Source organism: Pongo pygmaeus, chromosome 1 (assembly GCF_028885625.2).
Source record: "Pongo pygmaeus isolate AG05252 chromosome 1, NHGRI_mPonPyg2-v2.0_pri, whole genome shotgun sequence".
Classification (NCBI taxonomy): domain Eukaryota; kingdom Metazoa; phylum Chordata; class Mammalia; order Primates; family Hominidae; genus Pongo; species Pongo pygmaeus.
The window spans coordinates 145532702-145676880 of NC_072373.2; the positions used below are offsets into that span (position 1 = coordinate 145532702).

Genomic DNA, 144179 nt, shown 5'->3' on the forward strand with positions numbered 1-144179 from the left:
TTTTACACTTCAGTCAATTCCGTGCAATCCAAGTGTTTATTTTACCAGTTTAGTTGCTCTCTCAAATGCAAAATACTTTGGAAGTCATTTAAAAACTGCCAGAATAGTTCTTCCTGCACACTTGTTTCTGCCAACTCAATTTGAAATTGGCTCTCTCAGTTCTCTTTTTCTCATATGCAAGCAACTAGCCAGATCTCTACCTGCAGATGATAAAATGCTACCCCATGCTACTCCAGATTTGCTTCTAAACCAGGTCGGGAGGCTGAGATCAAAACAATGAGGACCACTGGAGCCCCTGAGGAGTCTCCAAAAAAAGGGTAATTAGGCTTCTGCCCAGGTCTGGTGGATTTCCCAAAGGCTTGTATTTTTTCAGAAATGGAGTGGAGGGGAATTGAGGAGAAATTACAGTAAGTGAAGGCCTTAAATGGCCTGGAAAATCTTCAGGGTGGTATGACATCATGGAAACCTCATCCAGCTCTTTGAAAGTGATCCCAAGGTTTAGCACATTACAGGACTTAACACAAGGCAGATACTTGCTATGTATTTATAGGATGAAAGAATAAACAGACTGCTAAAGTAAACTAAAAAAACAATTCTTAAACACTAAGGATGTTTTCTCATATTTTCTTTCAAACGCTTTTGTTTGAAAGATGTTAGCATTTCCCATAATCTTGCTTCTAGATTTGATCTCCTCAAATTAATGAATATAAATGTTTCTGGCCCCCAAACTGCTCTGATGGCAGCTCACCTCTCTGATCCTATGAAATTTAAACATACCACGGAAGGTTGGAAATTTTATGCTTCTGAAAAGATGTTGAAAACCATCATCAACATATTCTGTAGTATCCTCCACATGCTGCATGTGACCATCAAGAAAACATGACTAGTCTGTGAACTGCAGGAGGTGCTCCAGGTTTGCTGACATTCCCCTCAGCTGTGGGGTACGATGGCCAGATGACAGAGGGATTGTTCTCTCTCCTTGTTTGCAGTTGGCAATTTTGGAGTTTGCCCACCAGATATACCATCCAAGAAGACCAAAAGTACAGCAGGATGATTGTGAATAAGACCAGGGACCTCAGCCCCTGCAAAAAAATGTTGAAGACTATGTACATGAACGACATTCTAGGCTATCCTCAGGTGGGTTCCAAGACTAGGGCTCCCAGCTTCTTCCCTGGATCAACACCCAATGGGCATGGCACTCAGTGCCTACTCTTTAATCAGTGCTGTACTGATTTGATCAGTAGTTTTCAAATTATGTCCTACGTTGTCTGTGATGTTCTACTCAGGAGCCCTGGTGAGGGATGATGTGTGAGAAAAAGTCAAGTATCTCCTCTTCTAAATAGAGAACTACTAGTCTTTGTCTTAAAATTGATTTTGTGTGTTAGGATTTCACTTTTGTATTAGATGGTAAATGCTCCATTCTTCAAACAACAATGATAGCTCGGGAGGCCAAGAATATGTGTTCTGATTTGTTCCTGAATGTCACTGCGTCTAACATGAGAGTCTGCTTCCACAGGCACTTAACACATACTTATGAGACTGCTTTCTCTCAACTTCATTTCCACATGGAAACATTTGGAACCGAGTTTCCATTCCTGTGACTTTCATTGTGGGAAAACAGAAGAGAACCCAGCCCAGATTTTTCTTTTTTTTTTTTTTTTTAATTTTTTTTTATAATTTATGAAGTATTTATTGATCATTCTTGGGTGTTTCTCGGAGAGGGGGATATGGCAGGGTCATAGGATAATAGTGGAGAGAAGGTCAGTAGATAAACACATGAACAAAGGTCTCTGGTTTTCCTAGGCAGAGGACCCTGCGGCCTTCTGCAGTGTTTGTGTCCCTGGGTACTTGAGATTAGGGAGTGGTGATGACTCTTAAAGAGCATGCTGCCTTCAAGCATCTGTTTAACAAAGCACATCTTGCACCGCCCTTAATCCATTTAACCCTGAGTTGACACAGTACATGTTTCAGAGAGCACGGGGCTGGGGGCGAGGCCATAGATCAACAGCATCCCAAGGCAGAAGAATTTCTCCTCCCAGACGGGGCGGCCGGGCAGGGGCGCTCCTCACTTCCCAGACGGGGCGGCCGGGCAGAGGCGCTCCTCACTTCCCAGACGGGGCGGCCGGGCAGAGGCGCTCCTCACTTCCCAGACGGGGCGGCCGGGCAGAGGCGCTCCTCACTTCCCAGATGGGGCGGCGGGGCAGAGGCGCTCCTCACTTCCTCCCAGACGGGGTGGCGGCCAGGCAGAGGCGCTCCTCACCTCCCAGACGGGGCGGCCGGGCAGAGGCGCTCCTCATCTCCCAGACGGGGCAGCCGGGCAGAGGTGCTCCTCACTTCCTCCCAGACGGGGTGGCAGCCGGGCAGAGACACTCCTCCCCTCCCAGACGGGGCGGCTGGGCAGAGGCGCTCCTCACTTCCTCCCAGATGGGGCGGCCAGGCAGAGGCGCCCCTCACCTCCCAGACGGGGCGGCCGGGCAGAGGCGCTCCTCATTTCCCAGACGTTAGGCGACTGGGCAGAGGCGCTCCTCACTTCCCAGACGGGGCAGCTGGGCAGAGGCGCTCCTCACATCCCAGACGATGGGCGGCCGGGCAGAGGCGCTCCTTACTTCCCAGATGGGGCGGCCGGGAAGAGGGGCTCCTCACATCCCAGACGATGGGCGGCCAGGCAGAGACGCTCCTCACTTCCTAGACGGGGTGGCGGCGGGGCAGAGGCTGTAATCTTAGCACTTTAAGAGGCCAAGGCAGGAGGCTGGTAGGTGGAGGTTATAGCGAGCCGAGATCACGCCACTGCACTCCAGCCTGAGCAACATTGAGCGTTGAGTGAGCGAGACTCCGTCTGCAATCCCAGCACCTCGGGAGGCCGAGGCAGGCAGATCACTCGAGGCCGGGTGCTAGAGACCAGCCCGGTCAACACGGCGAAACCCCGTCTCCACCAAAAACACAAAAACCATTCAGGCGTGGCAGCGCGTGCCTGCAATCCCAGGCACTCGGCAGGCCGAGGCAGGAGAGTCACAGGAGCCCGAGGCAGGAGAGTCGCAGGAGAGTCACAGGAGCCCGAGGCAGGGAGGTTGCAGCGAGCCGAGATCACGGCAGCACAGTCCAGCTTCGGCAACAGAGGGAGACCGAAGAAAGGGGACAGGGAGGGGGAGGGGGAGGGGGAGAGGGCAAATAAAAATCCAGATTTTTCATTAAGCATGTTTAACACAATAATAGTGAGATGAAACTGAGGGTGAGAGGTTTTAAACCTGTGATTTTGAGCTCTTTTATGTAGGAGAAACAAAGTTCTGTTTTGCCTGGCATCATGGGAGAACTGTGATTGCCTGTTTGATATTGTGTAGATAAGCTAAGCTTGCATAAACTATTGAGATGATTGCCTGGCATGGGACATAAAGGAGTCATTAATTTCATTCCTAAGTGACAGGAAAGCAATAACCATGCCTCTGATTGGTTTGTACTTAGAGAGAAGTCTACAAAAGGGAGAGCTTCACTTATATACAAATGAACTCTGAAGAGCCACTGAAGTGCCCTGATCACTGAAGTTGTAACCTAGCAGGTGACCCAGCATTCATTGAGCTGAATGAGGTTGCCATTTCCCAATTAAAGTAGGACCCAGGATGGTAGAACATCAAGGATCAGGAGATTTTCAGTTTCAGCTCTACCACTATTAGCTGTATGACTATGAAAAAGTCATTTTGCCTCTTTAGGCCTCAGTTGTATCGTTTGTAAAATGGGAGTCATAATAACTCCATCAAAAGGTTATTGCAAGAAATAAATATCCCAAAATGTCTACCTGACATCACAAATGATCAATTTAAGGTTGTCATTTCATTGGAAAAACGTGGTCAAATCGGTTGATTTGTGTCTGTGGCCCAAAGAAATTGTTACTAAAGTATTCATTGTTCCTCATTATTATGATTGGAAAGTGTCCTCTCCAAGATTCATGTTGAAACTTAATCTCCAATGCAATCCTATTAAGAGGTGGGGCTTTTAGGAGGTGATCCGGTCATGAGGACTCCTCCCTCATGGATGGGACTAAAGCCCTTAAAGAAGAGCCTTCACACATGGTTTGAACCCTCTTTGCCCTTCAGCCTTCTGCCATGTGAGAATGTGGCACAAAGGTGCCATTTGGGAGCAGAAACTGGACCCTCACCAGACACCAGACCTGCCAGAGTTCAAGAGCATTAGAGGCTACGGTAAGGACTCTGTATTTATTTTGGAATGTGATGGAAAGTGGTAAGATTTTTTTTCATTTTTTGTTTCTGTTTTTGTTATTTGTTTCAATTTTTTGAGATGAGGTCTCTCTATGTTGCCCAGGCTGGACTAGAACTCCAAGGTTCAAATGAGTCTCCTGCCTCAGGCTCCTCAGTAGCTGAGACTACAGGGGTGCACAACCACACCCACCTGGAAAGTAGTAAGATTTGATTTATGATTTTGAAAGATACTTCTGGCTGCTTTAAGGGAAAAAGAGGTTCAAATAGGAGACTATTACAGCCAGCCCAAAGAGAGGTGATGGTTATTTGGACTAAAGTCGTACAGGAAGGAGGACCTTGCATGGTTTTTCATCATAAATTTCAATGCTGTAATCAGGGGCTGTTAATATGAAACCATTTTTCTCACGCTCAACCAGAACATGGGGTTCTATAATGAAAAAGAAAAATTCAAGTAGAAAAATTGGATTCTAATATTCCCTATCATGGCTCTATTATTTTTAAATATTAAATATAATTTTATATGGAAAATTATATTTCACATAACACAAGTTCGTGGCCATGGAGGCTGCTGTTGAGGTGGCAGCTGCTGCTGCTGTGTCAGAGCTCGAGGTGTCACTGACCTGCTGCTGCTTTTGCTACTGTCTTTGCTTTTGAAACCTTTCATTTTTTGAATCCTAAAAAACCAAAATAATTTTCAAGAATATAATAGGACACAAAATCTTTTCACAGAATTTACAGAAGTGCCACTAACAGTCTGGAAATGTTTCTCTGACACAGTTTGTGTGTACGAGTGTGGGTGTTTTATTTTTAAAGCTTTAAGAGTATAATCTCTTATTTTGAAGGAAGACACACTCCTCAGAAATAATTGGGGTTTACTTGATATAAGATCAAATCTTTGGAAAAGGTTTTTTGTTGTTGTTGTTTTTAATTTTAAGTTCAGGGGTACATGTGCGGGATGTGCAAGTTTATTACATAGGTAAACATGTGCCATGGTGGCTTGCTGCACAGATCATCCCATCACCTAGGTATCAAGCCGAGCATTCATTAACTATTCTTTCTGATATTCTCCCTTTTATCTTCTTCACCCTCCGACAGGCCCCAGTGTGTGTTGTTTCCCACAATGTGTCCATGTGTTCTCATCATTCAGCTCTTACTTATAAGTGAGAACATGTGGTATTTGGCTTTCTGTCCCTGCATTAGTTTGCTGAGGATAATGGCTTCCAGCTCTATCCATGTCCCTGCAAAGGACATAATCTTGTTTTTTATGGCTGCATAGTATTCCATTGTGTATATGTACCATATTTTCTTTATCTAGTCAATCATTGATGGGCATTTAGGTTGATTCCATTTCTTTGCTGTTGTGAATAGTGCTGCAATGAACATATGCATGCATGTGTCTTTATAATAGAAGGATTTATATTCCTTTGGGTATATACCCAGTAATGGGATTGCTGGGTCAAATGGTATTTCTGCCTCTAGGTCTTTGAGGAATTGCCACACCGTCTTCCACAATGGTTGAACTAATTTACACTCCCACCAACAGTGTAAAAGCGTTCCTTTTTTTCCACAACCTTGTCAGCATCTGTTGTTTTTTGACTTTTTAATAATAGCCATTCTGACTGGTATGAGATGGTATCTCATTGTGGTTTGGATTTGCATTTCTCCAATGATCAGTGATGTTGAGCTTCTTTTCATATGTTTGTTGGGCACATGTATGTCTTCTTTTGAGAAGCATCTGTTCATGTCCTTTGCCCACTTTTTAATGTTTTTTTTTTTTTTGTTGTTGTTGTTAATTTATTTAAGTTCCTTGTATACCTTTGTCAGATGGATAAATTGAAAAAATTTTCTCCCATTCTGTAGGTTGTCTGTTCACTCTGATGATAGTTTCTTTTGCTGTGCAGAAGCTCTTTAGTTTAATTGGATCCTGTTTGTCGATTTTTGCTTTTGTTGCAAAAGTCTTCATGATGAAATCTTTGCCCATGCCTATGTCCTGAATGGTATTGCCTAGATTTTGTTTTAGGGTTGTTCTGAGGTTTTTATAGTGTGGAGTTTTACATTTAAGTCTTTAATCCATCTTGAGTTGATTTTTGTGTATGGTGTAAAGAAGAGGTCCAGTTTCAATTTTCTGCATATGGCTACCCAGTTCTGACAGCACCATTTATTAAATAGGGAATCCTTTCCCCATTGCTTGTTTTTGTCAAGTTTGTTGAAAATTAGATGGTTATAGGTGTGTGACCTTATTTCTGGATTATTTATTCTGTTCCACTGGTCTATATGTCTGTTCTTGTACAAATGCCATGCTGTTTTGGCTACTGTAGCCTTTGTAGTATAGTTTGAAGTTGGGTACTATGATGCCTCCAGCTTTGTTATTTTTGCTTAGGATTGTCTTGGCTATTCAGGCTCTTTTTTGGTTCCATATACATTTTTAAATAGTTGTTTCTAATTCTGTGAAGAATGTCAATGGTAGTTTTATTAAAGCATTGAATATATAAATTGCTTTGGGCAGTATATGGGCATTTTCACAATATTGATTTTTCCTATCCATGAGCATGAAATGTTTTTCCATTTGTTTGTATCATCTCTGATTTCTTTAAGCAGTGGTTTGTAGTTCTCCTTGAAGGGGTCCTTTACTTCCCTTGTTAGCTGTATTCCTAGGTATTTTATTCTGTTTGTGGAAATTGTGAATGGGAGTTCATTCATGATTTGGTTCTCCACTTGCCTGTTGTTTGCATATCGGAATGATAGCAATTTTTGCACACTGATTTTGCATCCTGAGACTTTGCTGAAGTTGCTTATCAGCTTAAGAAGTTTTGGGGCTGAGAAAATGGGGATTTCTAGATATAGGATCATGTCATTTGTCAACAAAGATAGTTTGGCTTCCTCTCTCCTTATTTGAATAGCCTTTCTTTCTTTCTTTCTTTCTCTTGCCTGATTGCCCTGGCCAGAACTTCCAATACTATGTTGAATAAGAGTGGTGAGAGCGGTCATCCTTGTCTTGTGTCAGTTTTCAAGGAGAATACTTCTAGCTTTTGCCCATTCAGTATGATATTGGCTGTGGGTTTCTCATATATAGCTCTTATTATTTTGACGTATGTTTTTTCAATACTGAGTTTATTGAGAGTTGTTAACATGAAGGTATGTTGAATTTTATCAAAGTCCTTTTCTGCATCTATTGAGATAATCATGTGGGTTTTGTCTTTAGGTCTATTCATGTGATAAATCACATTTATTGATTTGCATATGTTGAACCAACCTTGCATCCTGAGGATGAAAGCTCCTTGATTATGGTGGATAAGCTTGTTTTTTTAAAGACAGGGTCTCACTCTATCACCCAGGCTGGAGTGCAGTGGCGCAATCTTGGCTCACTGTAACCTCTGCCTCCTGGGTTCAAATGATTATCCTGTCTCAGCCTCTTGAGTAGCTGGGATTACAGGAGTGTGCCACCACCGAGGCAGTGTCTCACTCTGTCCCCCAGGCTGGAGTGCAGTGGTACAATCTAGGCTCACTGCTACCTCTGCCTTCCAGGAGCAAGTGATTCTCATGCCTCACCTGATTAGCTGGGACTACAGGCACATGCTACCACACCCAGTAATTTTTTTTTTTTTTTTTTTTTTGTATTTTTAGTAGAGACAGGGTTTTGCTGTGTTGGCCAGACTGGTCTTGAACTCCTGGCCTCAAATGATCCACCCAATTTGGCTTCCCAAAATGCTAGGATTACAGGTATGAGCCACCACACCCGGCCTGCTTAAGCTTTTTGATGTGCTGCTGGATTTGATTTGTCAGTATTTTGTTGAAGACTATTGCATTGATGTTCATCAAGATTATTGGCCTGAAGTTTTCTTTTTTGTTGTATCTCTGCCAGGTTTTGGTATCAGGATGGTGCTGGCCTCATAGAATGAGTTAGGGAGGAGTCCCTTGTTTTCTATTTTTTTGGAATAGTTTCAGTAGAAATGGCACCAGCTCTTCTTTGTACCTCTGGTAGAATTCAGGTATAAATCCATCTGGTCCTGGGCTTTTTTGGGGGCTGATAGGCTGTTTATTACTGCCTCAATTTCAGAACTCATTATTGGTCTATCCGGGGATTTGATTTCTTCATGATTCAGTCTTGGGAGGGTGTATGTCTCCAGCAATTTATTCATTTCTTCTAGATTTTCTAGTTTATGTGCATAGAAGTGTTTATAAAAACAACTCTGATGGCTGTATTTTTGTAGGATCAGTGGTGATATCTCCTTTATCATTTCTGATTGTGTTGATTTGAATCTCCTGTCCTTTCTTATTTACTAGTCTAGCTAGTGTTCTATGTATTTCATTAATTTTTTTTCAAAAATTAATGGATTCATGTATTTTTTTGAAGGTTTTTCATGTCTCTATCTCCGTCAGTTCACCTCTAATCTTTGTTATTTCTTGTCTTCTGCTAGCTTTGGGGTTTGTTTGCTCTTGGTTCTCTTGTTCTTTTAGTTGTGATGTTAGGTTGTTAACTTAAAATCTGTCTAGCATTTTTTTGAGACAGTCTTGCTCTGTCACTCAGGCTGGAGTGCAGTGGCACAATCTCAGCTCACTGCAACCTCTGCCTCCTGGGTTCAAGCTTTTCTCCTGCCTCAGCCTCCCTAGTAGCTGGGACTACAGGCGCCTGCCACCACGCCTGGCTAATTTTTGTATTTTTAGTAGAGACAGGGTTTCACCATAATGGCCAGGTTGGTCTCGAACTCCTGACCTTGTGATCTGCCCGCCTCGGCCTCCCAAAGTGCTGGGATTACAGGCGTGAGCCACCAAGCCCGGCCAAAATCTGTCTAGCTTTTTGATATGGGCATTTAGTGCAATAAATTTCCCTCTTTACCCTGCTTTAGCTGCATCCCATAGATTCTGCTATGTTGTATCTTTGTTCTCATTAGTTTCAAAGAATGTCTTGATTTCTGCCTTAATTTCATTATTTACCCAAGAGTCATTCAGAAGCAGGTTGTTCAGTTTCCATGAGTTCTCATTTGATTGTGAGAACTCAGTCTCTCAGACCAGAGAGACTGTTATGATTTCAGTTGTTTTGCATTTGCTGAGGAGTGTTTTACTTCTGATTATGTGATCAATTTTAGAGTAAGTGCTGTGTGGTAATGAGAAGAATGTATATTCTGTTGTTTCTGGGTGGACAGTGCTATAGATATATACCAGGTCCACTTGATCCAGAGCTGGGTTCAAGTCCTGAATGTCTTTGTTAATTTTCTGTCTCAATGGTCTGTCTAATATTGTCAGTAGGGTGTTAAAGTTTCCCACTATTATTGTGTGGGAATCCAAGTCTCTTTGAAGGTCTCTAAGAACCTGCTTTATGAATCTGGGTGCTCCTGTATTGGGTGCATATATATTTAGGATAATTAGCTCTTCTTGTTACATTGAACTCTTTGCCATTACGTGATGCTCTTCTTTGTCTTTTTTGATCTTTGTTGCTTTAAAATCTCTTTGTCAGAAACTAGGATTGCAACCCCTGCTTCTTCTTTTTTCCATTTGTGTGGTAAATTTTCCCCCAACTCTTTATTTTGAGCCCATATGTGTCTTTGCATGTGAGATAGGTCTCTTGAGGGTAGCATACCAATGGGTCTTGGTTCTTTATCCAACTTGCCACTCTCTTTTAATTGGGGCATTTAGCCCATTTACAATTAACATTAGTATTGCTATGTGTGGATTTGATTCTATCATCATGATGCTAGCTATTCGGCAGACTTGTTTATGTGGTTGCTTCATAGTGTCACTGGTCTGTGTACTTCAATGTGTTTTTGTAGTGGCTGTAATAGTTTTTCCTTTCCATATTTACTGCTTTCTTCAGGAGCTCTTGCAAGGCAGGCCTGGTGGTAACAAATACCCTCAGTTCTCCTTTGCTTATGAAGCTTAGTTTGGCCAGATATGAAATTCTGGGTTGGAAATTCTTTTCTTTAAAAATGTTGAATATTCTCTCCCTACCTCTTCTGGGTTGTAGAGTTTCTGCTGAGAGGTCCACTGTTAGTCTGATGGGGTTCCCTTTGTAGGTGACCTGGTCTTTCTCTCTGGCTACCCTTAAACATTTTTTTCTTTCATTTTGACCTTGGAGAATCCAGTAATTATGTGTGTTGGGGATGATCTTCTTGTGGAATATCTTACTGGGGTTCTCTGAATTTCCTGAATTTGAATGTTGGCCTGTCTTGGTAGGTTGAGAAAGTTCTCCTGGATAATATCCTTAAGTATTCCAACTTGGTTATTCTCCCCATGTCTTTCAGGTACTCCAATCAATAATAGATTCAGTCTCTTTACATAATATCATATTTCTTAAAGGTTTTGTTCATTCCTTTTCATTCTTTTTTTGCTATTATTGTCTGCCTGTCTTATTTCAGAAAGATAGGCTTCAAGTTCTGAGATTCTTTCACCTGCTTAGTCTGTTCTGCTATGAATACATTAGATTACATTGTGAAGTTAGTGTCTTTTTCAGCTCTAACAGTTCAGTTATATTCTGCTCTAAACTGGCTATTTTGGCTCTCAGCTCATGTATTATCATGATTCTTACCTCCTTTGCATTGGGTTACAACATGCCTCTTTAGCTCAGTGAAGTTTGTTGTTACCCAGCTTCTGAAGCTTACTTCTGTCATTTCGTTCATCTCAGCCTCAGCCTAGTTCTGAGCTCTTGCTGGAGAGGTGTTGTGGTCATTTGGAGGAAAAGGGGCAGTCTGGCTTTTTGAGTTTTTAGTATTTTTGCATCGATTCTTTCTCAACTTTGTGGGCTTATTTACCTTCAGTCTTTGAGATTGATGACCTTTGGATGAGGTTTTTGTGGGCTTTTGTTGTTGTTGTTTTCTGTTTGTTTATCTTTTAACAGTCTGGCCACTTCTGTAGGGCTGCTGTGGTTTGCCGAGGGTCCACTCCAGACCCTAGCTGCCTGGGTTTTTCCAGTATAATGATCACATGAAGGACTCTGAAGGCAGGTAGACTCCTTTTGGAAAGCAGAGGAACTGAGCAAAACCCAGTATTGGAACCATATACAGCATGATTTGCATCATTTGGCCCAGGTTTATTTGATAAAGTCCAGTTGTTCATCCTTGCAAGGTAAGTACCTTACCATATGGCGGTTATTCACAGATTTAAGAGGATGGGAAATAGGGCCCATTTAAATTATATATCTAATTAATGAGAACCAAGTAACAAAAAATCTCTTTGGTATGGATGAAAAAAGTGACATTTTTAATTATTAATAATATTGTTTGTGATCATTATTATATCATTAATAGCAACAGATATGAAGGGAAATGTCACTCTTGTTCTTTGAGTTGCCAGTATCTCAAATGCCTACTTTTATGCTAAGACAGCAAGTTAACTTTCCTGAGCAACATTCTTTTGGTGAATATAGCAGGGTCCTTCACCAGTTTATCACTGAATTTATACAACACATTTCATGCGCCGACAAGATTTCTCCTGAATAGTTCAGGGAAGAATGTGTGCCACTAGTTTACAGGAAACAGATACATCTGTGGACTCCCTGTAGTGAAATGGGTGTATAAGTTGTCTTAGATTTTGCAATCTATAAAAATCCCACTTGAGACTTAGGTGCAATGTCAGGTAGGGGCACAGTGGGCAAGATAGCAATGACTACTGCCCTGGACCTGACCTTGCTTTACCTTGACTTCCTCAGTTACCCCAAATTGTGAGCCTCGGAAGGACTGACTTATGCAAACTGAATCCAGAAATGAATGCATAATCTAGAACACCAATTTCTTTCTATCTTTCCTCTTTTCAATAACCAGTGAGGTAAGGTAATTTTCCTCGGGCCATATAGCTGTTAAAGACTTGACCTGGAGTATAATTCAAGTATTTTGATTCTGTCCAAAATTAAAGATACTGAAAGTTCAGTACCAATACCGATGGAATTGTAGGATGATAAAGATCAATACACTAAGAACCAGAAATGTTATTTGCAGACATGTTAGCTCTCTGTAAAATTAAGTCTGACTAATTGACCTAACCCCTGCCTTATAGGGATATATGTTTCTGGCTGTGGAAACATGTGGAGCACATTGAAGCCTGGCAGTTCTTTTATTGTGCACAGTACTGAAATGCAGTTCTTAATCGCTACTACCATGACTGTCCTCACCACAGTTAGCATCGCCATCAACTTCACTATCATCATAGTCTATATGGCAATTAAAGCAAAATTCTAGTATTTTAAAATCAACCAGAATACAGAACAGTCCTGTTCCTGACTCCCCAGAGTCTTGAGCCCTGTGGAATAAACTGACATTCCAAGGTGGCTGGTGCATGGATACTCTTATGGGTTGAATTGTGTGTCCCCCGTCCCCCTCCAAATTCATATCTTGAAGTCCTAACCCCTAGTACCTGAGAATGTCACCTTATTTGGAGATATGGTATTTTTTTTTTTCTTTGAGACAGAGTCTTGCTCTTGTTGCCCAGGCTGGAGTGCAATGGCGCAATCTTGGCTCACTGCAACCTCCACCTCTCAGGTTCAAGCAGTTCTCCTGACTCAGCCTCCTGAGTAGCTGGGATTACAGACACGTGCCACCATGCCCAGCTAATTTTTGTATTTTTAGTAGAGACAGGATTTCACCATGTTGGCCAGGCTGGTCTTGAACTCCTGAACTCATGATCTGCCTGCCTTGGCCTCCCAAAGTGCTGGGATTACAGGTGTGAGCCACTGCGCCCAGCTGGAGATATGCTGTTTATAAAATTAAAATGAAGTCATTAGGGTGGGCTCTATTCCAATGTGACTGGTATCCTTATAGAAGGAAAATTTGGAGACAGACACATATACAGGGAAGATACCAACTGAACATGAAGATGATCGCCTACAAGCCAAAGAGAAGAGGCATGGAATGGATCCTTCTCTCATAGCCCTCAGAAGGAACCAACTCTGCCAACACCTTGATTTTGGATTTCTGGCCTCCAAAACTGTGAGACAATACATTTCTGTTTTATAAGACACCCAGTTTGTAGTACTTTGTTGTGGCAGTCCTAGTAAACTAATATAGACACCAAATAAAATATTGTGACTGTCCTCCCAGTGTGTGACCTGTGGCAAAAAGTCATAAAGATGAGCTACATATAGCCTGTCAAGAGGATTCCAGTGGCTTCTCACTTCAGCCAATCCTAGCATATCAACAAGAAGGCCTGGCTGCCAGGGCAGTCTCAGTCTGTGTTAGTTTCCATTATTTGGCAGCTGCTAAGTGGACACATTTTCAGTGGTCATCCATACCAACAAAAGCCATTTCGAAGTGTTATGTTTACAGGTTGTCAGCTTGCTTTCTAAACTTCTCTAATTGGAGTACACAAAGACACATCGTCTCTGAGTCTTTGCATTCAGGATGGACTGGTTCAAATAAGACATAATTTCAAGGGATGAATATACAGTCATTTCTTAAACAAGTTTGCTGTATGGGTAAAAGGTAAATTGAAAGAGATCTGGTTGAACAATACTTCTTGTCAACTAGACATAGCAAGGGGCTTCACTGATTATGAATTTATAATGAGCCAACAGGAGTATGGCTGCCCAGAAAGCTAAGAAATCATTAATGCCCAGAAAGCATTAAAGCATGTCAGCTAATATGAGGCAGCAATTCCGCTGTATGCTGCATGGACCAGATCATGCCTGACCTGCACTGTACAGATTATCTTTGCACCGGATCCTTTGAGCTCATCTAAAAGGGATGTGGGTGGGATGGTTGAGGATGGGATGGTGAAAAGGAAATTATGTTATGTCAGGGACAACAGATGGAAATTGATTTATGTAGCCTAGGAAAGGAAAGATTTGGGAAGCAAAGGAGGAGGCAACATTGGCTGTTTATCATCAAATACAGAAAGAGTACTCTGTGGAAAGAGGATCATAGTTGTTCTCAGGGTCCCCAAGAGGTTGAGTCAAGACCAATTCGAGTTACTGTAGACAATTTCCAGCTCAAGGTAAAAAAGCTATTGTGTAATTATTAGTTCCCTTAAAATAGGCTTGACTGCTTAGTGGCATGGTGAACTTATACTGGAAGACCCAAGCAAAGGTTGAAAAGCACTTTTTATAGGGAGGGAAAGATGGATGTAAGGTGAGACTTTGAGAGCTGCTATTCAAAGGTGTGGTGAGGACAGCCCATGGAGATACTGGAAGCCATCCTGGCTTATGCTGCTGACAGAGTGTTAGGCTGTGTCAGAGTGGTGACATTAATGCACAGAAAGCATTAAGGCATGTTAGCTCAGGAGAAGCAGTAATTACCAGAGTCACCCTAATGGTAACTGTTTTCTCCATCTTAGTAAAACAGACTGTAGGCATAAGCATGTTATCTAACATAAATTACCACTGATAGACGCAGGAGGTAGCTAAGGAAGGGTACCTGGAGAATCTCCAACCCACCTCACAAGTGTTTATGTCAGATGCTTTTGTGCAGAGGAGGGAATCTGCCCAGGGCCTTGTCTGGGCATGCCCACAATGGACTGGGGGCCCACCTGTGCACTGGGAGAGTGGGGTGGAGCTCTCAGGAATGTGTGCCTTGTGCAGTGGAGAGGAGCTTGGACTCTTCAGCTCATGTGTGGTGGTCTGGTATTCAATCTGTGAGGTGGAAGCCTGTTTGCAGGATGCCCTCTTTTTTGTTCAGAGCTTTCTTTCCTTTTTTTTTTTTTTTTTTTTTGAGATGGAGTCTCACTCTGTCGCTCAGGCTGGAGTGCAGTGGCGCAGTCTTGGCTCACTGCAACCTCTGCCTCCTGGGTTCAAGTGATTCTCCTGCCTCAGCCTCCTGAGTAGCTGGGATTACAGGTGTGTGCCACCATGCCTGACTAATTTTTGTATTTTTAGTAGAGATGGGTTTTCAACATGTTGGTCAGGCTAGTTTCGAACTCCTGACCTCAAGTGATCCAGCCACCTCAGCTTTCCAAAGTACTGGGATTATAGGCGTGAGCCAATGCACCCGTCGCTGACAGCTTTCTTTTAATAAATTTCGCTCTCTCACCTTTTAACGTGTCCACTACCTAATTTTTCCTGGTCATGGGACAAGAACCCGTGTTTTAGCTAAGCTAAGGAGCACAGATCTTCCATCACCATCTACCAAAAGAGAGCTACTGTGGTTACTGAAAATGGCCCTGGGATGCTGTGCACCTCCATCTAAGCTGACAAGTTACTTGCTCAAAGGCAGGGAGGATTGGGGCTCCCAGGCACCTCAGCAGCTTAAACCTTGCTCTTGTAGCTAGCAAACTGAGACTGCATGGCACAGCTGTTAAGATCATGGACTTTGGCTGGGTACGATGGCTCACACCTGTAATCTCAGCACTGTGGGAGGCCAAGGTGGGCGGATCACTCGAGGTCAGGAATTCGAGACCAGCCTGGCCAACATAGTGAAACCCCATCTCTACGAAAAATACAAAAATTAGCCAGGTGTGGTGGAGGGTGCCTGTAATCCCAGCTACTCGGGAGGCTGAGGCAGGAGAATGACTTGAACTGGGGAGGTGGAGGTTGCAGTGAGCCGAGATTGCACCACTGCACTCCAGCCTAGGTGACAAGAGTGAAACTCCATCTCAAAAAAACAAAAAACTAAAAAAAACCCCCAAAAACAAAAAACAAATTCATGGACTTTGGAGCTACATTGCCGCAGTTTAAATCCTAGCTCTAACCTTACTACCCATATGAAATCTTCTTTTATTTAAGCTCTGGTGCCTGTTGGTTTGTAAACTAGAAATGGTAATATGGAAACTGCCTCGTGGGTTGTATTGAGAATGAAATCAGTAAAAGGATGTTACATACTTGGAACAGAGTCCACTGCTCCACATTTTACATTGTACTTTTAATCTGTCTGCCCCCAGCTGACACCTGCATTAGAATACTTACACCACCCAGCCTCTAAAAACATTTCAATATGTGGGAATTCCACCTAGATTCAAACCTGAGGTATCATCCCAGCAGTCTATAATCAATCTTTGAAACAGAAATGAGATTTTGGATGGAAAACCACTGAAATATTCTGTTCTAATTAAACTGAGGCAAGCTTCATGCTAAGTTCTATAGCAGGGGTTCTCAAAGTGTGGTCCCTAGATTAGCTGCATCAGCATTGTCTGGAAACCTTTTAGAAATGCAGATTTTTCTGGCCTCACTCTGGTCCTACTATATCAGAGACTGTAAGGGTGGGTCCAGTCATCTGGGTTTGGCAAGCCCTTCAGGAAATTCTAATGCATGCTCAGGTTTGACAGTATTCTTCATTCAGAACATCTGGGGTGAAGACCAAGATGTGCATCTAACTGGCACCTAGGTGACAGTGATGTTTCAGGTCAGGGACTACATTTTAAGAACGACTGCTGTATAGGCTCTGAGCCTCTTTTGGGGGAGCTAAGACTGACACATATGAAAGAATTAGAGATCAGTTAAGTCTCTGAAGTTGTAGGGAGGCGCCTGAGTGCAGCATGAGAAATGATAAAGCACAGAAGACTGAAACTAGAGTGAAGCCAAGAGGCTGAAGGGGGAGGGAGCCTCGCAGCTTGAGACACAAAGGAGGCCAAGTGCCGACCACCCCGCTGCAGAGAAAGGCTCACAGGGAGGAAATACAGACTTGTCCAGATTAGGCCAGATCACAGAGAAATAGTAAAGTCCGGCAGGGGAATTCAGACTTGATTCAGGAGTTTCTGCTGGTTCTGAAGCAGGAAAATGACAAGTGGCCTCAGGGAATTAGAAAGGTCAGTCTGGGTAAATTTAAGAAGAAAGTGAAGCGGCTACGTTGTGTCAGGTGAATACCCGTGGTTCATTGTCTTGCACCAAGAAAATTTAGGATAGGGACACACATGAGGAGTTTAGGAGTGGAAGTTTAATACGCAAAAGAAAAAGAAAGGAGAAAGGAAAATAGCTCTCTGTAGTGAGAGAGAGGGTACTTCCCAGAGGAAAGACTGGCTGGCAGTGGACTCGCAGGATTTTATAGTCAGGCTTGAGAAGGCATTGTCTGATTTACACAGGGCTCACAGATTGGTTCAGTCAGGCGTGATATTTACATAGTGCACGGGAAGGCTGGTGGGCCCCACCCTAATCTTATTATGCAAATCAACTTTCCCCTTGGCCCGCGCCGTCTTGTCTGCTCCTTACTGTACATATGGCTGGCAGAGAAGGGAGAAGGGAGCCACCATTCTGAACATGATTGGCACAACTGCCGGCATCTAAGTCTGCAGCTTCATTTTACAGGCTGCTCTTTGTTAGAAAGGAAAATGATTTGGGGCTGCTTTTCATTAAAAGGAAAACCTTACCGAGGACTTCAATACCCTCACTATCTGCCTAAGTAATTTCTTCTTAACTCCTCTATCAAAAGCGACTGGAGAAAAGGCTGCAGTCAGAAAAGCTTGGAGGCAGCAAGCAGGATGAGGCTATAAGAGCCTGTGCAGGCCTTGAAACCAGTCAGACGGCAGGGTGGAGGCCCAGCTTCACCACTGTGGTCACTTGCTTCTTGGGCAGTCATGCTATGTGCTTAGCTTGATTATCTGTAAAATAGGGTTGAGAATCATCCCTGCCTTACATGGCCATTACTACCAACTAAGAAGGATTTGAATTAGCATCATAGCAGGTAATGGAGAGGAAAAAGTTAAACAAAACAAAACAAAAGCCAAAATCCTCTCTAGGCACTGAGGTTAAGAATATGAAAGAACGGTGATACCAAGAACCACAAAGACTTCAGGATGAGGAAAATAAATCTGGTTTTCTCTCAGAAACTCTATTTCAAACTACACTTCAAATCTACCAAAAGTAGAAATATATTAATTCATTCTTGTTTCTAGTTAGCTTAAGTATTATCTTCTCCTAAGAGAGCTAAAGTGAAATCTTTGTTCTGATAATTGGTTCTGGGAAGAGAATTTATATCTTTTAAATTTTTATTGGTGTTTAGGGGGGGTTAAAATAAATGTAAACTCATGTTGTAATTAGTATTTTAATTGTTATTATTTTATGGGGTCTGTGGTGTTTAATTTCCTTTATAGCCATGAAGAGAATGTTTATTCCTACTGATGTTTAAAGAAGAGCATCCCCAAAGACACAAAGTCACTTTCAAAATGTTCTTTTCTTCTAGGATCTACTGGTGTTGATGAATGGAGTAATCCACAAGCCAGAGGATCTGGTGGAAACATCGGTGCTCACACATCACTTTCCGGTAGGAAAACGCAGTGCTCCATGTGAATTTGTAATCCATGAGTTTGGACCTCTGAGCTAACTTTATTTAAATTTATTTTGTCTTTAAATTTATTTTGTTTTTTACTGGGAAATCACAAAACATATTTAACTGGATATTTGGTAATGTGAAAATAATGTCATCCCATCAATTTTATGGTTTTCTAACATCCCATTTTGAGATTTGGAAAAGAATGACCTTAAATGTGCCAAACCCAATGAATTTTGAATTTCAGAAATCTTTAAATTTTACAAAAAGTAAAAACTTATTAAGCACTTATTGTGTGCCAAGCACTGTGTTGAGTCTGGGGGATACTAAGCAAGTGGTTATAAATCACCATCCGGGTTCTTGCAGGCTCCTGGGATGAGGAGACAGCTGATAGGTGAAAAGGCCACCTGGCTTTCCTCACTCCCTGAGCCTCTACCCCAGCAGCTGGGCTTCCTTAACTCTCACGCGTTATGCTCAGTTCTGTCCTAGGCAGTGGAACAAATCCTTCCTAGGCAAAGTGCATAAGAAGGTCTTGATGTCATGAACACTTAGGCATAGGATTCTGCCAGTGTTGCTCCTCCATTATCAGGTCAGCATTGCCACTTTTTTCACTCTGACCTGCTTTGTTAGCATTCCTGATACTATTTTCCATTCCTTAAGCCATTATTTCTGAAATTACTTTTCTGAATTGTTCCTCAGGAGTTGGGCTTCCTGACCCCTGTAACCCACTGTCCCAGGGGACTGAATCTCTCACAGCTCCTGTCTGAGGTCCCAGTGCTTTTCATCCTCAAACTTTTCCTTGGTCAAATGCCACTAATTAGCCAGCTGTAGTGGCTCACATCTAGTGCTTTGGGAGGATGAGGATGGAGGATTGCTTGAAGCCAGGAGGAATTTGAGACCAGCCTGGGAAACATAGTGAGACCTCCATCTCTACAAAACAAAATAAAAATTCCACTAACTTTCTACCCCACTCCTACTGGGATGGTCATCTGAGATCTTGGTCCTATTTAGACTATATATAAAGGGCTTGATTCTTGCTTGTTTTTTCTTATCTTATAGAGCTCAGTCTTAGACCACACTGACACCTCTACACTCTGCACTCATGTCCCCATGTAGCAATTTCATTCAGCAGGAATGTTTTTGCCCTCTTAGTGGCAGGTAGAGGGATAGGTGCTGGGGATAAAACTGCACCGGGATCATCTCTGCTCTCAAGCAGTGCACAGGCTAGTGGAGAAGACAGACAACATCATTGTTGTCTTTGATTATTCTTTCCTCCAACCCCCACATCTACCACATCAGTGAGGCTTCCCACCTGTTCCCACAGAAGATATCCTTTATCAGCCAACATATCCAGATGACAACTGCAGCCAGCCTGGTTTGAGGCACCTTGAAATCTCATGGGAACACTGAGAAATAATCAAAATATTTAACAACTGCTAATGGCACAGCATGGTGCCAACCAACTGCATCCAGTCAGCAAATGTTGGCCATAAAGAATCCAGACAACAGTACCAGTATTTGCCAGCTAAATATTAGCCCTGCACCTGCACTCCAACAGCTTATCTGGTCTCTTCCACAAGCCTCTCTGTAATCATCTTTCATACACCAGTCAGAATGATCTTTTAAAAATGTAAATCAGACTAAGCTACTTCCCTGCTTAAAAGCTTCCAAAGGTTTTCTTCCCATTTCTCTCAGAAAAGAAAAATATTAAAAAAATTAAATAAATGTTTAAAAATGTACTTAGGTCTTCTTTAATGTCTTTCAGTAAGTTTTAGGATTTTCTCCATAAACATTTGCACAGATAGACATGTCATATTTGTCCCTAAATTCCACATATATTTAGCTATTATAAATAGTATCTTTTTAATATTAATTTTATTTCTGTAGTGCAATTGATTTAGGTTGACTTAATACACGGCCACCTTGCTAAACTCTTACATCTAGTAATTTATTAAGGATTCTTTTATCTTTTAGGTTTTCCATGTAGTTATTTTTATCTTTGGTGAATAATGACTGTTTCTTTTCAATGTTTATGCCTTTTCTTTCTTTCACTTGTGTTCACTGGTAAGTACAATAGTGATTAGAAGTGGTGATAATGAGCACCTTTACTTGTTCTTGATTTTAAGGGGAATGCTATTATGATATCCCCATTGAGTATGATGTTTACAAAATGATTTGAGTTCTTTTTCTATTGTTCCTTCTATTCTCAATTTACTAAGAATTTTTTTGGCGAACCAATACCGAATTTTATCTAATGCCTTTTCTGCATTTAAGGGATACCATGTTTCTATGTGGAGCACATACATTCATTCATTTCCATGAAGCAGAGCTGCTGGTTCGTAGAGGATGTGTATCTTAAAGTTCAGTAAATAATGCCAAACTATTTTTCAAAATGATTATTTTATACTCTACCATCAGCCATGTATAAAGTTTCTGTTGTTTCACGTCCTTGTCAATAGCTGGTATTACCAGTCTTTTTAATTTTAGCCATTCCAATGACTATGTAGTGGTATCTAATTGTGGTTTTAGTTCACATTTCCCTGGTTACCAAGATTAAGCATCTTTTCATATGTTTACTGAATATACAGATATCCTCTTTTGTAAAGTGTTCTGATTTCCTAGCCATTTTCCTCTAGATTGTTTACCTTTTTCTTTGAATTTATATGTGTTCTTTATATATTCTTCACACCAGTCCATTGTTGGTTATATATTTTACAAAGAATACCTTGTTCCATACTGTGGTTTTTTACTCTCTTGAGTTTTTTGATAAACAGTTCTTAAATATTTATAGCCAAATGTGTTGATTTTTTCCCTTTGTAGTTAATAGTTTTCGGGCTTCATTTAAGGGTTTATTCTCTAGAGATCATGAAATATTCTCTATATTATTTTATAATAACTTTGTTGTTTTGCCTTTTACATTTAAGTCTAGAAATCACCTAGAGTTGTTTGTATATGGTGTGAGGTAGAGGTCAAGTTTCAGGTTTTTTCCATATTAATATCCAGTTGTCACAACATTATCTTTTTTCTGCTGCTCTGCAGTGATTCCTTTGTCATTAATCAAGTGTATACACACGGATCTGTTGTGAGTTCTCTACTCTGTGCCATTGGTTCATTTGTTTATCCTTGCACCAATAGTGAGTGGAATTTATTACTTAATCTTTTTAAGTCTTGAGAACATGTAGAAAACTTCCCACCTTGTTCTTGAGCAATGTCACAACTATTTTTATATTTTCTTATACATTTTAGAATCAGCTTGTCAAATTCCACCAAAACTAAACAGAAAAAAGAAAAATGAAACAAAACAACAATCCTCCTCCCCCAACAAATATTTCATGTTTTATTTGCTTACATCTTCTAACATTTCAATAATGTTTTATACTTTATTAAATATATACTTTTCTATGTAGAGGTCTTGCATTCTTGCACATTAGATTTATTCCTAAATTTTTTATATTTTATGTAGCTATTGTAAATTTGTTATTTGCTCTATGGTGAATCAGTGGATCAACTAGATGGACATACAGTGTTAGAAGTGTGAATTTTTTTTTTTTTTTTTGACAGAGTCTTGCTTTGTCACCCAGGCTGGAATGCAGTGGCGCGATCTCGGCTCACAGCAACCTCTGCCTGCCGGGTTCAAGCAATTCTCCTGCATCAGCCTCCCAAGCAGCTGGGATTACAGGCATGCACCACCATACCCAGCTAATTTTTGTATTTTTAATAGAGATGGGGTTTCCCCATATTGACCAGGCTGGTCACGAACTCCTGACCTTGTGATCCATCCACCTCTGCCTCCCAAAGTGCTGAGATTACAGGCGTGAGCCACCACCCCTGGCCCACATGAATGGTTTTAATAAAACATTTAATTAGATATGGTTAAGTTGTCAAAAACAAACATTTCTGCTTTGCTTAAAAATGTTATAACACACAGGGTTGGGCACAGTGGCTCATGCCTGTAATCCAGCACATTGGAAGGCCAAGACAGAAGGACTTCTTGAGCACAGGAGTTCCAGACCAGCCTGAGCAACATAACAAAACCTCACCTCTACTAAAATAAATAAATAAATAAATACATAAAAGCCAGGCATGGTGGCATGTGCCTGTAGTCCTAGCTACTCAGGAGGCTGAGGTGCGAGGATTGCTGGACCCCAGGAGATGGAGGCTGCTGTGAGCTTGATCAAGTCACTGCACTCTAGCCTGGGTGACAGAGACCCTGTCTGGGAAAAAAAGTGATAACACAAAACTTGCACATGAATGTTTATAGCAGCTTTATTCATAATTTCCAAAACATGAAAGCAACCAAGATGTCCCTCAGTAGGTGAATGGATATTGACATCAGGGGTTTTTCTGGACAAATCATACACCCAGATCACCCTACAGTGAAATTCAAAAAAGTGATAACACAAAATCCATTCAGTAGGTGAATAGATACATCAGGGGTTTTCTGGACAAATCATACACCCAGATCACCCTACAGTGAAATTCAAAGTTAAAAGCACCAGCTATCTACTTGGAGCTTCCTCTCTTTGTACTTTTTAATTTTTACTTTTAATCATGGACAGCAACCAAGAAAATCCAATAATGTAGAAGGAAGGGACCCAAACAACAGACAAAGGAATATGGAGGAAGCAGATGCTGCAGGATTGGATTAACTGTAGTACGTCCAGACAATGAAGTATTATTCAATGCTAAAAAGAAATGAGCAATCAAGCCATGAAGGGACATGGAGGAACCATAAATGCATATTACTAAGTGAAGGAAGCCAATCTGAAAAGCTATATACTGTAAGATTCCAACTATGTGACATTCTGGAAAAGGCAAAACTATGGAGACAGTGTAAAAATCTGTGGATGCCAGTGGTTAGCAAGGAGAGAGGAATGAATAGGTAGCACACAGATAATTTTGAGGGCAGTGAAACTATTCTGTATGATACTATAATGCTGGATACACATCATTATATATTTGTCAAAACCCATAGAATGTACAGCACCAATATAGAATTCAATACAAATATGTAGCAATTCCTCATTTGGTTAGTATGCAGAAAAGAGTTACCGTAACAGGCCTAAGACTGCTATCTTTAGAAAGGCCTGCTTCCTAAAGGTTGGCCTGTAGGTGGATTTGGGAGTGTTCCTGCTGTTCCCTGAGTCTCTAATGAGCTTTCATGGCAGACAGCCCTTCACACATGTTGTTACAACGTGATGCTTGTGCTTGGCTTCCTCCTGTCTTTTTCCTGTGCACTTTTTCCCTTTGCTGCTTTTGCTCATACTCTTCTGCTGTAATAAATCTTAACTGTGAGTACAATTGAGTCCTATGAGTTCTTTTAGTGCATCACTGAACCTGGAGGTGATCTTAGGGATCCCTAACACAGGTAGATATGTGTTTTCTTCTGCGTCACAGAATACGGTCTGATTCTATGAGTCAGAAGGCTCTTTTCCTTGAAAACTCGATCCAGTGCAACCACTCATGTTAAAAACATACAGTTATATTTCCGTATCATGAGGGATTGGTTCCAGGACTCCCAGATACCAAAATCCATGGATGCTTAAGTCCCTTATATAAAATGGCATAATCTACGCACATCCTCCTGTACTTTAAATAATCTCTAGATTAATTATAATGATACGATGTAATGCTATGTTGACAGTGCTCTTGCCGTATTTTTATTTGCATTTTTAAATTGCTGTATTATTTGTTATTTTTAAATACTGTTATCTGACATTGGTTAAAACCATGGATGTGGAACCTCTGGTTATGGAGGTTCAATTGTACTTTTTTTTTTTTGAGACAGGATCTTGTTTTGTCACCCAGGCTGGAGTGCAGTGGCATGATCATAGTTCACTTCAGCCTCAACCTCCTGGCTTCAAGCAACCCTCTCATCTCAGCCTCCTGAGCAGCTGGGACTACAAGCTTTTACCACCACACTGGCACACAGGGCTAATTTTTTGCTTTTTATTTTTTGTAGAGACAGGGTCTATGTTCCCCAGGCTGGTCTCAAACTCCTGCCCTCAAGTAATCCTCCTGCCTTGGCCTGCCAAAGTTATGCGATTGCAGGTGTGAGCCACAGTGCCTGGCCCAGCTTTTCATTCTGAAAACGTGTATTCTTCAGTCCTGGAGCCTTGATAATTACTTATTTCTTTTCTTTTTTTGAGACAGAGGCTCACTTTGTTGCTGAGGCTGGAGTACAGTGGTGTGATCTCTGCAACCTCCACCTCCCAGGTTCAAGCGATTCTCCTGCCTCAGCCTTCTGAGTAGCTGGGATTACAGGTGTCTGCCACCATGCCCATATAATTTTTGTATTTTTAACAGAGATGGGATTTCACAATGTTGGCCAGGCTGGTCTCGAACTCCTGACCTCAAGTGATCTGCCCACCTCGGCCTCCAAAGTGCTGGGATTATAGGCATGAACCACTGTGCCCAGCCCAAATTACTTATTTCTTCTTATTTGTACTATGCTGCTTCTCAAGCACCCTTAAGAATTATTTATTTCATCCCCTCTGTACCGCGTTTTCCAATTTTCTTATCTTTCAGAGTTTTTGCTCTACATTCCTCAATGTTATCTTCTACTAATAGTTCTTTCACTTTATTCCAATAACTTTTAAAAATCCCCTACCCCTTTTATTGCACCCTGTTGTGGCTTCATCTTCTCTTATTTTTCTGGGACTATTATGAGAATTTTTAAAAGTGTTCTCCCTGCAGCATCTGCTTCCTCCATATTCCTTTGTTGTTTGGGTCCCTTCCTTCTACATTATTGGATTTTTTTTGGTTGCTGTCCATGATTAAAAGTAAAAATTAAAAAGTACAAAGAGAGGAAGCTCCAAGTAGATAGCTGGTGCTTTTAACTTTGAATTTCACTGTAGGGTGATCTGGGTGTATGATTTGTCCAGAAAACCCGATGTCAGTATCTTTGCTCAGCCTCTTAGGTTAATCAGATAGCGAGAGGTTTCAGTTTTCAGTAGGCATAAAGCCACTTATTATCCGTTTTAGGTGGAGTACCCACTCAGCAGAGAATTTATCCCCTCCAGGGAATTCAGCCGGGGTGGGAGCCCGTGGGTGGGAAAGAGGGGCAGCTGCCCAGAGACATGAAGCCGGAAAAAGGATCTAGCGATCAGAGTCCTTGAGCAGCCTTCGACTAATCTCCCCCTTTTCCGATTTACCTCTCTTACTCATACTTGTGCTCTCCAGCTTCCAATATTTTGTTGCGGTTGTCTCTTTGTCCTTGTGTTTAAGTTGTTAAACTTGATTTTTAACAGGAGAGTAGGCAAAATTAGATGCCTGAATTCAAACCACGATCTTAACTAAGATCTGAAATCCATAAGTAAAAATTTTTGGTATTCCAGCTTTCTTTTGAGTAGCAAAAGAAAAACTAAAAACTAAAAGTCTTTTGGCCATGTTACTCAGTAGGCCCTTCCAAAGACACCCACTGCTCCATTTTGGGAATCCCCTTGTACCTTCAGACTCCACAAGGAGTACCCGACCAGCCACGACAAAACGAGATGCAGACTTGGGAGGACTATAAACGGTAGGGGTGATACCCATTTGAGTCCACGAACGGCCCTCTCGGCGCCGCAGACACTGGCTGTCCCCCGAGACGCTCCAGCAGCCACTTAACTTCACCCACCCGCAGCGCCCGGAGACGCTCGAAGCCCGACCTCCCACGCCCGCCCCGGAGCCCCGCCCCTCCCGACCCCTCCCCGCCCCTCCCGACCCCTCCCCGCCCCTCCCGACCCCTCCCCGCCCCTCCCGACCCCTCCCCGCCCCTCCCGACCCCTCCCCGCCCCTCCCGACCCCTCCCCGCCCCTCCCGACCCCTCCCCGCCCCTCCCGACCCCTCCCCGCCCCTCCCGACCCCTCCCCGCCCCTTCCTGCCCTGACGCGCAGCAGGCCCCGCCCACCCAGGCGGTAGGAACCCATTCCGGCCCCCTCGACCTGCTGCCATGTCCCGGCCGCAGCTTCGACGCTGGCGCCTCCTCTCTAGCCCGCCGCGCGGCGTCCCAGGTCTAGCGCTGCTGGCGCTGCTGGCGCTGCTGGCGCTGCGGCTCGCGGCCGGGACCGACTGCCCATGCCCGGAGCCTGAGCTCTGCCGCCCGATTCGCCACCATCGAGATTTCGAGGTCAGCGCCTTCCTCTGCTCCTCTAGGTCTGGGCCTCAGGGCACGAAGAGAAGTTAGAGTAGAACGGAGCCCTAAGGAGAGGTGCCGTGGGCGCCGAAACCAGCTTTGACCACTCGATGAGGGCCTTCCTGTTTACGGATCCTTCAATTTATAGATGAGGAAGCTCGGGTTCAGAGAAGTTGAGTAAATTCCTCAGGCCTCACAGCCTGTAAGTGCCTGCGTAGGCGCAGGTGAGTGTTCAAACCAGATCTGCCTCCTAAGGCAAGCTCCTTTCATTCCCCTGCTGTGCCTCTGCGGGAGCACTCTGGGTGTAAAAAAGCAAACAAGGTAGGATAATCCATTTCTCAGTTTCCAAGAGAACGAGGATTTCGTTTGAAAGAATCTCAGCACTCCTACAGTACATTAGAATGCAGAGTATTTTGCTTACCTTTAGTTTTCTATACCTGCTAGCCCTTTCCTTTAAAGTACCTCAAAACCACCCATGAAGAGTGGTAAAAAAAATAGCTTTCAGTACATTTTCCTTCTATCTACATAACAATTTGTAAGGCTTCTGGCAACTTTAATCAAACACCTTCTGGAGCAATATTAAAACCACCTGACTGCCCACTTCGATGACTGAAAGCAGGAATTGGATGACATCAGGAAGGTCCAAAGGCTTTATCCAAAGAACGATTCTTTTGTAGAAATAGGCATGATTCCTAGTTCTTAATCTAATACATTAATCTGAGGCAGAACACTTAGATGCCAGTAAAAAAGTATATATACATGACTTAGGAAAAGAAAGAAAAATGGTGAAAGCGTTTATGGAGAACCTGCCTAGTGTGGAAACCTAACATCTTATTAAAAGAAAGATTTCAGACAAAGTAGGATAACCTTTTTTATTTGAGCAAAGAACAACTTATGAATCGGCAGTACTTAAACCAGAAGGGGTTCAGAGAGGTCTGCTTTAGTAGCATGGGCTTTTATAGGCTGAACAGGGAAGCAAAGGAAAATAATTACTTGGTTGGCTATGACTGTTTGCCTTATTTAGCTATGACTTGGTGGAAAATTCCTAGTTAGAGGTTAGTTGGCAGTTTCTGATAGGTTAAGCTTAAGTTTCCTTTCACTGTTGACCTTGGGCTCGAGTTTGCTTAAGCAGGAAATCCAAGGCAGTTGGAGCTGTTTCAGCATAATGGCCTCCGAATTAAAATGTTTTATACAATATGAGGCCCAGCGCGGTGGTAGAGGCAGTGGGGACAGTAGCTGTAAAAGTTAAACCAGACATTTCTTAATTTTCTCAATCTCTTTTTGAGATTGAGAAGCACTTTGTGAGGCCAAGGTGGGTGGATCACTTGATGTCAGGAATTCGAGAACAGCCTGGCCAACATGGTGAAACCCCGTCTCTACTAAAAATACAAAAATTAGCTGGGCGTGGTGGCGGGCACATGTAATCCGAGCTACTTGGGAGGCTGAGGCAGGAGAATCGCTTGAACCTGGGAGGCAGAGCGGGAGGCAGAAGGTTGCAGTTAGCCAAGATCACGCCACTGCCCTCCAGCCTGGGCGACAGAGCAAGACTGTGTCTCAAAAAAGAAAAAAAAAATCTGAAAGATTTATTGTAGTACCCAATACTTAGTGGGTTAGGCAATATCTGTGGGCACTTTGAAAACCAACTATTCAAAGAAGCAAAATTATGCTTATTTGTATCTTCATGGTAAATGGTCTTTTTCTCTACTGGCATTTTCTATGTTTTTCAAACACAAAAACTAGACTACATGGCATTTTCCCCTTATATTTTCAATTAGTTCACCCAGCTTTTCTTTTTTTAAGGATATCTGTTATATCACAGGCTCTTAGTATTTTTTAAACAAATAGAATCTTAATTATCAGAACTAAAATAGAAGTTTTGATAGAAATATGAGTCTGAAAACAATGGGCCACTTAATTTCACATTATGAATTTTTATTATTTCAGTGGGCAATTGCTTAGCAGAAAAAATGAGTTATGCATAATTAATTCTGAAAAGTTAAAAAAAAAGATTAAAAAAATTAAGAAATGCCTGGTTTAACTTTTACAGCTACTGTCCCCACTGCCTCTCCCTCATTCATTCCCCTCACAAGGACCCAGTGATCTCTTTTGTAATGCATATCCCCTGAATTAAAACTCTAATTGGTTCCCACTGATCCCAAGATAAAATACAACATCTTCAGTGGTCTTGGAAGTCCTACTTAATCTTTCCACTACCGACCTTAAGGGTTTTATCCAGTTCCACATACTTGCAGGATTTCTGTGCTCTACCTACATTGACCTTTTTCAGTTCCAGAATCTCAGAATTCTCCTGAGGTGTAGCGACCTTTGGGCTTTACCTTCCCTCAGTTGAGAATGCAATCTTTTGTCCATAGGTACATCTCTTCCATCATTCTGCTGATTTCAGCCCTCTCCGAAAGTGTGTAGTCCTCAGAAAAGTTTTCCTGCTCCATCTGGCTAGCAGGTCCGGACCCTTTATATGCTGGCGTGGCCCCCTGTAACACCTACAGTCCTTAATACCATTGTAATTAAGTAATTAACTCCTTACTGGACCTGGTCTCTCTTATTAATCTTTATCTCCTTAGAGCCTAGCAAAATACTCTCCTTGTACCTTATTGGAAATTCAATAAATATTTGCCAAATCAATGAATTAATACCTTGGAATAAAATAAAAATAATCAGTGAGGCTTCTGTGCTTCTTGAATTAACTGTGGGAAGAAAATATCAGAGAAACACAACATCAGGTTCCTTAGAATTTGACCTAGGTACTATTCTAAGAAGCTAGCTTCACCAAACAAACAAAAAACAGTAAATGTAGTATTTATGGCTCCATCCGCAGTAGCCAGAAACTTGAGTATTATCAAACTTCTCTCCTTTGATTACTCATTCGATTAGTCACAAAGTCCTGTCAATTTTGCCTCCTTAGGATCTTCCAGATCTGTTCACTTAACTCCACTGCTCCACAATTTTAGTTGAGGTCACCATCATCTCTTACTTGGATTCCACCAACAGTTTCTGTATTCTGCCTCCACTTTTGGTCTCTCTTTAATCCTTTTCCCACTGCAGCTGAAAATATTTTTCTAAAATGCATACCTTCACCTTTTAAAAATGCTTTTATTCTCTCCCTTTACCTCAGGATAAACAAGGTAGTACTAACTTCTCAACAGAGCTTATGAGGCCTTTCATGATTTAATCCAGGCCTACCACTCTCTGGTCCTTCACTAATGCTCTCTCCCCAAATTCTAGACATCAGCCATACTAAATATTTAGTTACGCAACCACCATGTTGTCTCTGCCTCCAGGCCTTGGCACTTGCCACTGTTCCTTCCTGGCCCATCCTTCCCCTCTTTCCCAGCCTGGCTAATTACCCCTGCCACCAATTATATTGGGACCCCTATGTCTTATTCACTTGTACTCTCACTGCCACCATAGTGTTTGGTGTATGGTGATGTTTGATGAATGGTATTTTAGACGGTCAGCATAATATTCTTGGTTTAAATGATGGTGCTTATCCTTGTTCTGGCAGGTCTTTGTGTTTGATGTTGGACAGAAAACTTGGAAATCTTATGATTGGTCACAGATTACAACTGTGGCAACATTTGGAAAATATGACTCAGAACTGATGTGCTACGCTCATTCAAAAGGAGCCAGAGTAGTACTTAAAGGTATGTTGTTTCCAGATCTATGTGTCCAGCAATTGGGAAATTTATCTGTATCACTTGCTATAGTCTAGACTTTCCAAAAAATTCCTTTTATGTTTATCTGTTTTTGTTAGGATCCTATAATTAATCTTAGATACTGTGTAATTCATTTCACAAACACAGATCTTTTTAAAAGAATTAAACCACTGTATGGTTTTGAGCAAAATGTTAACTGCCAAATTAGCCTGATGACCTTTACTTAATCATAGTCCACAATTTCTTCTTCTAACTTCAGAACAATTTTGCTAATGATTTATAATGGTTATTTTGGAGATTCATGAGTAATGGCTTTCTGTTACTTTGGTATATTCTTTCTCCATTTGGAAAACTTCAGTTAAGGGCTTAGTCTTCCAAAATAATGAAATGTTTTTGCATACATGTTCAAAAGATATATACTTCTTCCACAGGAGATGTATCCTTAAAGGATATCATTGATCCTGCTTTCAGAGCATCCTGGATAGCTCAAAAACTTAATTTGGCCAAAACACAATATATGGATGGAATTAATATAGATATAGAGCAAGAAGTTAATTGTTTATCACCTGAATATGATGCATTAACTGCTTTAGTCAAAGAAACTACAGACTCTTTCCATCGTGAAATTGAGGGATCACAGGTAAAAACTCATTTATTTTTTGGAAACCTTATATTTTCCATATCAGAATATACTCATGAGGGTATAACTAATATAATCTTAGTTTTATAGTAATGCAATGGGAAAGAGTTTCAGCACTTATTTCCTAAAAAATTTTTCTGGAGCCTTTGGTGTTCTTATTTAAGGAATTTTAAAGCACTAAATCTATTCTCTATTCACATCAAAATACAACACTGGGATTACCCCACTACAAGGCACAAGTGTTAGGCAATGGGAGAACAAAAATCAAGGGGGGCCTAACCAGCTTTTACCAATGCAGGACAGAAACAACCCAGGTGTAGAGGTAGTTCTGGGGAAGTGTATCACTTGCTCCACAGTCTCTGAATTACTTGCACCCAAGGCCCAGTAAAGCTTAAAGGACTAACTACACAGAACTGTGACAGCTATGACAATAGGCAGTGTGCTTCCCCACTGCCATAATGAACATGATTAGAGCAGAAGGTAACAACACAAGCTATCTTGCCAGACAACAGATGGGTAACAGAGGATAATGTGAACTCAGATCAGTGATCCTCAAACTTGGCCACATATCAAGATAACCCATAGGTCTTAAGAAAAAGTAAATGTGTTTACTTTTACACACACATGCACACTGTGAACTCACTCCCAGAAATGATTTTTCAAAAGGTTTTGGGTAATCCCAGAGCCCACAATTTTAAAAAAGTTTCATTGGTGATTATAGTTAAGAAGTAATAGGCTAGACAATGAGTTTTTTTGAAGACAGGGTGCAGCTCCTTGATATCTAACAGAATGCTTAAAAATGTATTCCAGTATAGAGCATTATGAGTATTATGAACTAGTGATTCCTAAACCTGTCTCAGAATTACCTGAGAGTGCTTGTTTAAAATATCCTGAGTGTTATTAGTTTGTTCTCTTATTTCTATAAAGAAATACCTGAGACTGGGTAATTTATAAAGACAATAGGTTTAATTGGCTCACGGTTCTGCAGGCTATACAGGAAGCGTAATGCTGACATCTGCTTGGCTTTTGGGAGGCCTCAGGAAAACTTACAGTCATGGTGGAAGGCAAAGCGGGATCAGCACTTCAAACAGCCAGAGAAGGAGAAAGAGAGTGGGGAGGTGCCACACACTTTTAAACAATCAGATCTCGTGAGAACTCTGTCACGAGAACAGCATTGGAGGGGGAAATCTGCCCCTGTAATCCAGTTACCTCCTACCAGGCCCTACCTCCAACATTGGGGATTACGATTCAACATGAAATTTGGGCGGGGACACAGATCCAAACCATCTCACTGAGATTGACTCAGTAGGTCTGGGGGATAGAGCTTAGAGAACTGTATTTTTGCCAAGTGTTCTAGGTGATTCTGGTAGAGTTGTTCATCATGAATTTGAAAATTACAGGTAAAATAATTTGAGAATTACTGGTAAAATAATAAGCAATATGAGGACTGACATTTCTGTGGTTTTATGCAAATAGGGAAGATCTGTCAGTATGGAATTCAACTTGTCAGGAGAGTACAATGTAGATTAAGAATAGCAAATACCTGGCATACAGGCTACAATACCCCTTCTCTTTCTCACACATTTTGGCCTCAGAAACTTTTCCTTCATTCTCTAGATAGTCATTACTAATAGGTTAGAATTGATGTGTGGAATATATGGGAAACAACCTATTTGACAATCCTGATTAAGCTGTAGTGAAAGAGCAGAGAGGAAGAGATTGAGCAAAATCCTTGCAGTAGGAATATCTCTATCTCTTGAGAGGTGAGGAGAACAATTTGGGCTACATGTCAAGTTCATGTTAGGTGAATTAGTGGGAGGGACAGTTGCAAAGGTAGGCCAGATTGTGGAAGATCCAGAATGTCAGGCTGAGGACTGTGCATTTTATTCTGTGTGTAATGGGTTATGTGTGTAAAACAGTGTTTGGGAAAACTATTCTGTAGGAGTATGTAAAACTAGAAGAGAAAGGAAGATCAGTAAGGACTACTAACTGAACAATACAGTATCAAGGGATTTAGTTTGGATTTGGATGATGACATAATCCTAAATCAGCAGGTGTACAATAAATACATAGGAAGGGGCAGAACAACTGTGAGATGCCACCCAAAGGGAGACGTGAGGTTAGATTTTGGAAGTAAGGGAAGAAAGAATCAGAAAATGGCCCCAAAGTTTTTAAACTGGTAACCAACAAAAAATGACTAGATAATCTAGAGAGGGGAATGAGTTTTGGAGATCAGATAATAACTTTAGTTTACAGAAGTGTGGTCACAGAATTAAAGAGCTACAAATAAATGCCTTGAAGAGTTCTTTCTACACCCTCATTTTTATAGGTGGGAAAAATTCAGATGCTTTAATTGACTTAGCAGTGATACAGACCTAATTATAAGACAGCTGACACTAGCACCCAAGTCTTTTGCTTTCTTGTCTAATATAATAATAGTACCATCTCAAAAATATGAGATTAACTGTGAGAGAAAATCCTGGTGAAAACACTCTTACAAAATGGATTTGAAATTTACTTGCTTAGATGTAGTCATTTATTTTTCTCTATTACTATAATATACCTCTCATTTTGTAATAGGAGGCAGTGATAAAATAGGAACAAATATGTAATAATTTTATTTCATAACTTATTTTGTAGGAAAACTACTGAGCAAAGCTTATAATTGTAAAGTGCTAATATTCAGGGAATTATAAAGGGAACGTTGAAGAAGTCCTAAAAAGAGTTTTGCTAGAATAAATTGTTCAAAGTATAAAAATGTTACCTAAAGTATCTCAGTTTTTAAAATAATCAGTGTTTATCGAGTGCCTAATTAAGGAGGGAAAACAACCTTTAATGAAGTTTTAGAACATTTGTACACGTATAAAATAAGGGTAATTAATATTTGGTTAAGGCAATAAACATAAAGAGACACATTCTTGTTGAAGGCTAGCTCACTATTCAAAATGAAAGATAAGGCTGGGTGTGGTGGCTCACGCCTATAAGCACTTTGGGAGGCTGAGGCCGGCAGATCAGCCGAGATCAGGAGTTTGAGACCAGCCTAGGCAACATGGCAAAACCCTGTCTCTACTAAAAATACAAAAAAATTAGCTGGGCGTGTTGGCGCATGCCTGTAATCCCAGCTATGTGGGAGGCTGAGGCAGGAGAATCACTTGAACCCAGGAGGCAGAGGCTGCAGTGAGCTGAGATTGCGCCACTGCACTCTACCCTGGGTGACAGAGTGAGACTCCATCCCCCCCAAAAAAGAAAGATAATACTCAACATTTATTTGAATATTTCCATAAAATAAGATCATTTAAATGATTTATTCAACACTTTGACTTGATTAATCTCTATCTGTAGGCCATAAGACACCACTATTGTCTAACTGTAACATTGGGCCAAATCTACCATATAAGGTGATTGTGAATCAGGGGCTGAAACTCGCAACCCAGTCAGGTTGTGCCAACAGGTGACATATTTAACCTGCACAATATTTTAAAAACTTTTGTATTTGAATTCTTTTAGTGTGCCTTTACTCTCTAGTTGCTCAGGGGCATCACCATACCCTGTTGTCATTATACCTGCTTCTTTTAATCAGCTGAGGTACCAGCCTAGCGTTTGAAGACATTTTGAGTTCGAAGGCCATCTTCTATATAGTGTCTTGCTCCTGGTCATTGTATGTCCAAACATATGTCTGACTCAGTCAAGTGTAAGCAAAAAATATTTCTTAGAATGGTTCAAGTTCTATGTGTGTCAAACCCTACATTCATATACTATAAGCAGTTCCTTTTCCTTGTGTAGTATAAGGTAAAATATATATATAATTTTAAAAATCTGACATAATATGCACACTTGATCATGTTACATAAAATAGTAAGATTTTTTTCCACAGGTAACCTTTGATGTAGCTTGGTCTCCAAAGAACATAGACAGAAGATGCTATAATTATACTGGAATCGCAGATGCTTGTGACTTCCTCTTTGTGATGTCTTATGATGAACAAAGTCAGATCTGGTCAGAATGTATTGCAGCAGCAAATGCTCCCTATAATCAGACATTAACTGGTAAGACTCTAAACATGATCATTTATTAATAATAATAATAATATTCTATAAATTAAAATATTAAGATGTTCTTAGTATTTCTAAGTTATGTGTATACGTTTTTCAATTGTAAGTCCTGCTTCAAACGTAAAAATCACTTAATTGAAAGCTTTAAAGTTTACAAAAAGTTTTAAAGTTTTGATTTTCACTTAATTCTTCCAACAATCTTGTGGTATAGGTATATTTCTAGATGAGATAAAAAGAATTAACTGCTCATGATTGCATAACTATTAAGTATTATATAGTTGGGGCTTAATCAGGTATTCTCATTTCTGGTCCGATATTCTTGTCATGAAATCACATGTTGATCTAGAATTTGACAGGATATTTTTGTTGCAATAACCAGTGTTAAATAATAGCAAAGATAGATATGGTTGGGTACCTTCATTGCATGATTAATAGGATAGGCATTAACTTCTTTTAGTATCTGTGATAAATTAAAAATTATATTCCTATTAGAATTTGAGTACTTTTGACCTGTCATTCACATGATATAGTCTTTGCATTATCCTCTTCAAAGTTTGGATTGGCTTGTATTCCATCAGTCAACTAAATAAAAGATTGCTTGTTCTTTTTTTTTTTTTTTTTGAGCAGGGTCTCACTCCATCACCCAGGCTGGAGTGCAGTGGCACGATCAGGGCTCACTGCAGCCTCAACCTCACAGGCTCAGCCTTAGCCTCCTGAGTAGCTGGGACTATGGGTGCATGCCACCATGCCCAGCTAATATTTTCATTTTTTTCTTTTTTTGAGACAGAGTCTTGCTTTGTTGCCCAGGCTGGAGTGCAGTGGCACTATGATGGCCCACTGTAACCTCCACCTCCTGGGCTTAAGTGATCCCCCAGCCTCAGCCCCCTGAGTAGCTGGGTATACAGGCATGCACCACCATGCCCAGTTAATTTAAAAAATATATTTTTTTAAGGAGATGGAGTCATACTATGTTGCCCAGGCTGGCCTCAAGTGATCCTCCCACCTCAGCCTCCCAAAGAGCTTCAATTATAGGCATGAGCTCATTGTGCCATTGAGCCACATACCTATTTAAAGTTGAAAAATAACTTATTCTGTTAGAATTATGAAGTAATTATTAATTGAGAGTTCCCAAACTGTGTTTCAGGAAAGACATTATAATTATGTTCTATCAATAAAAGGTTCAAGCCTTGGGAGGCTGAGGTGGGAAGATCACATGAGGCCAGAAGTTCAAGCCAGCCTGAGCAACATAGTGATACTTTGTATCATAAATGAATCAACAAACAAACTAAATAAACCAATATGTTTGGGCACTGATGCATACCCCACCCCATTTTTGGTTATTTAATAGTACATAATAACATTAAAGGCTCTAAAAAGTAATAAAGTTATTTAGCTGAACATTCTAGGTAATCTGTGAATATGTCTTGGTGGAAAAACATGTTTTGCAGCATTGGGCAAGAAAAGGACTGATAGTTCCAGGGATTTGTTCATTTTTCTCTTTGTTTCCTCCCACTATAGATGACACATTTCTTATCCCCAGCTTACTTACAGAATATTTGCAAAACATGGAACACTTGTACTTTCTAAGAAACTCTGAGACCATCACTGCCAGAAAGTTAAGATTTATAAAACGTTTTTGAAACTTTAGAATCTAGAGTATCAAGTATATCATGTCTTAGAATTAATAGATACAATTAGCATACTTTCCTGAAATGTGTCATTCTTCCTAGAATTAGATTTTATGAATATTTTATTTCAATATGATCTTAATTGTTTTGAATGTTTTCTCTTATTCAAAGAGAAATGGTTTAGAAAGCAAGATACAGAATTTATGGTTCTTAAGGGATGTTTTATAACATCATATTAAACACTATTAGTGTTTTTTATAAATGTACTTGTTTTTACAAACAGATTCTGAACAGTTGTATAGCTTGCATGAACACATTGACATATGAAGAGAAACAAATATGCTTTTTCTCTCCCTGCTTGACTAGGATATAATGACTACATCAAGATGAGCATTAATCCTAAGAAACTTGTAATGGGTGTTCCTTGGTATGGTTATGATTATACCTGCCTGAATCTGTCTGAGGTAGGAACAGTCATTTGTTACATAATTTTTATTCTCTATTATATTTTTTAGAGTCTCTCTGTTTTCATTAGAAATATATAAACTTTAGAATTTCTGAAATATAGTTTGAGATAAAAATTATTTATTTTTACTTAATTCTATGAAAGCTTATGATTATCATACATTTTCATTTAATAATGAAATTTATTTTAACCTTTATTCTGTATAGTCAGGTTATCTATGGTATATGTTTTATTTCTAAATAATTTATATATTTTTGGTTTGGCTTTTAAGAATTGCATAATTGATAATATATAACATGAGCACTTTTACATTTCTAGGATCATGTTTGTACCATTGCAAAAGTCCCTTTCCGGGGGGCTCCTTGTAGTGACGCTGCAGGACGTCAGGTGCCCTACAAAATGATCATGAAGCAAATAAATAGTTCTATTTCTGGAAACCTATGGGATAAAGATCAGCAGGCTCCTTATTATAACTATAAAGTAAGACTTTTCGTAAGTTATGAGCATTTATTCTATTAGTTTTCATAATTATTTTCATAATTAGATGTTTGATATCAAGAATTTCTATCAGTTTTCTTTTAGGGCATAACATGCAGACTGCTATTTACATGAGTAAACTTGTCTTTGAATCTGTAATCAGGAACTTTAGTTCCCTGGCGAGCAATTGGAGTTTTGCTCATAGTGAATCTACTCTGCTTGGGCCACTTGTATTTAGATGATGCCATAAAAATGTGCATATCACAAACAGGATTTCTGTAACAGTTGACAATTATGTTAGGATGACTGTTGATTTTGAATGGGTTTTAGGCCAAAATAGGTTACAGTCTCTGAAAGCCTCCATTTCAAAGTGGCCTACAGATTCTGATGAGACTTACATAGGGAGGAATGAGGCTGAGAACAGAAGACATGTCATAATCGACTTTACAATGGAAAAACTATCATTTTCAATTTATTTTATAATTAAATTCTAAAGCAATGTCAAAACTTACAAAAATATTACATAAAGGAAACCTGAAGAAATACACTAAATGATTAGCAATTCTGTCAAGTAGTGTTTAATAGGAATTGCTATACCAAAATGGCAAAGAAAAGTTATAGTTTTCATAATTTACCTTTAGCATTATAAAGGCTCTTCCACAGCTCAAAAATCTAAGTACAAATCGTCTTTGAATTTATTTCAGATTATGTTACTTTAAAAGGAGTACTAAAATGATATAAGTGAATTTCAGCAAGGATTTATATTCTTAATTAATGGTCTGGTACCCATTTATAAAAAACTGACTGCAAACACACTACATGTCATAAATTATAATTGATATACATGTGTATGCCTCCACAGAGAGCTTTAGTGTAGAGCTTTCTAAACTTTGGAACTGAAAGTATATACCTATTAGTGAAACTACAGTGTATTGTAATCTTATCTTTCCTTAACAGTATTTATATTAGTCTGTCCTGGGAACTGTTAATATTACACACACAGATGCACATGTGTGCAAAATATACACACGTGTGCCATGGCCAAATATATTTAGAAAAACACTATATACTGTACGCCCCTCTTAGAGATTTATAACAACCATTATATTAATGGGTTTGAGAAGTGCTGTAATACATAAGGCAGTTTAATTGTTTGACATATAATCTTGTTTCACAGCATTCTTAGAAACATGCAGTTCTTAGAAACAGTGTTTCATGGATATAGTTTGTTAAAAGTTCTGGTAACCAATTACATATACAGGCATACCTTAGAGATATTGCAGAGTCAGTTCTAGACCACCACAGTAAAGTAAATATAGCAATAAAGCAAGTGACATGAATTTTTTGTTTCCCTGTGCATATAAAAGTTATGTTTATACTATACTGTAGTCTGTTAAGTGTGTAATAGCATTATGTCTAAAAAAAGTACATACCTTAATTTAAAAATACTTTATTGCTAAAAAAAATGATAACGATCATCTGAGCGTTTAGCAAGTTATAACCTGCTTGCTGGAAGAGTGTCTTGCCTTGACATTGATGGCTGCTGACTGATCAGGGTGGCGGTTGCTGAAGGTTGGGGTGGCTATGGCAATTTCTTAAAATAAGACAACAGTGAAGTTTGCCACGTCAATTGACTCTTCCTTTCACGAAAGATTTCTGTGTAAAATGTGATGCTATTTGATTGCATTTTACCCACAGTAGAACTTCTTTCAAAATTGGAGTCAACCCTATCAAACCCTGCTGCTGCTTTATTAATAAGTTTATAGAATATTCTAAATCCTTTGCTGTTATTTGAACAATGTTCATAGCATTTTACCAGGAATAGATTCCATTCTCAAGAAACCACTTTCTTTGCGTATTCATAAGAAGTAGCTCCTCATTTATTCAAATTTTATCATGAGATTGTAGCAATTTAGTCAAATATTTAGGATTCACCTCCAATTCTAATTCTCTTGCTGTTTCCACTACCTCTGCAGTTACTTCCTTCACTGAAGTCTTGAACCCTTCAATGACATCCATAAGGGTTATAACCCACTTCTTCCAAACTCCTGTTAATGTTGATATTTTGACCTCCTCCCATACGTGAATCATGAATGTTCTTAATGGCATCTAGAATGGTGAATCCTTTCCAGAAAGCTTTCAGTTTACTTTGGCCAGATCCATGAAAGGAGTTGCCGTCTTTGGCTGCTACAGCCTTACAAAATCTATTTCTTAATTAATAAGAGTTAAAAGTTGAAATTACTCCTTGTTCCATGGGCTGCAGAATGGATGTTGTGTTAGCAGGCATGAAAATAACATTCATCTTGTGTTCTCCATCAGAGCTCTTGGGTGACCAAGTGCATTGTCAATGAGCAGTAATATTTTGAAAGAAATCTCTTTTTTTTCTGAGTAGTACATCTCAGCAGTGGGCTTAAGATATTCAGTAAACAGATGTGCTGTGAGCCAGGCTTTGTTATTCCATTTATAGATCACAGGCAGAGTCAATTTAGCATAATTCTTAAGTGCCCTAGGATTTTTGGAATGGTAAATGAACACTGGCTTCAACTTAAAGTTACCACCCTCATTAGTCCCTAACAAGAGAATCAGCCTGTACTTTGAGCTTTAAAGCCAGGTATTGACTTCTCCTGTCTAGCTAGCAAAGTCTTAAATGGCATCATCTTCTTCCAATATAAGATTATTTGAAGAAAGGGATCTCTGCCTTTTAAAATGTGTTTGATCATGATTTTACCCGACATGGGAGGTTTCAGAATGAAAACCCAAAGATACAGGAAAAACTGTCCTTTTTTGTGCTTAGGTTCAACGAAGTATGGACAGCTATGTAGAACTGTGATCAGAATAAAGGGCATGAGCTAATGCAAACGGACTGAGTGGAAAAACTCAGCAAGGACTGTCCAGAGTTTTCTTGGCCTCTCTCTGTGAAGGATTTCTTCTCATGGGTATGGGGTAGGACCTCTCTGGAATGAGGGTCTTAATTTCTTTATGGCCAGCTATTACACAGAAAGGTGGTGGTGGGAAAGGTTAGAGTAACATTTTTAGACTTTATGGCTGGTTTTGGGGAAAAGAGGCTCTGGTTTCTATGACCCATTTTAGGGAAGAGGGATTCTAGTTTCTCTTTCTTTCTTTCCTTTCTTTTTTTTTTTTTGAGACAGAGTCTTGCTCTGTCGCCCAGGCTGTAGTGCAGTGGCGCCCTCTGTGTTCACTGCACCCTCTGCCTCCTGGGTTCAAGCAGTTCTACTCCTCAGCTTCCCACATAGGTGGGATTACAGGTGCCCGCCACTATGCCAGGCTAATTTTTATATTTTTAGTAGAGATGGGGTTTCACTATGTAGGCCAGTCTGGTCTCAAACTCCTGACCTCAAGTGATCTGCCTGCCTTGGCCTCCCAAAGGCCTGGGATTACATGCATGGGCCACCGCACTCGGCCAACACATTGTTTAAGGTCTTAGAATTCAGGAAACATTTTGGTGAGCCTTGAAGGCCATTTAATGTCACTTTAGAAAACAATCTAATTATAACTGTTTTCTTCCTCTTTTTCTTCATTGCAAAATTCCCATTGTAAGGTTATTAGTCTAATTTCAATATCGTTATTAAGTCTTTTTTTTTTTGAGATGGAGTATCGCTCCGTCACCCAGGCTGGAGTGCAGTGGCACAATCTCAGCTCACTGCAACCTCTGCCTCCTAGGTGTAAGCGAGTCTTGTGCCTTAGCCTCCCAAGTATCTGGGGTTATAGGGATGCCCTACCATGCCTGGCTAATTTTTTGTATTTTTAGTAGAGATGGGGTTTCACCATGTTGGCCAGGCTGGTTTGAAACTCCTGACTTCAAGTGATCCTCCCACCTCGGCCTTCCAAAGTGTTGGCATTACAGGTGTGTGCTACCGCGCCCAGCCAAATATTGTTATTAAGTCTTATATGGGCAGTTCATGGTGCCCACAAACAATCACAATAGTAGCATCAAAGACCACTGATTGCAGATCATCATAACAGATATAATAATAATAATGAAAAAGTTTGGAATATTTTAAGAATTGCCAAAATGTGACACAGAGACACAAAATGAGCACTTGCTGTTGGAAAAATGGCACCAATAGACTTGTTCAATAGAGTTGCCATAAACCTTCAATTTGCAAAAAATTTAATATCTGCAAAGCACAATAAAGCAAAGTACAATAAAATGAGGTATGCCTGTAATTTAAAAATATATAACATAGAATCTTAGGACAGTATATACTACCATATACTGTTTCTTTGTAATCCTGACCTTAGTAATCTGTGGCTTGTTTTTTCCTTAATGAATGTGAAAATTCAGGAACACATTCTCCTTTTTTTTAGATGAGGTTTTGCTCTGTCACCCAGGATGGAGTGCAGTGGCACAATCATGGCTCACTGCAGTCTTGACCTCCTGGGCTCAAGCAATCCTCCTGCCTCAGCCTACCAAGTAGCTAGGACCATAGGCATGTGCCATCATGCCTGGCTGATTTTTTTACTTTTTGTAGAGACGGGGTCTTTCTATATTGCCCAGGCTGGTCTTGAACTCCTGGCCTCAAGTGATTCTCCCACCTTGGCCTCCAAAAATGCTGGGATTACAGGTGTAAGCCACTGCACTTGGCCTCTTTTTTTTTTTTTTTTAATTAAAAAAAAGTTTAATGGCAGGCAAAAATTATCTGTATTTATGGTGTAGAAGATGATGTTTTGATATATCTATACATTGTGAAATGGCTAAATCAAGTTATTTAACATTATGTATTACCTCACATACCATTTTTTAAATGGTAAGAACACTCAAAATCCATTCTCTTAGGAATTTTCAGCATAATACATTGTTATTAACTGTAGTTACCACGGGATATGGTAGATTTCTTGTATTTATTGTTCCTGTCTAATTGAAAATTTGTGTCCTTTGAAATATCTATTCTTCCCACTCCCAGCCTCTGGTAACCACCTTTTTACTCTGTTTCTATGAAGAAACACATTCTTTAGGTCTTAGAATTCAGGAAACATTTTGGTGAGCATTGAAGGCCATTTAATGCCACTTTAGAAAAAAATCTAGTTATAACTGTTTCCTTCCTCTTTTTTTTTTTTTTTGAGATGGAGTCTCACTATGTTGCCCAGGCTGGTGTGCAATGGTGCTATCTTGGCTCACTGCAAGCTCCACCTCCTGGGTTCACGCCATTCTCCTGCCTCAGCCTCCCAAGTAGCTGGGACTACAGGCGCCCGCCATCACGCCTGGCTAATTTTTTTGTATTTTTTTTAATAGAGACAGGGTTTCACTGTGTTAGCCAGGATGGTCTCGATCTCCTGACCTCATGATCTGCCTGCCTCGGCCTCCCAAAGGACTGGGATTACAGGTGTGAGCCACCGCGCCCAGCCTCCTTCCTCTTTTTTTTTTTTTTTTTTTTGAGATGGAGTTTTGTTCTTTTCGCCCAGGCTGGAGTGCAGTGGCACGATCTCGGCTCACTGTAACCTCCGCCTCCTGGGTTCAAGCAATTCTCCTGCCTCAGCCTCCTGAGTAGCTGGGATTACAGGCATGCATCACCACACCCAGCTAATTTTTGTATTTGTAGTAGAGACAGGGTTTCACCATGTTGGCCAGGCTGGTCTCAAACTCCTGACCTCAGGTGATTCACCCATCTTGGCCTCCCAAAATGCTGGGATTACAGGCGTAAGCCACCGCGCCTGGCCCCCTCTTTTTTATTAATTGCAAAATTCTATAGCAACATGAATCAAGTTTCTGTTTTATTTGAAGAGAATCACTCTATTGGGCTGTTTCAGCAATAGCAGCTCATCTTGGACTCAATATTCTGGAAAGCAAATATGCCTTAACCATGCATAAATTAGTCTTACATGTGCTTAGTTTTTGCCCTTTGATCCTTTACAATTTTGAGACATTTGAATTTCTTAATAATATCAAAAAGGCTCAAAGTACTGGCTAGAATGATGGCAAAATTCAAAGGTATATGTCTTTGGGTTTGGCCCTGAATCTTCAATAATCTGTCATATTTAAGTACAAGTTCTACAAGTTGCCTTTTAATAATGAATCACAACTATTACTAGGGCATGCATGGCTTTGTCTAGTTCTAAAAATGTTAAAGAATGGAATACAAGATATAGACTGAGATATGCTTGATTACAATTAGTCTACTATATTTAAATATGCCGCAGTGTATTCATTTACCAGGTGAATTATTTTCCTTCAAAGTGGTCTTTTTTTTTTTTTTTAGACAGAGTCTTGCTCTGTCTCCAGGCTGGAGTGCAGTGGCGTGATCTCAGCTCACTGCAACCTCCGTCTCCTGGGTTCAAGCAATTCTCCTGCCTCAGCCTCCAGAGTAGCTAGGACTACAGGCATGCACTACCAAGCCCAGCTAATTTTTTTGTATTTTTAGTAGAGATGGGGTTTCACCATGTTGGCTAGCATGGTCTCGATCTCTCGACCTCATGATCTGCCTGCCTCGGCCTCCCAAAGTGCTGGTATTACAGGCATGAGCCACCGCGCCCAGCCCCAAAGTGGTCATCTTAAGAGACTCTTCTAATTCCGGGAGTGCTGCTGTAAATATTACTGGCATTAATTCAGAAATGCCTTTAAGGAGTTTCCTAGATATATAAAAATAAGTAAATTATTTTTAGTCACAGGTCTTTCTATTTTTTATCTCCTATCTTTTTCACCTTCCTTTGCACTTTGTCCTAGATCTGCTCCTTTCCCTTTTCCTTTGTCTCTTATCCAACAGCTCATGTGCCGCCTGAGAGAGACTGTGTTAGTACTAGATAGAGGTAGTTGATTCTGGGCAGAAGGACTTTTTAGGGTTGAAGGTGAGCATAAGACCAGAATCTAATTTATGGCTCATAATCAGGTGTATGTTAAGTCACCAATGAAGTGCAGACCTAACAGACTCTGAGAATGAATCTGTAAGACCTAGAAAAGGATGTACTTTTCTCCTCCATTGCCATTACCTTTTGATTTGGCTGATTCATTATAAACAAAATCTTCTGTAGACCTCCTAGCTAGGCACACTTCTAGCAACTACAGAGAATACAAAAAGCACATAAGCTGGTTTTAGAGGACCAGAGCATTGATTCTCCTTAACTTTGGTTGCATACCAGCATTATCTAATGAAACATTAAAACACAAAACAAATATATGCCCTAGCATTAACCCTGGAGAATTCTGATTCAATAGGTTTCATGTGGTGTGGGACCCAGGAATCTGTATTTTAAAAGCTCCGCAAGTGATTCAGATGTACATCTTGGCGAATAATCACTGGCTAAGGGCAAGGAAAGAATCTTAGGACATGAAAAGGAGCTCAAGTAGAATCTATTAGGAGGCTCGTTTCTGTAATCTTTGCCATTGTTAAAAGTGCCATAAGCAATGATACCTAGAAAGTACAGATGTTCCTTGATTTATGATTGTATTGTGTCCTAATAAACCCATAAACGTATGATAAGTTGAAAATGAATGAAATACCCTGATAAATCCATCGTAAAGTCTAAAAATTATAAGTTGAACCATTGTAAGTTGCGGACCATTTGTATCAAATATAGAACCATGGAATTATAGAATAGGAAAGTGTTACGCCCTAAAATTATTTCATTGTATCCTTTTTGAATAACTGGATTTAGGAAACTTTTCTCTCTTACTGTACTGTATAGTTCTTTTATTTTTCCCTTTCCTGTGGTGCTGAATTGTACTAAATAAAATCTCCATTTTAATTTATTTATATAGGATCCTGCTGGCCACTTTCATCAAGTATGGTATGATAACCCTCAGAGTATTTCTTTAAAGTCAACATATATACAAAACTATGGCTTACGGGGCATTGGCATGTGGAATGCAAACTGTCTTGACTACTCTGGAGATGCTGTAGCCAAACAGCAAACTGAAGAAATGTGGGAAGTCTTAAAGCCAAAGCTGTTACAGAGATGAACACCTTTTGTGAAACCATTAAGAGTTAGAAAAGTGATCTGTATAAACAGATCTAGTTTCTTGCATTTTTATTATGTTGCTATATACTTTTGTTATTGGTATACTAAAAAATTAAAGAATAAATAAATGTTTTGATTGTTTGAATTTGAAAAATACACACGAATGTCCTCAGTATCCAGGAACATAAAGGCAAGAAGCAAGTCAACTTACCTATTAAATATTCCTCTATTAGATGATTCAACACTAGAATTTAATTGGGAAAAATTGCTTTCAGAATTTTATTATGCCATATTTCCCTTCATTATTGTAAAATATATGCTCACGAATCAATGCTAATTTTTAAAATATATATAATCTGAAGTGGAAATTGTTTGCTTAGAGTTTTTAAAAACCTAGTCTTTGAAAAGCAGTTTGTGCTATACTTTTCCCCCAACCCTCCAATAAATCTTAAATTTAAAACCTACAATGTAGTGTCTCCTCTTTAGATTCATCAAACTGATGAAAATAATTTTTCTGCTTCCTGACTCCATATAGTATTTATGTTCTCTGAGGTACTTGAACTAAACCTTTGGAGTGAGTGAGAATTAAAAAGAATCCAGAAGATTGAATGTATTCACAAAATAGAAGAATGTAACAGTAATATTTTGAATTGGTAAGTTAGAACTACCTAATATTTTCCAACTACATTATTTTTATGAGGTTCATTTGTAAAATTTTTAATAATGGGAATAACTTGCAGTTGAACTTGATTCTGTTCACTGTCACACTTCTAATTATTCATATTTCTTCATTTATGGACATATATAATTTATTTCTTGGCTAGCTTGCTTTACATGGTTAAAGTTTTCTTTCTACATCTGCAATGTATCTTTTTTATTTTTATTTTTTGTAGAGACAGGGTCTTGCTATATTGTCCAGATGGGTCTCCAACTCCTGGGCTCAAGCACTCCTCCTGCCTTAGTTCCCAAAGAGCTGGGATTACAGGCATGAGCTGCATTGTACTTTTAATGATCTAAAGACACTGATTAGCTTCTCAACTAGTTCTCTTTGTAAAAGATCAATTTTATACAAATAAGTTTTCTAAATGTAATAAAGTCTGTTTTCTTTCTCCAGGGAATTAAGAACAACATTGTGCTGCCTTTATTAGTTCCTAATTACAGATTAAAAATCTGTATCTTTGAACTTTAGATTTACATAAATCCTGGCTTCCCTGCACATTTTGCCCCTGTAAATTGGAATACATGATGATTGAACCATCTGTTATGAGACTATTACATTTCCTATTTACACAATTGTTTGTGACAGAGTAAAATCAACTATTTTCATAGTATATGTTGGATCACTGTTGTCTTCATATTTCTAAAATAAATGAATTAAAAAATTTAAATTCTTAGATGCTCATATCTATCATAGCTCAGAATGCAAGTTCAATACCCCCATTCTTTTTTTTTTCCAGATTTCTTTTAATTAAGATAATGAACAAATTAAGTTAAATGAAGTCTGTATTTTCATGCAAATATATTAGTATTCATTGATATACATTTATTCTTTGCAAATAGATTTTATAGTTACATTAGCTCTTAAATTATTGATTATTAAATTATTAAAAATGAAAATTATAAAATTAGCACTGTAAAATAATATGTAAAGGACTTGGAATGTTAAAAATAACCAGTCATCATTTTGCTTTATATTACATCTAATATTTCCTGAAACATTCTGTAATATCCACATGGAAAGTGCAGAAAGAGAAACCTTGTGCTTTTTATAAAACATTGCCAAGGAGAATAATGGTTAAATAAATCTGTTCAAATACATATTTAAATTTTTTTACAAATAAAAGTTTTAAATTAACGTACCTAATTGAGATTGTAGAAATGTATTATTTTTTTTTCTGTGCCAGTTCAGTTTTCAATGTTCGTAAATCTGAAACTGCTTGTTTTCTCATCTATAAAAAGAATTACTTTTCAAAAATGAACTTCATCATACCCTTCTAAAAGTACATCATAATTGTCATGTAAACAGGGTTTTTGTAACCGCTTTAACTGTCTTCTCTCATTTGGCTTCAGTGCTTTCACTCCCACTGGATTACTACAGTAAATGTGTAGATTATGAATGCTGTTTAATAAGCATGCTTATCTACTGGCGAGATACGCTATAAGATAACCTTGTTTATGAATAGATAGGGACAATACAATTGAACTGTTCTAAAAACTAGAGTGAGAAAGAATTTTATATTTTGCTTAAACTTCAAAACCTGTTGTTCTCAATGTGTAAAAAAATAGTGAAAACAAGAAAACAAAATACAAAAAAAAAAACCCTTAATTCCTAGCCCTTAGGAACTGAATAGATATTTCAGAAATATAGTGTTTACTCTGTGGCAAGGACTCTTCTAAGTGTGTTAGTCTCTTATTTTTTTTTTCAAAAATTTTACAGAATCAGATACTAGTATTTATCCCCATTTTACAGTTGAAATGGAGACCTTTAGAGGCTAAGTAACTTGCTCAAGATAAAAAACTAGTAAGTGAAGTGGGTACAGCCAGGATTCAAACTCAAACCACCTGGTACCAGAGCCCTTACTATTCCAAGTGTTGTCTGATGCATTAGCATCAGTTGGGAGCTTGTTAGGTAGGAAGAATCTCAGGCTCCACCCAGACCTACTGAGTCAGATCCTCCATTTTTAAACAGGATCCTCAGATGATATATTAAACTTTGAGAAGCACTACTTATGCTATACTATCTTGAATAAATATGGTTGGAAGAGACTCAGGCTAGGTTTTTTTTTTGTCCCTTAGTTCTGAATCTTATAGGTAGTGCTGTTTTGGGGAGATCATTCAGAAATCAATAAAACTTCTTAAATAATGTCTGTTATGTGTCAATCAGGCACTATGGTTAAATACAGGATTTTTCCCCCCAGCCTATAAGCTGAAAACTCTGTTCTCTTTTTTTCCTCTTATTCCACTTGTCCCTACTGTTTTTGTATGAACAATTCTAATTTGGGTTCAAACCATGAGTGACATTTGTAATGTTAAAATATACAAAGATTACAAGTAATGTGCATGCTTTCCAGAAGAAAACAGCATGAGGGGAGTCATAATCCAAGCCTCTGGGGGCATTTTTATTACTCCTTCCTACCTACCCAATTATTAAGTGTATAAGTTTACATATTGGCTTTATCTCCATGTATTGAATAGACAGTTTTCCTTCATTGAACAAATTATTTTTTGAGTGCATATTTAATTGATATTTTGTTAAAAATTATCCTCTGCTCTTTTCCTTTTCTATTTTAAGTTTTAAGCTTCTCAGTGCCAAACCAGGGCTTATTTAGCCTCGAGAATGCTGCTTGTAAAAAGAATCTAGAACTGCACTGTCCAGTATAGTAGAAGCCAGTTGCCATATGTAACTACTAAAATTAACTAAAATTAAAATAAAATTTAAAATTCAGTTCCTCAGTCACACAAACTACATTTCAAGTGCTCAGTATCAATAGGTGGCTAGTGGCTACCAATCTGACAGTGCAGGCATAGAACATTTCTATCATCACATAAGTTCTGTTGGACAGTGCTAATTGTATTTTTTTATTTTTAAATTTTATTTATTTTTATTTTTATCTGAAACTCGGGACAGTACTGATTTTCTTTTTTCTTTTTAAAATTTTTTAAAAAGAGCTAATTCTAGAATGGAGTCATTATTCTGTGTCATAAAGCTGTTTCTGATAAAGAAATGAGAGCATTCATATAATTATTGTTCTCATTTTCCTGCCTTGCTATGGGTACTTGTATGAAAATGTATAATCTTCTTCTGTTTTTCTGTTCAACAGAAAAGCTTTTTAATACATCTGTACTTCACAGATAATTTCTATGATGTAACTAGTTGTACACAATTCTCACCAAATAGAGCATGCCCAGAAGCCTCTACTAAGCAGCTGCTATACAAAAGGTCCCATGGGAGAAACAAAGTTAACTAAGGCATAGTCTCTGCCCGGAAGGAAACTTAACATCTAGTAGAAGACACATTATTCATATTTAAATAATAGAATACATACGAAAATAACCAGAAAAAATGAAATGATTACCCATGAAAAATTAAATGTTGGTTCAGAGGAGAGTTCAGTGGTTTATCAGACTTAATAATTCTAATACAGGAAAACTACTTAAAATTTTTTTTGAGAATATATTGACTCACAGGTTCCTTTTCCTTTAATTCTTCCTAGTAAAATTTTACTAAATTTTACTTTGGCTTTATTATATCATGCATCTTTTCACAGGTTTAGTTTTTCTTCTTGCATTTTTTTTCACCTATGCTCTTTACTGTTAAGGTAACAATTTTAATACAATCAATCCTGGCTACCCTTATATTATTGACACCCAAAGTTAAAACACCAAATATTTTATTTCAAGATAAATGTTATAATAATCTGATTAGGAAAAATGTAAATTACCTTAACTTCTACTATGAGTTTCATTTTGTCAGTATCCAATTTTCTCTTAAGCTGGTCAATTGCATGCTGTACCTCAGTGATCTGGATTATCAGGTAATTCTGTGTGGATAGATAGACATTTATTTAGTATAACATATTTTTATTTTTAACTGCCTTGTGAACATAAACTATGAAATGATAAATATCAAAAGAGTAAATCATGAAAATAACCTATTCTGTAAAGTAAACTAAATTGCTTTGGAGAAATTACTATTTGTTTCTGTTGATTTCTTGAATTTTAGGAAACACTTTCTCTAAAGTTACCATTAAATTAGCACCATAAAAACCAACAACTATTACTATCAAAGGAATATTATGAAAGGAATACTATGAAAGGAATAATATCTTAGTTATTAGCAAGACTTTAAAATTGTCATAATGCTTTATCAGCTGAATCAGATTAGAATTATTTTAAAATACTTAATAATATGATACTATATTTTATATGCAAAAACTCATTTAATACAAGAAAACCTATTTAAAATAAGAAGACTTTTTGGTTTTTGTCCAGAAAAGTTTATGAGTTATAGTGGTCCTCTCTAAAGAAGTTATTTAAGAGTTTTAAACTGGCTTTGTGAAAAAATTCTTATATTGAACTGATTAAACAGTAAGATAAAGTATAAGCTATGCTAAAAAAAAGTACCAACTACTATGGACGAACCATTACTTGAGCCTATTTGGATTTTATATTAAATTTATTTAAAATAGTAAACTTTTAATATTTCATCTTGTCTAAAGTTAAATCCTTACTTTTAATCATGGTTAACATATTTTAAAATCACTTTTGGATAAGTGGGATTGATCTAACCCAAATCAAATTGTTAAATGCCCTCTTGAATTTTTTTGTCTGTTATTTAATTATATGGTGGAATTAATAATAAGATAAACTTCATGTCTGTGATTCAAGGCTGTCTCAAAAAAAAGAACTGATCAAAATTTCATAATTTCTTTAAATTCCTGGGTGTTATAAGCCCCCCTGCCACCACCACCAAATAACAGGACTATAGCAGACACTGTTTGTCCCCTGCCCTACTTCATCAGGTATTTGCCTCTTTCCCATAGAGTCAGGAAATGGACCCTGTCCCAGGTACAGAGGTAAATCCTAATTAGTCTAAGTCAGTCAGCATATGGCATTCCTTGGCAACTATTTCTCATCCAGGGGTAGGCCTAGTTGATCCCTCACCTAGGATAAAGGGAAAGATTTATATATTCCATGATTCAGAGAGAGGTTTCTCCCTGTTTGGGGATATAAAGCCCTACTTGCCATTGACCACTCTATTGCTACCATTAGAAGCAGTCTTACAATGCAATTAACACTGAAAATCATAGGAAGGAAATATCAGACCCCTTAAAGGCAACATTAAGCTGCTGACTGTATCTTCTCAGCAGTGCTCCTCCTATTACATAAGGTCATGAGTTTTTTTATTGTTTTAAGCAAGTTTAAGTCAAAGTTAGCCCAATGCATCTTGTGATACTACTAGCACTTATAAAGCATGTGTTTTGAACAGAACTTCTCTAATGGAAGGGGGACACATTTAGTAATACCTTGGAGTCTGTGATGTTTGCCAGATTCTTTGGTCTCATCTTGATCTCCCTGGCTTCAAGTCGCATGAGCAGTTTTTTATAGTAGAGTTCCAAATCTTCTCGAAGTTTTGTTAAAACCTCCTCCATTGATGCTGTGACTTTCTTTGTTTCCAAGTATTTTTTCTTCCAACCATCGTAGGCTATAAAAAAAAAAAAAAGGAAAGGCCTTCGTTTGAGTATTAAAGGATTCAACTTTTCATCCTGGAAAGGACCCTAGAGCTAATGTCAATTTAAACCATTTTCCTCTTTCTCTCCTCTTCTCCTTTTTTAATATACTGAGGTTATTAGGCCTGAGGAAGAAGTGTTTTTTGGATAATAAGAGAACTTGTGTAGAAATATAGTAATATATATATATATTTTATAGTAATATACATTACTATAAAAGTAATATATCTAAAAGTAATACATTTAATAGTAATATATATTATAAAAGCAACATATATACTTGTTACATATAGTAATCTATAACATATAAAACAATATAACATATATACATATAACATATATAGCTATAAAAGTAATATATATATATATGTTGCTTTTTCCCATGATTATGGAAAACTAATCCAAAATTAATCATTAGAAATTAAACACTACCAGTTTAACAAATTGCATTGATACCAATGAGATTCTAAATACAAACTTAATAGGAACACAAACTATATGCCAGTATACCAGAATCTGTTTAGTTTCTTTTTTAGATTATCATAGAAACAAAAATCTCAAATTTAAAAATTCTACTTTATAAGGTGATTTAATTAAAATTATATAGCTATATGGAACTTTAGCTCAAGATTTTGGCTATTTATCTCATGCTCTATTATCCAATCCCTTAGCAACTTCTACCGGTATTACTGCCAAAATACTTCTAGCATCTAGCACATTCCACCTTCTTCAATGCTACATCCTTAGTCAATATCATCGTTTACCAAGAAGTCTGCATTCTCTTTCTAACTGGTCTGTCTGCTTTCATTCTTGCCCCTGTGCAGGGTATTCTATACAGCAGTCACTATGATCTTTCTAAAATATTTTTTAAAATCATATAAATCCCTAGCTCAAAATCCTCTAGTGGCTTCCTACCTTGCTTAGAATAAAATCCAAAATCTTTGATTTGGCCCATCTATTCCTTGCTGACCTTTCTGATTTTATCCCCTTCTGCATCTCCTCACATAGTGTTTCAGCAGCACTGGTCTTATTTCAGGCCCTTAATACCAAAAGGTCATTCTTATTTCTTGACCTTGATATTTAGTGTTCCCTTTGTGCCTGCCTCCCTATTAATCAAATCAATCTTCTCAGAGATACTTTCTCTGAAAATTCTACCCAAAGCATCTCTTCCCCGCCTCATCACTCTTTACTATGCTCTTTTTAATTGAATTCTTAGCTCTGATCAAAGCTGATATTGTCTTACTTATTTGTTTATTGTCTGTCTCTTCCCATAGGGAAGCAAGCTTCTTACGGGCATGGCCATGTCTGTCTTGTTCACTGCTGTATCCCCAGCATTTAAAACAGTGCCTGGCACATAGTAGGCTCAATAAATATTTTATGGCCAATACATACCTTTTATCTTGAAATATTCCTGTTGAAATAGGAAGTGATGGATCATTTCCATTTCATAAACAGAAAGGGTGAGGCACAAAGAGGGGAAGTAACTTCTCTAAGTAAAAGACAGATCTGGTGTTACAATCCTGGTCCTGTGATTTTCAGTCCATTGTTCAAATCTGTCTGATAAAATTGCTTTTTTAACATTACAACAAGGCTGACTCATTGCCACCGCTTTCAGGATAACACATTGTAAGGCAGAATCTTGAGAAATATCTCTTGACATTGTCTATAACCTTCAGTCAGTTCTAGTGCTGAAACAATTTTGCTGTAAATTGAGAATCCTAAAACCACTTAATTCCATAGATACCTTTTATCCTTATAATCCTCAAACACAACCCAAAACGGAGGCCTCTCAAATCATTTAGCAACTCTCAAGCCACCATCATGTACTGTCTTCATCCTGTCTCATCAGTCCACCAGTCCTAACAGCACTGTTTCTAATTGTACTGCAAGAAAACTTACTTAACTTCCCTCATTCATTCACTTTTAAAAGCAAGGCACACACACACACATATCAAAAAATTAAGTACAGAAGAGTCCAAGGGACTCAAAGTAGGCTTCTACAGTTAAGTGATATATAAGGTGATCTTGACTGACTAATAGGAAATAGGCAGGTAAACTGGGAAGAGGGTATCTCAAGGTAAGAGGAGAAGTAGATGGCAGAGGGAAAAGCATGCCCGAAGACCTAGAACCAAGAAGCATACTTCAGATCCTAGCATATCCAACACTTTTCCTGGAAGCCTCTCTTGATCTCTTCCATCTAATTTAGGTGTTCTTCTTTTGTATTCCTATCCATAGAACTTTGTAATTCCTTTATCATAGTTTTCATCAAGTTTTTTTTTTTTTTTTTTTTTTTTTGAGGCAGAATCTTGCTTTGTCACTCATGCTGGAGTGCAGTGGCACAATCTCAGCTCACTGCAACTTCCGCCTCTGGGTTCAAGCCATTCTCCTGCCTTAGCCTCTGCAGTCACTGGGACTACAGGTGCCCACCACCACATCCGGCTAGGCTAATTTTTGTATTTTTAGTAGAGACGCAGTTTCGCCATGTTGGCCAGGCTGGTCTCGAACTCCTGACCTCAAATGATCCGCCTGCTTCGGCCTCCCAAAGTTCTGGGATTACAGGCATGAGCCACTGCGCTGGCAAGGATGTATCGTTAATGCTTAACTTATTTATCATTTCCCCACTGGACTGTAAGATCTATGTGGGCAGGGACAAGATTGTGTCTGTCTTAATAGTGTCTCCTAAGCCCCTAGAATAGTGGCCAGATTCAATAGGTGTTTGATAAATGAACAGAAGAACTAATAAGTTAATGAGTTTCAGTTATGAAAATATTTGAGTTTTAATTTTAAAACCCTATGTAAAGCATTTATTCTATATAGTTGAATAATAATTTCATGTTTTCTATATTGAACTTAATCATGTACCACTTAAACTAAAATAGTAAAACAGTAAATATTAATTATAACTTTATTATTTATTCTAAAAGGATCAATTCTGTAAAACTTAAGTTTTCTTTATAGTGATAAAAGGTATGTAATAAACTTTACCATGATATCGTTTTAATTTGCTTTGTTCAAATAGCTTTTCAACTGTTTTTACTAGTTCTTCTCTATTTCTTTCCAGATACCTTCTTTCTTCCTTTACTTGTTTCATTTGTTTGATAATCTTCTCTCCTAAAGAGATTATAACTCATATTCATCAATGTCTCAAAGCTGAAAGATGGCTCATATCCTAAAATATGGAGTGTAAAACTTAAAAATGTCTAAAACAGCAAGAATAAATTTTATCCCAAACTGTTTTTCTTGCTACAGTATAGGATTTACCATGTGGAAAATGCAAAGAAGTCATTTCAGTTTCCAAGAGTGATATATAAGGGGATTTATAAAATAGTGTGTTTTTTCTGCATTTCATATATGTGTAGAAACTAGGTAAAGCTCAAGCAGTTATGCTGATATTCTTTGGTTTAACTCTTTTGGTAAATTTATCTGGGATTCAAAATTATTGTATTTAAATCGTACATAGAAAATGTGTATTTTAGAATATATATATATATTTTTTGAGATGGAGTCTCACTCTGTTGCCCAGGCTGGAGTGTAGTGGTGCAATACTGGTTCACTCCAACCTCCACCTTGTGGGTGCAAGCGATTCTCCTGCCTCAGCCTTCTAAGTAGCTAGGACTATAGGCACCTGCCACCATGCCTAATTTATTTTGTATTTTTAGTAGAGATGGGGTTTCACCATGCTGGCCAGGCTGGTCTCGAACTCCTGACCTTGTGATCCACCCACATCAGCCTCCCAAAGTGTGGGATTACAGGCGTGAGCCACCATGCTTGGCCAGAATATATATTTTAAAATGAAATAATGTTGGTGACTAAACATATGTAGTAATAAATATAAAATTCCTGGGCCAGGTGCTGTGGCTCATGCCTGTAATCCCAGCACTTTGGGAGACAGAGGTGGGTGGATCACTTGAGGCCTGGAGTTTGAGACCACCCTGGCCAACATGGTGAAATCCTGTCTCTACTAAAAATGCAAAAATTAGCCAGGCGTGGTGGTGCACGCCTGTAATCTCAGCTACTTGGGAGGCTGAGGCTGGAGAATCGCTTGAACCTGAGAGGTGGAGGTTGCAGTGAGCTGAGATCATGCCACTGCACTCTAGCTTGGGCAACAGAGTCAGACTCTGTCTAAAAAAAATAAAAATAAAAATAAAATTCCTATAATTTAACTTTTTTATTGTTGTAGAACATATTACATAACAAACTGTACCATTTAAAGTATGTTTAAATGTACAGTTCAGTGGCACAACATTCACATTGTTGTGAAACCGTCACCACCACCCATCTCTAGAACTTATTTATCTTCTCAAACTGAAACTCTATACCGGTTAAACAGTAACTCCCCATTAACATTATTTACTTTACCTCACAGAAGCATCTGTACTTACGATTGCACTATACCTACTTTCAGTTTGTAATAAAGATATATCGGTTATTCCTGAAGAAAGAACAGGTTGACAAGGAAGTGAAGGGTGATCTGGTAGGGTGATGTACTCTTTTTCGCCTATCTGTAAGCAAACGTGAAAATGAGTAAGATCGGCTATACTGTCACATTCTTTTTTCATTTGCCCGTAGGTATTTGATAATGCAAACCAGCAATGCATTCTTTTTACTTAGTGGTGATGAACTCCAAATTTTGTATTTATAGCTGCAGATTCTCTCCCATGTTCTGGTCTCTGTATTCTATTACTTGGACATTATAAACAAGTACTTCAAACTTAAAATTTAAAAAAAATCTATTATTTTTCTTTCTAAACATGATTTCCTTCCAAGATTTCTGGTCTCAGTTACCTGTTATGATAACTTTAAGTATTTTCTAAGATGCCTATTAATATTTTTTTCATCTTGAGTCAATTTTGATTATATTTGCTTAGAAAATTGGTAGTTCTGTCACATGTCAAAATTTTAGCAGATAATTTCACATTTTATTCTAATATATCTTATCTCCTCTGTGTTTGTGTTTCTATTGCCTTCATCTTTCCTAATTTTTGTGTTTCTACCTGATATGATTTGGATCTGTGTCCCCATCCAAATATCATGTCGAATTGTAATCCCCAAGTGTTGGAAGTGGGGCCTGGTGGGAGGTGATTGTATCCTGGGGGCAGATTTCCCCATTGATACTGTTCTCCTGATAAGTGAGTTTGTTCTTGTGAGATCTGATCATTTAAAAAGTGTGTGGCACCTCCCCCACCCCTTCCTCCTGCTCCAGCCTTGCTCCCCCTTTGCCTTCCACCGTGATTGAAAGCTCCCTGAGGCCTCCCCAGAAGCAGATGATGCCATGCTCCCTGTACAGCCTGCAGAACCATAAGCCAATTAAACCTCTTTTCTTTATAAATTACCCAGTCTCAGGTATTTTTTATAGCAGTGTGAGAACAGACTAATATCTACCCTTTTCTGATAAATTACCTCAAGCCTTACCATGTTGATGTTTCTCCCACTATCACTTTATCGATCTTGAATTGTTTTCAATTATGCTTCGGTACCTCATTAGTTTTCACTTTTATCTTCATCAAGCTCTCACTTCTATTTTGTTTGTCTTACAGTTAGTCCCCGTTATCTGTAGTTTCCCTTTCTGTGCTTTCAGTTACCCATGGTACAGTACAATAAGATACTTTTAGAGAGAGAGAGGCCACACTCACATAACTTTTATTATAGTATATTGTTATAATTGTTCTATTTTATTATTAGTTATTGTTTTTGTTATTGTTTACTGTGCCTACTTTATAAATTAAACTTTGTCATAGGTATATATGTACAGAAAAAAACACAGTATATATAGTATATATAGGGTTGAGTTCTATCTGTGTTTTCAGGCATCCACAGGGGGTCTTGGAACAATAGATAAAGGGCAGAGTACTGTATTATTTTTCTAGCTTATTTATTTTGTTATGTTATAAAGTTGAGTTCCCACAGGATAATGGCAGCCACCTAAATTAGAATTGCTCCACAAATCTTCCAAACTACCATAAAAAGAAGCCAAGTAAAACCACCCAAATTTATGCCTACAACATAATTTGGGCACAGAATCCTTTACATATAAGTGAGGAAATAAAGACTACTAGATCAGAGTGTGGTCAGGAGCCCACATCTGAGCAGAGAGTCAGATATAGACTATGTGTCAGCACTGTACATAAATAATAGGAAACACCAATCACGAGTTAGCCTGGAAAGAGAGGGCTCTACCTGAAGTGGAAAAATAGAGCAAAGAAAAAAACCTGGTAGATTCTATGAGGAATTCAAAAGAAAGGATTTGAAAAACACAGGGAGTCAGAGGCAGTAATCATGGGAAGACATAGCTTCTGGGAGAGAAGAAAATGCTTTGAAAGGGAGAGATGTCCTTGGGAGCCAGTTTGGTAAGAAAAAAGAAGAAAATGGGCAAGACAAGAGCTCCACTGAACTAAGCTAGTGGAAAAGAATCCAAAGAAAACATACCCATTTCCCCAAAAGGCCCCATTTACTTAAAAAATGAAACATAAATAACTGCATTTCTTGGGAGGCCAAGGCGGGTGGATCACCTGAGGTCAGGAGTTTGAGACCAGCCAGCCAACATGGTGAAACCCCGTCTCTACTAAAAATACAAAACTTAGCCGGGTGTGGTGTCGCATGCCTGTAATCCCAGCTACTCGGGAGGCAGGAGAATTGCTTGAACCTGGGAGGCAGAGGTTGCAGGGAGCTGAGATCGTGCCATTGCAGTCAGGCCTGGGCGAGAGAGCGAGACTCCACTAAAAAAAAAAAAGAAAATTAAAACAAACAAACAAACAAACAAAAAACCCAAAAAACTGCATTTCACTACAGCAGCAGAAGAGGGTGCTCCTGATTTAAGTAACACAGTAAGCCACCAAAACAACACTCCCTGTTCCTCTGTAAGAACACCTGTTATTACTGATAATGGAAAAATCCAACGCAAATAAACATGAACATCTATAAAATAATCTAGCACTCACGCAGTTACTTATGAAGAAAACCTCAAAACTGAGCAGTAAAATCAAAACAAACACGCCATGCAGCAGAGAAAAACTTAACAATGCTCCCAACATAGATTAAATATAATTAACTAAGCATTTGCAGATATTAATGAACACTATAAAACAGAAATTTTAAAATCTGTAATAAAAATGGAAAATAATAGGAAGGTGTGAAATGAAAACTGGCCAAACTCAAGAAATAAAGAAAAAGAAATTGTCTCAGAAATGAATAAATTAGCAAGTGTTCCAAGATGGAACATATATGACCAAAAATATAGTAAGAAAAACATAGAATAGAAATAAAAGGAGCCAAGAAAGTGAAACATAATGAACACAGTAAAAGAGATCAGAAAGTGGCATATATAAAGGTAAAGAAGATCTAAGATAAGACTAATTGTTGCCCCTGAAAGAAAAAAAACAAAACAAAACAATGAAACAGATCTATTTAAAATTATAATTTTAGAAAACATCCTTGAAATAAAACAATTTCTGATTTCTGATTTTCATATTGAAAAGGCCCACTGTGTACCTAGAAAAATCTGACCTACAATTCTCAACTGAGATATAACCTGCTAAAACTATTACACATTAAAGGAATTCTCTGACCTTCCAGGCAAAAATACTCAAGTCAGTTTACAAAGAAAAGAAAATCAAGTTGGCATCACACTTCTAAATAGTAACATATAAAGCAAGACATCAGTAGTGCAACGTTTACGAGAAACTCAAGGGAAATAAGCCAAGGATTTTATAGCCAGTCAAGCTATCCTTCAAGTAGTAAAGTATGAAGGCTCTAGAGCAGGAATTAGCACAGTTTTTCTGTAAAGGGCCAGAGAGTAAATAAATATGTGTGGGCCACATATGGTTTCTGTCATATATTCCTCTTTTTTCAACTCTTTAAAAACATAAAACACATTCCTAGCTCACAGGCCTTAATAAGCATGATGCAGACCTTAGTCTGCCCATCCTTGCTCTAGAGAAAGTTTTAAATGTGCAACAACTAAGGGAATATTGTGCTCAGGATCTTTTCCTAGTATAGGCTGAGCTTCATCTAACCAAGAAATCATTGAAAAATCTTCTGCAAAATAATTGGCAGTTAAGTGTTGAACATATTTAATTATAGTTCTGAGACTAAAACAAAAGTGAGGGGATAAGACTAAGTGAAGAGTACAAAAATGTTATATTGTTTGACAAAGTAGAAATAACACAACTGAAAATAAACGAGAAGAAAAGGGAGGGAAAAAAGTGAAAGTAGAACAAGTTTTCTGATTGCCTCAAATATAACAAGGAGGAGTCAGAGCATAATTTTAGAGGTAGCAAATCAAAAGCAGAAGCACAAATTTTTAAAAAAGGAAAAAAGAGGGGCCAAAAATACTAGCTTAAGTGTATTACTATAAAGATAAATATCAGAACAAAAATACAAATCTTTCTATATACCAAGATGAAAAAAACCCAAATAAATAGTAGAAGACACACAGTAAATATAAAATAAAATGACAAATCTGAGACTAAACATATCAGTCATATCAATTATATAAATGGACATAACTTATCTAACTAAATAAAAAAGACTTTCAGACTAGCTTACAAAGCAAAACCCAACTCTAGGCTGTACATAAGAGATATATCTAAAACAAAGTGACTCAGGCAGATAAAAAGGAGGGGAGTTGAGAATGGGAATATATCAAATAAATGCAAACAAAAAGAAAGCAGAGTATTTTGACATGCAGTAAGGAAGAATTCAGGCCAAAAAGGCATTAAATGAGCCGAAGAAAGACGCTTCATAATGCAAAAGTAGTAATATTCACATAAGAACAACTTTGTGCCAAATAACCTATAGAAACACATAAAGCAGAAACCACAGGAGGTGTAAGCATAAATAGTAACACAGTAATAAAAGGAGATTCTAATATACCATTCTCAGTCCGAGACATAGAGAATGTGGAAAAAATTAAGAATATGGAATACTTAATGTATTCAGCAAGGTAAACCATAGACAAGCCACAAAGTAGAGGAAGATATTTGCAACACACATAAACATCAAAGGACTATCTTCCAGAGCATATTAAAAACTCCTACTAACCAGAAATAAATGGCAGACAACCCAATAGAAATACTTAAACAGGTAATCCCCCCCACAAAATGGTTATCAAAATGGGATCCATAAACTATAAGGGTAACCAGGGAAGTTAAAAAATTCAAACCACAGTTAAATAGCATTGAGCATCCACCAGAGTGCAAAACATTTTAAAGTATGAAGACAGTATGAATTATTGAGGATGTAGAGTAACAGGAAATGTCTTGGATTCCTAGTGGGAGCATAAATTTGTATAATCATTTTGGAATACATTTTGGCATTATTTAAGTTATAGATAGGCATTTTCTAGCAATTCTACACATAAGTATATATTCCTCTCTTGTTTGTGTGTGCTGTTTATAATAAGTAAAATTTGAAAACAATAAAAGTATCCAGCAACAATATAACAACAATTATTTGCTGAAGATGGTACGCCTTTGCTCCCAAACCCAAGGGCTTAGATCCGTGATTCTCCTACCAGGGCTTGTACAGACTCCATTCAGCATTCCAATCTACTGTACATCAAGCATCATTGAATAATCCGGACACACATTAAAACACTAGTGGGCTGGGTGCAGTGGCTCATGCCTATAATCCCAACACTTTGGGAGGCTGAGGAGGGCCAATTGCTTGAGTCCAGGAGTTGGAGACCAGCCTGGGCAACATGGAGAAACCCCAACTCTACAAAAAATACAAAAATTACCTGGGTGTGGTGGCATGTGTCTGTAGTCTCAGCTATTCAGGAGGCTAAGGTGGGAGGATGGATTGAGTCTGGGAGGTCAAGGCTGCAGTGAGCTGTGAACACTCCACTGCATTCCAGCCTGGGCAACAGAATGTGACCCTGTCTCAAAACAAAACCAAAACCAAAACCAAAAACCCCACAAGTGGCAGCATTGCTTGCAATCCCTCTGGGATCACCTTACAAGCCTTCTCTTGTTTGAGTCCCACTCAAAGTTGGCAGGCTTCTGATTCAGTTGGTTTAAATAAAAAATAGAGCAGCACATCCTAATGCAGTAAATCTCTCTACAAATTCCAAAAAAGTTCCACAAAGTGCTTTGTCTCATTCTCAATGGTAGCTGGGGCAAGGGGATACCTCAACATGTCACAGACCATGGAGCTCCCTGAAATTTCTCTGAATTGATAGACTCCCAAATTTTCTTGCAGCTTATCTCCTACCCCCTAAGAAACATATGTCTTACCTAAGGTATCTAGATTATTTGGTATTCCTGTTTATCAGGTCCAAGGGGATCACGATATGGTCAAGTTGCCTATAAACTAGATTACGATAAGGAGCCAGAATTGACACAGCCCTTAGACAAAACAGTGAAGGTCTACTGTTATTCCTATTTGCTACTTTTGGTTTTCTCTGCTAATTGGGATGAAGAAAAAAGCATTTTCTAGATTAAGAATGGCGTAATAGGAGCATCAGGCTGTAATAATTTGTTCTAATGAAGAGACGATGTAAGGAGTAGCAGCTACAATTGTCACCACTTGACACTAAGGCCCATTAATCTTCTCCACAGACCAACTAGGTGAGTTGAATGTGGCTATGATAGGAATAACCTTTTCTGTCATTTTCAAGTTTTGATCATGGCACAAAACCCACAATTCCTCCAGGAGGCTGGTAATGCTTTGGTTTACTATTTTGGTAATGAATAGGCCATTCCATCAGATTTCACTCGGCCCTCTCTACTATAACATTCCTTATTGTCCATGCTGCAAGCGCCAGGGAGGCAGTGTGAGGATTCTGCCATTTGCTGAGTAAGTCCTTCAAAGTATGCATTCATGAATTATGGGAATGACTACAGGGAGAATTTGCAAAGCCATTCAGCACACTAGAAGACTGATTTAGCTAAAACTTCACTTATTATCTGACCCCTCTAAACCTCCACCCTATTGGTGGGACACAGAGTTATTCAGGTCCCCAACAATCAGAATCACATCAAAGCCATTGCCATGAATCCTGAAAAGTATGGGTACCTCCCTTTCTCCATTGTAGTCATCTGGGTAAACAACCTCTCATCCCCTTAAGGAAGGTAAAGGAAATTTAGTCCATACTTGTGGCTGAGTGACAGGGTTTTTCCTCAAGGGTACCTGGCCTCCTCTTCACTCAATAAGTTCTGGGTATGTAAACTGGCTAAGGTCTGGTAATTTAATAAGGGGATGTGAATCTTCATGTGGTTATTCAAGGTAGACGTCTATTTGTGAAGACTAAAAATAATTTTTGGTTATACAGACCAATAGCTTACTGGTATGTTTATCCACTTCAGTCTCAGGAACATCATGATTAGTCTTAGGGACACCTTGGCAATTAACTATTGTCACGGATTTCTTAATTATACATCCTTATGATCACTCTGGTACTGTTTTCTGTTATATAGTAAAATGCTGTAAATTGGCTTCTTCGGGGATACTGTCATCTCTAAAGAAATCAAGTAGGCCGGGCGTGGTGGCTCACGCCTGTAATTTCAGCACTTTAGGAGGCCAATGCAGGTGGATCACGAGGCAGGAGTCCAAGACCAGCCTGGCCAAGATGGTAAAACTCTGTCTCTACTAAAACTATAAAAATTAGCTGGGCGCAGTGGCAGGTGCCTATAATCCCAGCTACTCGGAAGGCTGAGGCAGGAGAATCGCTTGAACCCGAGTGGCAGAGGTTGCAGTGAGCTGAGATGGTTTCACTGCACTCCAGCCTAGGCAACAGAGTGAGACTTCGTCTCAAAAACAAAAGAAATCAAGTATAGTCCTATCTTCATTCCATGTGACACAAAACAGCCACTATAAGGTTTTTTAAAAGAATTCTGGGGTTGCCTTTCCAATATATTTCCCCAATGTTTGGTTAAAGAATTAAGTGGGCCAGGCGCGGTGACTCACGCCTGTAATCCTAGCACTTTGGGAGGCCGAGGCGGGCGGATCACGAGGTCAGGAGATCAAGACCATCTTGGCTAACACGGTGAAACACCGTCTGTACTAAAAATACAAAAAAATTAGCCGGGCGTGGTGGCGGGCACCTGTAGTCCCAACTACTCCGGAGGCTGAGACAGGAGAACGGCATGAACCCGGGGGGCGGAGCTTGCAGTGAGCGGACATCGCGCCACTGCACTCCAGCCTGGGCGACAGAGCGAGACTCCGTCTTAAAAAAAAAAAAAAAGTGGCTATAAATCTTCTCTTAACATTTTTATATCCCAAAGTCTTCGGATTTCTTGCTCTACTTTTTAACAAGAAATTCTTGGCATTCTAAATTTACTCAGTATGAACCACCATATTGTCCAGGTTTCTGTCAGCCTCACTCAATTTAGCAAAATGTTTTTTACCACTCACAGTTGCTGGAGCTAGCACATTAAATCCAGAATCTCTGATAAGTGTATCCATATTATTAAACTTGAGCCAATTTAAAGTTATATTCTTTCATTCCTGCTCTGAATCTATTTCCAATAATATTTTTCTAAGTTTCTACTAGCACAAATTAACAAAATATTGCAGTTCTTTTGCAATAACCAGTCTGAGATTCTCATTTGTAAAAGTTTTTGGCCCATATCACACTTTCTGTACCAAATACTGAATCAGTTCAGTGCAGGTTTAAGCAGGAAGAAATGTAATAAAGGAAATTAAGTGTATCAGAAAGACTGGAGTAGCAGGTTCTAGGTCTGGTCTCCTAAAATGATTTTTCCATTAGTGAAGTTACCATTGTTGAGGCCATCACCAGAACTACACTGAAAGCAAAAAGCCATCATTATTATTGCCATTACAACTTCTCACACTCAGGAAACTGGAGGAAAAAACACTTAACTCATAACTAAAATAGAAAGAAAGTAAAACTATTGTTATTCACAGATGACATGAATATGTACGTAGAAAGTCCTAAAGAATCTACAAAAATAACCTGGTAGAACTAATTGAATTTAGCAAAATCTCAATAGATGAGTTCAATGTATAAAAATCAATTACATTTCTATAAACTAGCAACAATTAGAAAATAAAAATTTTAAAATACCATTCTATGGAAGCTTCAAAAATACCAAATATCTAAAAATAAATGTAACATTAAAAGATATAAGAGCAATACACCAAAAGCACAGACACTGCTGAAAGAAACTAGTGATATAAATAGAGAAATATACTGTGTTCATAGATTAGAAGATTCAGTATAGTTAGGATATAAGTTTTCCTCCCAAATTGATTGACAGATTCACAGTGATTTTACTCAAAATTCCAGTAGTCTTTTGGTAAGAAATTGACAAGCTGATTCTAAAATTTATATGAAAACACAAAGAATCTAGAATCACCAAAATGATCTCGAAAAAAAATTGACTTGGAAATCTTACACTATCTGATAACAGTAACTACTATAAAGCCTCAGTAATGAAGATAATGTGGTATTGGTGTAAGGATAAAAAAAAATCATTGAGCAGAAAGGGAGGCTAGAAGTTGTCCTAGATCTTACAGAAGTTGTCCTAGATCATTATTCAACTGAGATTTGAATAATGCAATAGGAAAAATAGTCTTAACAAATGGTGTAGGAGGTGGGTATCTGAGGATCTCAACTGAACCACAACTACAACCTCATTCTGTACATAAAATTTTGAGATTCGTGTTCTCTTCAAATTACCTCTATTTAACAAAAATTATCACTGAGAGTGCAAGAGAAAGGAGGTCTTGATTGTCTGAGGAGAAGGTATGACAGAGTTGTCTAGAAGAATACTAATGGACCAAGAAAATGTAGTATATTTGTTGGCAGAATTAAAGACTCATTTGAAGTTTGTGGTTTATTAACTATGGTTGGAATTTTGTCCAATGAGTATGAAAGACATAACCGTGGAAGAATTAATGTAACTTTCTGTGTTTTTGTTTTCTCATCTGAAAATAAGGATAATAGTACCTCCACAAATAGTTGTTGAATTAAATGAATTAACATACATAAAGCATTTAGAACAGTGATTGGCTCAATAAATGCTATCTAATTGGTTGTTGCTATGTTATTAGTAGTAGTATTTAGGTAGGTAGTTATTAAAATGGTTAAGACTGAACTCTGAAGCCAGTCTACACTATTTAGGATCTAAGCCCAGCTCTAGTACTTACTAACTATATGTATGACCTGGGAAAGCCATGGAACCTCTCTGTGCCTCAGTTTCCTCATCTGTAAAATGGGAATGATAACCATAATCTACCTCATGGAGTTTCCTTTATGGGGATTAAATGAGTCAGTATGTGTAAAATACTTAGAATAGTGCCTGGTAGTTGATACTCATTGATAGCTATTATTAAAATTAGTATTGTTATCATTCTTAAGACTGTCCTAAATTCATCCTGCAAATATGTGCAAAATTCTCCTAGTCTTTCCATCATTTCTTGAGAATAAACTGGTGACATGAATAGTGTTCATTAACTCGTTTAAACCAGTGCAATTCAAATTAGGTAACACATCCGAGGTCACACAGCTAGTAACTATAACATAAACAATTTACTACTATACTGCTTCTTAACACACTATATAATTCTGTTCTAAAGAGACAAGTCAATCAAGTACAGGTATTAATATATTAAATTACAAATTAGCTATGAAAGCTGCTAGTTAAGTGTAGTTTGATGTACCTTTAAAACTAGTAATAAAATTTGAGAAGATAATCCAAAAAGGTGTTAGTGGATAACTTTTCCCCCTTCTCATTTGGGCATATTGTTACCTTATTTATAAAAACAGAAAAATTGGACTACTATTGATTATATTGATATTAGAAGTATGTTTCTGGAAAACTTAGACATTTTAATCTGCAGTTTCAGTTTAATCTTAGTAAAAATATTATGATGTTGCAATAACATGTTTAAACAAAAAATTTAAAATAGTACCTGATTGTCCTGTCTTCTACTGATAGCTGTATCATCTTCATTTTCCCAAAGACACTGACTTAAAGGAAATGACAGGTTTGAAAGTCATTAAAACATGATCCCATGAATATTAGCTTTTCATATTTTATGTATTTTATTTGATGCTCTGTAAACACAAATATTGAAAATTTTCAAAGTCAGCCTGAGACCATTATCATATGTTCTTTCAGACTCATTAGTAATCCATGTAAAGCTACATTTAGTATGAGTAATAAAATCATATTTTATTATATTATAGCTAAATTCTAGTTCAATATCTATAGCAAGATAAAATTACTTGAAATTTTAGAAACATGTTTGTTTATTCTTCTTTTGTGAATAACTGTTTATAAAAACCCTTATCTTAATTTCAAAAGACTGTGTAAAACTCATCTAAGTACTATAATTTTGAATGAAATGATACCAGTGTGAAAATCAAGCATATTGATTAGTTTACCTATAACCAAGAACTTAAGAGAGTCAGGATAATTAGTTCTAATAAAGGGAAACAAAGACAGAAATTTTTCTGTCATCAAGTTGTCCCGATGATAAAAGTACTACAATAGAAATAAATTTAAGTTATGAATTATCCCTCATTATCTTGGAGAGGAATGTTAGCAAAAAACAGTAAAGATCTGAATCAAGGTAATTTTAATTAAAATATCACTAATTTCACTCATATCTTTAAGAAGTCTTTATAACAGTACTCTGAATATCTTACTCTTTTTCTTATTGTTTAGATTATGGTATGTGGAATCAGCATCTATACTAATTACCTTTTTTTAGTGCCAAAGCAATCATTATTTGAATCTTCCAATGATCCTGGCAACTCAGAATTTCCAATTTGGTTTTTTGCAATTTGGCTTTTTTCTGCAGTGGCTTTTCCCCCAGCTGATGTTGATGGTTATCCACGGCAAATAAAGTTCAGAATGTTAGGAAAATAGTAAAATAAACTTTTGTTTTTATACATATACACTATAATCTTATCCTAGATTTCAGAATCCCCATGAACTTTCCTATATAGATATAAGTCAACAGTTTCCAAAGTGAATTTCATGAAATATTTGTTTATGTGAAAAGAAAATTATTTGGTTAATTCAGCTTGGGAAATGTTGAATTAAGCAACATCAAACAGCAACACAACTCCCTACACTCACATTCACTCCTATTAAAGGTGTTGTCTGTCTCCATGTACAACTAAATCTGCAAGAGGGGGTAGGTAAGTTGGGGGTTTCCTGAAATTTAATTTTTTTTTTTTTTTTTTGAGATAGAGACTTGCTTTGTCGCCCAGGCTGGAGTGCAGTGGTGCAATCTCAGTTCACTGTAGCCTCCGCCTCCCAGGTTCAAGCGATTCTCCTGCCTCAGTCTCCCAAGTAGCTGGGATTACAGACATGTGCTACCACGCCCAGCGAATTTTTGTATGTTTAGTATAGACAGGGTTTCACCAGGTTGGCAAGGCCTGTCTTGAACTCCTGACCTCAGGTGATATGCCCGCCTTGGCCGGCCTCCCAAAGTGCTGAAATTACAGGTATAAGCCACCGCGTTTGGCCGTAATTGTCTTTACAAACCATTTGCCAAAGCAGTTTTTGAAACAGTGCTCTGAGGAACCTTCTCTGGAAAATGCTGGTATAAATACAGAACATAAAATGTCATTTTTTATTTCACATACATTTTCGTTGATAAAATCTCCCTTCATTTTAACAAAACTTCTCAATATAGGAAAACTACACAATCCATCTTTGAAATATTAACACTAATGTTCTGCATGGTCTATATAAACAAAAGATACATGAACCTGGCAGTATTAATTCAGATTTTTTTCCCTTGGAGAAATCAATTTTTTTAATTCAGAAAAGAATAAGTGAGCCAAATTAATATTTGAAAAGTCATTTTACAAGAGTTGTTGCTGGGCATGGTGGCACATGCCTGTAAACCCAGCACTGTGGGAGGCTGGGCAGGAGGATATCTTGAGCCCAGTAGTTCAAGACCAGCCTGGGCAACATCTCTACAAAAATAAAATAAATTAGCCAGGCATGGTGGTGCATGCCTGTGTTCCCAGCTACTTGGGAGACTGGGGTGGGAGGATGTCTTGATCCTGGAAGGTTGAGGCTGTAGTGAGCCATGATCACACCGCTGTTCTCCAGCCTGGGCATCAGAGCAAGACCCTGTCTCAAAAAAAAAAAAAAAAAAAAAGACTTGCCAAAATATTGTGCAACCTGGAGCCTGTATTGATTTTTGTTTGGCTGCTACAATTTATTTCCCACCTAGCATTGAAATTGTCACTTAAGTACAACAAACAGAGGCTGGGTGTGGCGGCTCATGTCTGTAATTCCAGGACTTTGGGAGGCCGAGGCGGGTGGATCACTTGAGGTCAGGAGTTCGACATCAGCCTGGCCAACATGGTAAAACCCTGTCTCTACTAAAAATATAAAAATTAGCCAGGTGTGGTGGCGCGTGCCTGTAATCCCAGCTACTCAGGAGGCTGAGGCAGGAGAATAGCTTGAATCTAGGAGGCAGACACTGTAGTGAGCCGAGACTGTGCCACTGCTCTCCAGCCTGGGCTGGAGAGAGACCCTGTCTCAAACAAAACAAGACAAAACAAAACAAAAAAACAGATTGTCTAAAAGATCTATATAATGCAAAATGAATAAAAAATGGACGTACCAGCTGTGTAAAAGCTAATAGTAAACTACAACTCTCCCTACCCACCCATAAAAAGAAACAATAATGTAGAACTCAGTGTTTTGAGAACTCCAACAAATATATGTTTAAAATATGATAGAGTCACAGAAAAGGGAGTGATAACTGTGAACTATGATAAGTGATAAGTTTTGAACTATGAGCTGTTTGGTGGCAAATAAGGGAGTAGGAGGAATTTAAGCAAAGAATACGGTATGTACAAGGAGCAGAATACTAATAATGTGTGGAGCATTTTTATCCATAATGAAAAGTTCAGTATGACTCTAGCGCAGTGTTATAAAGCGTGGGCTTTAGTCAAACACAAAAGAGCTCAAGTCCTGGCATGGCCATAGTATGTATGACTTTAGGTAAGTTATTTCTCTAACTTCTCTTTCCTTATCTCTAAATGGCATAATGCATGTAAAGCACCTAGCACACTGTCCAATCCTGAGAAGTTTCTTGACTTTAAGTTCTGATTTATATCCCATTGCCATTTTCCTAGTCCCTAAGTCTATTTTCATCTTGTCACCTATGCTGTTTTTCTAGAACTAAAATCCAATCATGCCAAGTTAAAAACTTCAGATTGCTTCCCATTACCTACTAAACTCTTCAGCTTTGCAAGCAAGGCTCTTGTAGTTCAAGTCGCTACCTACCTCTCCAGAAATACCAGTTCATAGTACTTCTCTCCCTCCTTTTCCTAACCTCATACTATTAAATAGTAGTATTACTAATAATAATAATAGATAAAAATTACTGAACTAATCCCAACATTAAGTAAATCCTGAAAGCTTCATTCATATCACGATCTATGAGAAGGAGGCCTTCTGGAGATAGGTACTAAACAGTCTGCATGGCCATACACTGTAGCCCTGGATTTGAAGAGTTCTCTATGCTACCTTAAGAAGCTTAGGCTCGGCCAGGCGTGGTGGCTCATGACTATAATCCTAGCACTTTGGGAGGCCGAGGTGGGTGGACTGCCTGTCCCAGGCGGGCGGATTGCCTGAGCTCAGGAGTTTGAGACTGGCCTGGGCAACACGGTGAAACCCTGTCTCCACCAAAACACAAAAAAATTAGCCGGGCATGGCAGCTAGTGCCTGTAGACCCAACAACTCGGGAGGCTGAGGCAGGAGAATCGCTTGAACCCAGGAGGCGGAAGTTGCAGTGAGGCGAGATTGTGCCACTGCACTCCAGCCTGGGTGACAGAGCGAGACTCCGTCTCCAAAAAAAAAAAAAGGAGTTTAGGCTTCAGCCGGGCGCCGTCACTCACGCCTATAATCCCAACACTTTGGGAGGCCGAGGCGGGTGGATCACCTGAGGTCAGGAGTCCGTCTCTACTAAACATACAAAAATTAGCTGGGTGTGGTGGCAGGCACCTGTAATCCCAGCTATTGGGAGGCTTAGGAGAATTGCTGGAACCCGGGAGGCGGAGGTTGCAGTGAGCCGAGATCGCACCACTGCACTCTAGCCTGGCAACAGAGTGAGACTCCGTCTCAAAAAAAAAAAAGCATATTACCTGCATTCTCCCCAAACTTTACTATTTATTATAAATTTATTCTCTAAAATGTCACGTTTCAGAAGGGATAGCATCTGTTATCATTTTTGTACCATTACAGTTACTAAGAACACAGTAAATGATTACATATTATTTACTCATTGATATGTTAAGACAGTTATTAATTTTCAACAAATATTTATTCAGGACTGTGGTCTAGGCACTGTGTTTGACTCTGAGTAAATAGCAATAAATCCTTGTCCTAAAAAGAGTTTATAATATTTATAAAAATTTTTAAAAACTAGATTTCTTTCCAACAAAATGACAAATAAACCAGAGAGGAAATAAAAATTCAAACCAAAACTATCGAAAAGAATTACTTATATTTGTTTGTGTGCTGATTTACAGATACAAAGCAGTTTCACATATGATATCCAGTTTTGAACCTCACAATAAAGAATAATAATATTGAATGGGAAATCACCCTGCCAGATACATAAAAAATATTAATGTCAGTACTAGTTCAGAAAATGGATAAAGTCTGAAAGTGGTCATGTATGTATAAGAATATATATATGAAAAAATATATATATAGTGTGGTAAAGGTGCCATTTGAAATCAGTGGGGAGGGAATGAATGATATTTTGGGATAACTGGAAATGCATTTGGAAGAAATCTATACTACCTTATTCTTTATTTTTTCCAGAATGTGGAGCAGAGAAACAAGGAGACAGAAAATACATGACATAATGGCAAGATTATGGTTCAACAGGAACTTTTAGACATTGCTGCTGGGTACTACCGCTTTGGAAAACACTTGGATGTTGCTTAGTGAAGTTGAACATGTACATGAACATGAACAACGAACAATGCCAATTCTCTTGCACATGCACATTTAGGACTTGTGTACAAAAATGTACATAACAGGATATTTGTAATAGTCCCAAGCTGCAAACAAACCAAATGTCCATCAGCCACAGAATAGACAAATAAATTGTAATGTAAATAAATTGTATGAGTATAAAATGGAATAGCACAACAATGAAAATAAATAGGTATGGTTGACTCTTACAATGTTGAGTAAGAGAAGCAAGTCCAAAATGATATACATAAATAAAATTCAAAACAGACATAACTAAACTATATTATCAAGAGATATATATCTCAGTTGTAAAACTACAAGGAATTCCTATGATCAAAAGAATCATAGAGTAAAAAGACAAACCACAAATTAAAGTTAAGAAAATAATTCTACTACCAGCAATAAAGAGAAACATTACATGATATAGGGGTCAGTTTATCAAGAAGACATAATAATCCTAAATATGCATGCACCTAATAACAGAGCTTCAAAATACAGAAAGCAAAAGTAAAGCAAGAAGTAAAGCAATATTTACCACAAATATCAAAGTAGTAGTTATCTCTACTGGAGAAGGAAGAAGTGTGACCAGAGGAAAACACACAAGGTTTATAAGGTTGTTACCTTAGAAACAGCAGTTAAACTTCTAAAAATAATAATAGGACAAATGCATGAAACTGCATTTAGAAAAATGTTGCTCTGGCCTGGAGCGGTGGCTCACACCAATCCTAGCACTTTGAGAGGCCAAGGTGGGTGGATTACCTGAGGTCAGGAGTTCGAGACCACCCTGGCCAACATGGTGAAACCCTGCCTCTACTAAAAATACAAAAATTAGCTGGACATGGTAGTGCGCACCTGTAGTCCCAGGTACTAGGGAGGCTGAGGCAGGAGATTTGCTTGAACCTGGGAGGCAGAGGTTGCAGTGAGCTGAGACTGTGCCACTGCACTTCAGCCTGGGCAACAGAGCGAGACTCGATCTCAAAAAGAAAAAATAATGTTGCTCATTGCACTATGCATGATAGCAAAAACATTAATAAAGGGTTGGGGAAGTAAATTATGACACAGGGAATTCTATAATGACACAGATCTATATTTATTGATATGAAATGTTTATATTTTAATATAAGAGGCTTTAAGAGTCTGTATGTGTCTTCATTTCTGAAAAGTAAAAATATATATTATTTATATACAAGAACTAAAAAATAACAACTGGAAGAATATATATCAGAATTCTAAGTAGTAGTAATCTCTGAGTAGTAAAATTATTGTCAGTCTTTATTTTCTTCTTTATTTATTAGTAAAAGTATACTTTATACTTATTTTCTTCCTAATACTTACTGATGTTTCTAGAACTTTTAAAAATGAGCACACACTAGCCTCTCATTTAAAGCATATAAATAAAGCAGACTACAGTCTAAGAATAATAGGAAAAAAATTAGTTTAACTTTTAACTTTTTTACCATATTACATTAAAAAATAAACTGTGAAGGAAAAGCAGATATACTAAACATTTACAAATGAAATGCATCCCCCAGATGTTGACTAAAGACAACATCTATTAAAGCTGTAGAATATAGTAGTTCTTAATCAGTTACATTTCTTGTATTCTAAATTTATTCTAAACCCAACAATGTTCCAAAGTTAGTACCTGCTTTCATCTTAGGTGCATTTAATATTTACTGTTTATTACTTGACACCAGTTAGATGCTCAGTGAGTTTAATTTTTATTTAAACATTTTAAATTACCTATCTTTTTTTCCTATTGATTCTTAGACTGTAGTCAGCTTTATTTATGTATTTATGAGATGAGTTTAATTTTTATTTAAACATTTTAAATTACCTATCTTTTTTTTTTTTTTTTTTTTTGAGACAAGGTCTTGCTCTGCCACCCAGACTGGAGGATGATGGTGCGATCTCAGCTCACTGCAGCCTCCCCGTCCCTGGCTCAAGCAATCCTCCTGCCTCAGTCTCCTGAGTAGCTGGGACTACAGGCATGTGCCACCAGACCTGGCTAACTTTTGTGTTTTTTCGTAGATACAGGGTCTTGCCATGTGCCATGTTGCCCAAGCTGGTCTCAAACTCCTGGGCTCAAGTGATCCACCCACCTTGGCCTCCTAAAGTGCTTATTACAGATATAAGCCACCACTCCTGGCCCCTATCACTTTTAAAGAATCGAGTTATTAGTAATTATTAGTAAATTGATAGGTGTAATCAGATAAAAATTTTAAAATTCTCTGAAATACGTATGTTCCCCAACATTAAAGTTTTTTTTTTGTTGTTGTTGTTTGTCTTGGTTTGATACTGATTTCCTGATCCTTCTGGTCTCTGAGTAATACCAAAGTTTTATGCAGTCACCTTTCCTTTCTCTTCCCCTGTAGCTTTACTTTTATCTAAAACTATTTTATTAAAAAAGAAGTAAAGGTGGTAATGTTCATTTAAGTGCTGTAACTATTTTGATTTTGTTTTTATTTTAACATAGTACTTAAATTGTTTTCTTTTCCTCCCATCTGGCAAAAATATTTTTTTAGAAATCCCCAAGTGGAATTGTAGCTTTCTTTTTATACTGCCTATATTTGTAAGGCTAGGTTTGCTCAGGGTTTGCTTACAGACTTGACTGCTAAAATGTACTATAATAGCTTCTTTCTTTTTCCCATTCCAGTTTAAAATCACCTTCTTCCTGATTCTTGTTAGGAAGCTCTTTCAAAGTGTTTTCTAACAAACTGGGATCTCTTCCAGGTTCCTCCTTGAACAAAGTTACACTAATTGGTTTGTGGATTGTTCCATCACCCTCATTAACACCATTATTAGTCTGCCGCTCATCTAAAATAACTGTTGATGATGGTGAAAAAACATTTCCTAAATGGTCCATTACAGGAAGCAAATATAATTCTGGTTGAAGAGCCTAAAACATATAGGAAATTTTAAAAGTTAGTTTGCAATTAAAAGCAGTGCTCTAAGTTAAAAATTAGCATAAGTTTAAAATGTCACATTACATACATATGGAGGAGCAAATGATTTGAGTTTCAGTTCTGATTCTTGCTTTTCCTTCACCTAGAAATAAGTAATGAGAAAAAAAGTAAAGCTTTTGCTACATTTTTTTCAATTATTTTTACCTCTACTTTTTTTGCAGGAAGGCAAGTATTTGTGGCAAGTATAAAAATCAAATTTAAAAGCTAGTAACTATGGCTAGATTCTAGAAATGTAGAATATAATGTTACTTTTATTCACTGTATCAAATATAATAGAAATTCTATTCATTTATTAATAATAACTATGCCTATCACTTACATGGACTTACTATGTCCCTGGCACTATTTTAAGTGCTTTACACTTAGTAAAGATTGTATATGTAGGAAATTTCCAAGTTGGGATTCAAAACCAGGTCATCTGACCCCAGAGTCCAACTTAGTAAACTTTATTTCCTACATATTCAACCCATAGAGTTCATTTGTTATTTATTTATTTATTTAACAAATATTGGAGGACTGGGCGTGGTGGCTCACGCCTGTAATCCCAGCACTTTGGGAGGCCAAGTCAGGCAGATTACTTGAGGTCAGGAGTTCGAGGCCAGCCTGGCCAACATGGTGAAACCCCATCTCTACTAAAAATACAAAAATTAGCCAGGTGTGGTGGCTCCTCCAGCTACTCAGGAGGCTGAGGCAGGAGAATCGCTTGAACCTAGGAGGTGGAGGCTGCAGTGAGCTGAGAGTCCACCACTGCACTCCAGCCTGGGCAACAGAGGGAGACTGTCTCAAAAACAAAACAAAACAAAACAAAACAAAACAAAACAAAACAGAAATACTGAGGGCATACTATCTGTCAGGCAGTGTTCTACATGGCATGGATACAATGATAAATAAGGCAAAATCTCTGCTTTCATGGAGGTTATATTCTACTTGGGAAAGCAGATATTAAATAAATAAATAAACCCAATTTAGGATGGTGATACATGTTTTATGAAAAGAAAACAGAGTGATGTAATAAAGAGTAACTTGAAGAAAGGTCAGGGAAAGCCTTTTAGAAAAGATAATACTTGAGCTAAGTCCTGAATTATGAAAAGAAACAGCCAGCTATGTGAAAATCAGGGAGAAGTGATTTCTAGGCAAGTGCAACGACCAAAAATCAGAAATCAGTCTGCCATATTTGAGAACCAGAGGAAGATTTTTTTAGCTGAAGTATGAAACCAAGGAGAAAATGGTCATAGATAAAATTTGAGAGGCAGCTTGTTCCTTAGGCCCTTATTATCTCTTGCCTGAACCACTGTAAAACTTTCTTACTGAAATTCCTGCCTCCTCACTTCAATCCATCCTTCTCAGTGAGGCCCAATTAATTTTACTGAAGGCTCTGATCATGTCACTCTTAGTCAAAAACTCATGGTTTCATGAAAAAATCCAAACTACTAATCTGGCATTCAAGACCTTCAACAAACGACTTTATAACTTGCTCCCCACTATTTCCTTTCATGTAGTCAATGCTCCATTAAAAAAAATGTACCATTTATTATTTCTGAGTTGTCTGCATTTCTACTTCTGTGCTTAACCTATTTTCTCTGCTCAGAAAGTTTTCTCACCTTTCATCTTTGCAAGAACAAACATTTTTCTTTTAGGATTCAAATTGAAATATTGCTTCTTTCTCAAAGTTTTCTACTTCCCCTCTTCCCCTGCTGGAAGTAATATCCTTTTCTTTTGAATATATAAAATATGATATTTTATTTATTTATTTTATATATTTTAATCTTCATCACTACACTGAGCACTCTTCGAGGGCAAGATCTATATCTAGTTCTTTTTCTAGTTTTGTATATAGAAAAACATTAATAAATATCTGTTTAAAATAATAAAATATTAGAAGGATTTTAGAAATTGACCTAAATTACTTAGAAAGTCCCTTCCAATCTGGGATTCTATGATTGATATTTTGTACATTTACATACCATGAAAAAGAACAAAAAATTATGAGAGTTGTTCATTTTCTTGCCTGTTTGAGGAAAGCTGACTTAATGATCAGTAAATTAATATTAATATGCCAAAAGTCATACCAAATAGAACTCTGATGACCAAAACTTCTTCAAATTTAACTACTGATCCCAAGAATCTCACACAGCAAATTATAGTAGTACTTTGGAAGAAAATGCCTATTTTTTCCATTATCATTCATGATTTAATTTGTTCAGTGAACATTTAAACACCTCTAGTGCAAAGCATCTTGTTAGGCACTGGTTATAAATACAATGATGAATAAAATGAAGTCCCTCCCCACAAGGACCTATAATCTAATGGTAGAGTTAGATGTTAAGCAAATATTCACATAAACACATAATAATGATATAAACTGTTAATGAGAGTGAAATAAGAATATGCTGCATTTTAAAGAGTTTAAATATAGAAAATCTTGATTAAGGAAATAAAATTTATGTAGATATGAGAGACCAGAAACTTTGAGATCTGATGGCTTGTTAGATTTGAAACTTAAGCTAGGAATACTCTCTACTTAGAGTATCCTGCCCACCGAGTCACAGAAACTACAAATAGGAGTGTTTAGTAAATAATAGTTGACACCAGTCAGGCACAGTGGCTCATGCTTGTAATCTCAGCACTTTGGGAGGCTGACGCAGGGAGATCACCTGAAGTCAGGAATTTGAGACCAGTCTGGCCAACATGGTGAAACTCTGTCTCTACCAAAAATACAAAACTTAGCCGGGCGTGGTGTCGCGTGCCTGTAATCCCAACTACTCGGGAGGCAGGAGAATTGCTTGAACCTGGGAGGTGGAGGTTGCAGTGAGCCAAGATCACACCACAGCACTCTAGCCAGGGCGACAGAGCAAGACTCCGTCTCGAAAAAAAAAAAAAAGTTGACACCAAAAAAATATGTTGGAGCCATATCATTTTCACATCAAATGAGTCTAGTTGTGGCACAAGTGATGAGAACCCCATTTTTTTCCAGAACTCAAGTACTTGTTTAAAACACTTAAAAACTTTCATTTAAATTTAAGAACTTATATGATCACATTTTAAATAGGTATTTCTTTGCTTTGCAAGGCAATTCACACACAAAACCCATCATTTTCATGCCCAATAACATGACTATGCAATCTATCTTTGTTGATCTGTATGTTTAATGATATTTCCATTTCATTTTGATTGAGATTACATATCTAATAATATCTTAAGGAGCTGAGTTGATAAGCATTTAAGAAATATAATTTGAGAAGGTATGGTCTTTCTCAATCAGAAAGAAAAAAAAAGAAAACTTACCACAGCTAAATTATTTCCAATGCATTTCAGAAATAAAAATTTTTCTGCAATAGCATCTTCACCCAGGAACTCACCAAGACGCTCCCTCAGGGCTTGTAAAGTAAGTTGAGGAGATACTCTGAAATATCATAAAATTGCCTTATAATGTAATATGAAATAGATTTTGGATATATTAATGATTCAATAACTTTAGTCAGCTATCTCAAACACAAAGGTTGATTTAATGTGTCAGATATAGCTTAACATATTATGTTTCCACATTGCCGGCATTTTGTAGGTCTTCCATAAATATCTCTTAAAATAAATAATTAAAAGTCTGCCTTTAAAATTATGCAAATAAACACTGTTTATAAATTTTTGTACTGAAAAGGAAAAACAACTGTCTCTTTGCTAATCTACTTCCAAATTTTATTGTTAAAATTTGCTGTGGAATAGATGTACTTTTATACATATACCAATGAATGATTTAGCCACAGATATTTATTTTGGAAGTTTGGCAGGAGTAGCTAGTGCTTAAAAAATTTTTAAATAATCTAACATTGTCAGAGTCCACATCTTCGCTTATTAGGGATACTTTGCTCCTGAATGTCTAAAATTTAAAGCCATAACTTATGCTATCATCTGAGTTGTTTTTCTGGGACCTTATGAGAAATATTAGATAATTCATTCAATCAACACATATTTATTGAGCATCTACTATGTGTCAGACATTGTTCCAAGGAATGAGAATATGGCAGTCAACAAAATAAAAATCTCTGCCCTAATGGACTTTATAATCTAGTGGTGGGATAGAAAAATTAATGAAGTAAATAAGTAAAAAAATGTAATTCATAAGACACTACTAAGTACCAAAGAGAAAAATTAGGCAGGGAAGGGAGAAAGGGACTGTATGAGTGATTTAAAATACAGTGATTAGAGAATATCCACACAAAAAGGTAATATGTGAGTAAAGACCTGAAGGAGAAGGGAGAGCATATGGTTAGGGCAGAAAACTCATTCTAGACAAAAGGAACAGAAAGTACAAGGGTCCTGAGGTAGGGCTATGTGTTCCAGAACAGAAAGGAGGCTGATGTGGTTGAAGAAAGTGATGATGAAGATTAGAAAGAGAGGTATGCGTAAGGGGTAACAACAGGCAGTCAGATCACATAGTATTATGTGTCTTTTTGTGAATGTGAAAATACACATCTACATAGATGTAAACACATGTTCTTTGTTTATATTTTTAAACAGTTCAGAGAAAGAGGGATTGTAGATATATTGCTTCAACTGCTATTCTCAGATCAGCAGTTTTCCCTCCCTCCCTCCCTTCCTTCCTTTCTTCTTTCCTTCCTTCCTTCTTTCCTTCCTCTTTCTCTCTCCCTCTTTCTTTTTCCCTCTTTCTCTCTCTCTCTCTTTTTTTTTTTTGGCAGAGTCTCACTCTGTTGCCCAGACTGGAGTGCAGTGCTGCAATCATGGCTCACTGCAGCCTTGACATCTGGGCCTCAAAGCAATCCTCCCACCATAGCCTCCTGAGTAGTTTAGCAGATTTTTAATTTTAGATAACTTCTCTCTTAATTCACTTTGTGTATAACCATAATAATACACAGGTTATATACTGTTTTCTGGGTGGTAGTATTATGGCCAAGTGAGCTATTCCTACAGAACTGATTTAATTGTTACATAGCACTACATATTGATAGTATTAAGTTAGGAAATGGATCTATCACATGGACAAAATATTTTTCACTTATAGTTTTTAAATTTCCAAAAAGCATTTTTCTCTGAAGAAAAAAGATTCTTCTTTCAGGCATATTGTTACATGACTACACAACACTTGCCTTAGAAATCCAGCTGAAATGAATTTGTTAACATCTTCTGTTGAAATGGTATTTAGCTTATAGTTCCATGATCCTTCAGGGACATAAAAAACATGAAGTTCCACCAACTGAATAAATTGAGAAGAACATCGGTTAAAATATTTTTAAAGTGAAAAAAATCAATTGATGTCCCATAGAATTAAGTTTAATAAACACAATAGAAAAAAAAACATGGAATACATACATCCCTTTGAACAAACGAAAAACAAAATGAACTAAAAATTTGTTCTTAAGTTGGCCACTTGGCACTTGGAGTACATTTTCCCTTGGCAACAATGTTATAGATGTGGCTATGAGATTAGCTCAACATCTTTGGCATATGGTGTTTTTCCTGTGGCCTGCAGTAAGAATCCTAGGACACCAAGACTAGTTTTCTTAACATCAACCTTTACCTCACCTCACTCCCCACCTACTCAGTTCCACTAGGGTGAACTTGTGGAATCTTTATCCTTTGTATATTTTCTCCCTATTACAGTTCTGATGATTGCTAGCCCTCAGCACCTGCAAAAAGTTTAATACTGTGGTTTGGGGAATGTACTTATTCCCCAGAATTCCAGGAAGAACCTATTCCTGACCAATGAGAAAGGAATGATTGTTCTTACATTGGGCATGTCTGTGCTTCTATGTAACTATCCACTTTTCCACTGATGTTTTGTTATGACCTTGATTAGAATCCTTCTATTTAGAAGAATATTTATATAACCACAACAGAAACAGAATGATTGCAAATATAGTCTTATCTTTTAGTCAAATTAAGTTTGATACTCCCTGCATATTAAAAGTCAAAGCATTTAAATGAATATTCTCGAATGCAGTATTAAATATCCAAGAAACCTTTAAAAGTTTGAATATGACCTACTGCTAATATTAGTAATTTCATAGGAGATAAAAATGGTTCCTGAGCATAAGGTTTTCTTCAAGTTATTTTTATAAATCAAGAAAATTACTTCTATGCTTTTGATGATTATTATTAACTAACAATTTAAAATGTTTGTATAGATCTGATAGTGAAGTTTTCTATACGTTGCATTTTGAACACTAGAGCACTTAAAAGATTACCCCCTAGCTATACTATTAAATATTTGCAAAACCTTAAGAAATTTGAAGTAAATATGACCTTATCTTTATATAAATGTATTAATATTTTATAGGAGGAAACTATTTCTTGAACTAAATATTTATATACATTAAAACTAAATATTTATATATATATTTCTTGAACTAGATATTTATATATAAATACTAAATATTTAATATTTTACAGGAGGAAAACTATTTCTTGAACTAAATATATTTAAATATAAATATTTAAATATATTCTTGAACTAAATATTTTATACAAAAAGACATTTTAATGGCTTTTTCCAGAACAACAAAGTAGTCGAAAAAATATTGAAAAATTTTAAAGTACATATTAAATCTGACAATATTATTTTAAGGTTAAATATTCTATTAACACTCAAACCCTAATTTATTATAATCTTACTTTCCTGACTTTAATGGAAGCTACTCATTAATAACATTTTCATTAAAACCATTAGCTATTTTAAAAATACATTACAAGGTATGGCACATACTTTTTCTTTTGTCCCAGGTTTCAAAATGATTAGAGATGGCACTGTTGGATCCTGTCTCTATTTAAAATATGGATATCTTGTTCATCATGGATTTTTTTTTGCATTAATTTTACTAAAAAATTTTTTGGTAGCCCCTTAAATTTTTCTTCTGTGGCAAGTACCTCATTTGCCTCAGACTAGTCCTGGCTCTGTGAGAAATATAGCCAATAAACAATAAATACTGACTTCTAAGAAGTACAATTTTAAAAATTTTTTAAAATTTAAAAAAACAATAAACATAAAACACTAATAGGTAATATACTATATTATAAAGTGGTAATTACTAGGAAAAAATAATAAGTAGGGCAAGGTAAAGAAGAATGGGAAGATATGGGATGGAGAAGTTTTCAGTTTTAAATAGTCAGAGTAGGTCTCATGGAAAAGGTGAGATCTGAGTAAAGACCTAAGGGAAAAGAAGGAGTTAGCCAAGTGAAGATCTAGAGGGAAAGAGTTTCAGAAAGAGATAAAATAAAGGTATTAAGGTGAGAGCATGCCAGTATGATTGAAGCAGAGAGAGTAGGGGAGACAGTAGAAGATAAGTTCAGAAAAATAAGGAGGTAGAGGGGAAACATACAGCGCCTTCTGGGCCATTTTCACCTACAAAATGGGAAGCTAATGCATGGTTTTAAGAGAAACATTAAGATCTGACATATATTTTTATTTAATATGAAAAATTTTAAACATACATATAAATAAAAAGAGTAATTCTCTCCCTCTGAATAAAACATTCAAAGTAAATAGGACATCATGACACTATATTCCTAAATTATTTGGCATCCATATTCTAAAAATAAGGACCTCTGTAACATAATCACAATTTCATTTTCACATCTAAAAAAATTAAAATTCCTTAATGTCAATTAATATCCAGTCCATATTTAAATTTTCCCAATTGTCCTCGAAATATTTTCTTAATCTGTAATTCAAACAAGGATCACACAATGCATTTGGTTGTTACGTCTTTTAAAACTTTCATCTTGAAGAGTTCTCAAACCTATTTTTTTGCTTTTTATTTTTAACATGGCATTGACTTTTTAAAAGATGAGCCAGTTGTCTCATAGAATGTTCTACATTCTGAATATACTTCATTATCTCTAAGGTGTCATTTAACTTGTTTCTCCAACCTCTCTTATCTCCTGTAAACAGTTAACTATACAGCCTTCAAGTGACACAGGTTACTACTTGGGGCAATAATATTTTGTAAGTGGTGTCCTGTATTTTATATTGCATTATATCAGGATATACATAATGCTTTACTTAATTCGTTGAGTGATGGGAATCATAGCTAGAACAGACTATAAGAGGCAAGAAAAGAGAACTTGTTATGAAGCTACTGGAATAATCACAGTCTGAGACAATAGTGACTCACGTGCTAGCAGTAAAGGTTACTAAAAAGTAGTCAGATTTTGTATATATTTAAAAGCTAGAGTCAATCCATTGGAAGTGGAGTTTAAGAGTCAAGTAGAAGAGTCAGAGTCAATCTATTGGAAGCGGAGTTTGAAAGAAGAGTCAAGTAGAAGACTCAAGTATGCAAAAAGAATCAAGTATAACTCCAAGGCATTTGGCCTCAGATACTGAAAGGATAGATTTGACATCACCTGAGATGGCAAAAGTCATGGGCAGTGCAAGTTTAAGGGAAGGGAAAAAAATCCAGTTTCAGACATATTAAGATGAGATATCTATTGGCCATCCAAGTGGAGATGTCAGTCAGTCAGTTGAATATAGGCCTACGTGAATCTGGAATTTGGGAAAGAGGACTGAGATGAGGCTATAAATTTGGAAATCCTTGGCATAAGGTTGGTATTTAAATCTGTTAGACTAGATGAGATCACCAAGGAACGAGTGCAGGTAGAGAAGAGAACAAAGAGCTGAACTCTGATGTATTCCAAAATTAAGAGGTCAGGAGGAAGATGAAGGCCCAGTAAAGATGACTGAGAATGAACAACCAGGGAGGTAAGAAGAAAACAAACATAATATGTATGCTAGAAGCCTAGTGAAGCCTATGTCAAGGAAGAGAAAGTGATTAATGGTGTCAACTGTTGTGCACACATAGATCAAGAATGTTTAGGATAAGAATTAACCAACAGATTAGTAATGAAAGGTGAATTTAATGAGAATAGTTTTGGTGGAATAATGGAGGTGAAATCTTGACTGCAGTTGGTTTAAGAGAAAATAGAGAGAAGGTATTGGGGGTCTGAGATGGTATGACATACTTGTTTAGAAGAGTGAAAGATTGAATTAATGAGTGGCAGATAGTAAGACTGCCCACCAGAAAAAGATTCCACTTGAAATTCATGGTCATGAATTTAAAGTGAGAATGGTACTTATGATGGTATACATTTTTTTTCTCTAGCCATGTTCAGCTGCTCAGGTGTAGGTACAGAACAGGTGGAGAAATGCATTAACCATGTTTGTTGTTTTGCCAAGCAGCACAATGAAGTGAGACAGGGGCAAGGAGTCAAAAGTATGTGCAAAGGAGTGATCATGACTGCTCTATGGAACTTAAGCTAGATATGGAGGGTACCACCCTCAATCATACAATCGAGAAATAGTAAAAAAGGTGATAGGATCAATGCATTGGGGATCCCAATATGGTTGGGGTAGAGGAAGTGAGCTAGAGACACAAGAAATGTAATCAGGCAATGGGATACATGAAGTTGGGATCATGGTGGAGTCAATATCTAATACTTTATATAATTTATGTTTTTGCTTTTATAAAACTTTTCAAAAACAGTGATAAGCAGGTCTTTCTTATATTTTAGTAGAAAAAGATTTTCTTACCTCTGATGAGGAAGGTCGACTTGGATTGAGTGACATATTCACTAATGTCTGAATGGGATAATTATCAATTGGAATTTTGTTTCTTTTTTTATCTTTCTTCATTTAAGTAGTACTAAATTATAATAGTTTTTTTTGGCTTAAGATAGCATTCCACTCATTTCTGGTCTCTGATTTGTTCAAGAAATAAAAAGGAAAACACAAAAGCATTAAATAAACTAAAAATGAAAACTTAGAAATATATACAATCTTTATTATTCTAACTCAAAAGGACATATTACTAGTAAATAGGACTGTGTAATGAAATCAGCATAAATCTATACAACTAAGTAACGTGACAAATTACATTATAATGGACTTGTGACCAGGACATATTTTACTATTCTAAATAATTCATCTTTTCTTGGTCGAAAATTAAGGTTAAATATATAGCATTTTACATGAAGTAGAAATACATGTTTGGAAGTAGAAAGGCAGAATTTATGATACTTGGTTAGTATCAACTACAAATTCTAAGCATGCCTAAAGTTTTGGTTAGTCTCTTGGCTAGTTAAAATGGCTATAGAATGATGAAAACTGTTTTACCATATACATTTCTCCCTGGGCTTTGATGCCTCAATAATAAAAAACGTGAACAATCATTCCAGGTGAAAATGCCAGTCTTTAAATATATCAGGCTTCATTTGTGTATTATTTCCTGTGTTTTTCCTCATGATTTATGGCAGTTTACAAGAATGTATGATACAATTAAAAATATATAATGTATATAAGAAAAACTAAAAAATAAGGTAGCTGAATTATTACTCTAACAGGAATTATCAAAGCAGGATAATTCATAAGGATGCATTAATCATACCAACACAAGAGCTGAAGCTTTTCTAGATTTCAAAGCATTGCTCTTCCTTGATTTATGTTAAAATAAGGATTTAAATCCAACAAAACTTAAAATTCCTCTGATCTGGTACTGATTATAGCTTTACAAAACCCTAACAAGTACCACTAATTGTTTTAATAGTATCAAAATTAAAAGATTATTTCCTGAAATATACAATCTCCTTAAATTAGTTTTACCCATTACTTTCCATATTTCTTACAATAATTAAAACTTAGAATGTGATTTGCCATTTTCACCATGTCTTAAGCACACATTAGTACTTTAAGAAAGTATTTATATATCTATCCAAAAACTCTGTATGCCACTGTATTAATTAGCCTCTATTATGAACCTAAGTGAAAGATGACTCAGATACATATATGGTCACTTCATTATTAGATAAGAATTAGTTAATAATCTATAATAATTATAGCATTTGGACATTCATTGATTCACTGGTATGCAAATTAGTAGGCTAAAAGTTTTAATTTGTTACATATTAAAATTTGATATTTTAATTCAGAACAATTTTTTTTTTTTTTTTTTGAGATGGAGTCTCCCTGTGTTGCTCAGGCTGGAGTGCAGTGGCGCAGTCTTGGCTCACTGCAGCCTCTGCCTCCCAGGTTCAAGTGATTCTCCTGCCTCAGCCTCCCAAGTAGCTGAGATTACAGGCTTATGCCTCCACTTCCAGTTAATTTTTGTATTTTTAATAGAGACAGGTTTTCACCATGTTGGCCAGGCCAGTCTCAAACCACTGACCTCAAGTGATTCGCCCATCTCGGCCTCCCAAAGTGCTGGGATTACAGGCATCAGCCACCCCTGTGCCTGTCCCAGAACAAAGTTTTAATTAAACAAACTCAAGATAGATCAGTCAAGACCTGCTTTATTGTTGTCCTGAGGTAAACCTATACAGGACCCCACTATACAGGTTGAGTATCCATAATTTTAAAATCTGAAATCTGGAATGCTCAAAAATCTGAAACTATTTGAATGCTGACATGATGCTCCAAAGAAATGCTCACTGGAGCATTTTGGATTTGGATTAGGATTGTTTAACCGATATAATGCAAATATCCCAAAATTTGAAAAAATCTGAAATCTGAAACATTTCTGACCCCAAACGTTTTGGATAAGGAATACTCAACCTATAGTATCCCTTCTAAAGTAATGGCAAAGAAGCCATGTTTGGGATTTTAAGAACTCCCTTTATCATTTCTGATGAGACCAACGCTGGAGACCAAATCCTGGGCTGGCTAGAAACAAACAAAATGTTCTGATGTAAAAAGATCAGCCCTTGGGGATTAGACCTGGGAAAAGAGCTCAAGATTCAAGCATTAGTAGACATTACTAATAAGAATATAGAAAAGAGAGCTGGGCGTGGTGGCTCGTGCCTATAATCCCAGCACTTTGGGAGGCCAAGAGGGGCGGATTGCCTTAGGTCAGGAGTTTGAGACCAGTCTGGCCAACATGGTGAAACCCCGTCTCTATTAAAAATACAAAAAAAATTAGCCGGGTGTGGTGGTGTGTGCCTCTAATCCCAGCTACTCGAGAGGCTGAGGCAGGGGAATTGCTTGAACCAGGGAGGTGGAGGTTGCAGTGAGCTGAGATCGTGCTACTGCACTCCAGCCTTTTTTTGAGACTCCGTCTCAAAAAAAAAAAAAAAAAAAAAAAGAATATAGAAAAGAGAAGTCATGAGTTAGTGTCATAGCCATGAGGCAAGCCCATGTTATGGGAAAGCTATACTTATTTATAAAGAGATAGAAAAAGATAAAGAACGGAGAAAATGACTAAGTTAACTGGTAGTGAGAAGAAAACTGAGGAAGTAACATAGCTGATTCATGTTTATAACTAAGCACTAGAGGGGAATCAAGAATTCTTGGGGCTGGTCTCTAGCCTTGGATCTACTTCCACTTTGGCCTATTAGCGTGACAGTTTCTGTTTTGGGATTTACAAGGGATATGTGCCTCCACTGCTGCTCTATGTTGATCTTTACAATAATCTCCTCATTGCTTGTGCTAACTTGAGTAAGCCTTTGCTACTGAAACCATGACAGGCTAATTAAAACTTTAGGCATGCTTGGCTGGCACTGTGGCTCACGCCTGTAATCCCAACACTTTGGGAGGCCGAGGCAGGCAGATCACCTGTGGTCGGGAGTTTGAGACCAGACTGACCAACATGGAGAAACCCCGTCTCTACTAAAAATACAAAATTAGCTGGGCATGGTGGCGCATGCCTGTAATCCCAGCTACTCCGGAGACTGAGGCAGAAGAATTGCTTGAACCGGGGAGACGGAGGTTGTGGAGAGCCAAGATTGCGCCGAGCCCAGATTGTGCCATTGCACTCTAGCCTGGGCAACAAGAGCGAAACTCTGTAACAAAAAACAAAACAAAACAAAACCAAAAAAACTTTAGGCATGCTTAGAATTTGTAGTTGATCCTAACCAAATCATATACTAAATCCTAACATATAACATGTGGGATTTTCACATTTTTTACCTATTACTAATTAGCTAACGAAAATGATGCCAACAATTCAAATGAAAGGAGACTGATATCTCAATAACCAAAAATAAAGTGACTATGACGTTCCTGTCTAATCTTTCATTTACTGCATAATCTTGCTTCACAACTCTACTGCCAGGAATGGAAAATCAATTTTATCTTGCATGCTAATTCCCATCAACTGGTACTGACTATCTAAAAGTGAATTACTAAGTAGGATCCCAAGGCTACATCTCAGTAGGAAATAGTACAGAATTGAATTATCACAGTCAACTATGGGTTTGAGAAGGAGTAACTGTTGGTAGATGTATCACCTATCTGCCATCTCTGATCTGGTCCTTTCTTTCAAAATAGCTACCCATCATGTTTTCTCTGCACTTTTCCAAAATGATTTTCAGTGTCAGTAGCAGAGCTGAAAATCAAGCTTAAGAAATTCTGATACTTATTCAGTGTCTAGAAACAAGGATTCTCGTAATTTTTATTTCCTGTCTGATTTGATAATATGGCATACAAAGATTGCTCAATGTACTTTAGAAAATCCTAAATGCTGACATGGGCTATGTTTAAATATACCAATAAAGTAGAATCTCACACAAGGTAATCACATTGATTGGGAGACAGAAAAGCAGATTTCTAGTCTCTTGTAATCTATACAATCATTTGTTGGTCTGAGTGTGAGTTTCTTAGTGGTAAGTGACTTGAACTCTTCAAGATCCTTTGCAGCTCTAAAATGTTTTGATTACTTAATTGCTCAAGGAATGCAACAAGTGAAGGGGAAACTTACATTTTGGAATAAAAAAATCAGAATACAGTTAACTTTATGACAGATGATGGGAGTACTTTTTGACATAATTCCTGATTCTTAAATCACCAAGGCATGAAGTCTATCTGATCAGGATAAATTCAGGTTACGTATATGTCCTGGGAGTTCTGCTTTATCTGGTTCCCGGTTAGGCTGTAAATAAAATCCTAATCAATTTAAAGGGTAACCTGTCTTAGGTAAATAGATTAAAATGCCTGAAATGAGGCCGGGCGCGGTGGCTCACGCCTATAATTCCAGCACCTTGGGAGGCCGAGGCGGGTGGACCACCTGAGGTCGGGAGTTTGAGACCAGCCTGACCAACTATGGTGAAACCCCATCTCTGATAAAAATACAAAATTGGCCGGGCGTGGTGGCGCATGCCTATAATCCCAGCTACTGGGGAGGCTGAGGCAGGAGACTTGCTTGAACCCAGGAGGCAGAGGTTGCAGTGAGCCGAGATCACGCCATTGCACTCATTGTACGCTCATTGTATGCCATTGCGCTCATCACGCCATTGTGCTCATTGGGCAACAAGAGCAAAACTCTGTCTCAAAAAAAAAAAAAAAAAGCCTGAAATGCCTGAGGGCACTCCAGAATCCAGAAACATTTACAGTAGTTCGACTTCTAGAACCAATTGAGGAATGAGGTTTGTTTTTTAGACACGTCCTAGTGTTGACAAAATGGCATACTTGTCTTGATTTGAAAACTTCTCAGGATATATAAGGACATTTTAGGGAGGGGGAGGGTCTCCCAGAGAGTAACAGAATGATATAGAATTAGAATCTATGTTGGAAAAGGAATTATAGATTTAGGTTTCTTTTACTTTGTAATTTTTGTGGGCATGTAGTAGGCGTATATATTTATGAGTACATGAAATATTTTCATACAGGCATACAATGTGTGAAAATCACATCAGGGTAAATAGGGTATCCATGACCTCAAGCATTTACCGTTTGTGTTACAAAAAATCCAATTATACTCTTATTTTAAAATGTATAATAAATTATCGTTGGCTATAATCACCCTTTTGTGCTATCAAATACTAGATTTTATTCACTTTATCTAACTTATATTTCTGTACCCATTAACCATCCCCAGTCCCCACCCCACTACCCTTCCCAGCCTTCGGTAACCATCATTCTACTATCTTCATGAGTTGAACTGTTTCAATTTTTACTGCCAAATAAGTGAGAACATGGGAAGTTTGTGTTTCTGTGCCTGGCTTTTTCACTTAACATAATGACTTTCAGTTCTATCCATGTTGTTGCAAATGAGATGATCTCATTCTTTTTTATGGCAGAACGGTACTCCATTGTTTATTTGTACCACATTTTCTTTACTCTTTCATTCATCTGTTGATAGACACTTAGGTTGCTTTTAAATCTTGGCTATTGTGAATAGTGCTGCAGTAAACAAGGGAGTGCTGATACCTCGATATACTGGTTTATTTTCTTTTGGGTCTATAGCTAGCAGTGGGATTCCTGGGAGATACTGAAGCTCTATTTTTAGTTTTTTTTGAGGAACCTCCAAGTTGGTCTCCATAGTGGTGGTACTAATTTACATTCTCACCAACAGTGTACAAAAGTTCCCTTTTCTCCACATCCTCACCAGCATTTGTTATTGTCTATCTTTTGCATAAAAGCCACTTTTATTGGGGAGAGATGATATCTCATTGTAGTTTTGATTTGCATTTCTCCTGATGATCAGTGATGTTGAACACCTTTTCATATACCTGTTTGCCATTTGTAAGTCTTCTTTTGAAAAATGTTTATTCAGCTTTTTTGCCCATTTTTAAAGTGGATTACTAGATTTTTTTCCTATATGGTTGAGCTCCTTATATATTCTGGTTATAAATCCTTTATCAGATGGATAGTTTGCAAATATTTCTTCCCATTCTGTGAGTTGTCTCTTCACTTTGCTGATTATTTCCTTTGTGATGCAGGTTTTTATTTTTATTTTTTGAGACAGGGCTTCTCTGTTGCCCATGCTGGAGTGCAGTGGCATGATCACAGATCACTGCAGCCTTGACCTCTGCAGGTTCCCAAGTAGCTGGGACCACAAGTACATGCCATCATGCCCAGCTTTTTGTATTTTTATCAAGATGGAGTTTTGGCTTTGCCATGTTGCCCAGGCTGTTATACAACTCCTGGGTTCAAGAAATCCACCTGCTTCAGCCTCCCAAAGTGCTGGGATTACAAGCGTAAGCCACCGTGCCTGGCCCTGTGCAGGTTTTTAACTTGATGTAATCCCATTTGTTCATTTTTGCTTTGGTTGCCTGTGCTTGTAGGGCATTATTCAAAAAATCTTTACCCAATCCAATGTCCTGGAAAGTTTCTGCACTGTTTTCTTTTCTTTTTTTGAGAGATGGGTCTCACTCTGTCACCCCGGCTGGAGTGCAATGGCGTGATCTCCGCTTACTGCAATCTCTGCCTCCTGGATTCAAGTGATTCTCCTGCCTCAGCTTCCCAAGTAGCTGCGACTACAGGCGTGTGCCACTATGCCCAGCTAATTTTTGTATTCTTAGTAGAGACAGGGTTTCACTATATGTTGGCCAGGCTGGCCTGAAACTTCTGACCTCAGGTGATCCACCTGCCTTGGCCTCCCAAAGTGCTGGGATTACAGGTGTGAGCCACCATGCCCCAACTCCAATGTTTTCTTATAGACGTTTCATAGTTTGAGGTCTTAGATTTAAGTCTTTAACCCATTTTGATTTGATTTTGGTATACAAGGAGAGAGACAGAGATCTAGTTTCATTCTTCTAATATGGATATTCAGTTTTCCCAGCACCATTTATTGAAGGGACTGTCCTTTCTCCAGTGTATGTTCTTGGCACGTTTGTAAAAAACGAGTTCACTGTAGGTGAATGAATTTGTTTCTGGGTTCTCTATTCTTTTCTACTGGTCTATGTGTTTTTTTTTAATGCCAGTACCATGCTGTTTTGGTTACTATAGCTGTTGTATAATTTGAGGTCAGGTAACATGATTCCTCCATTTTTATTCTTTTGGCTCAGGGTAACTTTGGTGACTCTGGGTCTTTTATGGTTCTGTGTAAGTTTTAGGATTGTTTTTAATACTTCTGTGAAGAATGTCATTGGTATTTTGATAGAGATTGCACTGAATCTGCAGATTGCTTTGGGTATTAGAGACATTTTAACTATATTGAATCTTCCAATACATGAACATGGAGTATCTTCCCATTTTTTAGTGTCCTCTTCAATTTCTTGCATCAGTGTTTTATGGTTTTCTTTGTAGAGATCTTTAACTTCCTTGGTTAATTCCTAAGTATCTTATTTGTAGCTATTGTATATATTTTTTCTCCAAACTTCAATTTCCTTAGCATTTATAAAAACAGAATAAGCTCATTCTTTGAGAAAGAAGTCAGAATTGTGAAATCTTCCTTTGAAGAGATTCAGCTTTTAGTTAAACTACAAAGTACAGCATGTAACTCTTATTTATTCAAATTCTGAATTTAGACCTAGTGAACTAAAGAACTTAGGGTACTAATTAATTGAATAAGGTGAAGATCTCAGGTAAATTTAAATTGACAGTGCTCTGCTGACAAAACGTAAAGTGACAGATTACTTGGTGGTCTTTTCTTGCCATTTATTGCTAAAAGAATCCTCTTGGTGAGCATCTATGTCTGTACAGTTGGTAACGTTTGAAATGTTTTAGATCATTGTGGAAGGTCAAAGAAAATCTCCTAAACAAAAGTTTAAGAGATACATATAGTTCATAAACTATATTTACTGGTAATCACTTCAGATACAACTGAACTTAAAGTTATCTCAATGGTTTTTTTTTTTTTTGAGACGGAGTCTCACTCTGTCACCAGGCTGGAGTGCAGTGGTGCCATCTCGGCTCACTGCAACCTCCGCCTCCCAGGTTCAAGCGAATCTCCTGCATCAAGCCTCCTGGGCAGCTGGGACTCCTGGGTGGCGCACACCACCACGCCCAGCTAATTTTTGTATTTTTTAGTACAGACAAGGTTTCACCACGTTGGCCAGGATGGTCTCGATCTCTTGACCTCGTGATCTGCTCGCCTCAGCCTGCTAAAGTGCTGGGATTACAGGCGTGAGCTACCATACCAGGCCTCAATGTTTTATTTTTCTTTTGTATCCTAAATAGAATCTTTAAACACACGTTACAAAAAATAACACCTGGTGTTTGAGACAGCACTCCAGTCTGTGGTTTCCCAATGCAGCAGTTAATAAAAAAGCAACAATTTTTTTTTTTCTGAAACTGTTTCGGCCTAAAACACTGCTTATTCCTCAACAGTCTCCCTCACAGAAGTAATTATTGGACCTATATTCCCTAAAATCTCTTCCAGCATTAACATTCCACGGTTCTAAGAGTTCAGTGATATATTTTACAAATACTGTAAAACAGATCATTCTTTGAATAGATACTTGTGTTTAATCTTACAAATCTGTAAAGTATGAATGACGTTTTAGCATTATACAGTCAACAAAGCACCAAAGGTGAAATAATTACAATACCTTTTGGGAAAAGACAGTATTTATTGAGATAGCTTTCACATTCTTTTTACATATAATGTCATTTCATTCTGAAAAACAACTCTACGAAGCTGTATAATTTACTTTGAAATAAGAAAATAAAGCCTCAGTAACTTAAGTGGCTTGCCCAAGAATACCATAAGTAGCAGAGCCAGAATTCAAACCCTGGTTTTAACCCCAATCATTACATCCGTATGAATTAAGTAAAATGCTAAACTTACGATGTACATTTTTGCGAACTGATATAAACTGTTGAGTAAATAAATTAGATTTTGTTGACCAGTGCAATTACACATGCTTCTCTAATAAAAAATTTGAAATCCATTAATGATAAAATTATTAACATTAATGGAAAACATCAGCGCATTCGGAGATTGATTACCCGAAAAGAAATAGGAAACATCTGCCCTTAGTGCTGTGACATAACACACATATTTCCATGGATGAAAGAAAGACGTACTGGCTGAGCCTATTTTGTTTGGTTAGATCCTACCCTCTCTCCTAAAAACTCCTTTGGTACTCAATTTCAAGCAGGAGGTAATAAATTACAACGGAAATAACTAAAGAGCAAACTTTCCGGAAACACAAAAATAAGTTTTATTTTAAAAAGTACAATAAGCATTAATTCTCCAGAGTAAATGGGTAACAGGGCAGACAGGTGTAATCTTCAGCCAGCACCTTGGCTTCTTCACAATCTCCTTCAGAAAAACCGATTCAAGAGCTAAGAAGCCAGTAAAGTCAAACCTTGAGAAGATCCTTTCTCCAGCGAATCAGCAGAACCCCTGCTCCCCGCCCGCCCGGCTCCGCTGGGTAGGCGACAGCGACCTCCGAGACTTCTCTCCGCCTCGGGTCAGCGGGGCTGGGGGTTGGGGGTGGAACTGAAAATGCCTGTTGGCCAAACTCGAGTCACAGAGAGACACGCCTGTACGGGGCGGGGGTGTGCGGGTGACTCACGCCGGGTGCACAGTAGCTCCTACGCCTCAGCGGGTATCTCCCCTCACTTCCCTCAACCCTTCCCACAAACTGGGAGGAAAACTGAGACCTCCTGGTCACCCGCCGCCGGGCCTTTTGGAAACTCCCACAAGCTCTGCCTTCCCTCCCTGGTCCTATTCAGACCCCCTCTTAGTTCTTCGCGGCTAACAGTAAGCTCTCTCCTTACCTCTCCCTAATCGGCCTCTCTGGAGAGGAAAGGAGAATTTAAGAGTCGGGTCGCGCTAGCCTCCGGCAGCCGCCGCGCCCACCGACTGCTCCGCCCCTTCTCCTCCCCCTCCTCCAGGCTCGCGCTCGGGGCCGGGTGTGGAGCTGCAACAGAGGGCTGGCAAGGCGCGCATGCGCACCGAGGGTGGAGCCGCTGAGCACAGAACCGGAAACTTAGAGACAAAGTTCGGAGCCCCGCCCCCGCCGCGCGCCGCTGAGTTGTCTGGCCCCGCCGACACACGGCCCACTACCCACCGACCCACGAATCGGCCCGGCAGTCGCGTGCACCATGTCTGGCTCCTCCAGCGTCGCCGCTATGAAGAAAGTGGTTCAACAGCTCCGGCTGGAGGCCGGACTCAACCGCGTAAAAGTGAGCGGGGGCGGGCGGCCGAGGCGGGAGGAAGGCGGCGGCGGCGGGTAGGAACCGGCGGCCCAGCTGGCGGGGGCGGGCGGGACACGCGCCGGCCCTCGCTTCCCCTGGAGAGGACGCGCGCTCGGCGGCGGCGATCGGGGAGCGGCCAGCTTTAGAGAAGGCGCCGCGTGGGTCTATGCTGTGTTTTAGGGGGACGATTAGTTCGCCCTTCCGCCCCAGGACTTTCCGAGGCGGGCTGGCCCCTGGGTTGAACCGTGGCCGGCATTCCGGTCCTCCTCCGTCTCTACCTCCCTTGGCAGCCTTTTCGGCTGGTCTCGCCAACAGCTGCGCCTCCGCGCGCTGTCCGCACCCTTCCTTTCCCACTTTGTCAGCCTCTTGTTTCTCATCGGACAGGGTATTTTCCGACTTCTGATTCAGAGCAGACTTTTCTCCCCCCATTTTATCTTTCCCAAACCTACTTCCTTTAGTATTAAATTCTTACCTTCAACTTCCCTTGTCCGTTGAACACATACTTTTAAGCGAATTATTGCATAACTTAAACTGTGGATTAAATAAGCATTTTTCGAAACTATCCTGGAGTGTAAAGTTCCGGTCAGTGCCCCGTACAACCTCGAACAAAGCGTGCATTTCATACGTATGGCACAATTTGCTCGTATTTGACCTTGGGGATATCGACTGGTCCGCATGCCGGAGAAAATGATTATTGTGGGTGATTATTGGTCTTAATTTTGGTGTCTGGTTAGTATTGGCCTTGTCTTGGGGTACTTTTGGAGAAAAAGCCTTTTGTCTGTTGATAGAACAACTTGACATTCAAGTGCTGTTCTAAGTATTTCCTGATTTTTACAGTCCTACATGGATTGGCTTCTTTCTGGTACAATAGGTCAGGCTACATGTGAAACACTTCTGCAGTTAAAAAAAGAAACAAGAATGTAAATCATGTGCCCTGTTAAAAGCAGCCAGTTCCTAAGATGATTTGATTTTATACTCATCAGGCTAGTCTTTATTACTTCCCGAAATGTTTTGTGAACTGAGAGAGAGGGTCTCTAAGCTTTCTTAACTAGAAATGCCAGGGACCTAGCTTACTCAGTTGTGGTCAACTCAGAAGGGAAGGCAATTCTCATTCGTCTTGGTGTGGGATCCCCCTCACGTCCAGTCCTTGAAATGCTGTAGACCTCACTGCAGTTTGGAATCCATTTCTCTACTCTCCCAATTCTTACCTCATCACAGTGGTTTCTAGTCAGTCTTGGCTGGATTTGGCTCTGAAGTTCGAAATCATTTATTTCTTAACCATTATATGTCATTCAGGTGTGCCTTTATCATAGATAGGATGGACCAAGAAAGAAAAAAAATGGGGGTGGGATAGTGAAAGCAATAAATTGTACATATTTAGTCTCCAAAGAAAATGACATGAGGTCCTCAGACTAAAATACTCCAAGAGCTTTACTTTGAAAACCCTAGCTGCTGCTCCCCTAACCCCCCAAAACTGATCCTACCTAAATCTTCAGTAGACTTCTGGTTCTGGTCGGGATCATTAAAGGCACCAGACACGATTTGGTTTTGGAGTTACTGCCTGATGTTAAGGCTGTAGCAAGGAGGGGAGCACATCCCCTTTGGTACTTTTTAATGAGCTTTTCTTTAGACATGTTGCTAAATGTGGTTTAACATTGTGTATCTGTTTTATCAATGACTGGGCTAGGTGATTTTTTTGCTAGATTTTTAAACTAGCACAATTTTACTTTTAACCTTTATGTGTGAGTACAATTGATAGAACTTACCATAAGTGCTTGACAAACTGTCATAGGTAGGTCAGGACATTTTTGAGAGTGAGAAGGGGCACTAATAATTAGGCCAGGATTACAGGGTTTCAACCTCCTGGATGGTGATTGTTACAGTGCCTTGGGGGCTAGCAGCTTGTTCCAGTTTTAGAGTCTTTGTCTCAGCTTTCCTGTTTGGAATGCGGTTTCTCACTGATGGTTATTTGGCTGGATCTCTTGTCATTGAGATCTCAGCTTCAGTGTCACCTCAGACACCTTCCCTTAGGTGGGCACCCAGTCACCATCTAAAAGATTACTTATTTTACTACAGAGCACCTTGTCTTTCATTTTCTCTGAACTGTTAGCTCCATAACAACAGGGCTCTGGCTGTTCTTAGGTATTCTTAGTGCCTGTAAGTATATGCGGCACATAGTGGTGCTTGAAAATTGTGAAAGGGAGTTACATTGGACCCCACCTACACTTTAAATAGAAAATTAACAGGTACTCTTTATGCTTCCTGCTGGTTAATATGAATGAAAACACTAAACACTGTTACAATATTTGGTGAAAAATGACACCATTGTTCCCCAACTTTAGCTACACTTCTTTTGGAAGGGGGGGGATGAGGGGGTGTAGTCATTTGTAAAAATACTTCTTTTACATAGGAGCTAATAAACCTGTGGAACTCATTACCCTGGACTGTTGTATAAGCGAAACACACAAATAGATTCGATAAGCGTTTAGATTCATCTTAGGATGATGAATTATTAGGTTGGAGGTACAGCTGTAATCTGCAGGGGTTCTTGGTATAGAGGGCATTTGTGATGCTATTAATTCCCTAAGGCCACATATCCAGCTGGATGGACTGGACACCTGCTCCCAGCCTCCTTGCAGATAAAGACTGAGAATAAAATAAATGAGTATTTCTCCCACTTCTTAAATCTCAGTTCAAGACTTCAGATATTAGATGCATTTGGGGCATGTTTTAGTCATTCATGTTCCATGTCTGAACGGTTCAGTTAATGTTATTAAACTAGATGGTGACAGAGTTCTGCCCAGTGTCATGTGACTGAAAGGCTGATAGCAAACTTCAATTTAACAGTTTTTCTGAGCAGTCTGCCTTTAAGAAACTATTGCCTTAAATATGATTTAAGTGTTAATATACATATATAGAGCCACCCAAACAGGACTTAAGGAACTTCAATGGCTTTATGGTTATTTTGTTTATATCCTACATCACCTTAGCAGAATATATAGAAATAGTAGATGTCTAAGTGAATGAATGCGTGCCTCTTTTAATTTGTTTTAGTTTAAATGCAAGACAGTATAAGGGTCTGATAAATTTGAGGATCAGTATACTGAATGCATTCTTACAGTGTTTGCTTTTCTAAATTATGTGCTAGTTATCCCACATTATGTTCATTCACAGTAGCATTTTTCCAGTAATACTGCTTTCAAGACGAAATAATAGTTTGCTAGAATGTTATTGCTTTTTGTTTAACCTTTAATGTTTTTAATAAGAAACAAGATGTTAAGTACCCTCAGGTTTGCACTTGAACAGCCTATTATTAATAAGCAAGATGTGCTATGCTTTGCAAAAATAAACATAATTCTACTGTTTGTACTCAGTCATCTGATGCTTCTAGTAACCAAGCAAAAGAAAACATAATTAAATCAGTCTTATTTACAAGCATTGGTTTTAAGTATTAAGAGCTCACTAGGCTGGGCACGGTGGGTCACACCTGTAATCTCAGCACTTTGGGAGGCTGAGGTGGGCGGATCACGAGATCAAGAGATAGAGACCATCCTGGCCAACATGGTGAAACCCTGTCTCTACTAAAAATAGAAAAATTAGCTGGGTGTGGTGACGTGCACCTGTAGTCCCAGCTACTCAGGAGGCTGAGGCAGGAGAATCGCTTGAACTGAGGCGGAGGTTGCAGTGAGTCGAGATCGCACCACTGTACCCCTACTCTGTTGCCTGGCAACAGTGAGACTCCGTCTCAAAAAAAAAAAAAAAAAAGAGCTCACTATATGACTTAAGGCTTCAATTATTACATAGTATCTTCTTTTGAAGCAAGAGAAGTACTGTTTTATTGTAAGTACAATATTTCCAAAGATTGAGAAAACCTTCATTAAAATGTTCTCACCATCTGGCACTTCCCCCCCTCTTTGTTATGTATAGGTTTCCCAGGCAGCTGCAGACTTGAAACAGTTCTGTCTGCAGAATGCTCAACATGACCCTCTGCTGACTGGAGTATCTTCAAGTACAAATCCCTTCAGACCCCAGAAAGTCTGTTCCTTTTTGTAGTAAAATGAATCTTTCAAAGGTAAGTTTCCTTAAATTAAAAACAAAAACCCACACTGTAGGAATAACTAGTCTTCTCTTTCTTTGCAGCACTTAAAAGATCATCCCATGCCCTTTCCTGTGGCCCTCCATTTGCAGTATTTTTCTGTTTTGCAAGGAAAGTGAGGATTCATGAAACTTGCTGACTTAGTAGCCATGAAGGCTAATCGTTTCTATTTTACCATAAAGAAGGTTAAGTAGAGGATTTAATAACCATAAAGAGGGTATAGGAGAGTTACTACAAAATCCCACTGCTGTAACAAGCCATGTGTCACTTTTTAGAGCATTGGCCTAATGGAGTCCCCAAGTACTAGTTTTGTTTTTGTGTACCTGGCAAATATTTAGACAGGTTTTTAAAAATCTGCAATGTTTATGGGGATAACTTAAAGTACTACCAGCTGATTTGGATTAACTCTTGATGTTATTGCTCTAACTGAACCCAGCTGTAGAGCAGTATAGCAAAGATTGGGAATTGGAAATGCAGGAGAAAGTCAGATGTAATTGAGTAAGCCAGTGTGGTAGAGGTGTTTGGACTGAGGTAGAACAGACTTTATATTTTGTTCTCATTTGTTAGATTAAAGATAAAACATGAAGGAAATGCAGTATATAAGTTCTTGGTGGCAAACAGACAGTGGACTGAATTTCAGAGAATTAAAAACTAAAGACCCTGTTGGCTTTATTAAAGCATGCTTCAGTACATTAATTTGTGCCTTCCAGATCAAATGTCATGTGTACAAAATGTATGTTTGTCTAAGAGATGTGACCAAAAACGTTTTAGATCATTTAAAATGTAACTGAAGGGTGCTGCCTTTTATAAATTCTTAGTACTTTAGTTAGGGAATATACTCATTAGTACTGACCTATGAGAAGCAAACTTAAATAGTACTTTCTTAAAAAAGATTTTGTATATGGCACACACTCCTTACTAACATTCTGACTCTCCAAAGTCCAGGAAGCTGCTTCCTAAAATACCTTGTTACTTAGTTGTGCCCTCCTTAATTAAGCTTTGTAGACCTGGGAGTGTCCAGGAAGTCTGTATAAGTACATGTTTCTAGTAAATACAATGTTTGGTTAAGATGTTTTAAGTTTTTTGAAATACCAGGGGGGAAAAAAGCCCTTTGAAAACAGGTGTCATGGGCACAAAAATGCACATGAAGAAGTAATTCACTTTCATATTTAACAGTTTATTATAATATCCTTTGTTTCTGGTACTATTCATTTAATTCTTCATGGTAGTTTTTGGAAGTTTCATATTTTTATGGTTTATTAATGATTTTTTTTTAATCTCAGTTCTTGTATTCACTTTACAGTGGTTTATTTTCATTTGAATAAAATACTGGGCAGCTGTTAATAGTTTTACTTCATAGGAATCTACAGATAAGTGTTTAAATGAATTGCTCAAGTTTAAAAATATGGCTGGGGTAAGAACCCGGAAGGTAAAATAATGTCTATTAATTCCAGCAGTATAAGAAAACAGCTTTGTGGATATTAAGATTTGAAGCAGTTTGAGCTAGGAGAAGAATAATTGGGCATCAAAGCATTGCTTCTCAAGCTTGAATATATGCAAATCACTTTGTTAAAATGCAGATTCTAATTCAGAAGGTCTGAGGCGAGTCCCTAGAACTTGCATTTCTTACAACTGCCCACCTACACTGATGCTGACAGTACTGGACCTACACTGAGTGGCATGAATGTAAAGAATCTACATTGGAGTTACGTATATAAATATAGTTTTATCGCTGGAGTGCAGTGGCGCAGTCTCGGCTCACTGCAACCTCTGCCTCCAAGGTTCAAGTGCTCCTGCCTCAGCTTCCTGAGTAGCTGGGATTACAGATGCACACCACCACGCCCAGCTAATTTTTGTATTTTTAGTAGAGACGGGGTTTTCCATGTTGGTCAGGCTGGTCTCGAACACCTGACCTCAGGTGATCTGCCCACCTCAGCCTCCCAAAATGCTGGGATTACAGGCGTGAGCCACTGTGCCCGGCCCTGTATTTCCTTTTAAGAGGAAATTTTACTATTTTTTTTTTTTGAGATTCCAGCTTTTGAAATTTTTCCTCTTTTACACAAAACAAAATAGAAGAAATAATACAGGATTAAAAACTGTTAATCAGTAGAACATGCATGCACAAAAAATGCAGATAAGACGACGACAGGCTTATTGACAATGAGGAAACATGTAAAATTAAGGTAGTTTTTGTATGAAACATTTTAAAAAACATAGGCAACAATGGGTGCCATGAAAATGTTTTAGTTAAAAAAAATTAAGGATCAGTATTTGCCGTTTTTCGTTCTGCCTTTTTTAAATGGTGAATTTATTTCATTAAGTATTCTTTGTAAACAAGATCTTTAATGGTTGTACTAAACTATGATTGAATTATACTTCATTGAGTAAGTTTCCAAAATTTGAGGTTACAGTGAGGTGAAGATTTTGGTGAACATCTATATATACTTAGTACCTCTATTAAGTTTCTAGAAGTAAAAAGGAGTGAACGTTTAACATTTTTACAATGTTGTACTTGATATCCCCTGCCAATATAATACTTTGGCCTTCCACTAGAAACATGAGAATGTTTTTTCCTTGAGTCCTAACAAACCTTAGTCTTTTTTGTTACTATTTCAGGTGAGATTAGACATTTTTCATAGCATTGTTTATGCCTTTTCAACATTTTTGTCACAGAATAATCTCAGATTAACACTTTTGTGCCTTTCCATATTAATAACTAATCCTAAAGTTAGTATGCTCATGTTTTAATTTTTTAGTACACTTTTTTTCTATTTAATGTTCTTTCATTTTTTAAATATTTTAGTTTATACTCTATTAAACTGAAATATTATGGTTTGAAAACATAACATTTTTTAAGGCATAACTTATCATAGCTTTGTATTCCATCATATGTAGAAACCTTCGTTTATCCATTCTCCTACGGAGTTATATTTAGGCTGTTTCAGTTCTTTGCTGTTAAAATACTAATACAGTCAGTATCCTTGTACATGTTTCTCTATGTCTGGGTTTATCTAGGTAACTAGAAGTGTGGTTGCATCTTTTACTTCACTAGATACTGCCAAACTGCCCTGCTAAATACTCTTGCTCATTTTTCTAAGGATGTTCGGATTTTTGATTTAAGAGAGTTTTATTAACCTTTTTTTATTATATAGAGAATGTATTTTGGCAGTAATCTTAGCAAGTTAATCTGTAAGTCTGTTTATAAAACAGGAATGACTTATACATCAGAGTGGTTGTGAAGATTAAGGGAAAGATTTTACTGTTACTGCACCATAGGCATTTCCCATCCTGTTTCTCTTATTCATGAAAAAAATTAAAAACTATGTTCTTTGATACTTTACCCTAACTCACCTTTTTTTTTTTTTTTTTTTTTCCATCTTAGGTTTCCCAAACCACTCCTTATGATCCAGTGAATATTCAAGAGAGCTACATTTGAAGCCTGTACAAAAGCTTATCCCTGTAACTCATGTGCCATAATATACAAACTTCTACTTTCGTCAGTCCTTAACATCTACCTCTCTGAATTTTCATGAATTTCTGTTTCACAAGGGTAATTGTTTTATATACACTGGCAGCAGCATACAATAAAACTTAGTATGAAACTTTTATTTTGCATTATTGTTGGTATTAAATACATGGTATATTAATCTGTTCTGAACACCTGAAGGGATTAAGTTTGTACAGTTTGTTCCACCTACTCTTCTCACATGACTTTATGCCATACATCTGGCAAGACTGTTAGGGAATTAAAGGTAAACTGTGAACCTTTATTCTTTCAAGGTCAGGAGGAGGCTGTTAAGTTCTACGGGTTTCCATCCATGAGTTACTTATAGGGTTAACTTTGTTTGTTTCAGTGCCTGAATGGAGTGCTACAGCACCATGTAATGAGGTAAAAAAGAGCTCCCCCCAACCTGGCCACAAAAAACCAAAAACCTCAAAATCAGGAAGCAAAGATTAGCTTCAGTAATTTGCAACTTTGCTTTAAACCCTGGTAGATCATTTTGCTTTAAATTTTTTACCCTTCTGAAGGCTTAAGAGAATGTTAAAACATCCAGAAACCTGGCCTCCATTTAAGCTATTAAAACTCTGCCAGACACTGGGAATCCAAGATTAATCTGGTATAAAAATCAAGGGTTAGCCAATATTTACCAACCATTTTATTACTCTCATGTGTTCTATGCAAATAGGAAAGTTAATCTGAATCTTGATTCCAACTTAGTTATTCACAGTTACCCAAAAACAGGAGAACTAAGTTTAAAGGAAACCTAAGCCATCAAAATAACTTTTATTTGTATTTTCTACATAAACACACAGTGGCAATTCATGGCATTTGGTAATTCATCCAGACGTGAAAGGTTTATGAAATCAGCAAATGCCATTTTGAAAAGAGTATTCTGTCAAAAATAATTTACCAGGTAAAAGTTCAAGATAGGCCTGTTCAGCAAAATCCAATTATTATTCTCTCAGTACTTTATAAATGGAATTTTCTTCTACTTGTATCCATTTCCCGGGGCTGAAAGTGGAAAGCAGGGGAGTGGAGGAAGAAAAGAAAACAAAAATATAATTAACAATTCAGGTTAAGATAGTAAAAGTTAACGTCCCTAGATCTTCATAAGTAACACTAGCGCTGAAAAACTGGGTTTGTGTGAGACCCCAAATAGTCAGTCTTCAGTCTAATATAAAAGATGTTGGCAGTTACTCTGTGTGTGTGTGTGATTTTAAAATAAAATGTTACTAAGTGAAGTACTGCTTATACTAGATAGAAAAGGATGTTTTAGGCTGCGTGCGGTGGTTCACACCTGTAATCCCAGCACTTTGGGAGGCCGAGGCAGGCAGATCATGAGGTCAGGAGATCAAGACCATCCTGGCTAACACAGGGAAACCCCGTCTCTACTAAAAATACAAAAGATTAGCTGGTGTGGTGGTGCACACTTGTAATCCCAGCTACTCAGGAGGCTGAGGCAGGAGAATAGCTTGAACCCTGGAGGCGGAGGTTGCAGTGAGTCGAGATGGCGCCCCTGCACTCCAGCCTGGGCAACAAAGCTGAGACTTGTCTCAAAAAGACAACAACAACAAAAAAGTTTTCATTTATGATTTAAGATGATGATCTCCAAACTTCTAAGAAAACTATCAATAGTTCTCAAGAAACATGTAGTAGAGTCACATATAAAACACAGGCTTATAAGCAGATTGCTGCTGGGCCCCACCCCCTAAATTGCTGATCGAGTAGGTCTGTGGGCCAAAGAATTTTCATTCCTAATAGGTTCCTAGGTAATGGTGCTGGTACCACTTTGAGAACCACTAATGTTTATACTTCAGATGAACCAAGGTTAATCACCAGACCCAGATATTGTATCTTTTTTTTTTTTTTTTAGTTCAAGGGTATATGTGCAGGATGTGCAGGTTTGTTACACAGGTAAACGTGCTATAGTGGTTTGCTGCACAGATTATTTCATCACCTAGGTATTAAGCCCAGCATCCATTAGCTATTCCTGTTGCTCTCTCTCCTCCCACCCTCTTATCCCATACTTTAAAAATTACGTAGTCTTTTTAAACAATAAGCACATACCTTATGGACCCATTCATACTCTCCATATTTAGAATCAAAGGTTCCTTTCTGAAGAGACCTTAATTTTAAGGTAAAACGTGGTCCAAGTTCCTGAATTCCCACTTTCTTTTCACTCCTGAATATGTATCTTCAAAGACAAAAAGTTAAATTAGTCTGAATGAGCTATTGTTTAACATTATGACAGGGTTCAAAAGATAATTCATTTTATCTTGTATGATACTTGCTACAATATGTTGGAAAATTAGTTCATGTTGAAAATATATTTCATAATTGAAATCAAAGTTCAATGAGTTTACCTTCCTCACCTGTGAAATCTGAAGAATATATAATCCCGTTGATTGTGGAATGTGGCAACCTGCCTTCCGATAAATTGAGGATTATGAGGAAAGAGAGATGCAAACATACGTCCAATTGAATGACCCAGCCGTGTTGTAAAATTATTCAGAATTATTTCAGGTATGTGTTCTGTGGGGTCCTTGCCTCTTCTCTAGAAAAGTAATGAAAAATAAATATCACAATGAGCTAAGCTAATTGTTAATACGTCCCAATGCAATTTCAAGTATCAAAATTTACATGACAAATTTGCAAAATTTATCATTTTTTAGTGACAAACTACCACAGATGGCTTATCAAACCCATGAAATAAGATGTATCTAAAATTATTTTAATATGCAGTGAATGCAACAAAAAATCCTATTAGAAAATCAACATGATTCATAGTAATGAAGACTATTGCCTGCCGGCTGTAACTTAACCACAGTCTCCCAAGAGAACTGATAGATTAAAAACTGCTCTAATCAGGAGAACAAATGCCATTATTAAAATAAATTAGAGCTATAAGATACAGCATCTATTAATCAAATAAATACTGTGAAGAGATCAATGCCAATCAAGGAAATGTATAAAACTTACCTTAATTTCTTTACGAAGACGAACACTGCTCATTTTAAAATGAGCAGTTGGGCCATTTGGCAAGTGACTCAAAATAAGTCCATCTGTTCATAAAAGTTAAGAAAAACACATTGAACTCTGTAATCTAAATCTAATTGTTTAAATAACTGGTCCTCTATATCCAAAGGCCCCTAAAATCTATACCCAAGTGAATAGGCAGATCTACATATTCCTCTGAAGTGACATTTTCCTACCATATCAAAAGCTCAAAAATCAGTCAAAATCTTTCAAGAAAATAGACTAACCTAGAGTAGTCCTTTTTTTCTCTTTTTACAATATAATAGTTAATCATCATGCTCAGTAGGGTATCTTAAGGTACCCTAAAGTAGGTGAAAAAAAGCTATTTAATTGACCACTACTCTTAGGAGTAAAATAGGATGTGATTCTACAATCATGTAACACTGCAAATAGAGTATGAGTTTACCTCCACATTCTGAAGATGTATAACCCCAAAATGTCACTTTTATACATTTGTATGGTCATGATATGCTGTCAACTTTGAATAACATCCCATGAGACCAAACTCCTAAACTTTCTTCTATGAAATTAAGGTTACTAGTATTTTGCAAGAGATCACCCCTTACTTAGGATTACTGTACCACAAATTATAATCAACTAACCAATTAATAGCCATTCACTGACTGTCATTTCCCATGAACTGAGAATTATGCTGGACACACTAAACTACAAATGAAATGTGAGATCACCTACCTACAACCAGCAGGACTAGCAGCCCAAGGACTCTAGAAGTCCTGGGTGCTGCAAACTAAGGTTGCTACCTATATAATATTCTTCAAGTTTATGGCACAATCTGACCTTCACTTGAAACACCTTTACTTTTCATGAATAATTCTTGGCTATTGCTTAATGGCATTACAAGCAGGCATATTAATGACAATGGACAGGGCTTTCACTTTGTATTATGCTTTTCTAGTTTAGGAGAAATTTTCAAACACATTTCATCTGATTCAACACTTAAATAAGCCAGAATCAGATGGTTTCAAGTCTATCTGCATTTAATATGTATCTTTCAAAGCAGATGTTGCCATCTTTTTACAATGGCATCAACACTCATTCCTCCAGATTAGAAGCTATGGTATCTTCAACTTCTCCCTCTCCCACCAAATCTTAACTACTTTTATCTTCAGTTCTCACTTAGCATCCTCTTTACCCTTACTGTCTTAGTGAGGTCCTCGAGATTTTCCACCTAGATTATTAAGGTAGTATTGTGGTTGGTCTGACCTTTTTCTCACCATCTCAAGTACATCTCCTAATGCAGACTGTAAAATCAAGTCTGGACTTAGGCCTTGGTTCTATAAGTAACCAGCTATGGGACTCAGCTGTTTCATTATATCTGTACCATAGTTTCTCACATGCTAAGTGAAAAACAAACTAGATACCTTCACAGTCTTGACAGCTGTAGCTAATTTCATACTACTCTCATCACAGACTCATCTACAGAAAAAAGACATTAGTATCAGACTCATAATGTGGCCACAAATTACCTTTTCAACCTATTTACCCTATGCCCACATCAAGCCTGTTTCCTAACCGGTAGGTACTCACAGTCTTACGTACTATATATGTGAATCCTAGCATGCATTTTTTGCTTCTGCTATTTTGAATACCTGCAACGTTTTACTTATCTATTATGGTCTACTTCAAATGTCACCTTTTTACGTAGTCAGAATTAAGATCTAAATCTTCTCAGTTCTGTTACCACAGCATTCATCACTTATTTGAGTTACAGTCAGGAAAACACCTTTCTTCCCAACTAATCTGTTAAAACTTAGGTAGGGATGGGAATTTTTTTTTGTTTCTTTTTGAGACGGTCTCACTCTGCAGCCCAGGCTGAAGTGCAATGGCACGACCATGGGTCACTGCAGCCTCAACCTCTCGGGCTCAAGCAATCCTCCCACCTCAACCTCCCAAGTAAATGGGACTACAGGCATCATGCCCAGCTAATTTTTGTAAAGAAAGGGTTTTGCCATGTTGCCCAGGCTGGTCTCAAGCGATCCACCTGCCTTAGCCTCCCAAAGTGCTGGGACTGCAGGCAGATTTTTTTTTTTTTTTGATAGTAGTGCCTACCATGTATCAGATTATCAGCAAACATTTGAATTCTATCATTTTAAAAGATTCACCACAGGCTAAACTTCATGAAATACAGCCAAAAGTATTTATTAAGGGGTCTAGGAGATATAAAAGTCATTTCTTCCAGCGCCCAAATCAAGGCTTAAATCCTTTCTAGAACATTCCCACTAAATTGTGGTCTGTGTCAAAAGCAAAGTACAAACCCAAACTTACCAGTTTCTAAGTAACTTCTTTTCCCATGTACCTGCATTGTGCAAGAGGCTTTATTTACATCACTGCTAATCCCTAACACAAATCACATAAAACAGGAGTCATCATGCCTATTTCAGTAATGAGGAAAAGAGGCTGAAGAGGGTCAAGTAAATTAGCCTAAGTAAATCAGACTAAGGCAACTGTGGATCTCACCCACGGTGGGACTGCACCTAGCTTAAGCCCTTGGCTGACAGCTGCTCACATTTGGAAATGTACAGAGGCATTTTGTTTGTCAGTAAGACTGAGGTGTTACTGGCACTTAGAATCCGAAGGCCAGGAATGCAAACCATCTTGGAAGCTGCCAAGAGTGTAGCACAAATAATTACCCTACCTCAAATGCCAGTAGTTCCCCATTTAGAAATAATGAATAGAGGATGTAGGTCTGTACAGATAAAGTTTACATGCTTCTCACTATACCACGTTTACTAAAATGCCTACCATGGGCCAGACACTATGCTTTATAAACATAATACATTTAATGTGATCTTTGTGGGAACTCTAAAGATAGGTATTATTTCCCACATTTAAAAAATGAGGAAATTGAGTGGCTAAGAAACTTGACTAAAATCACAAAACTAGAAAATAATGGAATCTGTATTTGATATCACAGCTGCCCTGACTCAAAGCCACTACTAGGTTTCTACAGTTTAGACAGCTGATGAAGTTCTATTTTAGAATAAGTAAAAAAAGTATATCCCTTTAACTTTCACCATTCAGCACTACTCTTCCACACAGTAGCCCCTCCAATGTCTTTAGAAAGACGCCATGTTCCTAGAATCTACTTTCCCACAGGCTAAATCCTGTTTTTTCAACTTTTCCCCCATGTGTCATCATTAGGAGTTGTGATTTTTATTCTTGAACCCATGCTAAGTCTCTAGGAATCACTTCTTTTTTTTTTTGACAGTCTTGCCCTGTCACCCAGGCTGGAGTGCAGTGGCACCATCTCGGCTCATGGCAACCTTTGCCTCCCGGGTTCAAGTAATTCTAGTGCATCAGCCTCCCAAGTAGGTGGGATTACAGGCATGCACCACCACACCCAACTAATTTTTGTATTTTTAGTAGAGATGGGATTTTGCCGTGTTGGCTAGGCTGGTCTCAAACTCCTGACCTCAAGCAATCTGCTGGCCTAGGCCTCCCAAAGTGCTGGGACTACAGGTGTGAGCCACCGCACCCGGCCAGAAAATGTAAACTTTTTAAAGGCAATAGATGGTATAAGTGAAATTTGTGTGACTATATAAAACACACTGGATAAAATAGGGATAGAACATTTATTGAACTGATGAATGCCTGCTTCTTAGCAGAGTTACTAGAGGCCTCAAAGTGATGACAGTTGTTTTTTAACTGCCAAAAATAAAAAGAGGAAAACAGACCTTGCCACTTTGTGGAGCCAGTTTAAAAAAAGAAAAAGAGGCAGCAACTACCTTAAAAATAATTTTTTTCTGGAGTAGTTAAGTATTCAAGAGATTTTAGATATTTTGGTACATTAATCCAGTTAAGCCAAATTATAATATGGCCAACAAAACACATTACAAAGCTTGTTATAGTAGTTTCTGGAAAGCTACTAGTACAAGTGAATAAAGTAAGTTATATTGAAAACAATTAAAGTCATAAAAGTTAGATTTTTAAAAAACAGCCTTTTAAACCACTAATTTAAAAAGAAGAGTGTTCACTGATATTAGAAATAAAATGTTATTCTGGCAGCACAGAAAGTCTTGTCCCTATTTTTTTTGTAAATTCTTTATAATTTTATTTTAATGAAATTAAAAATCATAAAGATGACTCATTCAATTGGTCATCTTTAAGGTTACTGAACTCACAGCCATCATTCAATAAATAAATAAAACAGCAACAATAATAACAAACCTAGATATCCTTTATCAAATCTCTTATCTCAACAGGAAGAAATACCTTGGGTTCAGGTGACACATTCATCTCAGGTCTGAGACTCACAGAAAAAGTTTTAGACTGGAACACACACATAACATGGGCCCAAGTCTCTACCTCAAAAACTTAATCCTGTGATACCACCTCTGGCAATGTAAAATCTAGCCACAACAAACCATATGCAGATCCCCAACTAGGTCAGCCCTTTCCCTCCTCTCTTTCCAAATGGTAGTCCCTCTGCACTGAGCGCTCTTCTCTGCCTTATTCCCCTCCTTCACCCTCATCCATCTAAATCCAGCTTCAGCATGTCTTTCTATGGGAAGTCCTTCCTCCCAGGGCAGACTTTGTACCAGTCACAGGGTCCCCACTATATCCTGCATTTCTCTATTTAATTGTACCATCCACACTATATTTTATTAGTTTACATATCCATTTACTCCACCTATGAATTTCCTGGTGTCTCTTGTTTTATCTCTGCATCTTTTACTAAGAGTTACAACAATCTCTTGGCTGTAGCATGTGCCTGATAAATGTTTGGTGAATACAAAGGAAAAATCAGTTTATAGACTCTTGGAAAGAGATACAATTTTCTGATAAAAAAAATTAGTTTCTGAAAGTTATAGGCAGTATTTCCGTATTCTTTTAAATATATTTTTAAGGGGGGTGAGGGAGAGGACAGGAAAACCTCCATAAAAAAAAAAAAGGATACTTGGGGTTTTACGATCTTCATTAATAACAATCAGGTCTGTGAAATCTCTTGCGATGCACTGTGGAATAATTTTTTTCAGAGCCAGTCCTCTTCTGTAATAAACATGTGAGTTTGGTATAACTGTGGAGAGCTGTTCGCAGAGTCGTACTGTTCTCTGCAAAACAAAATAACAAAAATTTTGAATAGTTTTCAAAAAAATAAAAATTTTATGTAGTACATATTCATAAGGAAAGAAATAATGATTATTATGATTAATAGAAAGCAACATTGAGGAAAGCATGAAACTCGAACAGTGTGTCCTCTTTTATCAAAGGCTGATCATCCTAAAGCAGTGGTTCTCAATTAGGGGCGATTCTGCTCCATCAGAGGACACATTTGGCAATGTCTGGAGACATTTTTGATGGTTATGACTGATGGTAGTGGTAGTGGTGTGTGGTTGCTACTGGCACCTAAAGCATAGAGGCCAGGGAAGCTGCTAAACATCCTATAATGAACAGGATAGCTCACCATAACAAAGAATTCTCCAGCTAAAATGTTAACAATGTTGAGGTTGAGAAATCCTATCTTGAAGAATCATGTTTAGTAAACCTACATCATATTACCAGAGCTACATTTTATTTACTTAGTCACAGGCATTCTTTAAGGCAATTAACTAATGGTTTAACTCTTCTGAACAGAGTACTTTCAATAGAAGTAATAAGAAAACTAAGAATTCAAGGACTAAATTAATCAATGTGTTTACCCCATGAGGTCTATCTGATGTTGTGATGAGAATCTTGGGAGAAGTCTGTTTGTTGAAGTAAGAAGCAAATTCATCTGTAGCTTCATCATAAGCAACCTGAGAACAGAGAAGAGGGATAATTTTACATCAAAGAAATACTCTACTGGGCCAGAATTCTAAAAGTAGCATCAGCAGGACTGTTGGACACTGAGTACCTAGCTGATAGGGGCTTTAAAGACAGACTAGGAAGGACTGACATTAATGGACACATGAAGAGGATGGATGAGTGGATTTCTCCTGTGTAAAATACAAGTACAAAACTGAATAAAATTGTCAGAAATCACTTTAGGGCAGAAACTGAGATGTGTTTACTCTTGAACTACTTTCATTTCCCTCATCAACTTGGTTAGTAAAAACAATAACCACAAAAAAACAAAACAAACAAAAAAGGAAGCAAAAAAAACTAATGAAATTATGAGAAGACAAATCTTCCACTGAGAGACACTCAGATTTAAACATTAATGAAAGTAGTACCTTTTAAAATTTGTGGAATATACCAAAAGTGGTAGTCTGAAAGAGTTTTACGGTTATACCTGCTCATATTAAAAAATATATATATTGAGCAAATCAATAAATACAGAATAAACTCAAAGGAAGCAGAAGAAAATAATAAGGATAAAAGGAGATATAAATGAATTAGAAAACAAAGACTCAATAGGATCAAAGAAGAAAGTACTCAGAAAAGACTAAGAGAATAAATATCTTGGTAAAAACTGATTTAAAAAAGAGAAAAAGCCTAAATAAAATAATATTAGGAATGAGAAGTGGACATTACTGTAGTCTCACTCATGAACACAGATATAATTAATTCTAAGCAAAGAATTAATAAACCCAATTTGGTTATGATGTTTAATGCAGTAAGAGAAAAGCCACATAATCACCTCAATATTTGCAAAGAAAACATCTAATAACATTCTACATTCATTCATGACAAACAAAACGAAAAAACAGCATAAGAATAAGTAAAATTTACTTAACCCTTAACTCAATAATCTATCTCTAGTGACACGAATATTAATGATGACTCACTGGAAGTATTCTTTTGAAAATCAGGAACGTGGCAAAGATGGCACTATTGATTTTTCTATTTATTTGACACTAGGCTAGAAGTTCTAGAAGGCACAAAAGTGGGAGAAAAATGGGTCAAAATAAGAAAACTGTCATTTGCAGAAATGGTTATCTAAACAGAAAAATGAAAACGATATCCCAACAAATTAGAAATGAATTTAGGTAGGCTACTGGTTAGAACATCACTATTCAAAAATCCATTGCATTTTTATAAATTGGCAAACAAAACAATTTTCAAAGACATGCAGTTTACACCAACAAAAACCGTAAGATACCCAGGAATAGCTCTAGCAAGATTTATGTGTCAACTTCCATGAAGAGAATTACGAAATACATGAAATGCATTTCACTATTTAAAGGAGACCTAAGTAAAGAAATATATATTATATACATACATACGTATCCCCAAATTGATCTGATTTAGTGCCATTTATAATTTATATGGAGGAGCAAAGGCCTAGGAAAAGCCAAAACACATCTGAAGAGAGGGGGGATTTAGGGGCAGGAGTGAAAGAAGCATTTTGCCCTTATAGATATGAAGACTTATTATGAAGCTAAATAATTACGGAAGTAATGATGCAGTGACAAACTGACCAAGCAAATAGCCCAGAAAAAGACCAAGCATATATAGATATTTGATATATATTATGGCATTACAATTCATTGTGGGGAAAGGCTGCGCTACTCCAAAAATGGTACTGGATAAACTGGTTATATATAAATGAACTGATAAGAAGTAGAACACAGAATTGTAAGAGTACATTAAAACTAATTTAAAATATATATATACGCAAAAGGACAGGTTGGGGTGGGAGACAGGAAGGAAAGTAACTGGTTTCCACTCTCACACCAAACAGAAGACAATTCCTGACAATTAAGTAAATAAATACAAGAGGCAACTCTTTAATTATTTTAGAAAGAAAGAAGAACTTATGATCACAGGAAAGAGAAAAGTTTCTTAAATATGACATAAAAAGCTTTAAATGCTAAGTCCTCAAAAGACACCATAGAAAATAAAAAGAGAATCCATGAATTGGAAGATTCCTTTAATATGTATGAAGAATTGGTATCCAAATTATATAGAGAAGTTCCACAAATGCGTAAAATATACTACATGATAGAAAACTGGGCAAAAGACATGAACTGGCTTATCTCTAAAGAAAACAACTTATATTAAATGATGCTCAACATTAGGAAATACAAATTCAAACCACAATGAGACAGCCTTTTATCATTAGTCTGAACATACCAGGAGTTGGTTAGAATACGGATGAGCAGGAACACTACTCTTGTACCACGAAAGTATAAAATGATACTACTTTGAAAAATATTTTAGTACAATCATGTAAAGTTAAACATTTACACATCCCATGACTCAAAATTATCCTACTGTAGGTAAACATTCTAGGGAAACCTTTATGTACACACACCCTCGATATGCCTGTTACCCCCAAATTTATCTCCAGTCAAGACCTCTTCCCTGAATTCCAAGCTCACATCCCAACTACCTGCTTGACATCTCTTCTAAAAACTCTTGAGTCATCTCAAACACAATATATGCAAAACTGAACTCTTGATTTCCCCTTAAATCTCCTTCACTCAGTCTTCCGCATCTAGTCAATGACCATTTCATCCTTCTAATTTGCTCAGTTTAAAACCTTAATACCATCTCTGAATCCTCTATTTATCTCATATTCCGCATCCAATTTGTCAGGAAATTGAAGCAGCTCTGATTTCAAAATATACCCAGGGAAAAAAATATTTAGAATCAGATCAATTCTCACCACTTTCATTGTAACTACCCTGGCCCAGGTCATGATGAAAGCCCATCATTTCTTTCCTGGATTTGTTTAGTAGCTTCCTTTCTCTACTTACCTCTCCAGTTACATTCTCAGTAAAGCAGCCAACTACTTTTAAAAATTAAGTCTGATCTGATCACATCATTCTTCTATTCTTTTTTTTTTTTTTTTTTTTTTTGAGACGGAGTCTCGCTCTGTCGCCCATGCTGGAGTGCAGTGGCACGATCTCGGCTCACTGCAAGCTCTGCCTCCCGGGTTCACGCCATTCTCCTGCTTCAGCCTCCCGAGTAGCGGGGACTACAGGTGCCCGCCACCACGCCCGGCTAATTTTTTGTATTTTTAGTAGAGATGGGGTTTCACCATGTTAGCCAGGATGGTCTCAATCTCCTAACCTCGTGATACACCCGTCTCGGCCTCCCAAAGTGCTGGGATTACAGGCGTGAGCCACCGTGCCCGGCCACATCATTCTTCTATTCTAACCCACGCAATGGCTCTTCATTTCACTAAGTATAAAACCAAAGTCCTCATACTGGCCAACAAAGTCACTGATCTGCTCTTTCCTCTTCATCATACTTTCCTAGGACCTCTTCTACAATCCTCTCCCTTGCTTGATTTCAGTCACAATGGCCTCCTTGTTATTCTTGAAAAGCATATTCGATACACTCCTGCCTTGGAGCTTGTGCACTGGGTGTTCTCTCATTCTGGGGCTCTTTTTGCCCAAAGATGGCTAATTTCCTCACATCCTTCAAGTCTTTGCTAAAAGGTCAATTTCTCAATAAAGCCTACCCTGACTTTCCTATATAAAATCACTACCCAGTAGAAAAATGGGCAAGAGACACAATCAATCGATCAAGGGGAAAAAATATGAAAAGATGTTCAACCTCATTCAAAATGAGAACTGCAAATTAAAACTACAGTGATACACAATTTCTCACTTATCTAACTGGAAAAAATGATTTACAATGAGTGTAAGTTGAGGAGTAACATTCAAGTATCTCCTCCCCAAATACTTACTAATTATCATACAAAGGGAAAAACAGTAAATTCAGAGTGGAGAAACCTGGCAGGCACCACTTTAACCAAGTGATCAAGGTAAACATAACCAGTATGAGAAAATCATCAAGTGACTCTTGATAAGAAGTACTGAAAAAGGACTTAACATAACATTCACGGCACAGGTTAGCCTCCCTAATCCAAAAACACCCAAAACCTGAAATAGTCCAAAATTCAAAACTTTTTGATAAAGCACCAACATGGCGCCACAAGTGGGGAATTCCACACCTGACCTCATGTGATGGGGTCACAGTCAAAAGTTTGTGTCATGCACAAAATCATTAAAAATATTGTATAAAAGTTACCTTTAGGCCAGGCAGGGTGGCTCATGCCTGTAATCCTAACACTTTGGGAGGCCAAGGTGGGAGGTCTGCCTGAGCTCAGGGGTTCAAGACCAGCCTGGGCAACATGGTGAAACCCCGTCTCTACTAAAATACAAAAAATTAGCTGGGTGTGGTGGCGTGAGCTTGTAGTCCCAGCTATTCCAGAGGCAGCAGAATTGCTTGAACCAGGGAAGTGGAGGGTGCAGTGAGCAGAGATTGTGCCACTGCACTCCAGCCTGGGCAACAGAGCGAGACTCCATCTCCAAAAATAAAAAAAGTTACCTTTAGGCTATGTGTATAAGATGTATATGAAACATAAATAAATGCTGTGTTCAGACTTGGGTCCAATCATCAAGATACCTCATTATCTATCACAAATATTCCAAAGTCTGAAATCCAAAAAGACTTCTGGTCCGGCTGAGTGCGGTGGCTCACGCCTGTAATCCCAGCACTTTGGGAGGCTGAGGTGGGTGGATCACGAGGTCAGGAGTTTGAGACCAACCTGGCCAACATGGTGAAACCCTGTCTCTACTAAAAATACAAAAATTAGCTGGGTGCCTGTAATCCTAGCTACTTGTGAGGCTGAGGCAGGAGAATCGCTTGAACCTGGGAGGCAGAGGTTGCAGTGAGCCGAGATCGTGCCACTGCACTCCAGCCTGGGTAACAGAGCAAGTCTCCATCTCGGAGAAAAAAACAAACAAAAAAGACTTCTGGTCCCAAGCATTTCAGGCAAGGGACACTCAACCTGTATTTCTGTCAAAAGTACATAAACTGAATATAATCAGAGGAAACCCCAGGCAAACTCACATTAAGGTACATTCTATAGAATATCTGGTCTGTACTATTCAAAAAATCTCAATGTCACACAAAAAGCAAACGACTGAGGAATTCTTCTAAATTTAAGGAAGTTAAAAGAGTAATTACAATGGAATGTATGACCTGGGACTTTTCTTTTGCTAAAAAGGACATTATTGGAACAGCTAGTGACATTTGAGTAAGATCTATAGAATACATAATATTGAATACCAATGTCAATGTCTGATTTTGCTAACTGTGCTCATAAAAAACAAAATGAGATATACAGGAATAAAGGGGCACCATGTCTGCCACTTACTCTTATTTAAGAGGGAATATTTAGGAAGTCTGGGTGAAGGGTATGTACAAATTCCTACTTTTCTATTAAGTCTGAAATAATGTCAAAATAAATTAAAATGCATACACACACAAACACCTTACTTACATAAAATTGCAAACTCTCTCTACTCCACGTAGTCCTGAATCTCCTTTATCCTATTTTCCTTTAGTAACCTATCACCGGCTAACTTATGTCTAACTTATTTATTTCATTATGTTTACTGTTTGTCTCCCTTCCTAGAATGTAAGCTCTGGGTGGGTAGAAGTTGTGTGTGTGTATGTGTGTGTGTGACTATTCTGTGTACCGATGGATCTCAAATCCCTAAAACAGATCCCAATACGGTGCAGGCAAATCCATAAACATTTGCTGAAAGAATGACAGAAATCAGTGTATGACTATACCAGGAGATATGTGAAAGAATGTTGATAGCAGCACTGTTTCAAAGCAAACAGACATTCAAAACCAAGTTTCCTTTACAAAACTTTTAAAAATATAGTTTTAAAATCTTGCTTCTTTTTCTGCACTGTTGCAAACTATCTAAGGAGAATATGCAAAGTGAAAGATTATCTTGAAACTAAGATTTATGAGAATACAAAAAATAGCATCAAATGTTATTCTTAGGTATCAAAATGTCTAACAAATACTACAAAAGTCTATAGTACGAGGAATTCTTTTAAAACCACCAGGCCAGGCGCGGTGGCTCACCCCTGTAATCCCAGCACTTTTGGAGGCCAAGGCGGGCAGATCACCTGTGGTCAGGAGTTCGAGACCAGCCTGGCCAACATGGTGAAACCCCATCTCTACTAAAAATACAAAAATTAGCCAGGCGTGGTGGCAGGTGCCTGTAATCCCATCTACTCAGGAGGCTGAGGCAGGAGAATTGCTTGAACCTGGGAGGCAGAGGGTGCAGTGAGCCGAGATCACACCACTGCACTCCAGCGTGGGCAACAGAGCAAGACTCTGTTTCAACAAAATCAAAAACAAAAACAAAAACCCTCCAAAATACCATTCAGGGATTATATGACAAATGTAAAAGTTTACCTAGAATTTTTATAGAATTTTTCTATAGCATTATTGGGAAATTCAATTATGAAATAATCTGCACCAAATAATAAGATAATATGCCAACATTTTAGCTGAATCAATCCATTATACAACTTGGCCAGCCAGCACTTTAAATATCAACATAAAAACATAATTTATCAATTACAAGTGATCATTCAAACTAATTTAAGACTTCTAACATTACCTCTTCATCATTAGGGTCTACTGTGGTTTCATCATACACTCGCTGGTTGTCAATGGTCTTGGGTACAGGCTTTGGTGGAGCCTAAGTAAAAGAGAAGGGATTACACTTTAGAAGGATTTTACATTAATTATATTACGGTTGGAGAAAAATAACAGAAAGCTACAAATAACCCCAAACTCAATCTGTTCCTCATATCAATCCACTTCTATTGCTACATCAATCCTAATAACAGTATTGAATAAGAGGCTTTTTTTTTTTTTTTTTTTAAACAATCTGGGCAGAGACATACACATACTAGAAGAATGGCCAACACTGAACGAAAAGGCTTAAAACTGTGCAGAAGTAACAAGGAGAAGAAATAGGGATCAAGATAATTATCTACTGGGGGAAACATATCAAACAGGAGAAAAATAAAAGAAAAAAATAACAAAGCAACATCTGTACATGACTTTGTTCCAATACTTTCGGGAAGCTACTCAGAAATATTCAACAAAAGTCTAGTTGTTATCCATTGACCCAGTAATTTTACTCTGGGGTATTTATGTTCAGGAATGTAAATGGGGGAGAAATTTGTACAAAGAAATACATAGTATCCCTATTTATAATGAAAATAAACAGCAAACAGGGCAAATGTTCAACAAGGTAATGACTAAACATACTACGGTACATCAACATTATGGAATACTGTTAGGATCAGCAATCATGCATACTCAGCTTAGACCAAGAAATGGTGTAAATGAATTGGTAAAAAGTAGAACACAGAATTGTAAGAGTACATTAAAACTAATTCAAAATATATGTACACAGGCAGAGCTATGAAGAAAATATAAACTGAAACTATTTAGTATTTATTACTTTATGAAACAAATACTACATTTTAAGTATTTTTTAAAGGAGGCAATTTTAAGAACTTATCTTTCATCTCAAAAAACAAGAATGGTGGTATTTTCAAATGGTGATCATAACATTAATTTGCTGTAATAGACTGATTACGAAAGAGTTAAAAAGAGACTAACATGCTTGACATACTAGGAAACTGCAAGTCAAAACAGTCTACTATTGACAATTTTCTATGGTTTAACCTAATACTATTCAAAGAATGCATGAAACAGTAGAGTGTTTAGTTTGTATACAGTCTTTACATTTTTTTCCCTTCCTCAAACACCCTTATTTGGTAACTTACTTGAATGGGAGGTGGAGATATGAATGTTTTCAAAATTTTGCAAAAATAAATCATAACCTAGGAGTAACTATAAATACACTGAAAATAAAAATAACTTAGCTATGCAATAATGTACGAGTATTTAGTAGTTTAAAAAATTTTTTCAATAAAGACTTCACTTCTTATGAGTACCACAAATACAGCCAAATTCTTTCTTGATGCATTATCTGCTCTTTTCTTTGCCATAATCCTCACCCTCCTCCCACTCCCCATTCTCACTTTTCACAGGTTCATATCCTTTGTACCAGCTCTAAAGCTTAACACACCCTTATCACCCTACTCCAGAAGAGGATCTGTCCTGCCTTTCCCCAGCCTTGCCTGACCAAAAACCTTTGCTTCACATCACAAGAGCCAAGCTCCGGGCCTAACCTGGAGAGCTTCCCCATTCCCAAAGTCAGGGAGAGGTGTTGACCTCTGAAACACAAAGTTATATGTGAAACACCACCACTGTGTTACTGTATAGGTACACAAACATACATAGTAAAGGTATAAGAAATGCATGGAAAAAATAATCAAAAATTTCACGAGTGGTTATCTTTGGAGGGAAAAGCAATTATGAAGCAGACAAGGGGCTTCCAACATTCTTTGCTAATGCATTATTTCTTAAGCTGGGTAAATGATACAAAAAGGTTTATTATATTACTTTTGTATTTCTTCATACATCTGAAATATGTAATAATAAATTTTAAAAGAAAGTAATTCAACTTAAGTATCAGGAAGGATTCCCTAAAATAAGATAGAAAGCAAACAGCTAAAAATTTTATTTACCTTATCTCCAAGAGCCTCTCTTTCTTTTTTAAGTTTTTTCTTAGCAGCCAACTTTTCCTAAAGGGTTAAAAAAAAAAAAGAATACTGAGGAACAACCAGTTATATCACAAACGCATACTGAAACTACAAATTACTAATGCTATGAATACTCGAACTGGGCGGTCTTTGTAATCTATTGAAACAAGCATCTGGACATGGATTTTTCTACCTAAATTACTGTAAGCCAAATGAGCTGGCCAGTCAATAAGATTTCTTTAACAAAGACCTGCTCCTTTAAAAAAATCTAAACTGGCAAGTTTGAATATTTAAAATTTGAGTAGCTTAATCTTTTTCCATAAAGCCTCAAATTAATTAAAGTACAAAATGTGATAGTTTCCGTTGTGTTTTGTTTTGCCTAACTGGTTGCATCCTAAAGACGACCACGGTTATGCTGCTTGCTTCTCTTGAAAAGCACTAAAAATAGGAATGGGCGATGAGTTTTCAGGTTGTTTTCCATAAAACCATCACCAGTTATTCACATATTTTATAATCAAAATATACTTTTAAAATTTAATAAGAGCTTGCAAGGTGGATTATCTGTATTTGTATTGTCAATCTATATATTCTTCTGGAGATTTCTACATAGAATGCTTGACAAAATAAAAAATATTCGTTTTTCCCCAGCACCTACTGATCCTCAATCTACCAGGTTTCAGATTAGAAATCATAGCTCCAATAAATCTTCTAGGACATCCCTCCCCAATACGTGCATACCAGAATGAGTTAAACCCCCCTTGTATGTACTCAAATAGCACCTTGACACTGAACACGAGTAAGAACCAGTCCCGGACCTCAGAAGGGCCAGTAAGAGGAGGCAGACACATAATAATAATATTGTGTGAACTTCTACGATGTGCAAGAATAAGCAAACGTTTTCTTCCAATTGCAATTTAACCAGAAATGGGCACTGAGACCTTGGCAAGTCGTTTAAACCTCTTTACGTTTCAGTTTGTTTACCTACCAGAAACGTATAAGGATAAGGCTGAAAAGAACAAATACAATTACCAGAAACTTTACAGTAATAATTTCGGTAAGGAGCTGCTGCAGGAATCAGAGAAGCAGTATTTTGGATTTATTACGTATTGCCTCCATTTCAGATTCTGCAAATTAACCAACGCTACCTAGACGGACCAAAGGGCTGAGACTTTTGCCTTCTGGGCCAGAAGGGCGTAGTTTTCACTACTAAGCCAACTGGCCTTCCAGCTTTCCTTGTGAATCTAGCGTCCTAGGAAAGCGCCTATCAAGAAAATCTTCCACCTTGACGCTCAAGCAAAGGCTGAACCTAGAGTCTCCAAACTAGGGCGAGGGGACCAGAACACGTGGGCCGCGACGCCACCCGTCCCACGGAGCCACAGAGCACACTCTGAGACCAGCAGACAACCACAGATGTGCGCCCCGCGACCGCCCTAAGCGTCAGGAACAACGCGCAAGCGCCCGGCAGCCCCCGCCTCTCGCGTACCTTCCGCTGCTGTTGTTTCCACCGGGTGAACATTAAGTGTCGCCGCTCTTTGTTTTTAATCTCCGAAATGCTAAAGCCTGGCGGAAAGGCAGCCGCTTTCGGGGGTTGGACCCCGCTTTCCGTCGCCACATCCCCAGCGCCTGCAGCCTCCTGAAGTTCTTCGGCAGCGGCTTTCCGTTTTAGACTTTTCTTCCCGCTGCTGCTGCTCTTATCCCCGGCTTTCGCCATGGTGTCGGCTCCTTTGCTTCCGTACGGAAACGGAAATAGCCTTCTCCTGTGAACCCTTTCCTTAACCTTTTACTTCCGGGGTCGCAAAGTTTTTAAAACTAGATGTCTTTTGTGAGTCTTAGCCATTTAAGAAAATAGTAAAGCTGAGGCTTGAGGAAACTTTAGGCAGTTTGCCCAGCTGTATAAAGAGTGAGATGATGAGTTTGGGCACTCCTTGCGCATCTATGTGCCCAGCCCTCAAAATAATGGAACAACAAAAACCGTGCCTGGATTAGTTCATGTTTTACTTGAGGGAAACCTAAAATAAGCACACAAATAAATTATGGTGAGCTACAGAGTAAGACATGGTATGGAAAAAAAATAGAACAGGATAAAAGAAGATGAAGAGACATTCATCTTTTTGAGAGGGAGCCTTGCTTTAACGCCCAGGCTGGAGTGCAGTGGCGCGATCTCTGATCACTGCAAACTCCTCCTCCTGAGTAGCTGGGACTACAAACACGTGCCACCACGCCCCGCTAATTTTTGTATTTTTGTATTTTTGCAGAGACGGAGTTTCACCATGTTGGCCAGGCTGGTCTTGTTCTCTTGATTTCAGGTGATCTGTCCGCCCTCGACTCCCAAAGTACGTTGCAATTTTAAATAGGATTCTCAGAGTAGGCTTCATTGAAAACGTTACATTGAGCCAAGATTTGAAGGAGGTAATGGGATAAACTAGTTATCTGAGGGAAGAGCTGTTAATCTGAGAAAAGCTGGTTATCAAGGAGAAAAGCTGTCCTGGCAAAGCAAACAGCCAGCTCCAATGCTCCTAGTCAGTAGCAAGCCAGGAAAGGCAAGAAGTGTTGAGATTGGACAGGTGATGTAGAGTTTTGTAAGGACTTTGGCTTTTATTTTATATGAGATGCAGATCTCTTATAGAATTTTGAGGAAAAGAATGGTATGATTTTAACATCTTAAAAGTATCAGGCTGGTGCAGTGGCCCATGCCTGTAATTTTAGCACTTTGGGAGGCCAAGGCAGGAGGATTGCTTGAGCCCAGGAGTTCAAGACCAGCTTGGGCAACACTGTGAGACCCCATGTCTACAAAAAGTAAAAAAAATATATATATGTTTGGGCATGGTGTACATCTGTGGTCCCAGCTACTCAGGAGGCTGAGGCAGTAGGATCCATTGAGCCTGGAAGGCTAGGTTGCAATGAGCCATGTTGGTGCCACTGCATTCCAGCCTGGGTGAGAGGGTGAGACCCTCTCAAAAAAAATAAATAAAAATAAAGTAAAAGCGTCATTCAGAATCTTCTTTTGAGAAGAGCCTATGCAGGGGCAGGGTGTGTGGAAGAAGAGAAGAAATGACAGTGGCCTGAACCGGGGTAAATCTTGTGTAGGTGGTTGAGAAATGATTCTTCTGGAAGGTAAAGTTACTGATGGAACTGAATGGAGGACATGAAATAGTCAAGGATGACTCCAAGACTTTTGACCTGAGTGATTCAAAGGATGGAGTTACCATCAGGTGAAATGCGGGACAGTTCAGATGGAACAAATCTGAGAGGTAAGATCAAGATTTCAGTTTTGGAAATGTTAAGTTTGAGATACTTTTTAGTGATCTGATTGGTGGTGTCAGCTAGTCAGTTGGGATGTATGATTCTGCAGCAGGACAGAGAGGTGTGGGCTAAAGATCAAACTTTGGAAGTAATTAACACATAGATAGTATTTCAAACCATTAGAATGAGTGTAGATAGAAAACTGAAAAAAGAAGATCAAGGACTGAACCCTGGAGGAGTCCTGCATGAAGAGATGGAAAGAAAAGGAGGACCCAGCAAAGGAGAAGGAGAAGAGAAAATCAAGAGAGTAGACTGTCATGGAAGGCAGGTGAAGAAAGTGTTTTCCTAGTGGTTAAATTTGCTGTATTCTTCATTTTAATTTTATGAAAATGCTTTCCAAATAGCAACAAAAAATCCCTTTTGATTTACTGTTAGGAGTCAGTTTTCCAGAATCTGCCTTAATTTCAAATTTTATGTACCAATATCTATATTTAGTGTTTTGAGAATCCAATATGTTTTTGTCCACATTTCATTTTTCACCCATTCAAGTTCTATTTAACAACAGCAGGATATTAAAAGCATCAAAACTGTGTCTTCCAGAACACAAGCCCCATCCAAACCTGTTATTAGACCACAAATTGAAAATTGTTGTTAAAAAACTTAAAATCATTATGTTTAGATCCAAAATTGGATTTAAGTTATATAATACAAAAAAAAAGAAAAACAAAAAAATAGTGTTGAGCTTTAAAATCACTGACATATAGATTTGGCTGCAGTAAATCACAAAATTTCCTTGGACATGGTGGCTCATGCCTGTAATCCCAGCACTTTGGGAGGCTGAGGTGGGTGGATCACTTGAGGTCAGGAGTTCAAGACCAACCTGGCCAACATGGTGAAACTCCATCTCTACTAAAAATAGAAAAATTAGCTGGGTGTGGTGACGGTTGCCTGTAATCCCAACTACTCAGGAGGCTGAGACAGGAGAATCGCTTGAACCTGGGAGGCAGAGGTTGCAGTGAGCCGAGATGGTGCCTTTGCACTCCAGCCTGGGTGACAGAGTGAGACTCTATCTCAAAAAAAAAAAAAAAAAAACACCAAAACCATAAAATTTCATATATAGTTTATTTAAAGGGGGGTAATCAAGTCAAAAAGGAAGAGGAGTCCTGGGGCTGTGGCTTATGGCTGTAATCCTAACACTTTGATAGGCCAAGGTGGGAGAATAGCTTAAGTCCAGGAGTTCAAGGTTGCAGTGAGCTGTGATTGCATCACTGCACTCCAGCCTGGGTGACAGAAGGACCCTGTCTTAAAAATAAATAAATAAATAAAAGAACAAGAGGAGGGGGAGAAGAAGGAGGGGAATAAGTAAATCTCCATTCTGGAAATACAGACTGAGAAAATATTTTGAAAGTCTCTTCTAACTGTAACATTTTATCTCCCTACATATAATATTTCCTTTTCTCATAGGAATACAAAATAATTTTGAAATAGATTTAGATAACAGTGTTAAATTTATTTAGAAGCACCATACAAATGAGATCATTAACTCCTTAACTTAGACTTCCTTTTTTTTCTTCATACCGTATTTATAATAACAATTGTATGAGTTGAATGAAAGGATTTCTATAATCAGAATAAGTCCTTATTCTTAAGTCACAAAAACATTGATTAATTCAACAAATATGTATTAAATGCTACTCTGTAAATGAATAGGGTGGGTTGTGTTCAGATCTTGGCTCAATCATTTAGATGCTATAAAATCTCAGTTAAATCATAAAATGTCTGTAGGTCTCAATTTATCTGTAAACTGGGGCTAATTATACTGCCACATAGGATGTATAGAGACGAGTAAAGATAATGTATATTAAAGAACCAGACACACTCAATAAATGCTAGCTAGCTATTTTTACCATTTATTGGTGTCAGAGACTGTTCTAACTAGTGTGGAAGAAAAAGGCATCATGTTTGCTGTTAAGTAGTGTACAATTTTAGAAGAAGATGAAACACAAGAATAGAGGTCACTGTAGAGTGCTTTACAAGGTTCATTTCAGCCATTCGCTTTCTCTCACCATTTCTTTCATTGCCCATTATTTTCCAGGCCCACTTCCAATAGAGTATATGTTATTTTAAAATAAAGCACTTACTTTTAATACTTAATACAATTTTTGCCTATTTGTTTTGATTCTGACATTTGGAGCACGCTGGAATACAACTCTTAGGCACCAGGTGAGTTCAGTGATCCAAATCAAGATTCTCTTCAGAAAACTTGACCTATTATTTTACAGTATGACTTAAGCTTTTTACATCACAGAAACCCATTCCAAAGGCACAAAATATGAATCCATTGCATCAGAATAAGGAATAACCGGTTTGGCTGTTGGCAAATTTTTTATTTACAATGTTGTATAGGCCTTTGACAAACATAAAGTAAATTAAAGCTTCCTGACTTGAATTATGCCCTACACTCTACTGGTGGGAATAACAGAACTATTATAGAACTAACCTCTCATCTGTGGATGCTTCAGTAGTACCCAATAACTATTGTTGGCATTTAAACCACTTACCCTGAGAAGTTCTGAGAGTTCTTTTTTTGTTTATTGTATTATTTAAGTTATCTTAATGACTAACAAGGTTTGTTTCTCAGGGTTTACTGACCCAGGAAGTATGTTGAAATGTTATTACAGGGATTCATAGTGTCAATTAGATTCTCACAATGTCAGGTCTCCTTTGAAATAGACACATAGACTGATAAAACAGAATAGAGAGCCCAGAAAGAAACCCTAGGGTCAACTAATCTTCAACAAGGGTGCCAAGAATATGCAATGGAGAAAAGATAGTCTCTTCAATAAACAGTGTTGGGAAAACTGACAATGCACATGCAAAAGAATGAAATTGGACCTTTTTCTTACACAATACACAAAAACCAACTGAAAATGGATTACAGAATTAAACATAAGACCTGAAACTATAAAGGTTCCAGAAGAAAACCTAGAGAAAAAGCTCCTTGACGTTGATCTTGACAATAGTTTTCTGGATATGATACCAAAAACACAGGTAATAAAAGCAAAAATAACTAAATGGGACTGTTTGAAACCAAAAACTTCTGCACAGCAAAGGAAAAACAATCAACAAAAAAAGCAACCAATGGGATGGGAGAAAATATTTGCAAATCATATTATCTGATAAGGGGTAAATATCCAAAATATGTAAGGAACTCATACAATTCAATAGCAAAAAACCAAATACATTAGTCCACTATTAGCCACAGTTTCCTTAAGTTGCCCTCAGTCAACTACAGTCAAAAATATTAAATGGAAAATTCTGGAAATAAACAATTTATTTTTTAAAACAGAGTCTCTCTCCTTCACCCAGGCTGGAGTGCAGTGGCGTGATCTCAGCTCACTGCAAGCTCTGCCTCCCAGGTTCAAGCGATTCTCCTGCCTCAGCCTCCCAAGTAGCTGGGATTACAGGCAAGTGCCACCACACCTGGCTAATTTTTGTATTTTTAGTAGAGATAGGGTTTTAGCATGTTGGCCAGGCTGGTCTCGAACTCCTGACTTCGTGATCCACCCACCTCGGCCTCCCAAAGTGCTGGGATTACAGGTGCGAGCCACTGCGCCCAGCCATAAACAATTTATAAGTTTTAAATTTTGCACCATTTTGAGTAGTATGATGAAATATCATGCCATCCTGCCCTGCCTGATGAAATAGCCATTTCGGTTATTAAATGGACTGGCATAGTGTATATAGGGTTGGTTACCATCTGCAGTTTCAGCTATCAAGTGGAAGTCTTGGAAGGTATCCCCTTCAGGTAAGAGGGGACTGTTATAATCTGACTAAAAAGCAGGAAAACTATCTGAAAAGATATTTTCCCAAAACAGACATACAGATGGCCACCAGGCACAGGAAAAGGTGCTCAGCATCACTAATCATTAAGGAAATGCAATCAAAACCACAATGAGATATCACCTTACACCTATTATACACTATTATTATACTGTATGTACTATATACACTATTATTATATTATACTATATATACTAATATTATACACTATTATTAAAACAAAAGGTAACAAGTATTGGCGAGGATGTGGAGAAAAGGGAACACTGGTACGCTGTTGGTGGGAAGAAAACTGGTATAGCCATTATGGAAAACAGTATGGAGATTTCTCAAAAAATTAAAAATGAAACTACCATATTATCCAGTAATTCTGCTTCTGGGTATTTATCCAAAGGAACTGAAATCTGGATCCTAAAGAGATAACCACACTCTCATTTATTGCAGCATTATTCACAATAGCCAAGATTTCAGAACAAACTAAATGTCCGTCAATGGATGAATCGACAAACAAAATGTGGTATATATATTCAATGGAATATTATTCAGCCTTAAAAAGAAGGAGATCCTGCCCTTTGGGACAACATGGATTGACCTGGAGCACATTATGCTGAATAAAATAAGCGAGATACAGAAAGACAAATATTGTATGATTTTACTTCTGTATGGACTCAAAAAAGTCAAACTCATAGAAGCAGAAAGTAGACTGGTGGTTGAGTAGTAGATGTTGAGGGGAGAGAAAAATGGAGATATTTTGAGCAAGGATATGGATTCTCCATTATGAGATGAATAAGTTCCAGAGATCTAATTATAGCATGATGACTATAGGTAAAAATGCTGTACTGTAAACTAATTGACTAAGAAGTTAGAAGCATTCTTTTTTCCTTCTTTTTTTTTTTTTTTTTTTTTTGAGATGGAGTCTCGCTCTGTCACCCAGGCTGGAGTGCAGTGGCTCGATCTTGGCTCACCACAACTTCCGCCTCCCAGGTTCAAGTGATTTTCCTGCCTCAGTCTCCCTAGTAGCTGAGATTACAGGCATACGCCACCATGTCTGGCTCATTTTTGTATTTTTTAGTAGAAATGGGGTTTCACCATATTGGCCAGGATGGTCTCGAACTCTTGACCACCTGATCCTCCTGCCTGGGCCTCCCTAAGTGCTGGGATTACAGGTGTGAGTCACCAACCTGGCCAAGAAAGTAGAAGCATTCTTAATGTAGGGGGATAAAAAAGTAGCTGTGTGAGGTGATGGATATGTTAATTAGCTTGATTATGATGGTTATTTCACTATATATGTATATTAAATCATCAAGGTGTATGTATAACCTTCAATATATACAATTTAAAAAGTTAAAGTTGGCTGGGCACGGTGGTTCATGCTTGGCCAGCATGGTGAAACCCCATCTCTACTAAAAATACAAAAATTAGCTGGGCATGGTGTCACATGTCTGTAATCCCAGCTAATCGGGAGTCTGAGGCACCAGAATTGCTTGAATCCAGGAGGCAGAGGTTGCAGTGAGCCTAGATCGTGCATTGCACTCCAGCCTGGCTGATAGAGTGAGATTCTGTCTCAAAAAAACAAACAAAAAAAGTGAAGTCAGCAAGAGTAGAATTAATACAATTTTATGAGGAGGCATTGGAGCCACACAACTTCCCACCCAAAGCTGAATTGGAGTGCTATTCAGATATTGAAAACCTGGGGAATCATTGTATGCTGAATACAGTTATGTCTATATACTCCATGCTATGAAACAGACATAATACATGTGCTGGCTTTTTAGAAACCAAAATTATATTAGCAAACCAACAGGTCTTCAGATTATGTCTTTGGTATAATTTCCAATCATTTCCTTCAGACGTTTTACTTTTTTCAGGAGACCCTAAACTTGGCCACGATGGTAAAGCATGCAAGGACAATCCTCCAAATATTTTCCAGGTAGCTTGATTGCTACCAATAAGGTGAGCCATTTAGATAAATGGGAATTTTTATGCCTATTAATATTTCCAGAAAGTGCATAGTTCCACACGAGTCTTCTCAGGTGATCCAAATTTCTGAGCAGAGAAAGAGCAGGGCAACAATCACATTGCAGTTTCACTAAAATATCATATCTTAAAAGAATTTCTGGTTGTATGAGTCCATCAAAGGAGCTTCTATTTATATCTTTGGAATGTGTATGGTGCCTCTGGCTGGTGTTTCTGACTATAGGACTATAGATCAACCATAAATATAATTTAAATGTCAACCTGGAATGGCTTTTTGGTGTCTAAGTATTTATTTTGTTGATTTATTCATTAAGCAAATATTTCAGTCATTCTTGTCCTCTGGATGTAGCAGTCAAAAAGGCACCACTCCCTGCCCCCAAGAAACTCCAGTACACTAGCAAGTGCAAAAAAGAGGTTATTTAACTGCCATCTTGTTGTATAATCAAGAACAAATTTAGAATTACAACCTTCTAGTGCCTTCTTCAAAGAGCCAGAGTAGGTATATTTGTAAATTCCTTTTTGGTAGTTCAGTTATATATTTTCCATAGAAATTCACCTGTGTGTAGTGATTAGATCATCCAGTCCAGAGACACAAATATTTGAAACACAAGGTAATAAAGCGTAGTCCTTAGCTTAGTCTAGTAGTCCTCAAATTTTTTGTCTTATAACCTCTGCACATTATTAAAAATTATTGAGGACCCCCAAAGAGCTTTTGTTTGTGTGGGTTGTATCTGTTAATATTTGCCATGTAGACCTTAAAACTGAGAAAAAATTAAATATGAATTTATTTAAATATAATCAAATAAAACATTATAAAACATATACTTTGTGAAAATTACTGTATTTTCTTTTTCAATTTTTTTCTGCCCTCTGTAAACAAAGAAAATGACTATATTTTCCAAAATAAAAAAATGAGAAAAATAACATTAAAAATATCTCTTCAAGTCTCTTTTATAATTAATAGAAGATAGCTGGATTTATATCTGCCTCTGCATTTAATCTGTTGTGATATACCACTTTGGTTGAAGTATATGAAGAAACTCTGACCTCAAACAAGTATGTGGTAGGACAAAGGAGGAGTATTTAAGAGCTTTTTCAGATAATTGTGAATATTCTTCTTTGATACTGCATCAAAATGTGAGAAATGGTAAGTTTCTTAGATGTTAGTTGCAATGTGGAATATGAAATAATGTCAATGAGCTTTCCCTGTTCTATTACATTAAAATCTATTGGTCAATCTTGCATTTTGAATGGACCTTTTACCCATGCATAGTTTTATAACAACATGCATTCATTGGTTATTTGGAAAATATTGGTTCGCAGAGTTTTACATATCTTCTAAAAGTTGACACATTCATTATATAGTTTCAAGAAATCACATTAAAAAATTACTACTAATTTTATCAGGGAAGTCTGGAAGTGCTGGTAAATTGTCAAGCTAACAGTGATTGATACAGTTTTTCTTACTTAATCCCTAGGTTGCATAGAGATTTTCACTTGAATAAGGGCTTTCTTGGCTCCAGGTCACTGATAGTGGTTCTCTGCAATGCAGGATGTGGAGGTAGGAATTTAAGGGACTGAGGAGTTTGGGGTGGTAAGGGCCTCTTGTTGATGTAAACTTTCCAGGGCTATTTTTCAGGCTAGGACATCTCTCAATTATCTTCTTTCATGTGTGGATCCCTGAAAATTGGGATACTTAGTTTTCCATTACTACCCATTAGTTAACAAGAGCAACCTTACATAAAGCCTTAATATATTCTGGGAGATTGTTTAGGGAGGCAGTCTGAGGAGTGCTTTGTGGCGGTCCTTCCACTCTACTCAGTTGTGCAGGATGGGAAGGCAAACAGATGAAATAAAGTAAAAAGGCTCGTCATCCCTTATCTCTTTATACTCCATCAGTGATAAGGTCCTATACAATGTGGATCTTTGACTCCACAAAAAAATTGGAAAAAAGTTAAGCTTCATTTAAAGGAAATAATGAAATTTAATAGCTTTCTTGGAATTCCCATCACAAGAGCCAAGAGGGCTTCCTTGGCAAAGGGAAAGGTAAGGAGAGGAAGAGCAGTCTGAGGAACTGAAGATGTTTATGGGATCAGCATTAACAGTAGTGATACCGTCAGAATACAGAATTGGATGACTTTTCCTATTTTTATTCCCTATGTTACTGTTACTAGACTGATACTAGAGTGAAGAAGTAGGGATTATATAAAGGACTTCTCAGTAAGTGATTAGGTTCTAAAAGTTTCTATTATATTCAGTACACTCCAGGGAGATTTTGTTGACTTAGTTTCCCTAAAATTATTCCTTTTTTATTCTAAAGCCTGGAGTTCAGGATAGAGACCAGCATATCCCAAAATCTGCCTTGGTCAAAGGCATTAAATAATGCTCATAACTGAGACGTGGTAGAAATTTCCAGACATCACTAGGTGCTAGAAGATCTTGCACTTGCTAAAATCTTGCCAAAGCCTTATAGAGCTGTTTTAAGTATGATCCATGGAGGAACAGTAATGGCATCATCTGGAATTTTAGGAGAAATGCAAAATCTTGGAGCTCACCCCCAGACCAACTGAAAGATCCCCAGGTGGTTCATAAACACATTAAAGTTTGAGAAGCATTATTGAAGAAGATGTGTCTTACATCGCTTATCTCCACTAATTTCTGTTTATCAGTCAGAAGCCTTGTTTTGGTCCAAACATTTGTGATTGATTTTAAACTATAGTTATTTTATTGTTGTTAAAAATGGTATTTTATTATTTTAAATATGATTGCATTACCTAAAAGGAAGACAGACTGGTAAAACTATTGTGAGAAACTAATATATTTGTTTTGTTTTCTCATTTACTCCTTGCACAGATTTGGAATGAGATTTAACAGATCCCTGATCTAACTGGTAGGCAACATATCAATTCAGGGACCCATGATTATACATTGTAAGAAAAATGGCTTTATTTTTCTTTCAGTCAACTATCCAAGAAGGTTAACTTAGGGAAGTTCTAGAATAGTGATCCTCAAAGTGTAGTCCTTGGATCAGCAGCATTGGCATCACCTGGGAATTTGTTAGAAATGCAGGTGCCTGGGCTCTACGGAATCAAAGGCTCTGGGGATGGGACTTATAAATCTGGATTTTTATAAGGCCTCCAGGTGATCTTGATGCATGCTCAATGGTCTTGATCCATTATTATCTTCTGATGTCCGTAAGCTGACCATTTAGGGCTTTGTTTCTGTGGTGTCTGTGGTAAGCCTTCCTAATGGGCAGATTTCATAACCAAATCAGCCTCTTTTCATGTACTTATGTAGGAAAATCTAGGTGTTCACACTAGTTCACACTACTCTAGCAATGGTGGTAGAGCTTGATATAATCAGCACCTTTAACTAAATAAAGTAGACATTAATGACTGATTACAAAATCATGTTAATTTTCCCTGAAGTTAGTTAAAAATCTGACACTATGGTATGCCCAGGTGGCTCTTGGACTGTTATTCATATTTATTCCTGCTCATATTAATATCTAACACTGATTAGCTACATTGTTCAGAAATAGCTGATTTTTAAATCTCAGCAATAAGACATTAGAGTCTTTTCCTCCCAAATGCAATGTGGTATCCTAGATTGAATCCTGGAACAGAAAAAAAAACAACCCAAAAACAGTAGTAGAAAATGGATAAAATTGGAATAAAGTCCAAAGTTTATCTAATAGTAATGTACCAATGTTGATTCTTAGTGTTGAAAAATGTACTTTGGCCATATAAGATGTTAACATTAGGGGAAACTGAGTGAGAGTGAGAGGAATTCTTTGTATTATTTTTGCAACTTTTCTGTAAATGTAAAATTATTCCAAAATAAAAAAATTATTTAAAAAAGTCTCTTCCTGATTCTTCACTTAAGAAAGCCCTTGACATATTACCAGGTAAAGGAAATTAAAGAACTGCCTTACATCAACTCAGGCTGCCTATTTGTAGGTAGACCAACAATTGTTTAATTTGTTTTGTTGGAGTGCTTGCAAACCTATTAACAATCACAAAACACATTTGCTAAATATATAGGACTGGCAATTAAAGCAGGGTTGGTGCTTTCTTTACCCTTCATTCCTTGTACTTTCATGTATAGAGTTTCTACTGAAATACTTTGTTCTTGGTGATATGTTGTTTTAATAATAATCCTTAAATCATTTTATGGGTGACTGTTCCCATCCACCCCCGTCCTCCTCCAGAGCACTTAATGCACTGTGCGGCAGGAAGTAGGTATTCACAGAGCTCAGATCTCTCTGACTAACTGACTGACTCAATGTGCTACCTGTAATTATATTTTAAAATTTAATCAAGGCAGGTCTAGGAACTCAAGGGGATAAAGTCAAAATCAACTATTCAAGTTAGGTGTGCATAAATTGTCTAGAATGAATAGGCTTCATCAAAACTTGTCAAAATGCAGAGTTTGTCAGTGGAAACCAGAATATAAAAAATTTAAATCATGCTTGTGAAATACACTCAAGACTGAAGGTGAATAGTTCGTGGTGAAGTTAACATTTCTAGAATAAATTTTGGGCTAAACACAAAGTTAGCAGTCTTACTTCTTTCATGCTTTTTGTTTTATTTCATTTTGTTTTTTTATGATAATCAAGAATCATAAATATATCTTGCTGTGGTTGTTGCCATGTCTTGAGAAATTCTGCAAAGAGCTGTAATAGAAAGGACCATGTATCTCTCTTATCTTCCTCTATAGTATTATGTGAACTAAAGCCAAAGCTATGTAAAGATATCCAGAATTGGGACTGAGTTCTGTGTAAAACAGAAAAATAAAAATAAAAAAGATACCAAGAGTTTGATACATCTAACATTAGAGATTCTCAAAGTGTTTCTAATTTATCTTCTCAATCTTTCTAAAATTCCTATAAAATAGAAGCAAGGTAGGAATTATCATCATTCCAGTGGAAAAATGGAAATTCAAAGAGATTAAAAATAGTACCCAGATTAAACTACAAATTGTAATTTTTAATCACTACTTTTTAAACTAATCATGTGGCATATCTTTAGATCCGTATTATTTAAATTATTAAATGAATTCATCCCCATACATGTGCATATAACTCATTTTCTTAACTCTGTTAAGGAAGAAAGCTGAGCTCTGTGCCATATGGATCCTTTAAAAGAGACAGATGCATGAAGTTTGGAGCAGTGAACGTAAGAGCAATATTTGTTTTTCATTTAATGATTTTGATTTTTTATTGTAGAGACAGTAGAGCTTGATATAGTTTTGGCAAAATGAATTTAAGAAAAAGATTATATATTTGATCTATCATTTCCTATTTCTGTAATTAAACTAGGGAGATTTACCTCAGGGGTTTCCAATTATAAAAAGTGGGAAAATTATCTTTGATTTCCTGTGGGGAAGTAATAAATTGGAAATTATTTGGTTGACACAATTACAATATTGTTGGTCAAAGGCCACAAAAATTATTGATTTTTCTTCCAGGTTTCCTTCTCAGGAATAAAATAGTTTTCAAATACCTGAGTAAGATTTTACATTCAAATCATTCACAGGAAGGTTTAATATTTGAGCTGATAAAAGGAGGTTACCATTTGAGTTACATTGAACTGCCAGAAAACTGTGCCTTCTAGCCTTCTACAAAGTGAAGATGTAACCTAACATATTTTACATATCTGATAAAATATACCATCTGTTTTGTATTCTGTCTCAAATCTAAGGTGAACATTTCTGCATTTGTTGGGAAACCAACATTTAACATAAAGAGGTCATAAGGTTTGTTGTTGTAGATAAGGAGATATAGTGTGTGATCATTTCCAGGAGCACATTGTATTATTATATTCTATATTAAAATAGGAGTCACAGTATTGATCCACGGGCATCTTCAGTAAAAATAGAAATCTCCCCAAACCTGGAATTGTGTTTAATGAATATAGCATATTTCATCCATATAAACTATTAAGTGAGATTGTTCTGGTACTCATATATTGGTTCATACTACAAATATTTTTGAGCACTCAAACCAGAAATGGACCTTATAAGGAAACCAAAGATGCACAGCACAGTAAAGACCCCTCTCTGCAAAGAACTTAACATCCAATGAAGAACCAAAATATACAAACATTAAATCTTAGATCTCAGTCCAGGCATTGAATGGCATTGGAAAAGAACAGTGCTGTAGGAGTCAGAAGATTGTCTCTACCAGTAAATGCTGAGTAAGTGCTGTGATCTTAAGTAAAGAGAGATCCCTGTGTTTTGGAAGCTGTGTTTTATAATGGTTAAGAACGCAGGTTTTAGAGTCAGCCAGATCTGGGTTCCAGTCCCAGCTCATCCTCAGTAGCTGTGTGATCTTGGGCAAGTCCCTTAACTTCTCTAGGCCCCTATTTCTTTCTTCTGTAAAAATGTAGATAATAAAATCACCTAGCCTATGGGGTTGTTGTGAGGAATAGGTGAGATCAACAATGCACAGAAAAGCTCTTAGCATAATCTATCTAGCACTCATATGCTCTCACTAAATACCTCCAGTTATTAGTGTTTATTATTATAATCAGAAGTTTTCCCAAAGAAAACAAGAACTAAGGTGGACCTGCCTCATGTTTGAGCTGAGGGTAAGCCCTACCTCATTTGTTGCTGATACTCAGGATAAGAGAAGATCAGTGATGCCTCAGTTGGAGACCTACTCATAACTTTGAGTAAATGCATGTAATTTCATTTATGTATTTATTCATCAAATATTTCTTGTGTGCATTCTCATTGGTGGCTCATGTGCTATTTACCAGGAATACAAAGGTAAGTAAAAACACTTGGAGTCTTACTTCAGACTGCTGGAAAAGACAGACATCTGAAAAATAATTATATAAAGATATATCATTATTATAATTGGTATTATGAAGGAGAATGCTGTGTCTTCAGAGTCTATAATAAGGAAACACCTGCTTAGTTCAGGGAAGACTTTCCTGAGAAAGTGATTTATGAGCTGAAATCGAATGGACTGGATAGGATGGGAGGAGTAGGAAAGGATGTTTTGACAGGTGGAACAGCATATGTGAAGGCTCAATTTGGTATGCCTGAGGCCCTGAGGAACCAATGTGGATGGAGTACAGAGAGAGTGGAGGCAGATCCATGAGTCTGTAAGCAGAGCTTTGGGGTAGCGGAAGGATTGAGATCTTTATCCTAGGTATGTTAATGGTATACCATTAAAAGGGTTTAAGTAGGGGCATGACATGGTCAGATCTGTGTCTGAAAAAGCACTCTAGCTGTAGTATGGGGAGGACCAATAGTACTATTAGAGAGGTGTCTCTGTGATTGATTGTGTAACCAAGTGATTGAAGGAACTGAACTCAGTGGAGTTTAAACATAAAAAGATTCTACTTTTGTTGCTACCACAATCTTCAAATGTGCTGATAATATTTCCCTTCAAATTCCTTAAAATCTTCAGCAGATTATTGTAGCTTCAGTATTACTTTCTGTTATTAAAAGTCCAGTCTGACCTAGTCCAATCTTACATGTCCAACTTAAACTTTTCCCTCACCCTTCCCTCAGTGTCCTTCCAGTCCAATCATGTGTCAAGGACTGAGGGACATCCTTGGACGTGGAGTTGGCAGATGGTCTGTGCTTTTACTTTTCTCTATTATAAATAGGTTTTGCTTTGTTCCCTGGCCTGTGGAGCTGAGTGGAGGACTGGGGACAAGTCACAAATGTCTCCCACTTAATGTGAGCTGCTGTTGATATACTTGGTTTGGCAGGCATCCCCATGCTGCCTCTGATGAGGCATTCTTCAGGAAGCCATACAAGGACCTCTGCACAGTTCCCTTATGCGGGACAGGCCACCTCTTCTGATACCTTCCTTAGCAATGTGCTCCCTAGCCTCTTGGTGTTGGGATCCCATCACTTGGTGCACAGCCCCCTTAGGCAGGTACCAGCAATTAACTTCAAGCTTGGCTTTCTTCTTCAATGTCTTCTGGAAAATCCAAGCATCTTGCTCCAATCCAAGTAGCATCTCAACTGGTGCCACTTCTTTTTGTTCTCCAATACTTGTTTTTCTCCTGTTTGGGTTAGTGCTGAGAGCAGATTAGCAACTCCACTGCCTACATAGATGTCCAACCCAACAATGAGACGCTTTTATCTCCTTCTTATGGGTATATCTAGTCCTTACAAGTAATTTTACTGGGTTCTTTAACTTGGCTTTGAGGGAGAGGAAGAGCCACATTACTTGTCCCCAGTGACTCCCATATGTTCCTCCAGTCTACATACAACACATAATATGTAGATAACGCAGTAGGGAGGAGGAAAGGATGGGAGATGCTTGGAGGAGGAACACCAGTTCTGTTGCCTCTCAGTAGCCCACTGGCTCTCTTTAAATGATGGGGGTTCCTTGATGTGTATTGTCTTCAGCTTTGGAGCATTGATGGCAATTCTGAAAACATGGGAAGAGAACAGTTTACCATCCCGAATTATTAAATGTGGGAGAAGAGAGTCAATGATGATTCCCCATTTCTGACCGAGAAAATGGAAGGATGGTGAGATAGGGAAAAGTCAAGAGGATTAAGTTGTTAGGATAGAAGGGAAGCCCTGAATTTTATTTTGCACATTTCAAGTGTGAGGTACCTTTTGAACATATAACTAAAATTATAAATAGGCACTTGGACATGTAGCCTGGAGCTCCAAGAAGTCTGAGCTAGAGGTATAACTGTAGGAGTTATTGGTGTATAGATAATAATCAAGAGCATCAATAGGCATATAACTCCCTAAGGAGGGCATAGAATAAGAAGAACAGTAGGTCTAGTATTAAGGAATTCCAACAATTAAAGGCTGAAGAGAGGAGGAAAAGTTGGCAAAAGAAACTAAGAAAAAATGGTAGAAGGTAAACAAGGAGGGTGCTGAAAGGTCAGGTAAGCTGAGGACTAAATATCCTTTGGATTTAACAACCTGGAGACCATGTGGCCATCTTAGTGACAGTCAGTTCAGGCAAATGGAAATGGAAGTTAGATCAAAGTGAGTTTAAAAAGAAATGTGGGCCAGGCGGGGGTGGCTCACGCCTGTAATCCCAGCACTTTGGGAGGCCAAGGAGGGTGGATCATGAGGTCAGAAGGTTGAGACGAGCCTGGCCAACATGGTGAAACCCCATCTCTACTAAAAATACAAAAATAAGCCGGTGTGGTGGCGCACGCCTGTAATTGCAGTGGTGGCGCACGCCTGTAATTGTAGTGATGGTGCATGCCTGTAATTGCAGCTACTTGGGAAGCTGAGGCAGGAGAACTGCTTGAATCCTGGAGGCAGAGATTACAGTGAGCTGAGATCGCGCCACTGCACTCCAGCCTCGGTGGCAGAGCGAGACTCTGTCTCAAAAATAAAAATAAAAAAATAAAAAAAAGTGTAGCGAGAAAAAGAAGGCAGAGAGTAGACACACTCTTTATGTTTGTCTGTGGAGGGGAGGACAGAGATAGGGTGGCAGCAAAAGGAGGAAGTGGGGTTAGGGAGTATCTTTATGGAACTGAATACGTTTGAAAGCTGATAGGAAGGATCCAGTATGGGGGGCCAGGAGGAGCGGGAATTGAACATGCAAGAGAGAAGACAGGTGGGGTGGAATCCAGAGCACAGCAGGAGAAACTGGCCTTAGGGAAAAAAGAAAGCAGGAAAGGGTTGGTACAATTTTATGTAGATGTATAGGTTTCAGTTTGTGGAAATTGAGGGAGTTTCTGACCCATTTGTATAATAGAGGTGAAGTTTTAGGGAGAGATTTTAGCTACACTAAAAACAAAGAGCATTCATTATTACTGCTTTATGGTCATCTTAAAAAGCCTTCAGATTTCAAATTCCATTTGACCGATGACATTTTCCAAGGTAACATGTCTCTTTCCCCATGTATTGTTCCAAAATTTGCTGAAATAGGCCAGGTGCAGTGGCTCACACCTGCAATCACAGCACTTTGGGAGGCCAAGGCAGGAGGATCACTTGAGGCTGAGAGTGCAAGACCAGCTTCAAGTAAGGCTGTGTCTACCACAATATAGCGAAACCCTGTGTCTACCAAAACAAAATTTTTTTTAGCTGGGTGTGGTGGTTTACACCTGTAGTTCTAGCTACTCAGGAGGTTGAGGCAGGGGGATCGCTTGAGTTTGAGGCTGCAGTGAGCTATGATCACACCACTGCACTCCAGCCTGGGCAACAGAGAAATATCCTGTTTTAAACATAAATGAAGATTTAAAACATTTTAAATGCTAAAACAGAAGGTTTTTTTTTTTTTTGTAGTCAGTATTAGTTTACTCATTAATACGCATCCCAACAAAAGCTAACCCTATGAGATTAGGAAGGAGGGCAAAGTATTTCAGTGATCTCAGTAGTTTAAAGGCTTGGTTCTAAGATCACTTTATCTTTGACCATAGACTTTAGTGCCAGGGCTTATTTTCATGACTACCATAAAATACAATGTCCTTAGTCAACTTGTAATAAGCAAAAACTACAGAATAAGTTTGGATTTCTTAGCATCTTCCCATAGAAATAAAGTTGGAAACTCCTGAATAACTATAACCTATCTCGTTATTAAACATCAGAGTGACCAGCATGCCTAGAAAACCAGGACAGTGAGTTTTGTATGGCCCCAATTTCAACTGGACTTATAGACCTAGTGGTGAAAGGAGAAATTATTTAAATTTTCTCTAACAGAAGTTGGTTTCTGAGGACAGTAGTCTCCTCTTATCTGTGATTTTGCTTTCTACACTTTCATTTACCTGAAGTCAACCATGGTCCAAAAATCGGTGAATACAGCATAAGATATTTTGAGAGAGAGGGAGACCACATTCTCATACTTTTATTATAGTATATTGTTATAATTGTTCTATCTTATTAGTTACTGTTGTTAATCTCTTACTGTGCCTAATTTGTAATTAAACTTTACCAAAGTTATGTATGAATTTAAAAAACCAGTTTATATAGGGTTTGGTACTATCTGCAGTTTCAGACATTCACTGGGGGTCTTGGAACATATCCCCAATATAAGGGGGGAACTATTATAAATGAGATGGGACTCTCTGACATATATCTGATTAGTAAACCTTGTAGTTCTGATCCCAAGAAATAAGACTGACTGAGAACATAAATAATAATTCATGAAGTAAGTGGACTCATTAATTAGTTCTAATTCCCCAAGCTAGGTGGGGCAAAATTGTTTTTCACAAAGTTCAAGACTTGTTTTTTTTGTGTGTGTGGGGGAGGGGGTGGGGAAGATGGAGTCTCGCTGTGTTGCCCAGGCTGGAGTACGGTGGTGCGATCTCAGCTCAGTGCAGCCTCGACCTTGCAAGCTCAAGCAATCCTCCCACCTCAGTGGATAGTCAGGACTACAAGTGCACACCACCATGCCCTGCTAATTTTTTTTCCCCCATAGAGACAGGGTTTCACCATGTTGGCCAGGCTGGTCTTGAGCTCCCAAGCTCAAATGATCTGCCCACTTCAGCATCCCAACGTGCTGGGATTACAGGCGTAAGCCATTGCTCCCAGCCAAGACTCTTTTAACTACTGCTTTCCTCCTAAAATAAGGGCAGTTCCCTTCCTCTCTCGTTACTTCAAATTAGGTAACCTCTTTTGAATCATATTTAATTATTTCCCCCTTACTAACCTCTTGCACAAAAAGGTATGTTGAAATGTTGCTGGGTAGATTGGTGTTCTCTTTATCCTATTTCTCTCATTCATTTATTGATTCCTTAAGGGTCATTCTCTATTGCAGTGGTTTTGAATTGTTTCTTATGTCCTGAAAATTACTTCACTAAAGAACTTGGATTCTACTATGGTGGCAACAAGTAAAACTCCTGCTTACATACATTCTATTGTTACACTTCTCATTTGCTGGATTATTGTAATGATTAAAACATTGTGATACTATGGTAGGGAGTACATTTTATTGGAATAATAATGGCAGCTAGCATTTATTTAGCTATTTTTAAAGTCAAACAATGTTCTATGTGCTTTCCATCTATTACTGATTTAATCCTCTCACCAATCTAATGGGTTGGGTACTATTATGGGCCTCATTTTTATAGATTAGGTATCTGAGGCACAGAGAGGTTAAATATCCTGTGGAGTCATGCAACCAGAGCCAGTATCCATACCCAGGCCATCTGGTTCCTGAGCCCATATTCTTAGGGGCTATGCTATGAAATGATTCACTATATAAAACCAAGTATTTCATTAGTAATTAAACATATAATATGTTGGAGTATAGGTTTTATCACTACAGATCTGAAATGAAGATAGATACAAATTTGCAGAAACAATATGGACAAATAAGGGAGGCAGAGGCATAATGGTACATTATGCTTGCAAGTGAACATGGGGATTAAGGAGAGTGAATATTTGGAAATTTTAATGAAACCATGTGTCCCTCCCCACTGACAATCTGCCTACCTCTGGTAGTGAACTACTGCTTTAGTAAACATTCTTCCTTACTACACCTGCTATGATTCCAGGCAAAGTGGGCCCTTGGGGAATGTTGGTATCTGCTATAACTTGGTTTATCTGACTCCTTCAAACCTCTGGTTGAAATTTGATTCTCAGGGTTGGAGGTGGGGCCTATTGGGAGATGTTTGGGTCATTGGGGTAGATCCCTTATGAATGGCTTGGTGCTATCTTCATGGCAATGAATGAGTCCTCACTCCCTTAGTTTCCAGGAGAGCTGGTTGTTGAACATGGCCTCTCCCTTTCCTCTCTCTTGCTTCCTTTCTTGCTTCTCTCAACATGTGATCTCTGCACAGCTGGCTCCCCTTCACCTTCTACTATGAGTGGAAACAGGCTGAAGCCCTCACCAGAAAGAGACGCCATCACCATGCTTCTTGTACAACCTGCAGAACCGTGAGGCAAATCAACTTCTTTTAAAAATAAATTACCCTCCCCCGGGGAGGGATAGCATTGGGAGATATACCTAATGCTAGATGACAAGTTGGTGGGTACAGCGCACCAGCATGGCACATGTATACATATGTAACTTACCTGCACATTGCGCACATGTACCATAAAACCTAAAGTATAATAATGATAATAATAATAATAATAATAAAAGAAAAAAAAAAGAAAAAATGGAGATAGATGCAGTCTAAGCTATTGCAAAAGAAGCAGTGAAATGCGGTGAAAATGGTAACGATCAATAACATTTATTCAGTGCTAGTCAGATCTAGGCATTCTTCTAAGTGTTTAATACTTCACAGTAATGCCGGGAGTTGGATACTGTTTTTATCCTTGTTTTATAAATGCAGAGAGCAGGTCAGTGGTAGAGATGAAACCCCAATTTGCTTGTCACCAAACCTTGTCACGCTCTTAACAACTCTGCTAGAATGCTTCCCTATGAGGTTACGCTTGGGAAATCCAGTGACTTGGGATCTAAACCTCCTTAGGCCATTAACTAGCTTTGTAGCTTTGTGACCTTGGGTAAATCATTTCATTTCTTTGTAACTCTATTTTTTAATTTGATAGAATTGTATGATCTCTGTGGCTTTTTTCCAGTTCTAACAACCTATGTTTCTAAAAGGAGAGAACATATTTAGGAGGGAGGGAGAAGGAGAGGGAGGAGGAAAGGAAGAAGGGTGGGGGGAGAGACTTCTATGTATAATTATAATTGAACATAATGATATCTTTGTAGCTTATAAGGAACTCAAAACACTTTCACATATTTTAGTACCTTCATTCTTGTACAATATGTCTATATATTATCACCATCACATTATAAATGAAGAAACTGCAGTATAGATAGTTTGTAACTTGCCAAGGTCACATAGCTAAGTCATAGAATCTAGCAATTTTACTGCCAATGTGAAATAGCAATTTCTTGATTATGCTGAAAAGCCAATATATAAAACACTCTGAAAACTTCTTTTGCTTAATAATGCAAATAGAAATGTACTTCATGTTATGCAATCAGAGAGTTATTTGAAAGGTATAAATCAAATGTCTTTAAATCAAATCCTATTTGTCACTGGCAACTCTTTAATTTCAGTTTGATCTTCAATGGGTGATAGCTCCTTTAGAATTTTTTCCTGCCTTATTTCTATATTTTGTCTCCAACCTTTATCCAGTTATTCAATGCACAATGAAAATTCCTACTTAAATGAACCCTGCAGTGAATCCACTAAAAATTCTGTGACTACGTATTCATAACGAAATTCATTTATTCTACTATACCTCTATATGCCAAAGTTTCTGTATATATTAATTGTGAACAATGGTCTCCAACCTAACCTCCTAGACAAGTTTTTAAAAATTAAATGAGATACCTGTGAGAAAGCTTGGACCAAAGTAAAATACATAAGAGGCATCAAAAATAAATAAATAAAATAAATAAAAATAAAAATAAATTACCCAGGCCGGGTGCAATGGCTCATGCCTGTAATGCCAACACTTTGGGAGGCTGAGGTGGGCAGATGACTTGAGGTCAGGAGTTTGAGACCAGCCTGGCCAACTTGGTGAAACCGTGTCTCTGCTAAAAATACAAAAATTAGCTGAGTGTGGTGGTGGGTGCCTGTAGTCCCAGCTACTCAGGAGGCTGAGGCAGGAAGATGGCTTGAACCTGGGGGGTGGAGGTTGCAGTGAGCCAAGATCATGCCACTGCACTCCAGCCTGGGCGACAGAGCCAGACTCTGTCTCAAAAATAAATAAATAAAATAAAATAAATTACCCAGCCTCAGATATTCCTTTATAGTAACCCAAATGGACTAAGACAGTGTCTGATTGGAAAGTTCATTAGTTCTTTCACTCACTTAACACCCATTTTTTCAGAACCTGTCCCTAAAAGCTCACAGACTTGTAGGGGAGACAAACATATAAACAAATAATTACAACACAGTGAAATAAAAAATAGAGGCATGTGCAAGATATACAGTGGGGAAACTGAGATGAAGAAAAAAAGCGGTGGGGGAAAGAGTGTTAGGGAGAAAAGGGTACCCTAGAAGTTTCCCTAAGGAGGAGGTGTTTGGATTGAGTAAATTCTCCAGGAAGGCAAGGAATAGGGAGGGAGATTCCAAACAGAGAGAGCAGCATGTGTAAAGAGTCATAGATATGAAACAGGATAACGTGTTCAAGGAAATGCAAATCCCTTAATATTATGGGGATATAGGTGCAGGGAAGGAAGAGAATTAAAGTTGAGAAGGGTTGACTAGGAGAGACTAGAAGAGTATGAAGGAATTTGGAGCTTTACTGGAGGTAATGGTGAGCCAATAAGTAGTTAGAAGCAGGAATGACACAATGAATTTAGTGTTCAGACAAATTGAACTCCAACTTCTTCCAATTGATTATCACACATAAGCAATGTATTAAAAAGTAATTAAATATATGAGATTTTTGTATCTCTAAAGTGGCCATTTGCAGTGAGCATATGTTTTTATGCCTAGCCAGTATCCATTCTTTTTTTTTTTTTTTGTAATAGCACCTGATTTTCTTTTGGGGACTTACCCACCCCCAATGCCTACAGTGTCCTACCACTATGAAATAAATTGTTTTACCCTCCTTGGCTGAAGGTTGGGCAAGGGATCTAAGAAAGGGTCCTCCAACTCCTTCAGAAATTTAAATTTTGTGAGGGGTGACTCAAGGATAGGACAAGATTAGATTTGATCCATCTGGTATCAGCACCCCGAGGGGATGGTGCCGCACTTTCGGTTATCCAGGTTACCAAAGTGATTTCACTTTCTGAAGCTAGGTGTTCCCAGATTGCCTTTGATTCCCTGAACTTCCCCATAATCTTCCAGTAAATTCCATGTTTGCTTGAAGTAACAAATTCTGCTCAAGTCAGGTGCAGTTTGCTTCTAAGCTAAGAACCTTAATTTTTATATAACCTGGGAGGATGATCAGCTTAGTTTTATCTGCTGAAAATTGCTGGAAAATTTGTACTAAATGTTGTACTCCTATCAGCGTAGACACAGCAGGCAGCCTTTCTCTCTCTGGGTCTTGGTGCTGAACGTGTGTGCTGGCAAGAAAT

General features: G+C 37.9%; 4 protein-coding genes across 9 annotated transcripts; 2 read left to right on the forward strand and 2 right to left on the reverse strand.

The window, feature by feature from the left end:
- The first annotated feature begins 25823 nt into the window (after positions 1-25823).
- Positions 25824-45759, forward strand: CTBS (chitobiase). Of its 2 annotated transcripts, XM_054478515.2 has the most exons (7): positions 25824-26438; positions 29968-30106; positions 30550-30758; positions 34633-34804; positions 36805-36902; positions 37223-37384; positions 45096-45759. In XM_054478515.2, the coding sequence occupies exons 1-7, from the start codon at positions 26262-26264 to the stop codon at positions 45294-45296; spliced, it is 1158 nt and encodes a 385-aa protein (XP_054334490.1). In that variant the 5' UTR covers positions 25824-26261; the 3' UTR covers positions 45297-45759. The 2 variants fall into 2 exon arrangements, with proteins under 2 accessions (XP_054334490.1, XP_054334507.1); XM_054478532.2 differs by lacking the exon at positions 30550-30758 and having other exon boundaries at positions 26211-26438; positions 34619-34804.
- Positions 33354-94063, reverse strand: SPATA1 (spermatogenesis associated 1). Of its 5 annotated transcripts, none has more exons than XM_063653551.1 (13): positions 93801-94063; positions 83955-84121; positions 79519-79625; positions 77702-77819; positions 74445-74498; positions 74118-74349; positions 67194-67308; positions 66400-66453; positions 58169-58241; positions 55925-56027; positions 51322-51500; positions 49738-49836; positions 33354-34784 (listed from the first exon to the last, which is right to left on the reverse strand). In XM_063653551.1, the coding sequence occupies exons 2-13, from the start codon at positions 84054-84056 to the stop codon at positions 34746-34748; spliced, it is 1275 nt and encodes a 424-aa protein (XP_063509621.1). In that variant the 5' UTR covers positions 84057-84121; positions 93801-94063; the 3' UTR covers positions 33354-34745. The 5 variants fall into 5 exon arrangements, with proteins under 5 accessions (XP_063509621.1, XP_063509612.1, XP_063509628.1 ...); XM_063653542.1 differs by lacking the exon at positions 58169-58241 and adding an exon at positions 54511-54636 and having other exon boundaries at positions 66400-66457; XM_063653538.1 differs by lacking the exons at positions 33354-34784; positions 58169-58241 and adding exons at positions 45729-47244; positions 54511-54636 and having other exon boundaries at positions 66400-66457.
- A 13-nt stretch (positions 94064-94076) lies between these two features.
- On the forward strand, positions 94077-101924 carry GNG5 (G protein subunit gamma 5). The gene is made up of 3 exons (XM_054478570.2): positions 94077-94208; positions 98148-98292; positions 101699-101924. Exons 1-2 carry the CDS (start codon positions 94128-94130, stop codon positions 98271-98273), a joined length of 207 nt encoding a protein of 68 aa, XP_054334545.1. The 5' UTR covers positions 94077-94127; the 3' UTR covers positions 98274-98292; positions 101699-101924.
- Positions 101925-102569: 645 nt separating this feature from the next.
- On the reverse strand, positions 102570-121338 carry RPF1 (ribosome production factor 1 homolog). The gene is made up of 9 exons (XM_054478546.1): positions 120669-121338; positions 119171-119227; positions 117181-117261; positions 110515-110610; positions 109773-109926; positions 104798-104880; positions 104191-104372; positions 103886-104012; positions 102570-102829 (listed from the first exon to the last, which is right to left on the reverse strand). The coding sequence occupies exons 1-9, from the start codon at positions 120894-120896 to the stop codon at positions 102788-102790; spliced, it is 1050 nt and encodes a 349-aa protein (XP_054334521.1). The 5' UTR covers positions 120897-121338; the 3' UTR covers positions 102570-102787.
- Between the last annotated feature and the right edge of the window lie 22841 nt (positions 121339-144179).

What these genes read in the sequence shown, in the direction of transcription:
- SPATA1 (XM_063653538.1), bottom strand. Translation starts at nt 84,056, where the DNA reads ATGAAGAAAGATAAAAAAAGAAACAAAATTCCAATTGATAATTATCCC. An exon ending in GTCGACCTTCCTCATCAGAG is followed by an intron (nt 79,626 to 83,954) that starts GTAAGAAAATCT and finishes CAATTTATTCAG; the next exon opens with TTGGTGGAACTTCATGTTTT. An exon ending in AACTCATAGTAGAAGTTAAG is followed by an intron (nt 47,245 to 49,737) that starts GTAATTTACATT and finishes TTCTTTTTATAG; the next exon opens with ATGAGAAAACAAGCAGTTTC.
- GNG5 (XM_054478570.2), top strand. Translation starts at nt 94,128, where the DNA reads ATGTCTGGCTCCTCCAGCGTCGCCGCTATGAAGAAAGTGGTTCAACAG. An exon ending in CCGGACTCAACCGCGTAAAA is followed by an intron (nt 94,209 to 98,147) that starts GTGAGCGGGGGC and finishes TGTTATGTATAG; the next exon opens with GTTTCCCAGGCAGCTGCAGA.
- CTBS (XM_054478515.2), top strand. Translation starts at nt 26,262, where the DNA reads ATGTCCCGGCCGCAGCTTCGACGCTGGCGCCTCCTCTCTAGCCCGCCG. An exon ending in GCCACCATCGAGATTTCGAG is followed by an intron (nt 26,439 to 29,967) that starts GTCAGCGCCTTC and finishes TTGTTCTGGCAG; the next exon opens with GTCTTTGTGTTTGATGTTGG. An exon ending in CCTGCCTGAATCTGTCTGAG is followed by an intron (nt 36,903 to 37,222) that starts GTAGGAACAGTC and finishes TTACATTTCTAG; the next exon opens with GATCATGTTTGTACCATTGC.
- RPF1 (XM_054478546.1), bottom strand. Translation starts at nt 120,896, where the DNA reads ATGGCGAAAGCCGGGGATAAGAGCAGCAGCAGCGGGAAGAAAAGTCTA. An exon ending in TAGACCCTAATGATGAAGAG is followed by an intron (nt 110,611 to 117,180) that starts GTAATGTTAGAA and finishes CTCTGTTCTCAG; the next exon opens with GTTGCTTATGATGAAGCTAC. An exon ending in TGAAGATCGTAAAACCCCAA is followed by an intron (nt 104,881 to 109,772) that starts GTATCCTTTTTT and finishes TTTTATGAACAG; the next exon opens with ATGGACTTATTTTGAGTCAC.